This window comes from Cylas formicarius, unplaced genomic scaffold, assembly GCF_029955315.1.
Source record: "Cylas formicarius isolate icCylForm1 unplaced genomic scaffold, icCylForm1.1 PGA_scaffold_3__17_contigs__length_32017465, whole genome shotgun sequence".
NCBI lineage: Eukaryota > Metazoa > Arthropoda > Insecta > Coleoptera > Brentidae > Cylas > Cylas formicarius.
Genome location: NW_026844326.1, coordinates 5,057,102 through 5,201,280, shown reverse-complemented (window position 1 = coordinate 5,201,280; position 144,179 = coordinate 5,057,102). Strand labels below are relative to the sequence as shown.

General features: G+C 33.1%; 4 protein-coding genes across 5 annotated transcripts in view; 2 read left to right on the top strand and 2 right to left on the bottom strand.

Moving 5' to 3' along the window:
* Positions 1-317, top strand: part of LOC132699375 (ribosome biogenesis regulatory protein homolog) — an 8,396-nt gene extending 8,079 nt beyond the window's left edge. Inside the window, exon 5 of the mRNA XM_060666040.1 lies at positions 1-317. This exon is cut by the window's left edge and continues 209 nt beyond it. The gene's annotated coding sequence lies outside the window, so the exon portion shown is untranslated.
* A 2,150-nt stretch (positions 318-2,467) lies between these two features.
* LOC132699567 (NADH dehydrogenase [ubiquinone] 1 beta subcomplex subunit 10) lies at positions 2,468-3,416 on the bottom strand. The gene is made up of 4 exons (XM_060666358.1): positions 3,225-3,416; positions 3,039-3,174; positions 2,807-2,946; positions 2,468-2,701 (listed from the first exon to the last, which is right to left on the bottom strand). Exons 1-4 carry the CDS (start codon positions 3,310-3,312, stop codon positions 2,580-2,582), a joined length of 486 nt encoding a protein of 161 aa, XP_060522341.1. The 5' UTR covers positions 3,313-3,416; the 3' UTR covers positions 2,468-2,579.
* A 23,278-nt stretch (positions 3,417-26,694) lies between these two features.
* LOC132699568 (uncharacterized) lies at positions 26,695-133,234 on the bottom strand. Of its 2 annotated transcripts, XR_009618519.1 has the most exons (8): positions 133,028-133,234; positions 103,438-103,500; positions 94,971-95,179; positions 67,299-67,437; positions 65,601-65,734; positions 51,443-51,644; positions 33,464-37,650; positions 26,695-33,415 (listed from the first exon to the last, which is right to left on the bottom strand). XR_009618519.1 is itself a non-coding variant. In XM_060666359.1 (7 exons), the coding sequence occupies exons 2-7, from the start codon at positions 103,496-103,498 to the stop codon at positions 37,487-37,489; spliced, it is 909 nt and encodes a 302-aa protein (XP_060522342.1). In that variant the 5' UTR covers positions 103,499-103,500; positions 133,028-133,234; the 3' UTR covers positions 26,695-37,486. The 2 variants fall into 2 exon arrangements, 1 of the variants encoding a protein (XP_060522342.1); XM_060666359.1 differs by having other exon boundaries at positions 26,695-37,650.
* LOC132699586 (uncharacterized) lies at positions 112,231-119,413 on the top strand. Its single transcript, XM_060666385.1, has 8 exons — positions 112,231-112,431; positions 114,578-114,748; positions 115,248-115,675; positions 116,132-117,776; positions 117,927-118,561; positions 118,682-118,803; positions 118,852-119,232; positions 119,331-119,413. The coding sequence occupies exons 1-8, from the start codon at positions 112,231-112,233 to the stop codon at positions 119,411-119,413; spliced, it is 3,666 nt and encodes a 1,221-aa protein (XP_060522368.1).
* Positions 133,235-144,179: the final 10,945 nt, after the last annotated feature.

Sequence of the window (144,179 nt, the reverse complement as noted above, 5' to 3'; positions counted from 1 at the left end):
TTTGTCCCTAAAAATGAGATGCCATAATGTTTTTATTCCTTTTGCTCAATTTCACTTAATGTAATAATTGTTTCAGAAAACATATGTGAGAATATAGTTATATTTATTTTTTGTTCCTATGATATGGTATTTTTTTGATCTGATATTTTAATTTACATGAAATTTATTATTTGAAGCCAACTTGCTATGGACTCTTATAAGTAAACGGGTGTTTACTTTTTATAGAGTTCAAATAACAATTGATAACACACAAAATATTATGCTAATATTTTTGCTTGTAGTTGTCTATAATTTTTGTAATAAAATTTATTAAAGCAGGTATTGTTTAAATTGTTTACCGTCGATGATCTGTGTATCGGTTCTAATTTGTTCTACACAAGGTGATCCCTAATGCAGGAGTCAAAAGTCAAAAATTTATTGATTTATTTGTTAAAAAAAAAAGTCTACCTAACAGGCATGAAGCTCAAATAACAAGTAAGTTACAATACAGATTAGTATAAGTTATAGAGCAATAATTACATCACGAAACAACCTAAAAGTAGGGAACAAAGGATAATCTTGGGTCGAATATTACTCCCAAGTCTCATTTGAGAACCTTCATCAATAGCCTTAGACAGTTGACAAATTGGTAATAGTAAGGATTTTAAAACTTTTTAGGCTGCCCTAGTGTGATTTGAGATCTAGTCTTTCTTGCGCACGGTAACAATTTTAGCCATATACCAGGAATGGCTTGGTTTCTCATACAGCTTAAAAAGTATTACAAGGGGTTTAGCCAAAACAAAGCGCAAATCATGTATAAGGAATGCCGGAATTAAATCTGGATCCAGTGCAAATTTAGGTTTAATTCTTTTAAGAAAATTCTCAAAAGAAGATAATCTGCAATTCAAATACCCCGTACGCTTGCCCTGTACCATTAAACAAATATTTCTATTGGTGGACATTTTAATTCATTTATAAAAATTTATAAAATAGTAAATTATGTAGTATTACAGTTTAAACTGCACTGCTATACTATGTCATGTATTTTTATTATAGAAATCTTTAATGCAACTTTCTACCCCATTTGCGTACATACTGAGACAAAACTTTGATCGCAGTTGCAGAAAAATACGAGTAAGTGTTAATCGAATATCAAAACTTATTGGTCAATCTTCAAAACTGCCCAGCAACGGCAACATCGCGAGCACAGTAAAAAGAAGGTTGCGTGCAAAAAAGGGATCGGCGCTGCCGACACTGAAGAGAGACCGCGGGACGCTGGGTCTCAACATTACAACCCGTGCTAGCAAACGTTAAGCTTCGTTATTCATTTTCATATGTTTTTTCCTTTTTTTGTTAGTTGTAAAAGTTTGTTAAGTTGTAAAAGTTAAAAAATAAAGTCATCGAAAAATACAGTCCACTCAATCGAACAGGAATCAGCGCAGCAAATAACGTGGACCTACGTTAAAACCCACCACTTATAAAAAAAAAACCAAAACGTTTTTCATTCTTTCATTCCGCACAACCGTTTAACTCTGAAAGCACAGACCATAACTATTAGAAAACGTCTTTGCACGACACATCAAGGCCTTCTGACGTCATAATGTTACCTCACTGCTGTAACATCAGGATTGGAGCGCCATATTAACAAAAAAAAGTTTTTCTAGTCCCGTCTGTAAAATACCTAATTACATACCGACCTAGCCTGCGAGAAGCGTCGCTTTACCACGTCAGTTTCACTTCCCACGGATCCAAGCCAGTTCGTACATTTCCAGGATTTTACCGAACGGTTTTGGAGCAATCAGATGTTTCGGAGATTTTTCCCGCGGTTTGAATTTTGACGTTTGTCAATTTGTCTTGTTTTGCGAAAATGTACCCAAAAACTAACGGTCGTAGAAAAAGTATAGTATGCAACACGTTCGGTAAAAATTTAAACTCGTTTATTAAACACTCGCTCCGCTCGTGTCAAATAAACTGGTGAGTCAAATGCCGTTTACCGCAGTTGTTGCATAATATACTAATTTTCTACTCCCGTCTGTAAAATACCTAATTACCCATCGATTTAGCTTGCGGGAAGCGTCAGTTTCGTTTCATGATTCCGAGTCACTTCGGACTATTCTGGGATTTTACCGCACGGATTTGGGAGCAATCGGATGTTTTCGGAGATATTTCCCACGCTTTGAATTTTGACGTTTGCCAATTCTGACGGTCATGTCAGTGGATTTATTCGTGTTTTGCAAAAATGTACCCAAAAACTAACGGTCATAGAAAAAGTATAGTATGCAACACGTTCGGTAAACTTTTTAACTCACTCGTTTATTAAAAACTCGTGAGTCTAATGCCGTTTAACGCACTTGTTGCATAATATACTAATTCCCACATCAAAGTCTGACACATGGTTTGAGACATCAACTGTTGTTTCTTTATTTTTATTTGAAATTGTAGTAAATTGAAAGAAATTGAAGCAGAGTAGTCACAATTTTCTGGAGTACCACAAACACAGTCAATTTTTGGGTTATGTTTATTATATTAATTACACTAAAATGACAAAAGTGCCCTAAGGTGTAGCTCTCAATGACTATATCTCAATTATTTTCAAGAAACTAATCTTCGAGAACATTTTCTTTCCTCATGCCAGAACCTACAGGACCATGCTCCCATATCATACGATGTTTTTGCTTCATGTAAGCAAATTTTGCATTATGATATCCTCCAAGATCACCATCTAAAAAAAAAAGAACTAGAATAAAAGTTTTATTTTGTAAAAGTAATGCCCTAACTATGGTTACTGCAAATTTGAACATAAGAATTTGATGACTGAGATATTTACATTTTGTGAACCAATTTGCAGCAGCTTCCTCATATTGCTTCAACAGTCCAGTACATTTTTCAATATGATCAGGAGCTTCATATATTACACAGTCTTCAAATCGTGAGCGCAAAATGCTTAGAATTTCTGTATCTACTTTCCTAAAAATACCCATTTAAGTTGCTTGTATGTGATGGCGCTAGTAGAAATATTGAATAGGGTTGCTAAAAAAGTGACTTAAAACTTGACCCACCTATCCCTTCTGTATTGCTCATTGGCTTCAAAAATACAAACGACATCATCTGTGTAGCACTCATCAATTGTTGGCACTCTACGAAATTTTTGGTGGTACCACGGATATTGTTGTTGATTAGGCACTACAACTTTCTCTAGAATGGTAAACAATTAAAAAAAAACTCCTCCAAAATTATTGCCAAACCTCGAAACCAGGTTGTCGGACCATCTAGTACATTTGCTATTGCCTGAAAGAATCCTTCTATAATATTTCGAGGTTCTGCCTCTGGCATGTTGGTTTGAAATTGTAATTAACTACTTATACGAAAAAACTTTGTTAGCCAAAAGTTACATAACCCTATAAACTTTTTGGTTTATTTCTGTCCAAGCAAGGTGTTCTTCTTTTTTACTTTAGGTAGCTAACAATATCCTAGACACTCGCCAATTGTAGAGACTTTGGCGGGTTCTTCAAGGACAGAAAACCAGCGAGGATGATGGAACGATTTTGTTTGGTCAGTCGACCGAAAACGCCTCTTGCAGTGATGTCAGTATCCTATTCCAAAAAGGTGTCACGCGGTATTTATAAAGGAGAATCAAATAATTTAGCTGGTTATAGTTTTTCTGGATTATTTTACATTTTCCATTTTTTTATTTTTGCATCAAAAAATGGGATGGATATATCAAGTTTATTAAAATCTCTTTAGTAATTGAGGAGTAGGAGGGGTTTATTTAAACAAAATTGACCACCTTTCACTACTTTCTTTTAGTAGATGGTGCAATAAGTTTTCGTGGAACAAAGAACATTCGAATAATGCAAAGTGGATCTTTTTAAAAGTTCAATAGGGTCTCGACGATGGAACAGTTTGTAAGATACGGTACTTCGCAGACTTTTTTGGCCACCCTGACACACATGACGATGAATATGAAGAAGATATGTACTAACAAATTAAATACGTTTTCAAACACATCAGTTTGACGCAAGTTCTTTAACACTGATTTATTATTTGATTTAATTAATCTGATTTTTTTTCTATTAAAACCCAAAATGTATTTAGAGAATCAAAGACTATACTATACTATATACTTGTGGTTTTAACCACAAGAAGATTTCAGAGAAAATATCCAAAAAGAAGGAGCTCCGATAAAACACTTTTTGCAAAATTTACAGCAGCAACATTTTTGTAATTTAACCCTCTGCGTACTATTTACAAAAACCCAGGTTTCAGTTTTCTAAGGAGCCAACAGCATGATTAGCGCAAGTTCGATGGAACAACAACCCAGGGAAGTTTCTTTGAAAAATTAACCATCTTCGTAACTTCTATGATTTCCAATATTCACTGTATATGCAAAATTGAAAATTTGTCAAAAACGGCAAGACTTAAAATATGTTGTTATATACGCTGATTGGTGACCCTGTGTTGAGGTTTGTGCGGGAAAAACATGTTGTTTCTTTTCAAAATATTTTGAACACAAAGTTCAATAAGATGTTCCGATTTATTGTTCATTGAATTGTTACTTACTGTTTTTCTTTCTAATAATTTCCCATCACAAAATATACTATACATCATAATCTTCAGGAGAAAATAAGTCCGAAAGCAACCTTACATTTGACACTGTGATACTTCCTTAAATTTAAAACATAACTGAAGACATATCAAGAGATTTACCACTTGTCCAAAAATCTCTCAACTTCCTCGATCCCTCAAAGACAACATTGCGTTTCAGATACCAGGAGTCTACAGCATCTACCGAACGTTAAGGCAAACAAACTCATTAGCAGTTGCCAAACACCATCATCAAATCTTATTCGATAAAACTAAAGTTCTGGCATGTAATTAGTTCTTTTACCAAAGAAAAATTCAAGAATGTATAGAAACCTCTAAACCAAATAATATTAAACGCATCTCAGCTCCGGAAAGTAACGTTTGGACTCATTGAATATGATAAGGCTACAATACAAAAAAATGAAATTTCCCAAAATTTCTAGTACTAAGTTCAGATTTCCATCAATAGAATGTAAAACTGCTTCCTCAATTGCTGGAGTTCTTACAGACTGATGGGCCCCTTTTAAATAATTATTTGCCTTCAAAGTACCTGTTTCAATCAACATTTTATTTACATTTGAAAATGTCCATATGGTATGATTCTATTAGAAAAGCGCTCTTGATATAATCTTTTAACTTCCGACGTACTGCCATCAGGCGAACCTTAGATAAAAAAGCATATCTGCCACCTCCTCATTAGTAAATTCGACCATTCTTTTTTAAAATAACAATGCCCGGATATTTTAGAAGCCAAATTAATAAGACGCTAAGAACTGAATCTAGAAACTGATGTCAAACAACTGTCAAACAACCGGCTTGGCAGCAGAATTAATAATAATTAATAATGATAAGAAATAATTACATAAATTTCAAAAATACACCTCAGACTTCCTATTCCTATTTCGATTTTTCCAAGTATTTTAATAAAACCTATAGACAATTAAGTAAGAAATAATAATGATAATTATTCTCTGCATGCTGTCGTGTTAACGATATTGCTATGACCAGGCACGATATCGGATTGAAAAAATCAAGAAATTAATTTTTTTAAAAATGATTGGAGATTGTGAGAATAATTTCTATTTTAAGAGAAATCAATGACCTCTGGCGAAGTAGGTATATTTTCTTTTTAAAATGGACCCAAAAATCGCTCCCTAATTATTGGCATTCAATTAAAAAGCACCATGTATAAGCAGATACAGAATCCAGGAAAGAGAAAAAAAGTTTTTGACCTTATTGTTGATTCTCGGGTTTTGGGTTGGGGAAAATTCTGGCCATATTATTCATATTATCATGTAGAGCTTTGAATATATGAATATTATTTGTGTTGCACATGCCAGCTGTATTGAAAATTGCCTCTTGGGAAAACAGATTTTTTTTTAAACCATCAGTTTCAAAATAATGAGCCATCATAAATAATAAAGAAGTCTATATATATATATATATATATATATATATATATATATATATATATATATTTATATATAAATATATATATATATATATATATATATATATATATATATATATATATATATATATATATATATATATATATATATATATATATATATATATATATATATATATATATATATATATATATATATATATATATATATATATATATATATATATATATACATTCATCTTTTATTCCAAATCTCATTAGGGAAAGTAATTTAGAATTAAAAAAAAACAAGAATATAAAACAACATAATTTTAATAGTTTTAGCGTTTTTTACATTGGGGAAACGATTCCGTATTGGAAAAATTTCCATATACCCTTATAAACTGTAAAATTTTTGGCAGGGAATTATACATAATATACAGTAGCTTTGTCATTTGATACGGAATATTTGGGCTAGAGTATTTGATATTAAGAAATGTAAGAAGCATGTGATGTTAACAGGTTATTAGAGGTTTACAAAATTATATTCTAAAATTTCTAGGTGTGGTACATAATTTTGAGCTAAATTTGCAGGAGCATCTAGATATTGATCGCTGTATGTCAGATTTTAGTTATTTTGTTATAACAAATTCTGAAACCATCTGGTTTTAAATTTTACGTGTTTTTTTTTTCGAAATATTGCGGTATTCGTGTCGTATCTGATTTTCGTTAGACAAGTAAAATATTTCAGATGAACAACTGGAGAACAAAAGTGATTTTGGGCATGGTCATGACAACCGATAAAAAGTTATTAGATCCTCCAAAATATGAAACTACAAAGGGTACAACATCGTACGAACGCATGCACATACAGGAAAAAGAAAGAAGGTTATTGGGAGTTGAAAAATCTCAAAAATGGTTAACAGATAATACACTACGTGACGAAAAACTGAAACTGGAGAAGCATATGGTTACCGTATCACACAGTGGACAATTGGACGGCACTGGTTATCAATGTCGAAGTATTGATGGGAGGAGTAATGCACAGGAAAAGAACCATGAGGAAACAGGAAAAGAAAAGACTGAGAAACAGACAGAGAAAGAATTTAGAGAAAAAAACACAGGAAACGAAAATAGCCATCGAACTGAAAACACGGATGTTATATATGAAGTGGACAAGAAACCTGTATCTAATTCCTTAGTAGCAACAGCATCAAAGAACACCCCAACAGAAAGTTTATTAATTGAATTAAAGACGCCAGAATATGACGCCGGTGTTGCCTCAGATTTACTAGTTACCTCGAAAAGTTTAGCCCAATTTAATGACAATGCTGAAAAAACTTTTGCAGATGATATGGAACAAGTAAAAATTAAAAGGAATTATAAAAAAGCAAAATTAAGAGATCACGAAGAGAAATATTCTGAAGTAGTACGTAACAAAAATTTGCAAGGGCAGGTGGAACAATTTACAGAAAAAAAAGAAATTCAAAAAAAAGACGGACAAGGAGAAAATATGGGTAATATAATTAAAAGGAAAACACAAAAAGGGATTAAGGAATCAAAAGGGTCTAACAATCAGAAAGATTACTATAACAGCGAGTCATCATTGACAGACATGTCAGAGGAATCATATGAAAGCTCGGAGTCAGAATACATTCCTGATACAACAGATATAGAAGATGATAATTTCATTAAAAGTACATTTTTGAAGACTCCAAGAGAGAAAAATAATGTGCAATTAAATGGTTCAGATTTACCATCCACTTCCACGAGTTCATATAAACCGAATAGCAATACAGATCGAACTATTGTCAATTTCGGTAAATTTGTAGCGACCGAGTCAAAAATAGAAAACTATACAAACAGTAGGCCGTGGACAAAAAAAAAATACATGCCCATATTGCTTCAGGGATGTAACGCATTTTTCTCGACACATTTTAAGAAGACATAGAAAAGAAGGAGACGTAAAAGAACTATCCTCAATAAATTTAAAGAGTCCGAAGAGAAAACAGCTTATTAATGCTATACGCCGGCAGGGAAATTTTATCTCAAACACAAAGACGAATATCGTTCGTCCCGTCAGAAGACCAAAAGCGCAATACAATAATGACATAGAAGTTAATTCTGAGGATTTAAAAGAGAGATACGTTATTTGCCAGAGTTGTTTGGGATATTTTAGCAGAAATTTTCTGAGACGACACAGAAAAAGATGTGCAATGAGAAAAAATGTTTCAAAATTAAGTAGAGAACAACATTTATCACAGGCCCAGATGTTTGCCATTTGTACCAAAGGTGATGGTGAATTTTATGAATCGTTAAGATTAAAAAGAGAGGTATTTCCATTTATGAGAAATGATGATATATCTAAAACTGCCATAGAAGATCCTCTTATATGTTTTTACGCTGAAAGTTTACTTCGCAAACACAAGCGGATTCAAATAAAAAATGTTATCTCCAACAAGATGAGAGATTTGGGGCGTCTGCTTTTAATTATTAGATCGGCAACAGGAACAAATACATTTTTTGATGCAATGAAGCCAGAAATGTTTGACCATTTTGTGACGGCTACCAGGATAATCAGCGGCTATGATTCCGAAACTCGAACATTTAAAGCGGGTAGTTTAGCCCTTCATATGGGAACGTATTTGAAACAAGTGTGTGACATAGCGACAAAGTTAGTTATAAAGAAAAGCAATTTGTTATCTTATGACAATCAAGAAAGCACTTTGAAAGAGATAAAATGGCTCAGAAATTTAATACAAAAACACTGGAACTCTGAAATTTCAAGTTTAGCTTTAAAAAATTTAATTGAAAAGAGGCATGAGAAACCTACTTTCTTGCATTTGACAAGCGATGTTATTAAATTTCATACATATGTTCGAATATAAGCGTTTATCTGAATGCGTTTTGGCTTTGACTTTGTTACTAAATCGAAAAAGAATCGGTGAAATATAATACTTAACAGTACCGCTGTTAAGTATTATATCACTCACTCAATACCGAAAACTGTTCAGGAAGAATTTTTATTAACCCTTTCATCAGTCGAACGAAAATTGACAAGTGCTTTTAAAAGAGTGATAACACCGGGGAAAGGCAGTAAACCAGTGCCCATTTTGTTTTCAAAAGATATGCAAAATTCGATCAATATTTATTTGCAAATCCAAATACAGATGCAAGTGCTTTAAGTGGATATCATACAGTTCTAAAACTAGCTGAAAGATCAAGAGTTGTTGACAAAACATTATTTACGAAAACAAATAGCTACCATTCTCCAAGTGCTAAATATTACGGAAACTGAGTTCGAGCAGATTGCAAAGTTTATGGGACATACCAAAGACACACACGCAAGCTTTTATCGGTAAGCACTAAATTTGTTGCATACATATCTTCTGGATTTCTCATGGGTCGGATGTTGACTGTCTCGCTGACGTTTCGCCAAACATGCTGCTGGCTTCTTCAGAGCGCCATCTGAAACTGATTTGATGAGTGCTCTGCTTGCACCTTAGATACCTGCCTGGAAGACAGGTTGAAACCATTGCGGTTTATGTTATTGGTGTGTTTCATAATTTCGTTAGACTCACTTGTTTAAAAAAAAGTGTTATATTTTAATTAGTTTTGCTATTTTTTGGTCTTTTCCAATAAAATCTGGTGTCCTATTTCGTAACGTTGTTCAGTAATAGTTGATTTAGTTATTTGTCTCTAGTTCTCCATTAGTCTGGTTGATATTTTTCGACCTAATAATATAAACCGCGCCATAGATTTCTAGCTGCCTTCCATTGGGGATTTGGGGATCGTACCTCCCCATACCACTCGCCCCTCCCCGGTAGGTATTTAAAGTGCATGCAGAGCCATCACCAAATCAATTTCAGACAGCGCTCTGAAGAAGCCAGCAGCAATTTTGACGAAACGTCAGCCAGCCAGTACTCGTGCTCAACAGTGTACAAAATTGTATAACGACTAGTACTAGATCACAAATTTATTTTCCAAGGCTTCCCCAAGATATATACCAAACTGCAAAAGTTTCGAAATTACTATTACCCATTAATAGTGGAAAAGGTCACAAATATAAAGGAAAATCGTTAGAAGAAATAGAGATATCAGAAGTTTCAGATTCCGACATAGGTAATGTTATAATGATACTTATAAACAATAATAATTATATTATTTTTAGCTGAACCTACTCAAACACTCGAAAGAGAAGACACATATGAAGAAAGTGGAACAAATTTTGATACAGACTCTGGAAAAAATGGTACGTTATTGTGTAGCAACGAACATATCATGGAATATTTTCATTATCCATTACGTCTGGGGTATTCGAAAATTAAAATTACATTCATATTTTTTATAGAAATTAGTACCAATATCATTCGTATTATCCATGTACATAGTACATAGTCGTTTTTACATTTGTATAGTTCTTCTGTTGTTATTACCCAACTAACAAGTACAATATTCACATTTAGTATTAAGTAACTACACCAACGTGTCGATCAAGAAGAAATCAGTGCCGGCAAAAATAAAAGAAATTGGTAAGTAATCAGGTTAAATAAAAACATAATTGTATGACAACTGTAAATTAATTAAATTAATTAAAATAATTAAATTTTTTCTGAAAATCATGTGTTATTATTTAACTTGCAAAATGAATTTTCACCAAGAAATATTTCCCTAATCATTATGCTGCACGCACGTGACTAGGTAGTCAGCCCAGTGAGGTAGCAAAGCGAAAAACATTCTTTAAGAAACCTTAACTAAATCATCAATGAAATGAAAAATGTCACTGGCTCTTAGACTAGGTATTATTTCTTTTATGATGTGCGAACTATCGATAATTTTTTTGTTTTTTCTGTTTCTGTTGCTCAAGATAAAACAAGCAAGAAAAAAAAATGCGAAGTGTATAGAAAAGAATGTTGGATGGACCCAAAAACAAAAAGAGCTGATAAGGACTGCTTTCGAAGAACATATTAAGTCTAAGAAAGCGCCCAGAAAACATGAAGTGCAAGAATTTATGAAGAAACAATCTAAGCAATTTGAAAATAAAAAGTGGATACAAATTAAGTCATACGTATACAATTGCTACAAATAGGCAGTCAACTTAAAAAGACGACAAACTAATTCAAATGGTTTGTTAGGAATTTCCATTTATTACTTAAATAACAACTTTTTACAACAATTTAAAGTTTAGTTTTTTAAGTATACGAAATTTTAGGAAGAATATTTCATTTGTTGGAAAATGTTGTCTGATCATATATACTACCTTGCCAAAGATGGAGGTTATGTAGAAAATGTTTTGTAATTATAATGACTTCTATTTGCTTATATTACTAATTTTATATTGAGTGTAAGTAATTAATCTTTTTAAAACCTTTAGAATAGGACATTATATAGGTTTAGTCATATTTAAAATAAAATACAGGTGTTATTGCAGAAAAGTAGCCATTATTTCTAAACTACCATTTTTTGTAATAAAAACTATATGTATGAAATTAAACCGCAAACTCAATTAAAGTGCTAAGTACAGCGTGTTCTATTAAGAACCATGTTTTTTTGTGACCACCGTCTATAATATATTTTCACCACAGGCAGGTTAAAGCATTAAATATTAACCATTTGCATCCATAATAAAAATTTTCGATTTTACTTTTCTAATGTAAAAAAACACATTATTCCAAAGATTTATTTTTTGGCAAAAAAAGAATCTTTGGAATCCAGAAGAATTATAAATTTGAGTCCAAATTTCTTTAGAAATGATTAGAAATTGTAAGAACAATTTTTATTATAGGAGAAATCAGTGCCCTACCATCAATAACTTCCAAAACAGTCTTGTGAAATTCCGTATGCCCGCTACTGGCGTATTTTAAAAAAAAAAGTTGGACACAAAATAATGCCTCTTGATACATATGTGTCAAATTTCAATAAAATATCTAAAGTGGTATTGCAGATATTAAAAAAATATAGTTTTTGAAAACTTTATCACCCTGTATCTCAAATCTCAAAAGTTAAGATGTTTAAGACATATCTTCATATAAAAGTTTTCTTTTTAAAATGGTCCCAAAAAACGCCTTCTTAAGACTTTTTGATTCGCTTTCTCGTTTATCCGTATTTGTTAATTGTATTCTGTGAACCGTGATTTCTTTTTTACTAATGTTCTTAATCAGAACTTCGGGTTTAATTTCATTGAGTTGAGTTAGCGAATTAGTGCAATTTAGTGACTATTTAACAGGGTGATTATTTCTTAAGATTGTATTTTAAAAGTATTTTCATGCCATTGATTACCATTTAGTCCCTCATTAACAGTGTACTTGCTAGTTCAATAGCTCTAAGCTAGACTGTATATTATTTGTATATATTATTAATAAAGTCATATTATTATTATTATTATTATTATTGTTATTATTATTATTATTATTATTATTATTATTATTATCTAGTGCAGTCAGTGAGGCTGTGTCACGTCAGATATGCTCTGAAATAATAGAACTGGATGGTGGGTCCAAACGCAAAAGTTCCAGAGTCCTAAACGATAGGGTCAAGCCGCTTAAATGATCTCTTAGCGATAACTCTAAATGTGCACTTCGAGTTGCTGAACGTAAAATCAGTTTTCACACAGCTGAGGAGGTCCGACAATATCTAGCACCGATAGTTAGTGGAGTAGAAGTGTTCCAGGTCCCATCAATGTATCCTGAGAGTTACTCCTCATTTAGGGTATCGGCCATGGATCACGAAGCGCAAAAAATTCTGGATACTTCCATCTGGCCCACGGGTGTGTTGATAAATCATTTTTTCCCCAGGCGTCTGACAAGAGAAAAAACCGATCCAATTCCAGTATCAACAGAGAGACGTCTAGTGAGGGAGAATCCCGACCCAAGACTACCGATGGAGGTAGGAACAGCATTAATATCTTGAGCTACAATGTGCAGGGTCTCCTAAGTAAACTCGATGTGGTTACTGAATATCTAAATTCTATTGGTTTTTGACATTGTATGTTTCTGTGAACATTTTGCAAATGGTGAGGAGTTGCTTAATATTATTAAGGTTCACAATTATAAATTAGTTGGATATTATTGTCGTCTCAGTACCTCCAGAGGAGGAACTGCTATATATGTTAAAAATAATATTGCCTGTAGCAGTCTTAATCTGAGTAAATATTGTCTGGATCTTCACGCAGAGTTTTGTGGTGTGGAGATACCAGTGCTTAATCTTATTTTAATCAATGTTTATCGCTCTGGCTCTAGAGGCAATTTTTCTATATTTGTAGAAAAACTTGAACTCTTGCTCGCTGAAATTTATTCAACTAAGAAACGCATTATTATTGCTGGCGATTTTAATGTTAAGTTTAATTTGAGTGATGACGTTGATCGAAATGACTTATTGAACATGTTATCCTCTTTTGGAATCATGGGACCATTTCAGAAAACACTAGAATTACTTACCATTCAGCAAATTGCATTGACAACATTATGGTAAATTTTTGTGATATCTTTTACAGCGCTGGTAATGTTGAGCCTGGTTTTTCTGACCATGAAGGTGTTTTCATTAATGTGAAAACTGATTTTAGGTCGAAAGAAGAAAGATTTTCAATTAAAACCGTGTCAGCGCGGGGTCTCAATCAGTTTTCTCAGACTCTTGAGGTAACAGTTTGGGATAATTACTATTCCTTGACAGTAAACCCATCTGATATGGTGGAATATCTGTTAAATTTTCTAAGAAGCAATGTCAATTATCACCAGATTATTAAAACGGAACAAGTTAACTCTACAAGTTCGAGACTAATTCACTGGTACAATAGCGATCTAAGTTGCCTGCATAATAAGCTCTTACATGTAAAGGCCATGGCCAAAGCGTCTGGCAGTCTGGATCATTGGCAGGAGTATAGAAATTTAAATAAACGCTATAAAAAAGAAGTTCAGTCGACAAAAGCTGCAGCTTATGGCCAGTTTGTAAACAACTCTGACAATCTTGGTCGGAGCTGCTGGAAACTTATTACCAGTGAGAAAAACCATAATCGCGGTTATACCAATTGTAGTATTACTCCCTATGATTTCAACTTATATTTTTCTCAGGTGGCATCGAGCATTACTGCCGAAATAAAAAAAATAGATGATCCAATGCTCTATATGAGAAGGCAATCAAGTCCCATGAGGTCGTTTTTCCTGGATCCGGTTTCCAGTGAATTAGTCTATAGCACAGAACAGTTAAAAATAAGCAGGGTTGTGCCACTACACAAGAAGGGAGATACCAACGTCCCCTCAAACTATAGACCTATTGCAATCATCCCTATAATGGGGAAGATCGTTGGAATAATCTTAAAAGATCGTTTGCTGAACTATTTTGAAAAACACAAACTTTTGTGCAAAGAACAGTTCGGGTTTAGGGGAGGAAGGTCCACCACGCATGCTTTGCTAAGTCTTGTGGGAGCATTGTCGAAGGTTTTGACGCTTGTGAGATAGCGGAGGCCACCTTTTGCGATCTCACGAAGGCTTTTGATTGTGTGAATCATGGACTGCTGATGTAGAAGCTCGAGTGGTATGGCATCAGGGGCATGCCTCACAGATTATTGCGCTCTTACCTTAGCGGTAGACTTCAATGTGTCGAGGTGAATGGAAAATTCAGTAGTTCTAGCTTGCCGGTATCGTTTGGAGTGCCGCAGGGCTCGGTGCTCGGGCCCCTGCTGTTTATAGTTTACATCAACGATTTGCCTTCTCACATACCATGTAAAACTACGCTTTACGCGGATGATACAATTCTGTTATCCCGATCTAGAAACCCATATGAACTTAGTATTGACAGTGTGGCCAATAAGACTAGAGCGCGTGAATGGTTCGGGTCGAACTCCTTACAGTTAAACGAAAATAAAACGAACAATCTTATTTTCTCTTGTAGCAAGGTGCACAATTTAAACAATGCTCCGGTAAGGTACTTGGAGTCTGGATCGATCGTACTCTTTCTTGGAAGGATCACATTGAACACCTTTGCCACAAACTGTCAAGTCAATTGTTTCTAATTAGATACTTAAACAAGTCACTCATTCCTATCATGTCAAGACTTGCTTATTTCGGATTGTTCCATTCTCATTTAGCGTACGCTATTGTTTTTCTTATGCAAAAAAGAGCGATACATGTGATTGCGAATGCAAAGCCTCGTGATCACTGCCGCCCGCTCTTCTCAAAGCTTAATATTTTGACCTTACCATCACTATTTATTTACTATACAGTCACTCTCATACATGAGCTAAAGAACGATATGCCTAAGCACTTTGATCGCCACAATCACTACACCAGGGGATCTGAATTAATTGTCCAGGGCCATTCTAGGCTGCGCACATCCGAGTTAAATAAATTGTACATTAATTACTACAATGTTCTACCAACCGTTGTTAAGGATCTGCCATTCACTAAATTTTGTAATATAATAAAACAATTTCTATTGGAGAACGCATTCTATACTGCAGATGAGTACATCCGTGTTGCGTCACGAGTGTCTCCATAATACTAATTGGGAATTTATTTATTTATTTATTTACTTATTTTCTTTTTACCTAATTTTTGTTTCAATGTTTGGTGTTTGTCTATCTGATAATTATGTTGCTCTCTATGAATGTTATTAGAATGTGTTTGATATTGTGACTTGCCATTTGTTGTTCTTGTAATGTATTTAATGGCCAATAAAGTCTAAAGTCTATTATTATTATTATTATTATTATTATTATTATTATTATTATTATTATTATTATCTGTCTGACTCATCCCGGTTTTGTCCCTTACCCTTATGAACAAATTATTAATCGTTGGTCTCGCCGGTAAAGCCAAGACGATATACTTTGAGACACACATACCTGCGAGTTAAAGTTGAGTGGGAATTACAAATGAAACAAAGTTTTAACATTGCTCATTGTTTATTCTTATAAAACATAGAAGGTCAGATTGTTCATTTTCATTTTACATAAATACTTTATAAAACATCAATTACTTCGTCTAGTACATTTAAATCTAGGATAAATTTATTTAGCGTATGGTGATTCCGGCACCAAAGAATTCGTCGGAAATTCTTTGACCGGAACAACGTAATAAAAGCAATTTATTGTCATTTCTACGAGCCCACATATAGCATATTGAAAATTTGTAACGTGCTTCTCCGTCTCTCCGCGAAAATTTGTTACTCGAAGCTATTTACGCTATTTTACACTCTGTCGAACGAGTTTAATACCACTGCTTATTTATTTAATTAAAATTGACATCAGTGAGTGAAAAATCGAATACTCCTAGTTTGACTCTAGAATGTGTATATTACCTTCAACTAGCTCGAAGTGACAATATTGCTCCCTTAGAATTTACAATAGATAGCTCCAGGAAGACATGTTCGGCCTTTACAGCCTGCAGACTTGTATCTAACATACATATAACACAGTATATTTTATATATAGCTTTCCATATAATATATATTTTTTAATAATACGGTAACAAATATAATATACTCTCTCATTTAAGCTCTTTCTCCACAAAAAAATTGTTTCGTTTCGTGTTTGCGACTTCATATGAGTTTTTAAATAACTTCGAAATGAAGTTTTAAACATCTACGGAGGGTGCGATGCTCCGAAGGCGGCATTAAGAAGGTCTGGTGGGCACAAATGCTGGTAAAACATTAGAATCACATGCTTAACTAGCAAAGAAATTAAAAATAACAATGCGATTGCTGTTAGCACATATTAAATACATCCAATACTACTAGCGTGATTATGACAATATAATAAAATGGCATTAAGCACAATTATCACATTAAGAGAAAAATTATAACTAATACATATGTATATAATAATATAATAGACTCGATGTGTACCCACCTTTAAAAATAACGCCGTTATCAAACGATTCGTTTATTTTTCTCTCTAATTACGTACCAATTAGTGGCTACGTTAACTATTATATTGACATTTTGATTGACTTTGGTTGACTTATATGTTCCGACGGGGTAATCTAACTCAATGTCGCTCGGTTTTGGAAAACTTCGTAATTAGACTACTCGACAACGTACAAACTGATTATATCAAACAGTACTAATTTCTAGTTTGGTAGGATTAAACAACGTTAAACTAGAAATTAATTCCTCAGTTTGTTACTTTGCTAACTACGCCGTCAACGTTGGAAAGTTTGAGTCCATTGAAGAATGAACCTACTTGTATTTACTGTTTTCTTCACTAATTTTTGAATTTTGTTGGAACTCGTGACTAAACCCTTAAAACTACTTCAGGAAATCTGTGCTGTTATATACGGTGATTCACGTAGACGTATGTTAAGAAACACTTATTTTAATTGCCTGATTTTTGGTGTGACTATACAGGGTGTCCAAAACATGTGTCCAAATAATATATCCTTCATTATTCGTTTTAGAAAATCTCTTTATATTAGTACATGAGTAGATCTCTGTTTTATACTCAATCACTCAATGTAGGGTAATTATGGTCTATACTCAGTGTTTACGAATTTATGACCATTTTTTCATCAAAAACATTAGAATCGTTTATACAAGGTGAATCAAAATTAAAAATATTAATTTTCGTAAAAATTTACTAAAAAAATTCCGAAAATTTGTCAAATTATGAGAAAATATCGCATTAACTCCAGAAAAATAAAAACAAATATGTACATTTTTAATTTTGTGAATTTTTAAATAGTTTACCATTAAATTTGGATGCAACAGTCTGATAGATCCCGAGGCGCATGAATCGCGCAAAATCCTTTGGATTTTTTCTATCGCGTCACATTAAAAATTTATTGTACAATGGACACAAACACTATCGGTTAAACGAAAATCTCAATGTTTTGGATTTTGGATAATATTCTTTACTTAGAATTTTAAAACGAAAAATTACAGTGTTTTCCATTTGAAGAAATATCATGAATTAAACTTTTCAAAATAGTAACCAATTGTTGATACATTCTGTATAGACATAGGGAATGTTGGGAATGTTCAAAACTATAAAGATGTACGTGATCATACATATAAAGTAATATCACTTTAAATAAAGTACTGTGTCTGAAATTTTTACAGAAAATATCAAATATCTCAGAAAGTGTTCGTTTTAAGCATTGGGGGGTACCTTAAATAAAACTCGTTCAGCGCCCTCTATATTTTAAAATACTGGCTACTTATATGTACTAACCAAAATTCAGAATATAATAACCTGTCTACGTGAATATTGGAAACAATTTATCAATAAAAATAAAATTTTCTCATAATTTAGGATTTATTATTATTTTTTATGGGAATGGCAGGGATTTTTTTTTGGGGTGGGATTAATATATATGCAAAAATCCTTTCGCGTTTCGAAATACGTTTTCTCAAAAATGGTCTGATATGACGACGCATGTGCTGTTGCATGCTGATCTTCAGAACGTTAGGATTTAGCATTTTTAGTTTTAGTTAGGTTGTTTCCTGTTGCGCATTTCTATAATAACGAAAGAATTTGTGAAATATTTCGCGTTAGGTATTAGTCAAACCCCATCTTATTGTGCAGGTTTTACGGTTTATCAAAGACAAACATTCGCGTTTGTTTTCCTTTTATCTTGTTTCATTCTTCCAAATGAATACTAAAGATAAACAAGACAGACATATATTATTTTATAAAGTAATAATCTGAAGCGGTTTTAAAATGTTTTGATTTACAGCTGCCAGTTTTGAGACTTTCACAATTTTGTATCGAGCGAAATCGATGGTTTTAAATTTGATAAACTATGGAAAATGGCCAACGAATATCCAGGATATAGCAGCGAAAGAATTGGGAATCCTTTAAAAACAATATAATACACAAGGGAAGAAAATTTCCATGAACTGTTAGGGGAAGAAAGAAGTATAGATAGAAATTTTATAGCTGACAAGACTATAGAAGAATGAAACACACGATGGATAAATCACGCGTGAACTTCATGAAATCTTTATTATCTGTGAAATCCGTGAAATATTTATAATAAAATAACATGTTTCGTTGAAGTTTCGAGCATTTTAAATAATAAACAAATTAAAATATTGATTCAAAATTATTTCCTCTGCTAATAATGTGGGAAAACCCAACATTAACTAATGCCTACGTGGAAGAATGTTTACGAATTTATATACATGTACTATAGATAAACAATGTACTAACACTGCAAATATATGTACCATAAAGTAAGGCAGCAGAGAAAAAAATTCGGTATTTTAAACATAAACATAAAACTTATATATAGCTTTTAAAATAAGTGTAACAGTTTTTATAGAAAGAAGGTCTCACAACACATAAATGTATGCAATAAATCTCATTGTTTTTGTTAAGCACGCGACGTTTCCCCATTTTTTTTTTTAAATTTTGGTTAACCATCACCCCTAAGTATTTTATGACATTTAGTTTAGCTAATTGGTTCTACTAGTGTCAATATATATTTCTGAAAACTTGGGACGATTTTTCCCTGTTATATTTAGCTTTATTTAGTATTTTTGTTTGTTGACAAACACCATACCAGAAATCTATGCAAAGAAACTTTGGTCAAAGGAGTGCTGAAATATGGGTATATAAGTAGACGACCATTCGATACATATGTTACTGTCTGCTGATAACCAGGTGGTTATAGCTGCAGATATAGAGGACGTAGTTTATATGAAAAGAAAGCTTAAAAGCTTAAGTAAATTAATATCGGAAAACAGATTTAGAAGGAGCAGATCAAAAAGCTTCGAAGAGTTTAGACGGTTTGGATTTACTGTCAGTAGAAATCCAAATTCTATCCTAGATACAGAAAAGGGAATAAATCTAGGACGAAATGCCACCCAGCATCCAGGAAGATCTTACAAACTTATATTCCATAGCGGAAGGAACAACGCAATATAACGCAGAAACATGAGGTCTCTCAAAAATTCGAAGATATATAGACAATAGATAGAGCGAATAATAAGAGATTAGAATGCTATGGGCACCTGAACCGGATGAAGGAATAATGATTTTAGATGCTTAAGATAATTTCGCTAGTAATATAATTTTTATAAAAATAATTCCATATAGCTATTTTGGTAGTCTCTGCGTGTTCTAATTTGATTTATATAATTATTGACCTATGGACCCGCATAATAAGGCTGGATTTGACTACAGTCACTCATATTTATAATATCTGAGAGTAGCTATTTCGGCGGACTCAATCCCGAACCTCTTCGCTGTGTAAACCTAAAAAATGATGGATTTTACGAATCCGCGTATTCGCCAGAGAACTAATTCAGGATACTCTGGATTTTACAAATTTGATTGTTTAGGGACTCCAATTTAAATACGGATGAGAAAAATAATAATAATTATTGATTACGTAGAACATCTTGCCTTAGAATTAACTAATAAAATAATTTGATGAAGAATTGAATGAGATAATTTTACCCGTTTTTCGTTAGAACACTTTTCTTGCTTTTCTGCTGATGCTTCGGTTGAGGATGAAGTTTTCTGCACTAGAAACAACGACGAATAACAGATTGGCTGATGATTTTACACAAAATTGAATTAATTGCAATGACATTAGTGGAGCCATTAGTTCTTCGGTGTCCCAAGACATTTTCAAAATTGTAATTGAAGAAAAATTTCATGAACTCTCTCTGGATGTCAAAAGTAAGGTTAAGGAAACTAACCAAAACTATAACTAGTACCTGTGTTGGATCTCTACCCACACAGACGGTATATCAAATGTCATCAAATTTAAATATGTTATGAGCCAAAAAAATATTTTCGCTTTGTGTTTATTTTATATTGCAAATCTAATGTTTAAAAAGAGGAAAGTGACACCTTTGAGATTTTAAATCGATTTTTTCATCTGCAATTTTTCTGTTTCATATGTTGAATGTTAGTTTCATTTGTTTACTGTCAAATAATAGGTATATTGATAATTTGATAATAGCTAATTCACTTTTATTTGAGCAATTTAGAATAATAGAATACAACAGAAATGAGAAGTTATTTCTTGTTTAAACACTTAACCGTCTCTGGATTTAGATATTGTTTTACTGTAGGCTTACTTTTGGAAGTATTATTTTTTCTAAAGATTAAATATTGTTGTGAAATACCAGTTTCTCAGTTTAATTAACAATACAAAGATGTCGTCCCTAACTAACATTTTTTGATTTTCAATGGTAACGGTACGTTTCGACTGACTATTTTATAAAACCTTATGGAACTTATAAATACTCTTAAAAACATGATTGTGAAATTTTAGTATAATATAAAACTTTTACTGCCCATATATTTGTAACTGAAGGACTCCTGTTTTTTTTTATTGAAAAAATAAATTTTATAATGACAAGAAATTAATTTTCGTTATAAAACCTACCTGAACATAGTATACATGCAATTAGAATTATAAACTTTGCTACCTACAGTCTTTATTTCGTGTTAAAAATATCTAATTTATTATTATCTCAACCCAAATTTTTTTTGCTACAATTTAATTTTATATGTGTTTTTATGGTTGGTTACTTAGGCATTTTTTTGCAATTAAAATGGATTTTCCACTTTCGGTAATATTGCCTAAAATGCGACATTCTTCGTTATTTATGTAAGTATCGATGTCAATTCGAGAAAACATAAAAATGGTAGCCATTTTCGCTATTTCTCTTAGCGACCACTCTCATAAAAACACTAAATTAAAGGCAGATAAAATACACGTTATTTTAAAACGAGTGTTTTTTGTAAAACAACTCTTCTATTTATTTTATGTGATACTATGGACAGGACGGTCCAAATTCGATTGGGATCTGGAAAACCGTGAGAGATATGAAATCCGTTAAATAGAGGCAAAGGTTTGTATTTTGGGGCTTAACTTAAACCCATTTCACAATCGAGAAAATCAAGATTAGTTCCGGAGATATCCGGAAAAAACAAAAATCGCCAATTTCTTTGGCATTTTTTTCTGGCATTAATTAAAACTATTTTTGAAAACAGATGCCAGTTTCTACAAATTGAAGTTACTAATTAAAACGACGTTTCTGGTTTCTATGCCCATCATCAACTTTATTATTTTAAATAGAGCCCTGTATTTTTTATTTGACATTTCGAAATAGCTCCTCGTTCTGAAAAAACCACATGTATTACACCTTATGATTTATTAAACAATGCCAACATTTATTTTTTAAAACACTATTTTCTTGTTGCTGTTTTAAAATTAGTTACCAAAATAAAAGGTAATTAAAACTCTAATATTGGTTTTATTGTCAATTTTGGGGCCTTTTAGTTTAGAGAATAACATTACATGTTCTTTTTGTAAGAATGATATGCTCACTCAAAATATTATATAAAAAATGTATTTAAAAAAATAGAGTTATGATGGCCACAAAAAACTCAAACGTCACGCTTAAAATTTGATAATGTCCATTTGAAGGGCAAAAAAAGTTGCAATAGGAAAGCGCCATTTGTTTTTTTTTATTTCTTAATATTCTTTAGGGTTCATATTATCTGTAGATTATTTGTTAAGTGCTTTAGGATTAACAATGGTTTTACGCTAAGCTAAAAAACCTCTAGAGTAAAAGTTTTATAATCAGGTATTTAAGGACGCCAAAAAACCTGAAGTAACCAACATATTAGTGGACGAAACTTGTAACACAAATTTGTTTAAAAAAAAACTATAAAACCCAAGGTTTCTTATAAATATCCGTTATCTTGCAATATAAGTTTAAGCTTCGAAAAACGTTAGTTGGGTTAGACTTTTAATTCCATAGATCAAATCGTTTGTCTCATATTCGTTTTTCAAGCTGTTTTGATTGAACCGAATCTTTAATGTGCTGTTCAAATTTTGTATTTGAAAAAAAGTACATAATTTTGTAATTAGTAAACATTATAGCAAATATTCAATAACCTATTGTTGCAACCGAAAGCATTTTACTTTGTATACGAGGTGCACTCAAAAAAGTTGGATCGGATACTAAACTTCTGGAAAAAATTAACACAACATGATAAATTTGACCCATTTTTTATGCTATTTTTTATTAGAATATATGATCCGATTTAAATGATTTTTTTTTTGCATTGTAGGTTGGTAGGTAGGATTTATACAGGGAATAATAAAAATGTTAAGTGTTCTTACGAAAATCTCAAAATTGAGAAAATCCCGATTAGTTCCGGAGATATCCGGAAGAAACAAAAGTCGGCAATTTCTTTTGTATTTTTTCCTGGCATAAATTAAAACTATTTTTCAAAACATATGCGAGTATCTCATTGCAATTTTTTGTCCTCTACAAGTTGGCATTAATTATTAAACCGACGTTTCGGTTTTCTGTGTCCATCATCAACTTAATTATTTTTAATAGAACCTTGTATTTTTTATTTGACATTTTGATATAGCTCCTCTTTCTGAAAAATCACATGTATTAACCTAATGATTTACTAAACAATGCCTACATTTATTTTTGAAAACACTATTTTTTTGCTACTCTATAATTAGTTACCAAAATAAAATGTAATTAAAACTCTAATATTGACAAAATGATATAATAATGTTTCATGGCCAACTTATTTTTTGTGTAAATTTGGTTTTATTGTCAATTTTGGGAAGTTATTGTTTATAGCAAAACATTACATGTTTTTTTTGTAAGAATGATAAGCTTACTCAAAATATTATATAAAAAATGTATTTAAAAAACTAGAGTTGATGATTGCCACACAAAACCGAAACGTCGTGCTTAAAATTTGATAATCTCCATTTGAAGCGCAAAAAAAGTTGCAATAGGAGAGCGCCATTCGTTTAATTTTTTTTTAAATTTCGTAATGTTCTTTAGGTCTCATATTATTTGTACAATTTTTGTGCTTTAGATGAGATGAAATTGTTTGCCTCAAATTCGTTTTTCAAGCGACTTTGATTGAGCCTAATCTGACTACAGATTCTTTCCCGTCGAGTTTCGTTTCCTTTAAACGTATTCCCATCCATCCATTGTAGAGCAACACGTAATAATTTAGATCAGAGCATGCATTGAACATCGAACAGCAATCTTCCGTATACTTTGATATGTCTGTATTAGCACACACATTTATTTAATTTACCTATCTGTTGATATGTTTAATACAGGCATCTTGTTGATAATATTGCTTTAATTTGTTTTGCTTTGTTATATTTTTGATGCGTTTCGAATGAATCGGTTGAATCTTAAGAAATAAAACTTTTCATTCCGCGCTTATTCGTAAAACAAGGAACACTTACAGGTTGATTAGTATACATACGTCCATTCACATACATATAGTTGAACATCAAGTTTGGAGATAATTCAATACAATTTTAAAGTAACTTTCGCTCAAATTTTGTTATATTTCCTTTAATAGACTTCCTGTGTGATGCGGTGTATCGGAAGCTTTAATTACAGCTATAACAACGTTGCTTTCCGCAAACATACAACTACAATACATTACCACGAACTTGTACCTTAATGTAATTTAGAAATGTAATCCTTTGTGCTCGTTAACGCACATTTTCGAGTCCAACCTTTGGACAAACCGTAGAGACTGTTTTTATATGCAACATTTATGACAGCACACTAAAAATGTGATTTATTACAAAAAAAAAAAAAACGGTTGCTTGCTTAGTACATATGGCCACTCACTTTGATCTCCTGCCAAGTATGAAAAATCGAATTTTTATGAAAATTCCATACCTCTAATTTTTAACTAATCAAAACATTTTTTTTTGAGAGATCACCATAACAGCGGAAGAATGTTTATAGAAATATGGGTTGCTATGTAAATCTGTCAACAGAATCAATTTTGATTACTTAAAAAAATTATTCTCTGGTGGAAAATACTATACCGTTCTACATGAGATTTTTCAATTTGAAATTTTTTAAATCATTTTTTGTATGTAAACAATCAAATAATATTATTAAATTTTGATGTAATAAGATATAAAGTGAAACAATAAATAAATCTGGCGTCTAAAATGTCTAAAAATAAAATAAATCTAATTTAATCTAAGCTAATATCTACTTTAATCTAATATCTGAAATTGTGTTTGTTGCTTTATAGTAACTGTATTGTTGCTATACAGGGAGTTACCAAACAAATGCGAAAAAGGTAAGAAGGTGGTTCCTCTTTTAAAAATAAAAGGTGGTTTGTTATATAAACGTTGGTTCAAAAGCCCACTAGGGAAATATTGTGATACAAATATGGCGGAAAAATAATGTTAATTTTTTTTATCTGAAACGCAATAAAATATAAAATATATACTCTTAAAATAGTCTAGAAGATAATTGATAAATGTTGACACAAAATACAACTGTTTTTCTAAAATATTATGTAATGAAAAAATTCTAAATCAAATATAAAATTAATAAATTATATTTTTAATGTCATTATGTCAAGTTTTACCTTAAATTTTGTTAAGAAGATGATCAAAAACATTAAAAAAATATGCAGAAAGTGTGTTTTTGTAATAGTAATACTTCCGTAATATTTTATTGTTGTGTCTATTTTCGTTTTTAAAGAATAACAATAAAAACATTATTTTTTCACCATATTTATAGAGCTATATCTCCCTATTGACCCAATGTTTATATAACAAAAAATTCCATGAACTTTTTCGTATTTGTTTTTCAACACCCTGTATATGTTTTTTGTACTTATACTGTACTGAGTAATTAACCCTCAAATTTTTATTTCTATATATTTATATTTACATATTTTTTCTTGTATATATTGTTTTCTTACTTCACAGAAACCAAGCGTTTTCAACCTACAAGTTCAGTAATAACTGATAAAGAATTGCAAGTTTTGGAATCCAAGAGGTTAAGAAGAACTGCCATAAAAATGAAAATGGTTTTCGTTGACTACTTTCCAGGTGATGGATTTTTAATCAAGAGTTAAAGTGTAAATAAATCCCCACAAAATTAATGGGAAAACCAAATTTTAATATGTTACCTATATTTGCAAAAACGTTTCTGTCTCGATCTTTGAAATAATGTGCTGTTCAAATTTTGTATTTGGAAAAAAAGTACTCAATTTTGTAATTAGTAAACATTATAGTAAGTATTCAATAACCTATTATTGCAATCGAAAGCATTTTACTTTGTATACGAGGTGCACCCGAAAAAGTTGGGTTGGATACTAAACTCCTGGACAAAATTAACGCAATATCATAAATTTGCCACATTTTCGAGGCTATTTTTTTATCCCAATTTATGATCCGATTTGAATTTTACAGGGTGTAATAAAAATGTGTTTTTTCGAAACTTCGCATCACCCTGTGGAGTATACCAGCAACCAACATTTTCTTTTTTACTTCACTTCATAATCTCTGTTATTAAATGATACATACCTTTTTATAGCGTAACATGTTGTTATAGATTTTATGATTCAATACACTGACTGTGAAATGATTTCATCAAGTATGGGCTATCGAATTTTTCCGACATTTTAAACGATGTTTCAATATCGCATTCATTTTTTTAAAAATAAATTAATTAAAATATTAATATTACAAATGAACTTAGTAAATACATTTTTTTTTAAAACGAAAGAAAGTGTGAAACATGAAACGACAAAAAATCAAAAACAATAAAATTAATGTATATTATAATGTTACTTCGAGCATTCATACAACTCGGCATACTGGAAATTAAGTTTTTAATTACATCTTGTCGAATATTCGCCCATTCTGCAATTACTGACAACTGATTGTGGTTAACCGGTACGAGATTGCGACTTCGAACCTTCTTTTTTAGAGCATCCCATACATATTCTATGTGATTTAAATCGGGACTGTAAGGTGGCCATTCCATCAATCTGGTAGTTACAGAGTAGTCTATACCTTGTCCAGCCACGTGGGGACGAGCATTATCCTGTATAAATAAACTATTGGGTCTCAAAAAAGGAACAAATGGAATTACATGTTCAATTAAAATGTTTTCTAGATAATAATCTTACACGCACAGGCACTAACTCTCCTCCCCAAAACGTGACAGAGCCTCCACCACGTGGGATTTTTGGTGAGATATTGCAACTTGCAAATCTCTCTCCAGCCCTTCGCCAAACACGTTTATGTCCATCATGTTGGTAATTTCTGGTCGGTACATTGTTTTCGTCCTTGTCCCGCCTTCGAGGGTAAGATCACATTAGCAACATGACAGATTGAACGGCCGTCATCCACTAAAATTAAAGCTCTCACTGCTTTTCCTGTTGATTCATGTTTCAAGAATAAAATAATCGTCGGACAACTCGGCAAATGAAAAGAACGATTAATAAGTAATTTCCGAAGAGTTTTTACCAGTAGTTTATTTGACCTTTGTTAATTTAGAACAAAAAATCGGTTGACAAATTGCTTAAAATGTCAAAAAAATTCCGAAACCTATTTGAAAACATTTAACAATGAAAACATGTTACGCTATAAAACGGTGTATCTTCTTGAATAACAAAGATATTTAAGGAAACCAACAATGAAAAGGTTGGTTAAAGATGGAGGTATCTTCTCGACTCTACTAAAGTAAACCCTGTAGCTATTCCATTAATGGAATGGCCACCTCACAGTTTCGATTTAAATCCCATAGAAGATCTATGGGGTGTTCTAAAAAGGAAGGTTGGAAGTCACAATCTCGTACCGGTCAACCACAATCAATTGGTGAATGCAGTAATTTGCAGGACAGGAGAATATTCGACAAGATGCAATTAAAAATTTAATTTCAATGCAGTGATTCGAAGTAGAGGTGATTGATTGATGTTTTGTTGTTTCATGTTTCACAGTTTCACGCAATTCCAAAAAAAATTGTTGTAAAGTCAGATGCAATGTTAATATTGTAATTACTTTATTAAAAAATTCATTCGTTAATTCCGTTTTCATTTATCAAAGCGAGCAGAAATTATAGGCAAACACATAATGTATCGCTTGAAATGTCGAAAAAATTCGATAGCCTTTACTTGAAAACATTTAACAATGAATATACTGAATCACAAAATCTATAAAAACATGTTACGCTGTAAAACGGTGCATCTTCTTGGATAACAGAGATAATGAAGTTAACCAAAAAAAAAATGGAGCTACCTTCTAATGTCAACTGCTATATGTTTCAGTTGTTAGTATACTCCACAGGGTGATGCGAATTTTCTGAAAAACACATAACATTTTATTTCAGCCGGCATAAATCGAAAATGAACCTTTTATCGTTATCAGCGAAAACTATGACATTGTCAAGGAAGCAACAATATATACCCAAGGAGTCTACAGCCGTAGCCATTTTCCGTCCTTTAATCGAGCCCTTCATTCGGATCTATCTTCCAAAGATCCTTCTCCCAAGTCTGTTCCTTGCACACACCTCCTTCTTCGAGGACCTAATAGTCAGCCGCTCACTCTGAGACAGACGCTGTTTGCAGCCGCTCACTCTGAGTCAGACGCTGCTGTTGTCTTTATACTATCCCTAAAGACTGGGTTGCCACCTCCGCTATTGAAGCCATTTTGAAGCTGCGCCTCTAACGCCTTCGCCACCGTTGTGGTCTTCATCCGTACCCTGGACTGGGACCCTATACAGGCGACAGCCTTCCGGGTCAGAAGGCACCTGGAGTCTGCGGTCGGCAGGGATGACTCATTTCCCCTGATAGGCTATACCTACCCGCTACCGGAACCAACGTACAATCCAAAAAAACTTATCCCAATCGGATCATAGATAAGAAAAATAGCAACAAAAATGTGGCAAATATGTAATGTCAATTTTGTCCGGCAGTTTATTAAAGCCGTTAAAGAAAAAAACAGCTTTTCCAAAAATATTAGTTTTCATCCCGTCTATACGATGCATTAGAATGTATTCGTCTCTTCTTTTTAGGGTACCGACTTTTTGAAGCATCGAATTTCTCCAGTCGTCTGTCATTTTGCTTAACGAGTAGTTTTATTTCTCCCACTGCCTATATTATAATATGTGGTAAGATAATGATAATATTATATAAACGAATATTCTTAATTATCTAGGTGTTTTTCCGTAAAAGAAGTACAAGCTTTAAATAGTTTATGAAAAGAGGCAAAGTAATTCTTGTCGACTCGATTTGAAATTGATTTGTAATTAAATTGTGAAGTTTATGACTTGCGTGATCTTTTCTGTAATTTATATTTGGTAAAGACCTCCAAGCAGGATAAATAGACAAGCAATTTAGATGAATCAGAACCAGTGCAGAGATTAAAAAAAAACTTCTGGCAAAGTGTGGAAACCTGTGTACAAAATCTAAATTTGTTTTCAAGGATTACACCCAAGGTTTTATATTCTTCCACAGCTGGAAATCCAATACCATTTATAAATGTATCAAAGTTTTGAGCGGTCCCATACTTAGCTGAACTAAAGTATATTAATTTAGACTTATTCGGGCTTTTGTATTTCCATAACTGTTTAACTAAACAAATCAAACAAACATATCTACTGTACAAATAATGAAGAAAAGAGATTCTAATAGCGTGCCTGAGGGACCCCGATGTCGACATCCAATTGAAACAGAAATCCAGATAGTTGCGAATCGATTGAATCGTCTTAAATTTAAATCCGTAATATTTGAACTTGATTGAGGGCATCCAAAAGCTTGGCTATAATCTAATTCTCCCTTATCTGCTGCTGAGAAAATGTCAACTAAAACTGTGTACCTATAAACCAGTCCCCCTATTTGAAATTTCTATGAGTAGGGCTATTATAGTTTTCATTATGTGACATCATTTGTAAAAAAATTGTACTTTCAAAGAGTTTTTTTTCAAATTAAAAATTACACAAAAAAACAAAAAAATCGTAATATCGAAACATCTCATGTAGGGTTTTCATTCAAAAATATTTTTCAAATTTAGCATGACACGAAAGCGAGCATCCGTTTAATGGAGCTTTAAATAATAAAAATAGTTTAAAAATAGTGCAAGAGGTCGTTTTTTTCTTTTTTTTCTAATCACATGAGTTTTGCAATCATGTTTAAACGCCCGCTCGCTAAGAACGTTATAACTAAACGGTTGCAGGTGAAAAGGATATTTTGACGATTTGCCAGATATAATTTTCAAATCGTTTCCCAAAGTGCTGTGAGTCAGGGAGTCACCGAATATCGTAAAGTTTCTGCAGAACTTTTTGTTAATTTTTAGGTAGTACCATCCTGCGGGCAGTCATCTCTAATTTGATAATAAAGTGCGCATTATATTCAAAATAGTATGGAATAACAAAATAATATCTCATTATCGCAATAGTTTTAGAGGTTTCGCATCAAAATTAGGCAAAACTGCAACATACCTTTGCATTTCCAAAATGGCGGCAGCCAGAAAAATGTCGAAAGCTAAACGAAGATCAAATTCGATGGTCGTCGATGACAGCCCTGGATCAAAGCTGCTAAATTTCCTGCTCCAGTTTTATAAATTATCCTGGTATTTTGATTATAAAATTATAGCAAGACAGACACAACTACCGGAAATATTCTTTTGTATGAGGAAATGATAAGTGATGCTGTCGGAAAACTGGATATTAAGGTCTAAAAACTTGAAAATGTCCCTTTGACAACTTACCAAAAATAGCATTTCGAACTAATATATTAACTGATGTTAGATTAGGTAGTTTTGTTGAAAGACCCAGTCGAAAAAGAGAATATCTCCACTTTTATATCTCTTACAGTACTAGCTGGTTCCTTAGTTTTTGTATCATACAATTTTTGAAAAACTAAACACGTTTTTCCATTTACAATTTTATAAGTAGATTTCAGAATCTAAAAAAAGGAGCTCTTGTGTAATTAAATAATAAATAAAAAATTAAATTTTGTGTAATTAAGAAAATCTGGCTTCTGTGACTTAACGATTCATTGTTCAGAGATCAACTAATGATCAGGAATAAGTATGACTTCCCCAACGGGCCTTGAAAGTCAAAGTTAATTAAAAAAAGGTGCACTGTGGGATGTCCTTACCTCAGAGCCTGTAAAATAGATATAAAAAAACTTGGGGATGAAAGTTATTTGGATTCACTTATACTTTTAAAATTGATATTGTTATAATATACACCATATTCGCATTGTCGTGGACAACTCACCACTTCGTTCTTTTAAATAAACGCTCTGTAGATTAAAAAAATTTTTAGTTGCACTTATATCTATCGATTTTTCCGACTTTGTTACATATTTGGGTTAGATTTTCCTTCAGTGGACTGCAATTATATTTTAAAAATAAAGAGACACAGGATGATCATAAAATAACATTAAGAATTTTAACGAAAAAGTCATTAAGTCATTCTTATAATTTCATAGCATAGAGTATTTTTAAAAAAATAGACTTTGTGTTTGAAAAAGTTGTAGATTTTGGATTATTAGCAATAAAACGTTTTTCCGTTATACAACTGCTGTACGCCTATTAATTGCCCGATTTCAAGGAACGGAACAAACTTTATGAAAAACATGTTAAAATTTTTCTGATCTATAACAGTGAGAAACAGCTACAAGAACTATTAAAAAATTTTGGTACTTTTAAGGTTAGGTAAATTAATAGTACTTTGCAAATAACAACGTATCTTTATGATTTGATTTTGTTTACTATCAGTACATTAGTTTTTATATAATGAAAACTTTGTATTGACATTTTATTGTATTATAATACCAATAACAATAACAAATTACCTTATTAGGTGGCACACATCTGATTATTTGCAAGTCAAACTAGTGACGTTTGTTTTGTTTGTTTCATGATAGAAAAATGTTTTATAACCTTACACAAAATAAATAAAATTATAAAAATTGAAAAACTGAAATTTTATCGATTTTTCTATTTTAAATTTATAGGTTGGAAGAAAAAAAGAAAATTAAACCAAAATGTATAAAGTCGGAGAAATCAATTGAATATTTAGAATCTGTATAAAATCCAAAATATGTTGAAAAGTAACATTTTAAAAGTAAGCGTATCCAATCCAATCCAATCTTTAAGGTTTTCTGATATTTTTTGTTGTTTTTGTTTGAATTGTTTTGGTTAGATATGGTTACCTCTTATTTCTTTATAATTCCTTATTTTTTGCAGAAATCTCTATAATTTGAGGCAAAGACAAAAGACTTTTATATCCTCTAAGATGCCAATTCCAAGAATTTCCTCAATAAATTGCCAAAAACTTTGAGGCTTAGATTAAATGCTTCGGATATGCACTTAGCATTTAAATCCAGGACTGCCATTATCCAGTGTCCAGCGTTCTGATTAGTTTTTGCTAGCTAACTACTAAATAATAATTTAAACAAAAATGTATTATTACGGCTGTAAGTTGATTTCGTAATTCATTTAAATGGCGCAAAATTAAATGGAGCTTTCCACTTTTCCACCGTTTATAATCCCTCAATTACCAACAATCACCTTATTATGAGTTTTAGGAAATTTGTTACCATTTGGAAAGCGATGCGGTACGAAGCGTGAAAAAAACGAATGGTCGCCTTCCGTTGCGAAGGCCATTTTAAATATCAGGCTAGCAAATTTAATATTTACATTATTTTTGTGCTTTTTCTCGTGCATTTTCTAATAGATTTCGTAAAACCCATAAGAAAGTCTACTATTCAATTAATTAAAACTTATCAAACCAACCGAACTTTGTCGTCCATTTCAGTGATTGTTAATAGATATTCGACTATTAATAAAGTCGAATATTTTTGGTTGTTCTAAAATTTACGCGTTACAATATAAAAAAAGTGATGTAAACTAAACTAGTAGGGCGAATGGTTGTAAGGTAAATATTCCCTCTAAAATTCAATGATTTTTGTAAAAAGAATGAATATTTTGACAAACAATTAAATGTATATTATATTGTACAGCATGTGTCAGTAAATTCTCCAAATATTTGACAACTTTAAAAAATATGCATATATTCATACATATTTGTTTGAGTAACTAAATTTATAAATTTTTCTATCAGTTTGATTTATTTTACAGTTATCCGATAGTTTTTGCAAAACAATTATGAAAAGCATTAAATGAGTACTTTAGTGATATTTAATTGGAAAACCACAGTAGATTATAACTATATAATGTAATCACTTGAAAAAAGAAACGTCTTTTTTTAGATGCTAAAAGGTCAATTTTAGTGAACAAAACATTATACAGAGTAGGATTCTTTTTAATCTTCATCCCAGTTTATTATATAGAAAAGTTTTGAATGCAAAAGTTGATTGTTATGGGTGTCTCATAATTATCTCACACTTTGTAGTTCCTTATACTTATTTTCAGTAGTTTCTTTGATATCTCCATTAATTTAAAAATGTTGGAAGATGTAACATTATTTTAAATAATGCTTGTTTTAATATACATCGATTGAATATTAGTAAGTTCTTTCTAGCTCTCACTGATTGTCACCAAGTTTTAGGAGAACTAAGAAACTTGGTACTTGTACAAAACAAAGATGAATTCCAGACGCAAGAGTTTAATTAATATTGTAATGATTTCTTCTTCTTGCGTTCCAAGATTGTCGTGTCCTCTGAATATCACGTCCTAATCTGCTTTTTTCCTGTTTTGCATTTTCTATTTATTTCTGAAAAGAAAATTATCTTTCTCTGCTAAGCATCATATTAAAAAATACTGTCTTTAATTTGCTGCATCTAAGCAATACATAGCCTCATCACAAATCTCGATCTGTTTAATAAGTGGTCCAGCAATTGAATTATCCATTTCGCAGAAATGATCGTGCCTTCTTTGAGTTGATTCCGCAATTTGCAACTGCAAACATAATTTTAATTTATTTTTAATGAGTTAACAAGATCCGTGATATTGTTTATAAAGATTTGACGAAGATGGGCATAAAATGGGCATTGAAAGAAAATACGCTGCACATTTTCGATTTTCAGTTAGTTACAAACAGAACATATTTTATCAGTTAGGGTAATGTATATAGGTAGATAAACAAAGAGAGTTCAGACGAAGATAACCTCAAACCATTTCAGACAGTTAAAAACAGATATAAAAATATGCAATGAACGCAGCTTTCGTTTATCATTATAAAAAGTGGTGAAAGATGGCTGTATTGGAAATGCAAATAAAACTATAAACAGGTAAATTTGTTACTGCTGACTAGTAGCAACTGTTGGTTTTGATTTACTTTTGATGGAAAATATGCAAAACCACTGAAAATAGGTACAAAGACATCATGCAATAATATACAGGCCAACGTATACCTTATAAGTCATAAATCCACCGTCTACATCAATTTCGAACACCTTACATCATTTTTGCGGCTAAAAGTTTCTAAAATTAAGAAACTGTTGTAATTATGAAGTCCGCAACTTTTGATAACGATAAATGAGACAGTTTTTCAAATTTTCAGTGGAATAAATAAGACCAGATTTTTTGTAAACAAATATTTATTTTACTAAATTTTAGTGGTAGAGAGAGAAATAAATAATATCGAAGTTATATCAAAAAGGAAATTATATTCGAGGCTTTCCTCAGCAAACGTATTTTTTTCGTTATTGTAAAGTTCCTGTATATCATTAAGTGCTCGATAGGCGAGGGCTAATTTACCTTACCAATAAAACTTTTCGAACAATTTTCTTATGCTAAATGTCTTTCAGCCAATTTAGTATGCTGTAGATCTTGACGACGGCTATATGCCTATAATTTTAGCAATAACCTATTATAAATAAAAAATATTAATTTGGAATTCAAGTTTCACAAACGGTAGACCGAAATATCAACACAAGAAATAAACTTCAGTTCTGACAAACGTCTGATAGAGTTAATAATAAAACTTCATATTTTTTATTTTAACCATTGGACAATATATTTCTTTTCAAATATTGATATATATTTTTTTGGCTAAATTTCAAATATCCTCCGCTATATCAATATGAACTGTGATAATTTGTTTTCATATAATTGGTAATATTTAATAGATAGGTACATCCAAGTTCATGGCTTCCCTGTCAATATTGTAAGCTAAATCGAATTTCCAATATTTTCCGACAAGTGAGATATTGTTTTTAGTTTACCAAGAAAAGGGTATTTTGAAATATTTTGTCAACAACTTGATTTCATTTAATTTAATTTAATTATTCAGTACAATTTTAAGAGTCTTTTTGTACTGTATTTTAGTGTTTTAGAGCTTCAACACTACCAATTATATTCTGTTAATCAAAGGTTCTTATTTTTCTTTATGGTGATATGACACAGAACGACCATTTTAGATTTTTTTCAAGGCTTTTAATAATTAATATATTTAAGGTTAAGACAAAAATTTGTTGGAATAACTGTTTTTCAATACATCCTATATAATGGGTGATTTTGGTTGTTATACGAAAACCCTTATAACCTTAATATTCAATTTCTTTTTCTAAATCCTACAGCATATTTTTAAAATTGAAGTTAGAAAAATAGAAGACGCATTTACCTCACGTTATAATTATATACCATAATAACAAACTGAAACAACCTCGTCACAAAAAGTTTCGCATAATTTTAAAAACTTTAAAAACGTTTTGACCTAAAGATTTTTTTTAAAGAACATTATTTAGGATACATGTATGATCTCCATTAGGTGCGAACAATCCATCAAGTCTAAATATACAGCTTTTTTGTTTAGGACAAAAATCGTATTTTATTCGACTTTACCAGACATCCATGGGAGCGATTTGTCCAATGTATTTCAAATTTTGAAGGTGATTTAGTGAAGTATTCAAGCAGAGTTAGTACTGTTTCGTAAGGGATCTTTAACAGCTAATCGGTATATATTGGCCATAATTTTGTCCTTATGCAAGATAACGCTCACATTGCAGGTTGCAAAAATCACGATCAGTAGGTTGACATTCAAATTGTAGATTGAGCAGCAGTTACTCCAGACCTGAACCTAATTGAAGATGTTTGGGACTACTTAGGAAGGCCTATAGTACAGGGTGGTACATTTAGGATACTCATATACCTTATTTCAATAAAGATATTAAATGCAAAAACTGTTTGACCCTAAGTATATATTTTATTTATGCCAGGACAGTAACCAATTTTATTTCTTTAAATGAAATGCTATGAATATTTTTAAAAATTCTAATTATTGGCTTGGTTTGGAGTATTTTCTGTCATCACATAGCATACGAAATTTTGAGTAGTTTTTGAGAAAAATTAATGTTTTTGGAAAAATGTGTTTTTCCGCTTGAAAGGAAAAATAGGTAATTTTTATTATTGGTCCATGAAAGTGGTTAATAATTAATGCTTTGATCTATCTATTATGGCGAAAATATATTATACAGGGTGGTTACATCAACCATCAAGTAATGTCTTTTCTAATTAAAAAAAACTCTTCTTTACCCTGTATTTAGCAGTTTTATTGGGTTTGGGATTTAACTCTTTAACATTTCGTACATATAGCTTTTATTATAAAAATTGCTAGTTTAGTAGTTATGCCCAATTTTCTGCAATAACTCGTGTATTTTGTTTTAAATCTACCTAATCTACCTATATAGTCTCCTATTCTAACTAAGTATCTTTTAGACAATAATTACTTATATTTAATATAAAATCAACAAGTAATGCAAATAATTAGAACACGTTTTCTATATAAAGAGGTGTTTTTCAGCGAAAAAATAGAAAAATTCATTTTTCTCAAAAACTACTCAAAATGCTCAAAATTAAGCGAATAAATGGATTTTTTAAAAATGTTCATAATGTTCCAATAAAAAAAAATTGATTACTGTCCTGGAACAATACTCTGTATACATTGTTCTCAGCGCCGTACTTATTGAGACAAGGTATAGGATAATCTAAAATGGACCACCCTATACATAAAGTCGTTGGTACACTCTACCCATATACTAAATTGCTAAAATTATTTGTGTTTTGTTTGTTACTTTACAATTTTAATTTGTCTTCGAATAAATTATATTTTCATTCTTTTTGCCCGTTATAATTTGATTTTTTCTTTTAACGAAATCAACGGTTATTAAACATTGTTAAGATTCATCCCTTCCCATTTTTAAAGAGATTTAAACATTCAGTCTTTGTTTTAATTATTATTTTAGTACATTCTTTATAAAAAAATTGACTTTTAAAGACCACAAAATAACCAAAAATTAACAATTGTATCAAAAAGTGAAGTTTTTATTTATAATGGGTTATTGTTGGTAGGAAATTATTAAAATTAACTGCTGCCCAATTTCGAAAACCGGACATAGAAGAAATGCGGCCCATGAATGCTGCTGTTCAGAACCTTAATGACCAAAACATTCCAAATTGGTTAAAAAATTAGCCGTGAACCATTTTGCGTAGGAAAAGTTCGGGCTCCATTCGCTGTCCTGTTTTTTATTTTATTCTCATATTAATTTTAACTAAAATTTGACTCTGGAAATGTGGACGTTTCGAAAATTCGCAATATTTTCGGTTGATTTGATACGAATTGGCTGTTCTGCTTAAATGAAGCATCACCAAGCGTTTCAAGTCCTGAAAACGTATACGCAAGCTCTATGCCGCAAACGTTTCGGTGGTTGTCGTTTGCTAACAAGCGGCCTTACGTGTTAAAATTTTAAAAGCCTAACGTTTTAAGAAATTATTTAGAACACAACCGAGACGTTTTTCGCTCGCTCCGATCCTCTCCAACCACGACTAAAGGAAACGGCGCTCTCTAGACGAAGAGGCGCAGCAATAAGCACGCTGTGCACGTGTAGTGGTAAAAGAAGATAATGCGACCCAACAGACTGTTCTGACGTAAAGCGCTCCACGCGTTTGACAGTTTTGACTCAACTGGAGACGGATCTGCCGCGTTCCTCATTTCGTCTTCGATCGCAACTGAAACAGACATTAGAATATGGTTATTATTTGTTGGATCTCGACTTAATAGTGAACGGAAAGCGAGGAAAACCTTAACAAAGGTCCTAATAACTGAAAACGATAAAGTTTTTTATTGCCTACACATGTGCATTCGTCACGTGATAAATAACTCATAACTTCAATTAAGCATTCCAAATGGCTTGATCAAATATGGCCGTCTAGGGGAAACAATTGTAACAGGTCAGGTATAAAATCATTTGTGTGGTCAGCTTTAAGGTATTATTTTGAGATGGAGAGCCATTATCACAAGCCAACAAAGATATAATGCTTTGGTGTTTTTCATATTCTTAATATTACATAACATTCTAAAAATTGAAATTGCTACACCACTGGCATACATTTTGCATAAATTAACAGGGAATCTTTGAAAGTAAAATATAGTTTCTGGGATTCTTGAAGTTTTGTCGTGGATTTGCCAAGCCAAGACTTTGTAAAAATATTTTAAGGTTTAAGAAGATTGGAATAAAGGAACCAGGCGATCCCAATCTTTTGGAATGCATCTGAAATGAAGAGAGTCCACAAATAACCACGATGACTGTTAAGCCAAGACTTTGTAAAAATATTCCAGATATGTTTTGCTATGTGTGTTTCTTTTGTGGTTAAAAAAATTAGAAGTGAAATTACACCTCGGTTTAAAAAATAATACTAGGTTTATTTTAAAGTAAAAATTGGTGATCAAGACAAACCTTGGGATCCACATAGTAGGTGAAGAAGAAGTTTAAAAAGATTGAAATAAAGGTAATAGGAGATCCCTATTTTGATATGAAGAGAGCCAATAAATTATCATGATGATTGCCATTTCTCCATGCGCAATGTTCGTGGATTAAATATTAAAAATTTGAAAAGCATTGTTTACGCTAATCTCAAGTCTGCAATTAGGCCAGTGTCACATTGCAGAGATGTCCCAATGCCTAAGAATCCATTCACCAGTTTTTCTGAATCTGAAATAGATGATACCATTAGCGATGTTGGTGATATATGGAGTGTTTCTCGGCAATGATTTAGTGAAAAACTAAGGTTTACCAGGAACTTCAAAATTTTAAGCATCTAGACTTCTAAATTTAAATTTACAAGCACAAGATGTTAAAATCTCATATTTCAGGAAGCGTGAGACAAAATTGGTATGCTATTTTGATCAAAGTGGTCACTTGTTTATTGCACCGATATTCGTAGCCTAATAAAAAATTTGGTATAGACTAAAATTCTCAGTACTGGAAGTTTTTATTGACTCATCCACTCATCCAAGAGAAGTACAACGGAAATGTTCTTGCTTGTGTACCTGTTCATCCTATGCAAATGAAAAAATGTAAGGAAATTTTGGAACTACTGCTTAAAAAAATCAAATACAAGAACTATAGTTCGATGATTTGTGGTTGCATAAAAATTGTAGGACTACTAGGTCAGTAGTCAGGATATACAAAGTACCCCTGCTGTTTTTGCGCGACACTACGAACCGACAGCAACATTAAATGAAAAAGAACTGACCAAAAAGGGTTAATTTAACTCCCGAATCAAAAAATATTTTTCACGATGTCTTATTGGTCCACTAAAAATTCTCTTACCACCGTATATTAAAATAGGGCTGATGAAGCAGTGAGTTAAAGCTTTAAGTAAAGATTGAGCACGTTTTAAATACATATTTGGCTCTCTAAAATGCAAAATTAAAGGAAGGAATTTTTGTAGGTCCTCCAATGCCATTAATGCAAGATCAAAACTTGGTGAATACCATAATCGAATCTGAAAAGCTTGCATGGATTTCATTAACTGATGTCATAAAAGGTTTTCTAGGAAGCAACAAATATTCAAATTACAAAGGCATTGTAGAAAATATGTTACATTAATTTAGGGAAACAAAATGCAATATGAGTATAAAACTAAACTTTTTACACTCACATCTGGACTACTTGGTGCCGTGAGTGAGAAGTAGGGTGAGATGTTCCGCCAAGATATAAAAGAAATGGAACGCAGTTATCAAGGTCTATGGAACGTTGCAATGATGGCAGATAATTGGTCATTAAAAAGGGACAATTTCGTAATAGATTAAACAAGAAAATCCAGTAAACCAAGTTTTTACCCAAGAGGGATAGATTTTTTATTTAATTAAGATTTTTCAATTAGGTTTTCGTTGTTATACTCATTAAAATAATGTTTAAATTAACCGAGAATGAGATTTTCATTTATTGATTCGTTTAATGTCGAAAAATGCTTATTAGATTAAAATTTAGAAGGCTTAAATTATGTGAAAGAAATTATTACAAGATAATCCCGATATTGTTAATGTTCAAAAACTAAAAAATTTTGTTTTGTTTACCTAATGAAATGTTTTTTATATATCAGACGAAACTAGAATAATTAGATGTTTTAAATCCATTTACTTTAGTCATGGATAGTCGAGACTATTCAATTAACGGAGTTCCACCACTTATCGATATGGATATTATAAGTTATTTGGTGTTTTCCCATCACTTTTATGCTATGGAATAGATGAAGGCTTTTTTGAGTTTGCAAGCTTATAAGTACTTTGAATCTGGTTTTGTTTTAAAAGTGGATACTACTATGTATCAGTAAGCAATATAATATTTCATTTAAATATATATTTTGATTGGGGACTATTACATCATAATCGCCCAATGGAAATTTAAATGTTGAGTACAGGTATTTTGTGACGATTTTATAATACTATTATGAGGCATGATTGGGTGATGATTTTGGTAATGTTCGAGGTACCAAAATTGGTTAATTCTTTCGGGTAAGACATTAATAAAATCGTCCTTGACACCTCTAGATGTTTGTTGTTGACACCACACATGTATGATCTTACAATGATACCATCCAAGTTGCTTATTTTTAATAAGTTCTATGTAGAAAAATCATATTCCAAATTAGTTCAAATTTCAAAAGAAATGGATTTTTCTGTTACCGGGAAAGAAATTTCAGCTTTCAGCTTTCAGCTCTCAGAAATAAAAGTCAGCTTTAAACTGGTGTGTAAGGCAAACAAAAACAAGTCATCGTACGTATGTATGTACGTATGTATAGTACCAATTCGTTAATGTAGTTTGAAATATTTTGAAGGTCAATATAAAACAATATAAAACTTTTGAAGGAAAATTTCACAACCACACTCTTTTTTCTAAACTCCAAGGTACTGAACCAGATATCGTTGATATGTTTTCGGTAAAATGTCTGACTGGCCCCAACTCCAACATGTACGCGCCAGCAACCAGAAAGTATCGACATAGTGAAAATTCTCGAAAGATTCCGAATACATGAAAAAGGTAGAAAACCTATCCACGATGGTGTTTGTGGTTTTCGAGGTTATTTCAACTCAATTATGACTACAACGACGACTGCCAAAAATAATTAGCTCAATAGTTCGCTGCGGATTAAATATATTCAAAATATCCATATGGACAAATTCCACTTCTCCTGTTAACGTCAGGTCAAAGATAAAATCAAAGTTGAAAAGTAAATGATATATGCGGTAAGTAAGATTCAATATTGGTGAATATCAGGCCATGGAATATTATTCGATACTGAGATCGATACTAATCCACGAATTAAATCGTGGTTACCCCAAATCTATTTGTTTTACTTTGCCTACTACGAAATATGCAAGGATGTTGGGAACAAAAGGAACCATTGCAATAATTGTTTAGGGGCATAGTGCCTATATTTTTGTGAATTAGTGCATGTTTTATGCCGATGTCTATGCCTTATATTTATTATATTTACTCTGATGTCCAGTACAGATGCTGAAACCGTTAGATGAATCGGTCGTCATTTTATGACTAATTATTTAGACGTTTATTATACTGTATATATATGTTTTCACACCTGGCAAAGCAAAGACCCTTTTTTGCGAATGCATCCTTTAGAAATGTTGAATTGTATTTATCAGAATTTGAAGTCATGGTCATTAGAATTATAAATAGTAGTGATAATAGAATGAAAATTAACGATTATATGAATTATATCATTTTACAAAAATACACTCTGCTCTAAGAAATATGCGAAGCGAGCTGAAAACTCGACTCCACATAAGGCATGACTAGAATTTTATTTCGTTTACTGCTGATTTTAGATTTAGAACTGGGAAGACATTACGAATATGGTTGGTCCGTTACACTTTTGGAATCAATGCATTGCAATATGATTAAAATTTCCATGGATAACCGAGTATGCTTATTCCAATTTTTTAGCAACCGCGAGAGTGGGAATTAAGTCATTTTGAAGAAATTGTACATTCATTATTTTCTTATTGAAAATCCCTGTTCAAACATTTTATTGTGGATGTTGTGTATGATTTTCTCTCATCCATCGGGGATTATTTTTGCACGAATGACCACGATGTTGTTTATTTGCCGTACCATTTAAACAAAACATAGTTTCAACACTAAACAGTACTTTACTATGAAAAAATGGATTAAAGCACATTTTCATCATGGTCTTCAAAAATTGTAGCCTACGGCAAAGATCACCCTTTAGCTGTTAACTTTTGAAGATACTTCATAAGATGTTTCTTGCGTTATCATTAATTTCTGGACGACCTGGCATTAGAAGATCTATTAGGTGTCCTGCATCTATAATTTTTTTATAGATTTTATAAGCATATGGAATAAAAATTAAAATTTCAATTCTACATTTAGATGGAGACATGTTTACATTCGTTACTGACATAAACGTATATTTATTGTTTACTGCAAAAAATGCGCGAGAAATAATTATGACGGGAGTCTGATTTTTAAATGAACTTTTTCCCATATTTTAACTGTTAACTGTATATAATGAATTGAGCTCCGCACAGACAGATAATTCAAAACGAATAACTGGAGCGCCCAGTCCAGCAAACAATTACAGGAGCAGATCGATGCGTATAAATAAAGCAGGTTTAATTCTGAAAAAGAGATAATTTCATGGTAATAATGTATCGTACAATGGAGCTTTCTATTTATTATTCAAAAGTCGTGTTATTTTTAAAATTATATTTACATAACTGTTACAAGCAAGTGGGAAATGTAAAAAGATGGGCCATAAAACATTGTGATCTCTGTTTCTGATATATTAGGTTTTATAAAACATTTTAGTTTAGTTTATGAGAAATTGTCTAGGTGTAAAAGAATATTCGCTTGAACATGATCAAGCCTTTATGTTGCTGGATGATTATCAACGGCTGCTTTTCTAGTGACCATCGAACCTTTTGTAGTTACAACTGTGACAGCTCCCACTGTTAAGTACTATATTGCTAATCTCAGACATATTAGGTCGAAACCAATCTCTGAAGCATTTTTCGAAAAGTTTCGACGTTGTATGGCTATGGTAGTCCACCCATGTCTTTTTAACCCAGCATAAAAATGGTTTCTGCTTTTTACAAAACTTCCGGATTCCTCCTGCGACGGTTTCCCAAATTGGTGACAGGTAGAAACCTGAGTCGCAGTTAAGATTGTTAGGTTGTTTATAGATTTCTATAGACTCTCGGATTTTTCGTTGGTAGAAGAATTGATTACATGCAAGAATTTTAGTTTTATCGAATAAAATTTTATGCTCGGTTTCATGAGTGTGTTCGGCAACAGCTGAGTTTGGTTGTCTTTCGTGTTCTTTGAGCCTAGTCGATATATGCATGGAATGCTGGAAACTCCTAGCCTCTCAAATGGAATTGTGTCTTTGACGTGCCGCAGATGTTGAGAGATTTTTGGACAAGTGGTAAATCTGGTTTTGATGTAATACTTTTGTTATTTGGCCTCATGGTCAAGAAACTCTAGTAGATTTCCTTATATATATATATATATATATATATATATATATATATATATATATATATATATATATATATATATATATATATATATATTTTTTTTTGTTTGAGTCCTTCACGGATGGAACTATGTGTATTGGTGGTAATCCGGGTGTTCATCCGTTCGTTGTTTGATCCTGGAGTAGGATCATTCGCCTGACGTTTCTCCAAAATATCACTTGGCATCTTCAGAGGTCCAATTTCGAAGCTCAAGCGATCCGAGAAAGTCAACTCAAGCAGAAGCTCTGGATCCGATACGTCGACGACATTTTTATCATATGGTACCACGGGGAGGCTAAGCTAGATCATTTTCTAACTTACTTGAATTCTTTACACGATAGAATCGAGTTCACCATAGAAAAGGAGAAGGACAACCAACTACCATTTCTGGACGTCCTTTTGACACGATCAGACGGGAGAAAACTGCAACATCAAGTATATCGCAAACCTACTCACACCGATAGGTACCTGAATGCACAATCGCACCATCACCCTAGTGAAATCCAGGCCATTGCCAATACTCTGATCTGCAGATCGGTGAGACTCACAGACGAAATCCATAATAAGCAAGAAATGGGAAAAATCACACGAACACTCCGAAACAATAACTATACGAGTCTACGATACGAAATGTCAAGAGGACGAACACTAACTAAAACTAACTAAAGAACAGGAAAGGGAAGACCTTCAACTACTTTGCCATATGTAAAAGGAGTAACTGATCAAATAGGAAGGATTCTGAAACGACATCACATCAGAACAACATACAAACCACACAAAACAGTGGGTCAACTAATAGGAAATCCAAAAGACCCTTCCCGCCTAGAAAATCAAGGAGTCTATCTAATCCCGGGTAGAGACTGTCCAAAATATTACATAGGACAAGCAAACCGAAAAATATCAGCCAGAATCGAAGAACACAAACTGGCTGTAAGCAACAAACAAATGACATCGGCAATCTACCGGCACCACCTGCAGACGGGTCACAGAATGAATTTTGGAGAAAGCAAGGAGATCGCAAACATTACAATTACAAAATTCAAACAGAGAACAATAAGGGAGGCGATTGAAATTGAAAAACATGACAACATAAACATATATATTTATATATATGTTTATCAATCGATCAATCAATCGCTATATATATATATATATATATATATATATATATATATATATATATATATATATATATATATATATATATATATATATATATATATATATATATATATATATATATATATATATATATATATATACTCCGACTGGAATCCTGCAAATCCTGCATCCGGCTGGAATCCTGCAGACGTTTCGCCAAAATCTCACTTGGCATCTTCAATGCTCGCGCTCCGAAAACACTTCGTTCACACACACAAATTCGAAAGTTACTGTCGTTTCCGCTCAAACCGGAAGTGACTACATATTGTCAAAAAATTGGACATGCAGCTTGTGTTAACCTTTCCAAATTTCAAATCGCTATCTCAAGCCGTTTAAAAGTTATACAGCGTTCCCACTTTCTTGTGTCACCTGATTAGAGTACAAACTTATCATACAAAATCAAGGAAATAAAGACTACAATCTACGACATTACTCCTAACTGTCATTTCAAAAGTCCAAAACTTTGACGGAAAGTATAAAAATCTGTGAGTTTTATATGTATTATAAGCCACTGTATCTATTTCTAATATTCCCACTGTCAAATAAAAAAAAAATCAGTGTTGTCACAAGTAAGTTAGAAAATAAAAGGAGCCTAAAATGGCTTTACATATGAACAGAGAGTTAAAAGCAAGAATTGTGGCCAAGTTAGAAGATGATTGATCCTTATAGGCTTTAGTTCAAGATTTTAATGTACATAGAACGACCGTTTTTTCCACTAATATAAGGTGGATACAAGAAAAAACGTTTGAAAGGAAAATGGAATCTGGCAGGCTTTCCTTTACTCTTTTTTATACTTATTATATTATTTTGCACTACCCATTTGTTCTAGATCCAAATATTTCAATTAATTTTGTCAGTAACGGGGTCATGCCTTTCCACCCTAGATAGAATATTTAACTAGAATACAAGAAGAATTAGGAAATAACTCATTATTTTTTAAAACCCTACTAATTTTTTTATTCGAAACTAATCCTAGTCTTATAAAACAACTTTTTATGATGCAAACAATATTCGATAAAGACAATATTAATTAGGTACATTTTTTAAAAGTATTTGTTTCCAAAAGATTTTTTTAAGTTGGCATTGCTGCTAATAAAGGGTATATTACAAATAGAAACTTCCCTGCTTTCTAAAAGAGTCTCAACTATTTTTTTTATTTCTTCTGTTTCGAGGCAATTTCCCTTTGATATCCCTCGATTTTTGTAATAGCAAACTAAGAAATAGTGCATCGTCTGGTTTAAGTAATCGGCGATTTCAGACGGTATAGCCCAAAAGTTCAAAACGTAGATTACGTTCGTAAGAAGATTCATCGAAATGTCTAGAACAGACTCTGGCAGTTTTTATATTAATTGGGTCTGCCCGTTTACAAGCTATCGCCCGATTCTTTTGAATGTTTTCGTCATTAGGGCGCCGAAACAAAATGAAATTACTCGACAAATGTTTTAATCCGTTGTCTGTATTGCTGCCTGCCACAGAACACCTCATTTTGATAAAAAATCGTTAATCCAAGCCACAAAGAAGCATTAAAGTTTTACGACGACCGAAAAAACACAAGACATTGATTAGATTTGGTTAAGAATCCCCCCAAATCAAGCTCCGCGTGGCTTCAGTGACGTGACCCTTTGGCTCAGCCTACATGCGCAATGTCATGCCAAGGGTAGAAAATCTGAAGAAACGATATATTAATGAGGAAACGCAAATAGCCTTTGGAGAGTAAAAAAGTACCCTGCATGCCGTTTGACTTGGAACGCACCACATTTATGCAATATCAGTGTTTCAATTGTGCCATCGAGTAAAAAAAATCCCATATTGCGCACACTAAAATTATTGCACTGTATAACAACATAAATCAATATTTGACAAAACAACAACGAATCCATACTGTTCACTTTCCGTGATGAAATAAACAATACATTTTTTAAAATAAAATGAGACCCAATATGAGGACGCTCTTCTATCTAACTTATTATCTTTTCAAATAATCAATTTACTTCTGCCTGTGGCACTGGTAACGTAAATTTACCACTGCGGTTAACACCCCTTTTTGTTGTGGTCATTAGACCGAAACCATTTATCTGTGAAGCACTATACCCTCTTCGGTCCGCGTCATTTTATGCACCCACTTGTTTCGCTTACGTCAATTGAAATACTTTTACGTCTTACATTCCCCTTAAAACTTTTGCGCTGCTAGTTAACGCCAATGTTCATTTTTTTAATATACCGGATGTCCCCGTAAGGACAACGGCGTAAAGTGTTAGGAAAACGGACGGTTTTAGAAATTTGAAAAAAAAAATACGCAGTTAAAGCTATTTCAAAGGTAAGAAAAATTAACATCCCTTTTGCGCTATCTCTGTAAGCAAAATACATGTCCATATCTTGAAAAAGGCTATGCCCCCTATCCTAATGGGTAAGAGTTATAAATCATTACTGATATGTTAAACTTGGTACTTTTAGCAGGAGTATTTTGTACCTATGAAAATTATCAATTCTGGCGGTCATGTCAGTGTTTGTATTTGTTGAACTGAGGTGGCTTTTACTTGATGAAAATCCATTTATCAAAATAAATAAAAACTAAAAGTTCAGATTTTCACGAAATTATATATTTTGACATGACAATTGTTTCGACAACATCGTGTCTTTATGAAATATAATATTTACAAACTACCTGCGAGTATATATACCGAAAAATGACCATAAAACATTAATTAATGTTGTTGTGAGAATTTAAGTTCAATAAAGGAGAGGTATTTAAATCTAATTGAACGATAAGCATTACATTTGAATGTCTCATTTTGTTAATCTCCATGGCTTCCAATAAATTTAATTTTTTACTTTTTGTGGCTGTATGTAAAATATCAAAATTGTCGTAAAAAATGTGTTTTTCTGTGTTTTAGTGTGTAGCATAATTAGAATCTCGATTATTGTTTTTAAACGCTCTTTTATGTTCGTTAATGCGTTTCTTGAAGGATCTACCTGTTTGTCCAATATAAATTTTAGGACAAGATCCGCATTTCAACCTGTAGACACCTAATCTTTGAGATTTTGGACATTTCGTTTTATGGTCTTTTTAAAAATTTTTCTATTGTGTTGTTAGTTCTGAAAGCTATTTTTAAACTACATTTTGACAAATGTTTTGAAACTTTTTCACTAGGTTCTCCTATGTATGCAATTGTTTTAAATTGTTCGTATTCTGTATTAGGTTTCGAATAGAGTTTACTGTTGTCTGGATTTGTTTTTATTTATAATTTTATCTATAATTGACGGATTGTAGCCGTTGTTCAGTGCAATCTATTTAATGATATTAAGTTCTTTGTTGTAATTTTCTGTTGAGAGTGGCGTATTAAGAAGTCTGTGTATAAAAGAGTGAAATGCAGTCATTTTGTGTGCATAAGTGTGATTTGAGCTGTTATATATGACTGTGTCCGTGTGTGTGAAGGTTTATGATAAATAGAAAAATCTAATTTGTTTTGCGTTTTTGTAATAGTTAAGTCTAAACAATTAATAGAGTTACAGGTTGACCCATTGGTGAAACAAGATTTATTAGATTGCTTAATAGTATCTTTAGACCAAAATTATTTTGAATTTAGTGGACAGATTTACATCTGTAAGGAATGTTTGACCAGTATAAAAGGAGTTTTTTGTCCAATAGATAAAAGTTAAAATTTTCTCCAAGTTTAAAGCGCGTTTCATACTCGTGAGTTTTTGAATTAACCAGTAATGATTTATAATATAATTTTTTTATGTGAATTATTTGAAATTGAGTAAAAATTAAGTCAGATGGATATCGCAGATTTAACTTAAATATAATTTTCAAAATTCTTTTTTGTTTTACGGAGAGGGGCTGAAGAGTTGTGCGATAGGCAGTACCCCAACCAATTATTCCATAAGATATAAGTGATTGTACCAGTGAAAAATAAGTAAAAAGAAGTAATTGCTTATCAGATATTTTAGTAAGTTGTCGGAATAAATACATTAATTATCGTAACTTTTTCACTAACTGTTCGATATGGATGTTCCACTTTAGATTTGAGTCAATAAAAATTCCTAGGTAGGCAACATGCTCAGCTCTACGTAAAGACCAGCAACTGTTTCTAAACAATAGTTTTATAGTCAGTTTATTGTTTGCAGGTCGATAATTATAATTTGAAAAGGACAAGTATTATGTTTTATCTAAGTTTATTGTTAGTAAATTATTATCAAGCCACTGTGACATAGATTGCAAGTCCGGACTAATGCGGTTGTTACCTTAAACAAACAAAACTGTATCATCAGAAAGAAAAACTAGCGGAACTTTTAAGCCTTTTTGTTACATTATATATAAGACTTATTGGCCTGTAATTCTCAAAAATATTTGTTTCTCCTTTTTTACAAATGGGTTTTACTAAAGCATTTACCATTTCTAAACATTGGGGTAATAACTGACTTTATGATGTGGATATGAATTTTTTTCAACAAAGAAAACGTAATTTTGATTAATAGGATATTTCTCACCGGCGTTTTTCTATATAAATTTCAAATTAACAGAGTTTTACTGCTTTTAAAATAGGGAGATCTCAACAATGCTAACAATTACGGTCCGTTATTTGGATAGGTAGATAGATAGATAGGTCTTTATTAAAAAAAATGTTACCCACAATAAATTAAATGATGTCAAAGACCCGCCAGTAGATCACCTACAACTAGAGGTTCTTATTGCTAGAACAATCATTTAGATAGTTGTCTAAGCTATATGGTTCAAGTTCAATTAAGAGTTTTTTAATTTGCCTTTTAAACGCATTCTTATTATTAATTCGTCTATCATTGAGGTAGTTTATCAAACAGATTTACACTCAGGACTCTTTTGAGTGATTTGCAAGCGATCCAAGGGATAGATGTAATATTCCGATGTCGCATTATAATTTTCTGTATTTAGTCGTTGTTTATTTCTGTGAAGGAACATAAGGCATTCCAATATGTATACGGCGTATACTGTCAAAATTCCCATTTGTTTAAACACATTTTGGCACGTTTTATCATATTTCATTTCTCTGATTACTCCTTTCTGACTTATGAAACAGTCTTGAATAGCGCTATTTTTTCCCCAAAAGATTATTCCGTATTTCATTCTTGATCCGAAATATAATACTGTTAGTGTTTTTCCGTTCAACTGTCCTAATACCATAGCAGATTGAATTTAATTTAATTATGAATTGAGTTGTATGAAAAGGCTAATCTAGATGTTCATGAGATATAGGTCCAAAAATTTTGCATTTTCCGGCATGCGTAGGTTTTTATTGTCTATGCTGACGACAAAATTATAAAAGCCAGATTGGTGCATTTTTTTGACAAACGTAATTTGTTGAATCAGGACCAGTTTGGTATTAGTGCTGGACATTCTACGATGAAAGCCCTATTAAGGGTCATGGTGTGGTCGGCTTCTACTCGGAGCTGTACAATGTCATAACATTACGCGATTCTTCCACGGGCTTTGACCGCTTGTCCCATGATATTTCATTACAAAAAAATTAGAATACTATGGAATAAGGGCATTTGAAATTTGTCGAAAGTTATCTGAAAACTAGATCTCAACTGGTTTTGTGTAACATTCAACTTTCAAAGCTTCCCATGAAGTACCTTAAGGCTCAATTTTGGGTCAGCTATTGTATATGCGAATGATTTGAGTAATTATATGATTTCTGTTAAACGGGAACATTTGCGGATGATACGACATTTGGCACCTCCAGCGGCAGCATTTAAACTTTGTCTGACACTTCAAATGCTGCTTTAGATCTAGGCGAATGATGGTTCGGTGCCAACAATCTTCTCTTAAATAAAGATAAACCCCAAATTTTGAAAATACTCTCGAGGTTGGAAGTAGGTAACAGATGACAAATTGTTGTGGTCACACCATACAAGTGAACTCTCTAAAGCTTTATCGAGTCTGATAGTTTCATTCTTACATAAATTTCAACACCCGTAAAACGTATTATTTTGCACAGTTTCATTCAAAAATTTCTTATGCCGTTCCATTACAGGGGCACAGTACTGCAGCACAGGCAATTTTAAAACTTTTTGAGGCACGGGATTATGCCTTTACCTTGAATCTTTGTTTATATTGCCTTAATTGAAATGCATCATAAAAAGATACACTTACCATCTACAAGTAAAAATCACTGTTATAATTTTAGGAATGATTTAATTTATTTAATTTAATTATTATCCTGCCGCATAGGATGGCAAAGTCTGTTTCTAATTCTTTGAATTACATACTGGGTAATAGACTACTGACATCTGTTAAAATCCTCTCTAAAAAAAATTAGAAGAGCAGTGAAAGAACTTGCTCATTGCTTCTATTCAGTTCAGGAATACCTTGAGAGTAATTTTGTTTTCGCCAAAAGTAATCAAGCCGTATGCACGTTTTTCTTTTCTGTGCTAATATTTACTCCGATATTTCTGTATACATATGTGTATGTGCTTCTATTTAATTGCTTTACATTTATATCGTTTTGACTTTAACATATAGCCTGTGATATTTACGACTGATTAACATATATTAATATTTATTGTGATGGCGCAACCTTAACTTGTTAAAGTTACCGGTAAATAAAGTTCTTATTCTTCTTCTATTCAAGAGAACTAACAGAACACAATGACGCCTCCTGATGGTTGTTTCAGAAACTTGAAAATATTGTTTGAATTACCTAGTAAAATTTCTTTCGAATTTTTTGGACTGTCCGTTTCCCCAATACCGTACCTTGTTACCCTTTCTGGTATATTAAGGCCATAACGCGTTTTCTCTCTCTAATAACAAACTCTTACTGGTTACTGTTGCGTTCCTTATGTCCGCGTAGTCGCTCTCGTCGTTGACGTATCCCGGGATTGTTGCCATGCATGTAAGATTAAGCAAACCATAATGGAGCTGTGATACCTCGATCGATAATTGTTTTAACGAAGGCGCTCTTGACTCGGGACCCTGCATCATCGCGCCGTTTGAAAACGACCTCGTCCACTTATCCAGCACCTACGGGCAACGAAATAGCGCTATCAGAAAATACGGTGGCACGCCCTTTCGGAAGAGGCGAAACTACCCCTCTTTTTTAAAAAATAAAAAAGTAACTCCAATCTTATAAATAACAGTCAGCGACGAAAGTTTTCTGATCTCATTTGCGATTTAATTTTTTATTCTTATTTGTCTGAAAAAGGCAACATTCAAACATCAACAGGATAACTAAAATAAATTACATTTCTTGATGCATCAACGCTTACATAAAAATAAAGGATAAATAAATATTTCTATACGAAACGGAGCAACCCTAAAGCAAAATTACACAGGTCAAGAAATATTTTTTGAGTTGGTATTTTCCATATTTTATGAGTCATAGGGACTAAACTAATAGAAAAACCACAGAAGAAGGTTTAAAAAGATTGGAATAATAGAACCAGACGATCACTATCTTTTTAATACTTATGATATGGAGAGGGCCATCAAATCACCATGATGACTGTTATTTCTGCATGTGCAATGTTCATGGATATAATTAGGCCAGTGTGTCTCAATATCTGAGAATCCAGTCCATTTAAAAGGAGATGGCATGAGGTTATGTGACATTGGTGATATATGGAATGTTTCTCAGCAACCACAGTTTTTTTCACAATCAGAAATTAATGACTTAGTGAGAAAATTTACTGGCTCAAGACGTTGAAATCCCATATTTCAGGAAGCGCGTTTCATAGGCGCTTTTCAACATGTGGCTCAAGTTAGATATGGATTTGGATTCATTCGGATTTGCAAATATTACAGTGGACCAGTTCGTTATTTACCTTAATTTAGAAAACGTGTTCCTCTGGAAATTCCAGGAAATTAAGCAAGGAAATATTGTAAGGGAACTCCCAAAAACCATGTTCAATGTTGCTATACAGAAAATAACGCTTTTTCCGCTCGACCCAACCCAAATAATTCGTTATATTTATTTCGCAATCTCAAAAAAATCTGACGTTGTCCCAGATATTGAATTATACCAATAAAGAGTCACTGAAGAGAGCTTCAAAATAATGTATCACTCAACCACCTTGAAACGGTCGGGAAAGTGTAAAACTTCCCCCAATAATGAAATAACCAAATGTTCGTTTTATTTATTTCGGAATCTCAAAAAAAGCTGACGTTGACCCAGATATTGAATTAGACCATTGAAGAGCCACTTAAGAGAGCTTCAAAACGATGTACTACTCAACCACCTTGAAGCGGACGCAAAGATATGAAACTACCCACGATTATGAGATGCCGTTCCTTTCGTATTCAAATGGTTGTCATATTGAAGATGTTAAGTTGCACACCCTATATATTTTTTCATGTTTTATTGCTGCGATTAATTTTAAGTTAATTTTCAAAAGGTGTATGTGCCTGTCTCTTTTTGTTTCTGAATTATCTGAAACAATTGTGCAACCAGCATGATAACTATTGCTCCTAATCCGGAAACGATTCAAATTGTTTTTTCTTTAAATGGGACATCCTGCTTCTCTAAACGTCATCAAGTACAGAATTTAGTCCCCGCAGAGTATTAGCGTTCTCTACACTGAAAATATGAATGAAATTAATGAACAAAAGCTCAAATTTGTGCAAAAATATCCAAGAAAACTTTTAATTAACAGCCTAATAAATATGAGAATGAAAAGTACAAACAAAATTTTGAAAATCTCCTGAATATCGCTAGCATCTATGATTGATGCATGTGTCTTTATGGGTCAATTTCGAGTTAAAAACGAAATCTCTACTTTGATAATGGCAAATTTTAGGGGGTAGTTTTATATCTGCCCGACCGTTTCATTTTGAAGCTTTCCCAAGTGACTTTTCGATGGTCTAATTTAGTATCTGGGGCAACATCAGTTTTTTTTGACATTCCGTAATAAATAAAACGAATATTTGGTTATTTCATTATTTGGGGTAGTTTTATATCTTCCCGACCGGTTCAAGGTGTTTGAGTAATACTTCGTTTTGAAGTTCACCTAAGTGGCTCTTCGGTGGTCTAATTTCAAATCTGGGATAACGTCAGCTTTTTTTGAGATTCCGAAATAAATAAATCGAACATTTGGTTATTTCATTAATGCGGGTAGTTTTATATCTTCCCGACCGCTTCAAGATGGTTGATTGATACATTATTTTGAAGCTCTCTTAAGTGGCTCTTTAATGGTATAATTCAATGTCTGGGACACCAACAGGTTTTTTGAGATTCCGAAATAAATAAAACGAATATTTGGTTATTTCATTATTGGGGGTAATTTTAGACCTTCCCGACCGCTTGAAGGTGGTTGAGTAGTACATCATTTGCAAGCTCTCATAAGTAGCTCTTCAATGGTCTACTTCAATATCTTGGACAATGTCAGGTTTTTTGAGGTTCGGAAATAAATAAAACGAATATTTGGTTACTTCATTATTGGGGGTAGTTTTATAAGTTCCCGACCGCTTCAAGGTGGTTGAGTAGTACATCATTGTGAAGCTTTTATAAGTGGCTATTTATTTGCATAATTCAATAGCTGGAACAAAGACACATTTTTTTGAGATTTCGAAATAAATAAAACGAACATTTGGTTACTTCATTATTGGGGGTAGTTTAATAAGTTCCCGACCGCTTCAAGGTGGTTGAGTAGTACATCATTGTGAAGCTTTTCTAAGTGGCTATTTATTTGCCTAATTCAATAGCTGGAACAAAGACACATTTTTTTGAGATTTCGAAATAAATAAAACGAACATTTGGTTATTTCATTCTTGGGGGTAGTTTTATACCTTCCCGACCGTTTCCAGATGGTTGAGTAGTACATCATTGTGAAGCTTTTCTAAGTGGCTATTTATTTGCCTAATTCAATAGCTGGAACAAAGACACATTTTTTTGAGATTTCGAAATAAATAAAACGAACATTTGGTTATTTCATTCTTGGGGGTAGTTTTATACCTTCGCGACCGTTTCCAGATGGTTGAGTAGTACATCATTTTGAAGCTTTTCTAAGTGGCTATTTATTTGCCTAATTCAATAGCTGGAACAAAGACACATTTTTTTGAGATTTCGAAATAAATAAAACGAACTTTTTGGTATTTCATAATTGGGGGTAGTTTTGTATATTTGCGACAGTTTCAAGGTGGTTGAGTAATACATTATTTTGAAGCTCTATAAAGTATCTCTTCAATGGTCTGGTTGAACATCTGGGACATTTTCAGATTTTTTCAAGGTTGCGAAATATTAGTTAAATTATTATTTGCTGTGATACGAGCCGCAAAGGTGTTATTTTCTGTATAGCGACATTGAATATGGCCTTTGGGAGTTCCATTACAATATTTCCGTGCTTAATTTCCCGGCATTTCCACAGGGATACATTTTTTTAATTACTGTAAAAAACGAACTGGTCCACTGTAATATTCTCAAATCCGAATCCAAATCCAAATCTAACTTCAGCCACATCTTTTTAACAAAGCGGTTGTTTATAGTACCGATATTCCCAATCTAATGAAGAAACTTGGTGCAGACTACAATTATTAGGACTGGAGACTTTTTATTGACTCATCGCAGCCTTAAAGCTGGTCTTTTGCACAACGGAAATGTTCTTGCCCCTATACCTAATTTACCTTGAAAGCAGGTCTTCATCAGGATGTATTCATTTATTCCGCTTGAATAATACAATTCTATTATTTGGCGTTTTTATTACTCAGTATAACCCATTTGAAATATCTTAAGATATTTAACTTACGCTGCAGATCTTTAGTTTTGATTAGTTGTCAAAAGCAGAATATTTTTAAAAAAATTTCATAGATAAAATATGGTCGCCATCAACAATATGGCTATTGTCCAGAAATCGAATGATAATTATTTTTACACTGATATATCTGAAAAACGACTAAATGAAATGTCAATAGACTATATGTTTTGTTGTTGTAATTTTGGCAGCTTGCGATTGTCGTTTATTCTTTCTGGCATTTGCATAAGATAGTAGAGCAAACATCTTTAAACTTTTGTATTTACACTTTTTTTCTATCTATCAAAATTAACCCTGTAGGTGGGTGTCCAAATACGGGGTGTTTTTTTTTTCGATGTATAGAACTTTAAGTTGCAATAAAGCAACGATGGATCATTGGATTGACATGAATTTTATTTATCCGAAAGATTTTTACATTTTAAATATGATTTCTGACATATGACCGCCACGGCTGGCGCGGGCATAGTCCAATTTGGAAGTCTAATTTTCGATGACTTTTTCCAACAGTTGTGCCCGTATATCGGCAATAACAAGGCGAATGTTGTCTTCCAAATGGTCAAGCGTTTGTGGCTTATCCGCCTAGACCAATGACTTTACATAGCCCCACAGAAAGTAGTCTAGCGGTGTTAAATCACAAGATCTTGGAGGCCAATTCACAGGTCCAAAACGTGAAATTAGGCGGTCACCAAACGTGTCTTTCAATAAATCAATTGTGGCACGAGCGGTGTGACATGTTGCGCCGTCTTGTTAAAACCACATCTCCTGGACATTATGGTTATTTAATTCAGGAATGAAAAAGTTAGTAATCATAGCTCTATACCGATCACCATTGACTGTAACGTTCTGGCGATCATCGTTTTTGAAGTACGGACCAATGGTTCGACCAGCCCTTAAAGCGCACCAAACAGTCAGTTTTTCTGGATGTAACAGTATTTCGAATACACTTGATTATTAGTTTCGCTCCAAATGCGGCAGTTTTGTTTGTTGACGTAGCCATTCAACCAGAAGTGCGCTTCATCGATAAACAAAATTGGCTTATGAAAATAGGGAACAACGGCAATCTCGTTTTGGGCCCATTCGACGAATCTACGCCTTACTTGATGATCGTTTGGCTTCAATTCTTGTACGAGTTGGATTTTGTCAGCACGTAAACCAAGATCCTTCCGCAAAATCTTCCATAAAGTGGATGGACACATCCAATTCTTGTGCTCGATGGCGGATGGACTCATTCGGATCTTCCTCAATGCTACGTTCTACAGCAGCAATAGCTTCTTCTGTACGCACCGTATGGCATCTCTGGGGATGCGAGTTATCAATAAGAGTAAACGTCATGCGAAAACATTCCATGGTTATTCGAATTAACTGCTCTGATGGACGATTTTGTCGACGATAAAATGGACGTAGTGCGCAATACGTATTCCGCACAGAACCATTATTTTCGAAATAAAATTGCACTATTTGCAAGGGTTGTTCAGGCGTGAGTTTATTTCTGATGAATTGCCAAACCAAACTGAGGATAAATCACTTGAGAGCTGTTAAATCGGTCGTAATCGTAATGCCAACTTAAAGTTCTATACATAAAAAAAAACACCCATTATAATAAATAATCCTGTACCTGTTGCTCAGGCTACGAAAATCTGAAACTACTGCTTGAGAAAATCAAATACAACAACTACAGTTTGATGATTTGTGGAGACTTAAAAATTGTGGAATGTCTACTAGGTCAGCAGTCAGGATATACGAAGTACCCCGTTCTTTGTGTTAGTGGGACAGTAGATACAGACAGCAAAATTGGGTGAAAAAGTTCTGGTCAAGAAAGGTTCATTTAATTCTCGGATCAAAAAAAATTCTCTTACGACTCTCTCATATATTAAATTAGAGCTGATGAAGCAGTACGTTGAAGCTTTAATTAAAAATGAATCATGTTTTAAATACCTATGGAACATTTCCCAATCTCTAAAGTGTAAAGGAAGGAAGGAATTTTTGTAGGTTCTCAAATAAGGCAATTGATGGAAGATCAAGATGTTGTAAATCGAATCTGAAAAGATTGACTGCATATCATCATGATAAAAGGTTTTCTAGGAGACAACAAATACCCAAATTACAAAAACATTGTAGCAAACATGTTGGATAAATCTAGGGAAATGAGATGCAATATAAGTATAAAACTAGACTTTTTATACTCACATCTTTAGTACTGGGTGCCGTGACTGACTAGAAAAGTGTGAGGTTCTAACAAGATATAAAAGAAAGAAATTTAGATTTTTTAATTCGAACTTTGTTCTTGTTCTCATAAAAATAATGTTTAAATCAACCGAAATTTTCAGTTATTTATTCAGATTTAGAATAGCGAATCAGTCTAAACCGCAATGTGAGGCTTTGTTCATATTTTTGGTGTGCTATTATTTGCGGTCAGATTATCTAGTTGCAATTTTCGGGTCAGACCGTCTGTGCATCATGGTGCACTTATCTAATGTATTTTTTTCTTCTTAAGTCGACTGCATATTAAACCAACAAAACAAAAGCAAAACAACAACTGTTCCCGAACATTTTAAAAATAACTATTTTATATACATTTGTTTAAACAAACCTTTATTCAACGAAATATATGCAATACGAGCCATAGAATACCAGCGCATTTTTTGTACAAAAATATTTCGATTTGTCAAATAGACCTGCAAACATTCGCATATGTTAGTTTTCAAGAATGAGAAATTAGATGGTGTAATCAATTTTTGCAATAACTTATAAATGGCGCCATACTTTTTTGCCAAAATACCATCATATATATTCTCAAATTTCATTTCTGATAAGACAGGATCATTTGTTGACATTCTCTAAATAAAAAAGGTATTATTATTATTATTATTATTATTATTATTATTATTATTAAGTTACTGTCTAATCCCATGTAGTGATAGCCGACTTTCCATTTATTATTAAAAATATTACTTTTAAATCACAACTAATTGCAAATGAATACTGGAAAAGAAAAAGGACGTTTAAGAACAAAAAATAACAAAATAATTTATTAATTATAGTTGTAATCAGATTAAATTTTAATAAAAATTTTTGTTAATAGAACTGAAAACTTAACCACCATTCGCATCGATATATTTTGTAATTCGTGTAATGAAGGATTATCTTGCTTTAAAAAATTGAGTTTTTGATTTGAAACATCAAACATCGTAAATTTCATGGCAAAGTTCTTCACGACAGTGTTTCTAAACCTCCGGTTTGATATAACCCCAAAAACAAACATTCATTGGATTTAAATGGGGACTACGTGCCGGTCATTCCAGAAGCGGACTTCTGCCAATCTATTTATGGGAAAGCTATGAAGTAGTCCCTTAAAAAATGTAAGAGCTAAGCTGCATTGGGGCGAATTAAATTTTTCTAGTACATGATTATTTACTGTGCCTGTACACAAAGTTATATTCGATTCGTGCTGGCAATGTCCTTCCCATGTCGAATCAAATCAAAAAAGGAAAAATAAAAATAAATAATGCAACAAACACACATTATAACGTATCATGCCTATCTTAATTGTGTACTGGACAAAAACCAATCAAAACCTAGTTAACCTAGATGACCATGTCTTGTCAGAAACTAAATTTGAGAATACATAAAAAAATATATATGATGGTATTTTTTCAACAAAGTGTATGCAGGTGGCGCCACCTTCAAGTTAGCGCAAAACTAACTAAACCATCGAATTTTTTCATTTTAAAAATTGTAAATAAAAAAAACGACCAAAATTTTTTTTTATCGCGCCATATCTTCGTAAGTATTGATTTTAGGATATAGGATTTATTTTTATGGCCCATTCGTTTTGGAACATGTTTTAATAAATAGCTTGAAGCAGTGCTTAAAGCTCTGGCATCGAGAAAATTACCATTAGGTAACAATGTGGGTATAAAAATAAAATTAGATTACGAACTTATCTGTACACTAAAAATATATAGCTTTTAAGTTTTTCAACGAAGAAACTTAATGTATTTGCACACTTTACGCCTCTTAGTAAATGATTTAAAGCTTTCCATATATTAACAATAGAATTTTGGTGTCCCATACTGATTCTTGTGTTAATCTGATATGCACTTGATTAGAAAAAACTATATTGATAAATTAGATTTTTTGTTTATTATTTAGTACTTTGAATATATACATTATTCGATTTGATCGAACTCAACTGGAAGATATTTAGTTCTTGTATAGCCTAGTTAAGTTAGTTTGTCATAATCATATAATATTTTTACTATTTTGTTTTTTAGAATTTGCTTCCTTTGAAATTTTTGTTTGCTTCAAGTTTTTTATATAGGAAATAAGACATAAAAAGAGTTGTAGAGCACGTTCTTACTTTTTTTTTTTTCATAAATAAAATCTACATTTTAATATTGAAGGAATCAGAGGTACAGTTTTATTGTCATCCACAGTTAACCCTATGTAATATTATTTACTTACTTTAATGGTATATTATTAATACTTATCTCTACATTTTCTATTTGTTTATTTTGTTGGTTACATGCCATACATTTGGTTTTAATTACTTTAATTTTCAAATTATTAATATACAACCAATCCACATGGTTTCTGAGGTTGCTCTCGACCTCTTGAATTAGAATATTTTCGTCTGCACCTGTGTAAATTAAAGCAGTAGCATCTTCTAAAGTGCCTTGAGATAGCCAAATTTTGAGTTTAAAACAGAGGGTTCAAGAGAGGCCCCATGTAGCACGTTCGAGACGTTTGACCGTGGATCATATTGAATAAGTTTTAGTTAAATATGCACAAGAGAATATAATTTGAAACTGCCTCATATGTTCTTTTAAATGGGACACCCTGTAAATATTGAATTTTTTAAACTTTTGTCAGTACTTGAAATAAATCTGTCGAAAAATATGCCACAACTAGTTATATCCCCAAACTGCAGACGAAGCCCAAAGCTAAGCGAAGATAACGCATCGCTGACACCGCATCAAAAGTCCTATTTATTCGATTGTAATATTGTAAAATGTGCTCTTAATTATTCCAGGCTATGTATCAGACAGTCCGAATAAAACTTTATTTCGCTTTCTATGTAATAAGTGTTGTAAAAAACGCTCTCCCGAATTTTGAACATGTAAGTGGCGCAGCCGGTAGGATTTTCTAAGTGGTGGACAATTAACCAGAATCTTTTGGGAGTTTTTGTGAAATCGCCAATCGTGGAAAGTTCGAAGCTTTTGGACATTCGCTACGTGGATTTTCAAATCCTTGAGCACGCAGAACCAGCAGAAAGGGAAGCAGAACGGCAGGTACAACCCACACGTGATGATTTGGAAAATTGAGCTGGAAATTAGACGCAGAAATACGAAACCGTAAGTTCCATTTTCATTTGCCCCTCCGATACCTCTGTATAAGGCCACCTGAAGGAAAAGGGAAGGAAAAATCAATTCAAATCGTAAATGAGCGATTCTGAAATCGAAAATCTCGAAAAACATTTCAATTCAAATTTAAAGTTAGAGAACAAAACACAAACAGGAGTCAAAACCATGAAGCTCAGGTAGTATGAGTAGTGCGGAACCAAGATTTAATTGGAATCTTTTTAAACCTAAAGTAGATAACATTAAACCTTACGACGGAAATAGTGACACGCAAAACAAATTTATTGCTAAATGCGAACAATTAATAAATTCCTACGTTAGTTTGGGAGATGCGGAACTAGACAATTGCATCATAGACAAACTAGTAAGGAAAGCAGAGTAATAGTAGACAACTGATCAGAATTGAGAGATTGGTTAAGCATAAAAGATGCGCTCATTCAATACTTTGCAGATAGGAGAAATTTAGATTGTCTAATTCAGGAATTAACTAGAACAAGACCCTTTAAAAACGAACATTTAGTTCATTTCGGTGGTAGGCTACAACTTTTAAATTCAGAAGATTTAGATCAAAATGAAAAACTTTTCCATGTAAATTATAACAACAAAATCGCACTCAATACATTCATAGCTGGATGCACCGGGATGCCCAAAAACAACATGCATTTAAAATAACCAGATTCATGAGAGGAAGCCATTGCTTATGTTTCTGAATTTGAAAATTTCGAAAACCTCTACGCAAATCTAAGCAACACAACAAAATAATTACAAATACCCGACTTCCAACAAAACAATGCAAAACAATTCCAAACACCAATTCATCGACAATTCAACACGAAACAACATTTTCAACCATTTCAACAATTCCAAAACCAGCCGAATCTAAGCAGATTTCAACCTGGAATAAATCCCAACACAAATTTCATGCCAAATAATTTTAACAATATCAAAATCAATTCCAAAAACCACAATTTCCATCGCAACCAATAAATATTCAACCGAGGCAAATACCTCAAAGATGATTTCCAACAAACCGGGAAGTTTTCGGACCCCCACGAAATGTCTTTAAACCCAATCAAATATCACCCAACCAACTTCCTAAACCGACACCAATGTCAGGTATCTCGAGATAAACAAATAATTCATTTACAAGACGACCGATAAGACAAAATTATTTTACTAACAACAATCAAACTCTAAATTTTATTTATACAGATTCGTCCACAAAGAAGACGTAAGACGACAAATAGATGACATGCTCGAAACTGGAATAATAAGAAAATCAGCAGCCCATGGTCAACCCCTTTTTAGATAGTGCCAAAGAAACCTAAAAATGGAGAATAGTCGTAGACTATCGGAAGATTAATGAAAAAACTATTTCTGATAGATATTCAATCCCGAACATAACGGATATTTTAGGTAAATTGGGACGTGCACAGTATTTTTCTACACTGGATTTTGCCAGCGGCTTTCATCAGATTGAAATGAAAGACGACTCTATCGAAAAGACAGCTTTTAGCGTAGAAAACGGACATTTTGAATAAACAAGAATGCCGGACTTAAAAACGCACCATCAACCTTCCAACCTGTCATGTATGAAATTTTCAAAGACGTCTTTATGGACGACGTAATCGTTATAAGTACAGGACTAAAGGAACATATTCAAAATATGAGATTAATATTCCAAAAATTACGAGAAGCTAATCTAAAGATACAAGCGGACAAGTGCGAATTTTTATGTAGCGAAGTGGAATTCCTTGGACATGTAGTTACCTCAAATGGTATAAAACCAAACCAAAAGAAGAAAATTAAGTGAAGATAACTAAACCAATGACACAATACTTGAAAAAGGAAAGCAAAGTCGAACACACAAAAGAATTCATTGATTCTTTTAACACGTACAAAAACGTGCTCCGGAGCCAGTATTACCTTATCCGGACTTTACAAAGAAGTTTTTAATTAACAACCGACGCATCAAAATATGCTATCTCATCAATTTTATCCCAAGACGGACACCCAATAGGCTACGCATCAAGAACGCTGAACCCGTCAGAGATAAACTACTCGACCATTGAAAAGGAACTCTTAGCAATTGTTTGGAGCTATAAATATTATAGACCTTATTTATTCGGACAAAAAATAATTATTTATATGGATCATAAACCCCTACAATGTCTAATGTCATTAAAAGAGTCAAATTCACGACTCGTTAGATGGAGACTTAAACTTGAGGAGTAGGAGTACAAAATTAAATATAAAAAAGGTAAAAACAATCAAGCAGCGGACGCTTTATCACGATATCCAATGGATATGAACGCTCTTGAAACTGACTTGATATTTAACAACTTAGGAGACGTGGATGAAATTATAGGCGACTTTTTATTACCTGATAACGACGAATTGCCAAATCTAGACGACTTACTTAATGTTAGATGAAATTTTGTTTAAACCGGAAGAACAAAAAATTAAAATTTTATCGGATATTCAAATCAAACCCCCATTTAACCAACGGGAAAATCTAAAAGATTTAAAAGAAAATGAGACAGTACATTCCTCAGCGGAAAACCCAATTTTTGAAATTCCAGTTTCGGAAAAAAAAATTAAATAATTTTAAAAATCAAATAATATTAACAACAGGAGATGTAGGAAAATTCTTAAAAAGGAAAGAAAACGTGTTTAATAACAATCGATATACTTTAAACCGAAAACTACTTATGCAATTTACTTTCAAGCGGAAATTTTTATTAGAATTTTCGCTGTAACATTACAAAACACTTTAAAAAATTCAGCATTTAAAATAATTCATTGCAATATAGTTCTTGAAGACATCGAAGCCCAAGATGACCAACAAGAAAAACTAAGTCTATACCATACGACAAAAACGTACCATCGTGGAATAAACGAAATGAAAAATTCTCTTTGTCGAAAATATTATTGGCCAAAAATGTCTGACGACATAAAAAATTATGTTAACAATTGTAACGTATGCTAAAAGAATATGTATGATCGAAAACCACCAGTGATAAAATTTAACTTAACCCCAACACACCATCAAAACCATTCGAACACATTCATGTTGATACCTTTAGGATAAACCATGAAGCCTACGTTATAATAATTGACGCATTTTCGCGCTATGGACAAGCGTATCCATTAAAAAGCATAACAGGAATCGAGGTAGTTGAAAACCTTTTTAATTTTACAACGCAGCATGGATAAATGGTCATTTAAATCCTCAAAACCCATTTGATTTAAATGATCACGCTATGATTTCTCTCAAACTCAAGTAAATTGTACAAACAAATAAAGGAATTAAATGAAAAAACGAAAGAAGGCATTATTTCAAAAAGAAACGAAAATAATGAAGAACCACCAGATTTTACTGAACAAAAATATTCTTTCATTAAAACAAAACTTAGGAGCAAAGAACTTCCTAAATTCAAGAAAATTAAATGAAATGAAATGAAAATCAACGGAAACTACAAAATGGTTTAAAAACATTCCAAAATGCAGTATTAATGACCATAAATTCTTTACAAGACCATCTTAGTTTTCACGAGATCATTACGCAATTAAATTTAGATTGCCAAAATATTATGTTTCTAGATAACCTAGAAGATGCTATTGTGTTTGCAAAAGTTAATGCGCTTCAAAATAGTATTTTACCAATTTCGACGTTGAATATAATGCTTAAATATCTAGCATCAATTTATAAAGAAAATCAAATTCCACAATTTAATTTTTTTTTAACTCGGGTAAATTTTGTTGACTCGAAAGTGATTTTTGCAGTCCATGTACCAATTTTAAGATCCGAAATATTTCCCTTTTACCATATTTTCCCAATAATCCAAAATCAATCAATTTTTATACCCCCATATCCAATGGCACAAGCGGAGAAGAAGAAACAATTCACCGTAGAACCATGTCCCGTCATCGAAGAAATCTACTTTTGTAAAGAAGAAACTCATCCCCGAGATGTATGCGTGGAGAACTTATTTGACGACATCGGAATGGAAAACTACCCTGTTACAAAAATGAACCGTTCAGAAGCAATTATAGAACAAATCACTCAAAATTTAGTTCTTGTTCTGCCATAGAAGCCTGAAAAACTGCTAATCAAGTGTAACAAGGATATATGTAAATCGAAGTACCAGTACTGATTAAGATACCAGTAAACTGTCAAGTAGAAATTAATTAAGAAAAATTTTTCAACGATGTGAAAATCCAGTTCGGAAAACCAATATTTTTACCAAAAATCCAATTAACGGAAATGAACGCAAGGAAAGTCCTGGATACCCCCAGTCTTTCAAAAATAAATATTGAAGAAAATACCAGCTAAGAGACTTAGCAGAACAAATAACTCCCATGGAACCAGGGAAAGAAGAAACAAATACTTTCCAAATAATTGTTATTGCGTTTGGAATCATGGTTCTAATTTTAGTTTTCATCATTAAGAAGCTCTTCTTCGAAAAGGTACGAGAATTGAAGAAAAACGCATCCAAAGAGGAAACCTACCAGGAAGAAAACCTTGAAGCTTTTTCACTCCGTTATTTTCGAAAGTTAAGGAGGGAGAAGTTATATGCCCCAAACTGCAGACGAAGCCCAAAGCTAAGCGAAGATAACGCATCGCTGACACCGCATCAAAAGCCTATTTATTCGATTGAAATATTGTAAAATGTGCTCTTAATTATTCCAGCCTTTGTATCGGCCAGTCCGAATAAAACTTTATTTCGCTTTCTATGTAATAAATGATTTAAAAAAAGTTCTCCCGAATTTTGAACATTTAAGTATTTCTAAGATTTTTTATGAAAAAACGAAGTCGGCCAAAAAAAATATTACGATTCATTCAAGAGCAAATTATTAAACACAAAGAATACCTTTTTCTTGTTCAGCAGCCAGCTAATATGCGGTGGCGGTCGGGAGGGGGCCGTGGTACAGTTAGCCTCCAAAATTTCGCCCACCAAATACTTGGTTTTCGAGAATGTTATTTTTGGATCCACCCTTTGCGGTTCTGTAAAAAAGTTCCGTATTAAGGCAATCGTAATAATCAATATGAAATTGGAACAGTGATTCAAGACGATTTCCGATGGTTCCAGGTGGTTGAGAAATCTATATCGACCATTTTTGCTATTACTAATTTTAGTATTTTATTTGTCACTCTATAAATTAAAACGGGCCAAGCTATTGTTGCCACTCTTTATGTAAATAATGAATAATATTTAATTATATATATATTAAAGTAATCAACAGATAACAGATAACAGATTACAACCACTCAAAAATAAGCAAACAAAAAAAAAAGAACATGTCCATAAGCTACTAGGTTTCAACTATGTAAAAAACTAATAAATTAACATGCTATGTTTTAATAATTAATTATAATATAAGTTTTACAAATACCAGCATAAGAAAAAAAGAGCTTGTTTGAAATTATAGTTCTAAAGTCGCAAAAACGAATTTGAAAACTATCCACAACATGCATTTTATAAGTTACAATATATTATATTGTCCCAGATTAGTGTAAGCTGTAGGAAGTTCAAAAATGAAATTATTCGTTGTTAAAAATGCAGGCACAATAATTCTAATTCACTTATTAGAAAATAACAACCAATTCTACTCCAAACCAGTATATACAAAAATATTTCTTCAGCAATTTTTCTTCTTTTTTCAAGTGTACAAAAACCAAACTCTTGAAACAAAACGATATAAGGTACACCAAAATAGTAAATATGCTTCTTATAATAAAGGTACCTCAAAAATTTCTTCTAAATCGTTTGTAATTCATACTTATATAAAAAATAAGACGACCAGATAATCGAATATGCATTCTACAATTGATTCAGCCGGAATGTCGAACCACAAAGCTTAACATTTCGTTGCCTTTTTTTGTTATGCTGTCTATATGTTTATCAAATTTTAATTCGGAATCAAAAAGTATAGCAAGTACACCATTTCTATTTTGCGTTCTATCATGGTTTCTTTCATGTTATCTGCTGAATGTCATTACATTTATTTGGATTTTGACTATTTTGATTACTCCATTTAAGTCTTGTTGTAGCAATTCGCAGTCTTGTCTAGATCGAATTTTTCAAAATGACGATGAAATGATGGGGCACAGATAAAATTCCCTTAGTCTTTTTCTTGCAACTAATGCTATTTAAATGTTTATTGTTATTTAAATTTTAATACATTTCTATTTCGTTTCAAACCCACAGTGGAAACGTAATTATTCTTTTTCTTCTTTTTATCATACTGTCTTAAACAATTTTTTATACATTAATTCTCATTTAATAGCGCATACATTTTAAACTCATGAATTTTGGCTGGACAATTCTAACATTTAAACGTCATTTAAGAGCACTTAATTTAAACTAACAGTTAACTCTGGTATAACACAATAAAACAAATACGTTATATGCAAATACAGCATCTGCAATAGTATATTATAGTATAAGAGTGCGGTAAACGGCATTTGACTCACGAGTTTATTTGAGCGGAGCGAGTGTTTAATAAACGAGTGCGCTAAAAAGTTAACCGAACGTGTTACTACTATTATAACGGAAAAATAACCTTACCTATTATAATTAAGTCCTTTTTTTCTGATTCCTTGCTGAAAATGCTGGGCGTCTCCATGGAAACGACACAATGGTACGAGCCGCCGGCGGAAAACTCCAAATTGGAAAGTTGTATTTGCTTCTGGCTGCTGTTTGTTTTCTAAAAATATCTCACGTTAATATTGATAAATGTTTACTGTTTTTATTATCATTAAAAAAATTAAAGAAAACGTCTCAAAAAGTTTCGGCTGCGTACTAAGAGGCGACAGTGGAAATCATAATTCTTTGAACCGGTTCTTGGAAAATTTAACTACAGACTAATGCGAGAGAGTTTTAGATCGTTGTTAAACTGTTTGTCTGGTCACATATTTTATTGGTTATTTAAAATGGATTTTTTGTTGTTTTTTTCAGCAAGTAGTTCAAAATATGTATTCTGCGGTATTGAGTTTCATAAAGCGATATACTTTTGTGGAATGTTGTGCGCTAATTTAAGCAAATATTTAAATATACCATAATATAGCCATTTTTATAATCGATGAATTGCAATTAAAATTTAAATAATTATTTCAATACTTCAAGTGTGCAATGTCGTTTTAACCAAAACCGCTGCAAATGACGACTTAATAAGATATGAATTGAATAAAAAAGGTGTGATTATGTTGAATGAAATTTGAATTTGGAATGTACCGGCTGCAAAACTAAGCGGTTTTGTTTATTTGAATAGCTGTGGTTGCAACAAAACTTACTGAATCGCGGTTTGAACGGTTTCCACAACCAACCACAACACAACTTGTATGCATTTTCAAGATTTTTCATATTTTATGTCCACACAAGTAACGAACACCGAATGTTTTTACACAATACCTATCTAGAGCCAAGAAAGGCAAAATACAATTTAAAACCAAAAATTAGTAAGCTTTTGCAGTTTCGAAAACCCCTAAACACTTTCAACAGACACAAAATGAGATTATTTGCTAAAGAACAAACAGTTTTGGTTTTGGCATTTGAGTCAAGACTTTACTTGGCACGAGCGGAACAAGTGTTTAAACGAGTGACTTAAAAATTTTACCAAACGTGTTGCAGACTATACTTTTCCTACGACCTTTCGTTTTTGGGTATATTCTTGCAAAAATACATTAACTGACGTGACCGTCAACATCCGATTGTTCCCAAACTCGTGCGGTAATATCCCGGAAATGTCCGAAGGGGTTCGGATCCGTGGGGCAAGAAATTCACGTGGTGAAGTGACGTTTTCCGCACTCTAGAGCGGTGTATAATTAGGTATATTACAGAAGCGGGAAGAAAAAATGTATTGTGGTGTCAGTAAATAAAAAATAAACTAAATATGAATTTTCCTAAAGATAAATTAATTGGTATGTGGCGGAAAAGAATACTTTGTTGACAGTAAGACTTTACAATGCGAAGTATCGTAACAGACGTATACCAGCTACAAAATTTGTTGTCTCATTTTTAAAAAAAGTGTTTTCGCAGTAACAATTTATACATTCTGGGTCTGGAAAGTGCGAAACCAAAACCTATTGGTCACTTAATGTGTGGTGCGGAATAAAACACTTTAATGTTATTGAAATATATTTTTCTCCAAGAACTTGACAACATTAAGATTCAACACATGTGGTTTTAACGCATTACCATCGAAAAGTTCGAGAATTTTTAGATAATCCTTACCTACAGAAATAGATCGGTTGAGATGGATTCATTGGACACCACTATATTTCTTTTTGTGGTGATATGTTAAAGATCGTGTTTTGGTGAACCCTTTATAACATCAGAAGATATGATTGATAAGAATCGGGACGCGTGCAGCAGAATAACACCGTTTATGCTAAGGAACGTCCAAGAAAATATACGAAAAAGACTAAACATGTATATCCAAGTAGAAGGGTATATTTTTGAATATTTATAATACAATAATAATTAAAAAAGAGGTAAAGACCATTGTTATTATACTATGGCACAGGTCAGAAACTAATGGGTGAGCATATTTTTGAACATTTATTGGGCCATAATAATGATAAAAAATATAAGTTAATTTGTAGTAATGGGTATTTAATATTATGTACTTTTTTTGTAAGTTTAAAATTGCTAATAACTTATTCATGCTACGTAAGATGTTAATTTATTTCTGGCTTCGCCGATACTTTTAAAATAGCGAGAATTTAAATGGAAACCTACTACGCTCTGGGCGGTTTTATCCAACAATAGCGAAAGATAAGGTGGGCCGGCAAAACACGATTAAGTACAAAAAGCCGCCTTTAAACCCCCTTACGTTTTAGATTTATCACTGCCTACGAGGCAACGATACACTATAGAATTTACGAAACGAAAATAACGTCGTCAACACAGCGTTTAAAGTCTATTTCACAAAGTGGTAGAGTAATGAAAGCTCATTAAGTACGCAAGGGAACTGCAGGGCGACCCAATGATTCTTCAGCGATCTTCACTGTTTGGTATCAAAAATGATTGGAAATCTTTTGAGAACATTTGAGTCGGATATATAACCTTTTTATGTCAAAAAAAAAGGAAACGAAAATATTTTTGCGAAACTGAATAAATAAATAAATTATTTAATACATCTTTATTTTCCAGCTACAAATAACATATTCCTATAAAAAAGTATTTCTTGTTGGTTGACATAGACATAGAGTAATATTATTTTATGATACAGAACATTGTTTTGATAGTAGACGTTTCTTCAGAAGTTTTTAAAATTTGATTGTGTCTGGCAGGGAATTGTAGACTTTCGACGGGTAAATCGCAGTGGAAAGAACCATGGTATACAATATAAATCAATTCTGTGGGGGAATGGACTTTGTGTTCCGAAATGTTTTTATTACCGGTGGGATTTCGAGTGGATATTTTTGAAAGAAAGATAAGTAAGTCATTGGTTTTTTTAAAATTTGGAGGAAATTTGTTTTTTTCTTTTTTTTTCACTACCGTTACGTAACTCAATAAATATGAGATTATATGTACGGGAGGTGTCACTTTAAAATGGCATCGTCATTAAACACTTTTGTGAATCAACAGGGCTTCTCGAAAGAACTCCATTGCAATTTTGCTAGTAATAACATCTTTTTACTTTACTTTAAAATATCTAAATTAATTCATACTTTTAAAGGTCGCTTTGGTTTTATCTCAACCACCATTCCAATTTTCTATATGATTAAAAATCTTTGACCGACAGGTGAGCAAGGAATCGTAAAATGTCTTACCATTTCAGTATGAAGGTACCTGTAACTATTAAGTCATATTCCCTTATTTAAACATTTAAACTTTTTTCAATCTGGATTTTGGACGTGGATTATTTAGTGTTAAACAATTTTTTTATTATTATCATTAAAAACTACAAAAATCAAAAAGTTTAATTTTGACGAAACACTAGAAATTAATCAATTATGAATTGTATGTTGATGGTGCAAATAAATAGTTATTATTAGAACAATATTATAGTTATTATTACTGCAAAGATTGTTTGACCTAGGTTTAAAAAACCTGCATGTATCAAAAACCAACATTCACTAATTTGTCAAATTACAAACGTACAATAATTAAATCGTAATTATAACAAGAAAAGTTAAATTAACTAAGCAATTAACATTAAGCAACCAGCGAAACCTGAAAGAATTTTCTAGAATATGGTTTTTGGCCTCTCTAGAAAATTTTCGTTAGGCATATAGGAAGCAGATTATAAAGTTTTGACCCTAAATGAATTATTGCCCGCTGATTAATAATTAGAATACTGTTACTGTGTATATTAGATGTACTTTCATAATTATGGTTCATTAGTTCCTGCCCGGAAGAATGTTTATGAATGTATATTTAGTATATTGATATCTAAGTAAACTTAAAAATACATTATAAAGAGTGGTACGTGCTGTCAGAATTAGATTTGCTCATAAAGAATCTTTAACCGTTATTTTAAAACGGAATAAAAAATAATTTGGTATATATGTCCCAGTATGCATTATGCATTATTAAAATGTAGTTCATTGTTGGACCCCGTATCTGCCCAAATTAGAGTACCCTGTTTAGTAACATAAATGTCCCTATTATTAGATTATTTCGTAATTGAAGAGTGGAAATGTTGATATATTAACATTTTGCGGTATGATTGTTCGACATGCCTCGCCGCATATCAGTTTTTCTTAGTTATCTCAAAAACGTAATTTTTGCGCATTTCCACGGTTCAATTGTAGTAACTTATTTCGAATTATAGATACCTAAATGCACATTATCTTGTTTAATATTTTTGTTTAGTTGAATTTTCCTTCTCTGTCCTAAATTTTATTTTGCGGTATTTTGGTTATTTATTATGCAACAAAACGGAGAGAAAATACTTTTTTTTGATACAAAGTTTGCTTTTGTGATATTATAATATAATATATAATAAAAATAATACACATTTTTGATTTTTTAAATATTTTTTGAATATTTTTTGATTTTTTAAATATTTTTGAACCCCTTTTGAATCGGTGTCCTACAGTACCATTCCTACCGAGCTTGTATGTACAGTTTCAACCTAATCGCTACCTTATTTTGCGTTTGAGACCACATTGCGAGACACGCTGTCATCAAATACTTCTATTTGAAAGATTTTAAGCCAAAACAAATTAAAGAGATGAATTCAACACCAGTAGACTCCTCCCCATAATATTCAACTATTAAGCAGTGGGTGTCTGAATTCAGAACGGCTTGTTGAGTTTACAACTTCAAAAATAATTGAGAAAATTCATCAAATATTATTGGAAGACCGCAGATTGAAAGTGCATGAGATAGCTGAGACTTGTAGGATGGATTGTGTGCAAGATAAACAATTTTACCGACAATTTGGCGCTTTATAGGTGTAATCTTAACAATTTTTTGTTGTTGTCTTGGGTCTATCACTACACTCCTTAAAATAAGGAACACCCACAACAGTGGGTTGCAAAAGGGGAACCAACTATAAAGGAGGCTAAAACAATTTTATTGGCAAATGGACGCGAGAGGAATTATATACATTGATTATTTTGTAAAGGTTCAGGGTATCACTGGTCAATATTACGCAGGGCTATCGCAACGTTTGAAGGACGAGGTGTGAACGTACCAGAGCATTCATCGATTTTTGATATGTCCAAAATCGACGAATTGATGTTCAGACTTAGCCCTCAGTGACTATCACCTGTTTCCTAACCTCAAAAAATTGCTTGGCGTTAAAAGATTTATGAGGAACGAATAAGTTATCGAAGCTGTGAATCAGTATTTTGAGGAGCTTGATGAATCTACGTTTAAAACTGGTATAACCAAATTAGAACACCGTTATAAATCTTAAATATTCCTCTGTGTCAATTGCGTAAGACCTGATACGACCGAAATGTAGCTCATCTCTCTCTAATAAAAGTAATTCTGATAAGGAGTTTTTACCTACACCAGAACAACCAAAACTTAATCTTATTACTACAGAAGCTTTTCACGACTTGATAAGAGATTTAAATTTGCCAAAAAACAAAGCAGAGCCTTTAAAATTACGCTTAAAACAAGGGAATTTGCTTGATGATGTTAATATCACGGATCAGCGGACTAGACTGAAATATTCTCAACGTTTTTGACAAAAGAAGATAGACATTATTTTTGCAAGAACTTGGCATGTCTTGTGTTCCTGACGAATGGCGTTTATTTATTGACAACACTACAAAAAGTGGGATTTTTAATGGGACTACAGTGCGGATATACAAAGTATCTGTGGTTATGGGCTGGAGGGTATCATTAAAAGTACATATGTTGTATGCTCATCTAGATACATTTAAAAACAGTATGGGAGCGTATTCAGAAGAGCAAAGAGAACGTTTTCATCAGAACATTATGAGCGTCGAACGACGTTATCAAGGCCAATACAAGGAAAGTATGATGGGGTTTATTGAAAGCAAGTACCTATGAACGTAAAAGAAACAGTAATAGTAAATTATTTTGTAAGGCATTTTGATATTTCGTTACTTATAAACATTTCGATGCTTTTCTGTTTAATTTGAAACTACAAAAGCCATTTTTTTTTTCGTCCAATTACGATATAAAATATCGAAATTTTATGTATATATATATATATATATATATATATATATATATATATATATATATATATATATATATATATATATATACATCCCGCTATCTTCCGAGTGTCCTTTCATGGATCCGTCTCTGAGCGTCCAGTATCGTTTTTTTCAAGATCCCTACTTTAACAAGTGAATATTTTGAAGTTTTATAAACGAGATGGCGTTGAGTTTCCTTAGGCCAGATTTTACGAAGATCATTTTTGTGAAGTTTTATGATACTTATATGTCGGCGTCCTTTTATAGAGGCACCTTGCTAGCGTCCAATATACACGGAAAAACTTTAACATTTCAGCATTCTAGCGTCCGTATGTATATTTTTCATTTATTGGGCAGATTTCTGAGCGTCCGAGCAACGTTGCCCGATTGATTGTGTATTAAAGTACATATAAATAGATATGGTCTTTAGAACACTCTTCTCCTTTTTAACATGACGGTGCACAGTCGAGGGTATAAGGCGATTCATGTTTTCGCTATATTTTGAAAAATGCTTTGTTGCTAACTGTTTTATTTTTTATTTTATTATATGTTTTTTTGTAGATTTGGTAGTTTTTAAAGCTCTTTGCTAAACTTAATTTCTTTGTGTAGATTGGAAAGTAATTCTTGAATTCTTTAATTCTTGAATATGTCTGCCAGAAATATTGCACATGTATTTACGTTAGCCGGGCGCTGCTTGGACATAAACCTAACCAATAATAATAATAATTGAAAGCAAATACTATTATTAATTTTTCAAAGAAACTTCCACAGGCTACTGTAATACTTTCTACAAAACTTCTGGTTTCCTCCTGCGCCGGTTTTTGCTGAGTCGAACTTGCTGACGTTTCGCCAATCTTCCTGTTGGCTTCTTCAGGGATTGAGTGAAACTGGCTCGCATTTTACTCTGTACCTGTATATATATTGTTTGAGGGGGGCGGAGCTAAATGAGGGGCATAAACACCGTCTCGGATCACTGATTCCCATGTTGGTGACAGGTAAAGACCAGAGTCGCGGTTAAGATTCTTTGGTTGTTTAGAGATTTGTTTGATTACATACAAGAATTCGCCAACAGCTGATGAATTTATTTCTCTTAGTCGTAAGGCTCTTTCGTGTTCTTTGAGCCTAGTTGATATTTTTCCTCCGGTTTCTCCAATGTATTCTTTGTCGCATATGCAAGTGGAGGATTGCTTTCGGCCTCATTGCTATTGGAAGGTTGTGGTGAAGTGTATTTTTTGATCGAACGCTTAATATCTTTAATGTGGAATTTATTAGAGAGAGAAAAGCAGAAGTAGGATGTTTTAATTCTGGGTTCAGTGACTCGGGCTGAGATAGTTTTACGGTTCTATAAGCAACAGAGTTGACAACCGATGACTTTTGGGCCAGATTGTGATGTGTGTGAACTTAACATATTAAATTTGAAAAGTTTACCTCTGCTCTTCTCTCTAATAATTTCCACATTAAAGATATTAAGCGTTCAATCAAAAAATACCACAACCTTAAAATAACAATGATGCCAAAATCAATCCTACACTTGCCACCGTGGTCCTTCCTTACATTCAAAACATCATTGACCACATGTCAAAAGTTTTAAAACCAGATTTACCACTTGTCCAACATCTTCGGTCGGTCAAAGACAAAATTCCATTTGAGATGCCAGGAGTTTACAGCATTCCATGCATATGCGGCAAAGAATACATTGGAGAGACCGGACCAAAAATATCAACTAGACTCAAAGAACACGAAAGAGCCTTACGACTAAGACAAATAAACTCATCAGCTGTTGCCGAACACACTCACGATACCGGCCATAAAATTTTATTCGATGAAACTAAAATTCTTGCATGCAATCAGTTCTTCCACCAACGAAAAATCCGAGAGTCAATAGAAATCTATAAACAACCTAACAATCTTAACCACGACTCAGGTCTCTACCTGTCACCAATATGGGAATCCGTTATCTGAGACGGTGTTTATGCCCCTCATTTAGCTCCCCCCCTTCACCAATCCCTCAAACAATATGCCAGCAGGTACAGAGTAAAATGCGAGCCAGTTTCAGTCAAGCTCTGAAGAAGCCGACAGGATAATTAACGAAACGCCAGCAAGTTCGACTCAGCAAATACCGACGCAGGAGGAACCCAGAAGTTTTGTAAAAAGTAAATACTAATATTTAAATATTATTTTTTTAAATTGTTTACTAAGTTCTAGACAGTTGACTTATTTGCAGATCATTAAATTATGGTACCAAATTAAGAAAAACTGTTAATTTAGAAATTATGTAATATAATTTCAACTGGCCAACTGAGGCAATATTACTGTGTTGTTTGTGCTTAATGTTGGTCTAAAACGGGCCGATGTTAGTTATTTGGAATAATTAGAAGTTACTATTTTAGTTTAATTAAAAAAAATTATAAAGAACACAGACAACTGCGATGAGAACGGCATTCGTTACTCGTTAAAATTAACATTTTCTTCAGAAGGCTATTTACAAATCTTCTAGATCCCTTCTGCATCTTTTGTTTATAAATAAAGCTAGCTGACGTTTCGCCAATCATCCTGATGGCTTCCTCAGAGCTTAAGTGCAGCTTGCTCACATTCTATTCTGAACTCACTGATATACTGTTTGAGAGAGGCGGAGCTACAAGAGTGACATGAACATTGTCTCGGATTTCCATATTGTTGAAAATCAGAGTCGCGGTTAAGATTGTTTGGTTGTTTAGAGATTTCTATTAATTTTCGGATATTTCCCTGGTAGAAGAATCGATTACATTGATTAATTTTTAATTTGATCGAATGAGATTTCGGTGTCATTATTGTTTTCGGCAACTGCTTATGACTCTATTTGTCATAGTCGTATATTTTTTGTTCTGTTTCTCTGGTTAGTTTTGACATAGCTCTTTCAGATATATTGCAATTCGGGAATCTGGAATCAAACATATTCAACGAAATTGAAAAATGCTTGTCTGGAACATATTTTTCTTGTAACGGTCAAATTTATGAACAGGACCAGCTGTGAGATCTCCAGAATGGTTGGCGAAACGTCAGAAAGTTCGATTTATCAACCACCGACGCAGGTAGAATGCAGAATATTTGTAAATAGTCTTACATTATTCTGTGAAAGTTTCCTTTAAAAAAAAATCTTCAGAAATCTTTGCTAAACAAGTTTGATAAACGCCATATTAGTTTATTTGGCACGAATGGAGCGAGTGCTTAATAAATGAGTGACTGAAGAAGTTTACAAGGTATTGCATACTATATGCGTGTGCCTTGACCATCAGAATCGACAAACCAAAGCACTGGCTAATATATCACCGGAAATATCCGCAGTGGTTCGCAGCCCTACGTAACGTCTTTAAGCCACACTGTATAATGCGTATTTTAGAGCAGGAATGTAAAAGGGGGATTTTTTTAAATCAATTTGGGAAAAAATTTAGATGGTATCCAAGGAACTAAAGAGACACTTTTTATCCCGAGGCAAAACTTTATAGAGAATATGTCGAAAATCACCTAAAAAGATACTTTACTTCAGAGGTTCATTGTTAGGATTTAAGTTTAGGTACATTAAAAAAAGTAATATATGAAAATATTGTTCAGTGGCAGTGGTGATACATTATTGTACTTTACTTTTCATCCCTCACATTCCTTGTTTAACTTCATTTTTATTTATATCTTAGGGCACAATGAAGAAAAATAACTATTAAAAAGAACACTTTTATCGAAAAACTTTTATCAAAGTTCATTTCAAAATAATTTTTACTAAAATATAGAAATGTTACTTTTCACATTTATTTTGGTTTGATTAAAAGCAAAAGTCAACAACTTAAATCGTTCAATAAAATAGTTCTTATATGTTGGACACTTTAATAGGCGACCTATTAATATTAATGAAATATTATTAGACGATAAAATCAAAATATTTTATTACCCAATTATTTAGATAAGTATTTAGCAAATGATATTTTAATTTGCAAATTCCAACAACTTCTTTTCCTATTGCATTAAACAACCATTTATGTTCAATATTTCTATAATATAAATATTTATATTCGATATTTTTAATATTTCGAACACCGTTCTAAATAGCGTTTAGCAGAAATTATCGGAAGAAAGTACTAAATCTAAAAATGTGCCCAAAAATTAAAAAAGATTCAGAAGTTATTGCATAGTATTCGCATATAAAAAACCAAAACTTGTTGGTGCCACTTTGTTTAATTAAAACATTTTAATAATGTTGCTTCATGGATCTGAAGATTATATAATGCAATAATAATAAAATAATCGAAAAATAGCAATTTGTGCAACTAAATAAAAAATATAATTTTTTTTAAGTGATCGAGGATGGCTCGGTTGGTAAGTCGTTAGACCTGCCAACTCGACTTGCAGTAGAGGTTGTTGGTTCGATTCCCACCTGGAGTCTTGGGTGTTGTTATTGCGTTTGTTGTCCGACTTTAACGACTGACTTCAATCTAGTCAGGCTTCTAAGTAAAGAGAGACGCGAGTTCATTGAATTAAGGTAAAAAAAAATGCAACGGGCGGACAAGTAGTTGAAAAAAGAATAACTTTATGCAATGAGCGGATTTTCTCACGAAGAGAGCAAGCGAAACAAAAGAGTTTGGCGACGTGTCACAGAATGTTGTTTTAAATTCTAATATCATATAAAGCGTACGGCATTGGCAACAGGATATAAATATGATTTTTGTAAATTTTGAATTCTTTACCACACATTTCGAAAATAAACTTTTATTAATTATTTAATTTTTTAATAGAAGAAAAAAGTCTTGTGTATTTGTGTTACGTTTACGTTAATTCCAACTTAGCCTACTTCCGAATTCGTGGTAAAAAAATAAAATTCTTTATTTCCACCGTCTCTACATGCTCGAACTACGGAGCGTCAATCGAGTTTATTCAATATGAAAAACAAAACAACTAGGCGAAGCAGAGCCGTTACCCCACAATTTCGCGCCAGTCTGCAAAAGTTAATAGTGACAGTGTTGCCACATAACAAAGGCGCAGAGGACGCCTGGAAATCGACGAGCTGAAAGTAGAATATATCTTGTAAAATATACAGAGACTGGGTCTCGCGCCTCTACCGGGTATACAGCTGAACTAACAATATACAAGAAAAATCAGTTTACTATGATCGTAGCGTCTTTGTGAAAATTTTAATTTAGACTACTTAGATCTTGTATATACCTTTTCTATAGCGCTGCATCCGGGCGTCCATATATGGACGCTCGGTTGTAGACGGACGCTCGGAAAATACCAAATTGTTAATGTACGGACGCTTGGAAGATAGTGGGATATATATATATATATATATATATATATATATATATATATATATATATATATATATATATATATATATATATATATATATATTGTTAATGTACGGACGCTTGGAAGATAGTGGGATATATATATATATATATATATATATATATATATATATATATATATATATATATATATATATATATATATATATATATATATATATATATATATATATATATATATATATATATATATATATATATATATATATATATTCTCACGTATTGATTCACGGATGGAAAAATGTGATGACACTATATTCCGGGATATCATCCGTTCGCTCGTTGAACTCCGACTGGAATCCTGCATCCGACTGGAATCCTGCAAATCTTGCATCCGACTGGAATCCTGCAGACGTTTCGCCAAAATCTCACTTGGCATCTTCAATGCTCGCGCTCCGAAAACACTTCGAACACTGTTCGAACAGTGTTCGAAGTGTTTTCGGAGCGCGAGCATTGAAGATGCCAAGTGAGATTTTGGCGAAACGTCTGCAGGATTCCAGTCGGATGCAAGATTTGCAGGATTCCAGTCGGATGCAGGATTCCAGTCGGAGTTCAACGAGCGACCGGATGATATCCCGGAATATAGTGTCATCATATATATATATATATATATATATATATATATATATATATATATATATATATATATATATATATATATATATATATATATATATATATATATATATATATATATATATAGGGAATTCCCTGGGAGTCCAGTGGAATTCTGTGAAATCCCAGTGGAATTGTGAGGAACTATAGGTAAAAGATTAAGTTTAAATTACAGTTTACCAATTATAATCCGCATTTTTTTCATTCTGGCCCTAATCGACGCCTCACTGCTCGTTGCACATTTACTTGTTTAAAAAAAGTGTAACTTACCCTCGACCAACAGACACGAATGCTTTTAGTCTGTTTTGGTTTTTTCCATCCTAACTGAATAAATTTTTAAGCGCGCGTTGTCACGCGCGTCGGTTTTCGGATGTTTTTGATATCAATTTGTCGAGGCATAATTTTATCATTAATAATCCGATTAAAGCCCGAGCTCTGGCGGTTAAGCGGTCGCCGTTATTAATGACGAATTTGTTTCTCGACAAATTGCTAAGCGCTCGAGAAATTTCGATATAGCGCGAATCGACCACCGTTATCTAGACGACAGCTGGAGCGAAGAAAATGATTAAGAATTACGACTGCCATTTGGAATTTTCCGATGTCGACTTCGATGCTAATGTTTTCCTCGAAATTGTCCGCTTATATTAGTTCGTTTGTGCGGTTTTTGCAAGCGGCATTAAAAATTGATAAAACACCTTGGAAATGGTTATTATCATTATTGAATTTTAGCTTGAGAAGGACACAAAAAAATCAGCTAAAATACCATAAGGTTGTCGAACTTCCAGCGACTCTATTTTTTGTTTACACAACGTTTGGGACCTATCCAGTCAAGCATCAAGTTGCCCATTACTAGATTGTAGCTATTTCCACACCTGGATGGCTAAAGATGTTTCCATTTTAATTAATGAATAAAGTTTTCTTAAATTTGGTTCTTTTCTAATTGTAGACAACCCGAGCTTGGGACCATCTTGTGTTGTTTGTGTGACGTCAGCCAGGGGGTTAGGCAACTCATTTACACGCAGACTTCTCGATCCGATGCATGGAACTGAGCCAAATAAAGAGACACGACAGTTTCGTCTATACATATTTCGCAATTCCTAAACTTTGGTGTTCACCATTGTGTGTTTCGCAGGTTATTTGGTAGATATGTTACCCTGAAAGATCGTGAAAGTGATTGGTGACATACACCGGTTAATGAGTGAGGGTGATTAGTGCAGTTGTGTAGTGCGACTAGTGTCCAAATCTTGTTTAGTGACTTTGTTAATTAAATTCAGTTGTTAGCGATCGACCAGCAAGTATGGATGAATATAAAGAAGCGTGCTTGCAATTGTTGGGAGAAGTACTGACAGAAATATTAAACGCGGTGGTGTCCGAAACCGAAGAACTTTTGGAAACTGAACTTGCGAAACCAAGAAAATGGTTTAATAGAAGATCCATTCATGGCGCAACTCTTGAAGGAATTGGCTGCTGAAGATACCACAGAATATTATTTTGCTCTCAGGCTGACCTAAGAGTCGTTCAATATACTATTAAATCTCGTTGCACCCGACCTGCTTTGCCGGCTAAAGTGAAATTGCATGCTGTTTCATAGTTATTGGCTAACGGAGTTAGTTTAAGCGTGTTTTTTTTATTAAAGTTGGTTTATTTTCAAATTCAACATATTTGCAATAAACTTAGTAAATACTCGATATTGCCTTAGCCAATATGTCATCTTGTGTTACTACAGTTACAGTTTGAGATTCATTGTTTTCAGAGTAGATAGTCATTGTATTGTCATTATTTGGTTGTAGTAGGTGAAGAGATTGGTCAGCAAGAGCAATGTTATCAGTAGGATCTGGTGTAGAAGATTGTGGTAGTTGTGTTGTAATAACAGCCTTGCGGTTATTGTTTCTAAGGGGAATGTTGTGGTGGTTCTGTGGAAGGAGACTGTTGTGTGTAAAGAGAGTGTCGTGGTGGTGGTGTGTAAGGAGACTGTTGTGATGGTAGTGTGTAAGTCACTGATGGTGAAGACTGATACATATAATTTGCTAACGGGATATATGCGTAGTTGGATAATTTTGGATAAGCATCTTCCTATTGCTTTGTGGATTGGCAAACCTTTAAGCTGGATTGCTACACTTTTCCCGAATATACAAATTATCTTTCTGTTGGTATGCGTGTGCCAGTTGAGTCGGCTACGTTCTTCACTTTATTGACCAAATTACTAAGGTCTCATACTGTCCTTCTACGAGGAATTGGCAATTATCTTTGTTCTTCTTCATCTTGATTACGTTGAGATGTAGGTGTTGCATTAGGGTAATTTTTTTCAACAGACTGATTATGTTGGGATGTGGAATATTCTTCTACATCAAGTATTTCATTTTGTGAATCCAGGTTCTGTAAAACAATAAATTGAGTAATAAAAACCCAACGAAAAAAGAAAAACTTATAGTAAACCATTATTTAGTCAGAAATAACATTCTCTTTTTATCGCTATCAAAGGGACTAGCCTCTGTTCATTAACTTATTTTTTCTGTTGTTTTAGGTACTTAACTGAGACGAATGGAAAATGATTGAAAAATGATTGCTCAGGTGCTATCGATAGGAAACACGTTTCCGTTAAAGCTCCACCAAACGCAGGAAGTTATTACTACCACTACAAAAATATTAATAGTATTGTTCTCATGGCAGTAGCAGACGACTACTACTGTTTTACATATATTGATGTAGGATATAATGGACGTGTATCGGATGGTCAAGTTTTCTCCCATTGTGATCTTAGTCGTGCTTTGGAAAATATATTACTGCCCGAAGATCATGTTCTAGTGGCCGATTATGCGCTTCCTCAAAAACCAAATATGATGAAACCATATGGTGGAAACCAATATTTTCAATTATAGATTATCACGGGCAAGACGAATGGTCGAAAATGCTTTTGGCATCTTAGTAAGTAGATACAGAATTTTCGACAGGCCTCTACCCTTTTTTTCCCAACAAAGTGCATAAAATCGTAAAAGCCTATTGTGATGCATAACTTGGCGAGAAAAACCAAAGTTCCTGTACATGTGGCCACGGTTGATATCGACGACACAGCGAATGGAAATGTCATTGAAGGATCCTGAGGACAAGTGCCATCAGACGGACTTGTGCCATTTACTATGAGAATGCAGAATACCTCATCTCAAATTGCACAAAACGTACACAACGATTATGTAGGTTATTTTATAGGAGAAGATGCAGTCTCTTGGCAGTCTCGAATGATAAATTGAATGAAAACGTGGTTTTCCAGTTGTGTTGTGTCGTCATGTAATAAGGAATATAAAAAATAACATATTTTTTTACTTACCAAATTACTTTCTGAGTCGCTGCACTGTACATTTGTAGCTTTTAAAGCGTCGTCTAATAATTTGAACCACTTTATTTGTGGTTTATATACGTCATATGTTCCAGCTCTAGATTGTGTACTCTGTTTAACTTTCTTAACCTCTTGCGAATATGTAGACATCAAGTTTCTTATTTGAGTATAAACTTCTTTAATTCCAAATCCCGGATGTTCATGTTCAAGAATTTTTTTAAATTTTTCTCTAGAAAGGTACTCTAAAATCGTTTTTGAAGTAATTTCTGCAAGCAAGCAAGCAAGTGCAGTACTCCTTTGGACTACAGACGTTTAAACATACAGTTTGACATTTTAAAAGCTAGCGACGAATGAAAGAAAACCAGGAGTTGTTTATTGTTTAATATACTTGTCGACACTTACATACGAATAGACCATGGAGGAATAACACGAATGTTTAAATAATTGCAAGTTAAATACAAAAATATTAATTATGAAGTTGTAAATAGAGCATATTTAAAATTGCATAAACAATTTCAAATGAAACACGTTACGCTTACCAAGGGTATTGTTGTAAAACCAATGGTGAGTTCCTAATTAAACGTTATATGTCAAGTCGATTTGATAAACTTGCAATCACATAGCGATGGCGATTACAAATTTATAATGGTTTACCAAAATCACTTGACCAAGTTTGTCCACTTACGAACCGTTAAAAACCATGAGAGCGGAAGGAGTAGCATATCACACTCTTCAGATTTTTTTTAATATTGGGTGCTCTCGCCATATTGCATTCGCATAATGGTTGAAAGTTCAGTAACCAAGTCATGCCTGAACTGTGCGCTATGTTGAAGGATGTTAAATGAGTGCACGGAAAGCCTCATCACAGCCAAACACAAGGCAAAGTCGAAAGACTCAATCAGGGCATACAGAATATGTTATCTGAGTGGATGGACGATACTGATTCAAATAAATGGTCAGAAGGGTTTTCATTTGTACAATTCGCCGAAAACAGAACTTACTATGAAGGAATACGCTAGACTCCATATGAAACTCTGTTTGACATTAAACCAACAAGGGGCATAGCATCATCATCTCAATATTGAACCCGAGGATTAGCTAGAATTTTACGTTAATACTTTTAATTTAATTAATGACCATATTGGTGACCATGTTGGTGACATAGATGACCAAAATACCATTGAGATCAATCCAACTTCACCTTATGTTTTAACTAATCCGCAACCCAGCAAGTTCTTATCTGAAATTCCGACTGATCTACAACCCAGCAGATCTTCAACTCAAACGCTGATCTACAACCGATTATGCCTTGAGCCTCCAAGCAGCTTTTAACCCGTAATCAATTTGCAATTTGCAAAGAAAAGTTAATTTCCATGGATAAAATTTCAACTCAAGGGATTTTAATAAGAGAAGCAGCTTCTGTTAATTCAAAAAGTGCAGGGCAACGCTATACAAATTGCAACTGCAAAGTGTTCCATGTCTAAATGTAGCTATAGAAACAAGAGGCTTTTATTTAATTAAAAGTGTCACGGTAGCTTCAGATGTTGCGATAAGTAAGGTTGCCATACTACTGCCATACTTTGTTTCTTTCATTTTTTGTTTAGGAAATAAAATGCATTTTATTTTTATATTCATATTAGATATGTTTGTTGCGTTTGTTTCAAGTTGAACAACATTTTTATATTCATTTGAAATCTTCCATATTTTAATCAATATCAAGAATAACATTTTTATTTTGTTTTCTTTTCATAAAAAAATTTTTTAAACATACACCACGAGTGTATGATGAATGTTGACATTTGCCGGTGACAAAAATAATGACATTTGATGAATATATCGGACTTGGTGCATATTGAGATTCACTGGTACACTTTTTCTCTTGAGTCTATGATGACTTTGCTCCTCAATGTCGTCTCGGACTTGAATACAGTCTGAACTTTGTATTGTTTATTTATACGACTGATCTTATAAAGGAAATCCTTTTTATACTATTTAATTCTATATCGAGTGATTCTTCCTCATATTGTGAAAGTTCTTTTACAAAGTTTTGGGAAGATTCCTAGTTTGGTTGCTTCAGTATTACCTACCTAGTCCAAGACCGAGATACGGGGTATCAAATTTGCAATTTCATTTTGAATTTTTTAAAGTAATCCCTGGAATAATCGAGCTTTTTCACAAAATTTTTCAAATCTGGATTTTTTGACATTACAAATCTATTTTGGTTAATGATTTCGGGGCAAATTTTAGAGAGCGCTATATATAATATTTTTTGTGTATTGGATACTTCATAATTTTTGGCGCCTTAGTGCATGTAGATTTTTAATAAAGATATCATTTCTTACACCTATTTTACAAAGAAAGGTAAATCTTTTAAACTCTGCATCGAGTTGTCGTTTTCCAGAAAATTGGGTTTGAAATTTTCAGTGCAACATTACCTGATATTTAAAATTTCATTTTTTTATGCCATCAATTTTAAAATAACCTAGATAATGCATATACATTTAAAAAAGGATGTTGTGGTGAGTATATTGCTACTAAAGCTCAATTCGTAACTGCTTTAAACATGATTGAGCTAGAATTAACCCCAAGAGGAATATTCGGAGAAAAAATAAATGATTCGGCGTAATTATCAATCCGGTGCCATAATTCATGAACTACTACTTCTACTACTACTACTTCGAGTATGAACTGCTACTTCTTCACATACTAGCGACTTCATATGCCCTCAAACACAAAAATCAGTAGGACTAAAATCTGGACTGCTAGGACCAACCCAACGATGAGGAAATTGATTATTTAGGTTGTACCTGATATATTTCCGTGGACTTTAACGGCCAGTATCATAATTGATGAATTTTTCCTGGCTGTTAGGCCGTGCTCTATTAGTTTTGCGACCAAAGCTTTCAACTGCTAATGCGGCAGCCATCCTCAGCGACGACTGCTGCCAGTACCAGTCCCGCAATGGTCGTAGCGTTACTATCTATGGTCCACTGAGGATGGCTGCTTCAGTAGCAGTTGAAAGCTTTGGAAGCAAAACTAATAGACCACGGCCCGCCAAACTTATCAATTAGTACCTAACATGTCTCGAAAAGTGTGCCAGAGCTAAAACTTGCACGAAAAGCATTGTTCTTCTTAACTCTAAGGATAATATAGATAACAGATAATAGATAATCGGCGAAATGAGTTTGAAAAAAATTGACGTACAGCTGGCCGTTTAAATTAGGCAGTAGTTCGATGGGTCCTGACATGTAATTATCAATTATTCCGTACCAAACGTTTATTTTAAAGTCCTGTTAAAAATGAAGTTCAGTTGTCAAATGGGGGTGTTTTAGATCCCACGTATGCTTATTCCTAGAGTCACAGACACCTCTGCGTCCAAATATTGCTTCATCTGTAAACAATATTTTATTTAAAAACATTGGGTCGGCGTTTGGCCAGACCGGACAACAACCAGCAAATTCCAATCTGCACAGGAGTAAAGTAATATGGAGAAAGCTTTTTTTTCTTGGTGTAAAACTCTACAAACAAATTTCTTCAAAACGGCGACTCATGGCGAAATTTAAAAAGTTTTTTTGTGTAAACAAGGTGTACGAAGCGATATATTTATTAAAAATCTACATACACTAAGGCGCAAAAAAGGTATTAAGTATCAAACGCTCGAAAAGTACCAAACGTAGCGACCTCTCCAATTTGCCCCAAAATTATTCACAAAATGGATTTCTCTTGCCCAAAAACCCCGGTTTGCCAAATTTTATGCAAAAAGCTCGAATATTTCATTAATTATTAAAAAAGTTCGTAAATAGGTGATGATTTAGTATGAATTATGCAGTTCTCGATAGATTCTATATTCAATTGCTCAGAAGGTTCAGAAGGCTACTGCCACCTTCTGCGCTTGTAGAAGAATTTTTGGACAAACGTGGGGCCTAAAGCCCATTATGGTTAGATGGATATATACTGCCCTTCTCATCCCACAGACCACTTACGGTTCTATCGTTTGGCGGATAGCACTGAACAGGCAAACCAACATCAAAGCATTAAACAGAGCCTACAGACTTGCGGCGCTGGGTATAACAGGGGCTATGAAACTACGCCCACCATTGCCATGTTAGCTATACTAAATGTTAAGCCCCCATCTCTATATGCTAAAGCCTCGGCGGAAAAAACTGCCATGAGGCACTTTAACGGCTTTTGGAGGAAGGAGGTTTATGGACATGCAGAGATACTTAAGGACAAGGATCTGGAGCAGGTTCTGACCATGGGTGGTGATCGCAGCTCCAAGAGCTACCACTTCAAAACCAACTTCAGAGAAATCTTCCCAAATAGGCAAGATTGGGCAGGGAACTCCCCAAGCTTCCTGAAACCAAAGGGACTCATCTGGTACACAGACGGGTCCAAGACACAGAAAGGAACAGGAGCAGCATACTGGTGCGAAGGACCAAGGAACAGAGAAAACTTTAAAATTGGGACACATTACCACCATCTTCCAGGCAGAAATTTATGCGATTTGGGCCTGTGCCATACATATATCTGTTGCCACAGCCGTGCACCCCTTAGGTCGCTCATGTCAGTCGAAATCACCTCAAGGATAATCCGAGATTGCATTGAGATGCTTTGACAGGTTTGCTAAAGCAAATCACGTCAGACTCGTCTGGGTCCCAGGACACTGTCGAATCCCAGGGAACGAGAGGACAGATAGGCTAGCATAGAGTGGAGCTTGTCACTCAAGTACACTACCTATCTGTCCTACCCCAGTACATCAGGACAGATAGGCTAGCATAGAGTGGAGCTTGTCACTCAAGTACACTACCTATCTGTCCTACCCCAGTACCCGACAGTTTCTTTAAAAGTTTATTTGACCAGAGATCTAGCAATAGATTTCTCGATATGTGGCTTAAAGCTGAAGGTATGAGACACACTAAAGTCCTCTTTCAGGGGCCATCCAAGACTCTTACTTATCGGGCTCAACGGGAATCAGCTGAGGCTGACTATTGGGCTGATAACTGGACACTGGTCAACAAGAAAGCATCTTAGGAACATCATGGAAGATGTATTATGTCCAGGATGCAACGCAGCAGATTAAACTCCTCCGAAAGGAAATTCTGGGAGTGGACACAGGAAATAGTATCAACATTCTGGAAGTAGGTATTGGAAGGCTGATTTGCTATGCTTCGGCAGTCGGTCTCCTTTACACACCCTCCTAACTCAGAAATTGTCCTTCACAGGTCCCGGACACCATGGCACAACAATGAATGAACAATGAATTCAAATTTCAAATTATTATTATTATTCTTGAGTAAGTTCGTCGAGGCACCATGTAATTTCTTTGCATACCTAATGAGGTTTTATTATTCTGCACTTTTCTGAAATAGACTATAATTTATAATTTTATTGTTTGGCTCAGATTTTTTGGAGCCAATTGCCAGGACGAAGTCTGCCCCGGTAAAGATTTTTTAACAACTTTTCCCATTTACTGTCGAACTTTCGAATCGAATCGAGCCCGATCTAAAAAGTTATCAAACTTAAATCAAAAAGTTTAAGCGGATTTCAGTAGCGTTATTTCGAATTACCAGTCCATGATATCGGACTTAAGCATATGTATGCGTTATTGCTAAACTAGAACTAAATATGAGTAAAAAAGACAAAAAATGAAGTAAGTAGCTAGTACCAGTAAAGTTCCTAAATAGGGAACTTGGCAACTTTTTTTATTTAACTAGAATATGAAAAATATGAAAACACATTATACCAAATATGAACCCTTAAATTTCAGTTATTCATTCGATGTGACGTCACACCGCACGTTACAAGTAGAACGGACATTTCCAACATTTCTCATTGATTTCTTATCAAATTTTCATCGTTAGTCTCGATTTTCAAGTGTTTCATGTCCAATATTTGTATTTATTATGGAAATTACTCGTTATAAATACGGTGTCGTTCGTTTTTGTACGAGTTCAACTGCGAAATATCAAGATAAAATTTTCGACGATAAAAAGCCCCGATTGAAATGACTAAAAGTATGCGGAAGAGGTATAGAGGATTATTCTACGAAGAGCACAAACTTTTACGTTTGTAAAGATCATTTTAGTGTAAGTATGAAAGTCTAAATATAGTTAGAGTTAGGTAAACTTAGTAGTTTACCAGTAAAGCTTACAATACATCTTCCGTTACATAGATATTTAATTAAATATAAAGAATATGTAGATACTAATTTTATATAGATATCGGTAATTAATTATCTAGTAGAAGAATGGGTTAGGTACCCATTATTTATACTTAATAAATATTTAATAATTATGTGAATTTTTCGTTTCAGATTGCGGAAGATATGGATAATTATGTAAAGTTGAAACTAATCGCTGATAAAAAAAGTAATGAACCCTCATTTAGTTCCTCGCATTTTCAATTGACAGCCAGACAGAAAGAGAACATTTTCAGTTCCTCCAGGGGCAGCAGCCGTTAAAAGGGCATGTACAAGACTTGTTGATCACGCAGTGGCTTCCAGTTTTGGTACAACATTATCAGAAATATTACAAACTAATGTCAGTGTTGAAAATTAAATGTGATTAAATTTTATAATGAAGATGTCACAAAAGAACAAGAAACTAATCTTCTAAAAAATATGTATGACACTCGCTTTAGTGGAGAAAGTAGTGAAAATCATTTCAATGCAAAGATGGTGATAGTGACCTTTAACTAACACTAACACTAATACTAAGTGAAGATCGTAGCGAAGTGGGTAAAGAACTTTCCGATGAAAAGAAAAATACGAACGTATATGTTTACGCTCTACAGTTATGAAGTTGCAAAATGAGCCTAGGTTATACTTGGGATTACCTGATTATATTTGTTTCTTGTTTGTTGCACCACGAATTTCAACTTGAGAATAATCCTCCGAAATTTTGATGTATTAACCATTTTCAGTTTTAAATAGAACTAGAGAATTAAACCTCAAATCAAGCAAAATTAAACTCAAGAATAACTAAATACCACGTTCTATCAATGAATATTAATTATTTAACGTGCTACTTCATTGTCTGTGTATGAGCGCATAGATCGCAATACCGCGGTCTGATGTCACAACCAATGGCAGCGCGTTTTAGGAACGGGTAAAATTATTCAAATTTTGAAACCTTTAATTTTCAAGTAATTTAATTGTGATTGGAATTTTTCTTTTTATGCGAACTTCCTTTTGATAATTTCTTACGATTTTAATTGTTCCCTATTGTCAATTACACATTTGCCAGTAAAAGAATTGAATATGCCGCTTCTAAATGAAACCCGGAGAATTGAAATTTTAAATTATTTTATTAGGTGTTGAAAATGCCCATCATTAACATGACTCAGAATATTTGGTTCTTTCTTATACGCTTATTATATTCTCTCATCCATAGGGCATTATTTGTACAAGGTGAATCAACGATAGAGTAAAGTTCATTATAATAATAGTAATTCATAAATGAACCTAATGGTTTTTCCAATATTTTAATTTTTCCAAAAAATACTAGTTGTCGCACCTGCAAAAAAATAACGGTATTCAAAATAAACAAATATATTTGTATCAATTTAAATAAAAAAATCTCCATTTTCACTGAGAAATCTTATAAAAACCACGTCTTTTATTGAGTACGTATACTTATTTTTAATACTATCTCAATATTTACCTTTCTGTCTGTCTTCTAGACCGTGATTTTGAATATAGCAATAGAGATCTATCCAAATTATTTGTCTAAGTTAATGTTTTCGCAGTAATGGAGCAGTTAATTGCCATCACATGCATTATTATTTAACAGTTAATCGTTTCTAGGTAAGGGAAGTGCAAAACCAAAACCATTGGTCACTTAATGTGTGGCGTGGAATAAAACACAGTTACGTATTTATTGTGCGTACTGTTTAGATGTCCTCTTTGTAACTAGTTTAGAACCATCTGGTTTAGAGATATGGAGTTTGTTGGATAATCTAGAACCGGGGTGGATGTCTGCTCTAAAACTTAATCAATAAAACTTTTTTCTGCCTTTTTAACGGTTACAAGAAAAACGTTTCACAAATCAGGTTAAAACTTTTTTTATTATCATTATTAATATGTTGTTTCATTTTATTTTGTTTATTTTATATAATTTTTTTACAGTGGTCGTTCTGTTAGCATTGACTGCGCCATTATGTACACATTACAGTTTGCAGGTCCACTTGTTTTTCCTTAATACAATAAATAAAATTGAAAATTGAAGTAGGCAGCCGCGAATATTTACTGAAGCATGAATGAAATCTAAAAATCAAATAGTTATGATACATGATAAATCATAAAAACCTGATGATTTCCAACCTAGCGGACAAATGGCTGCAGATGGCCAATTTTAATTTGTTGTTCATGAAATTCGAATGCCAAATAAGGTGTGTTTCCATAACAAAACGAATGATTGGCCCATTCTGAACATTATCTTTATTAATTTATTTATAAACCCAAATGCTAACCAAGAGGCAGACGAGGCTGCCCAATTACAGGATAGCGTATATTAAACATAAGATTACATGGTCGCAAATACAAAAGAAACCTAACTGTATGTTTCCTAAGCTAATAGATAGTAATTAAAAGAATTTTACAAAATTTTGTATATGTGTCTTTTAGACAAATTTAGGCTTAAGTTGAATAAGTTTGTATCTTCGTTGTTAGGTAAAACACAGTTTGCGGAGAGTTTGAGAAGTAGTTATATCTGATTCTTTCTATTGAAAAAGTTAGCCCAGTGAGCACTCGATAAGGAGTAGCATTAAAATAAAAGTGACTTGTACAAGGTGACTCAATAAGATTGTTTCCACTTTTATGCAAAAAAAATTACGCCTGGCAATTTCTGCGTGTTTCAAGCAACCTTATAAAACTGTAGGTTATTTATATATATATATATATATATATATATATATATATATATATATATATATATATATATATATATATATATATATATATATATCTAAAAATAAAGTTTCTAAAAATCTTTTTTTGGACACTCTCCATTTATTATCTTTAGTGCACGGAAGTAATTTAAAAAACTTTCACACCTTGAGCATAGTGGTCCCTCTCTTGCATGCGGAAAAATCGATTTTCCTGTTTTTTTAGGAAAATTGCTTTTTCCACGAGCGTGTGGAAAATGCGATATTTGGCATCGGCATGTGCATGTGCTTTTAGGTGCATTAATTGCTTTGGGAAACGGAACAGTTAACAGTTAAAAATTACCATGTCATCTCAAATTCTAGCAGCGATTATCACGCTTCACTGTTGAAACAGTATACAGGATACTATTTATAAATCATCTCGATTTCTTCTAAGTCGGTAATTTATGAATCAAACTTGCTAAAGTTTTGCCAATCATCATGTTGGCTTCTTCAGAGCTTAACTGAAACTGGTCAAAGGTAAAGACCGTTGCTTATAGATTTCTATGGATTCTCGAAGTTTGCTTTTTTAGAAAAAATGATTACATGCTAGAATTCTAGTTTTATCGAATAAGATTCAATGTTCGGTTTCATGACTGTGATCGGCAACTGCTGATGAGTTTATTTGTCGTAGTCTTCCTTATGCTTTGAGCATAGTTCATATTTTTCATCCGGTCTCTGCAATGCCATGAAATGCTGTAAACTCTCGGTATCTCAAACAGAATTTTACGGATCGAAGATGACATAATATCTAAGAATAGGAGATTATTGCTATTTTCTGATTCAATGGTAAATAGTTAAGAAAATTTTGGAAGGATTCTTGACCATAACAAAAGGATCATCAATGTAGCGTTTGCAGGGCTTTCTTCTTAAAGGCTTCTATAAGAAAACCTATACGTTTGTTTATAAATTTGACCGTGGCAAGAAAAACATGTTCCAGACAATCATTTTTCACTTAAGATGGGGTTTGGTTCCAGATTCTGGGATTTTAATATATCAGAAATAACTTTAAGAATTTCAGGAACAGGGACTTTAATAAAGAGGGATTCTATGTCAAAAATAACCAGAAAATCATTTCAATGAAATAAAAGGAATGAAGTACAAAACTATCAGTTTTCCCTGTAACATGAAAGCGAAAAATATGAATTGGGCTCCAATAGCATGAAAGTGTCTTAGGCCTACGACAAATAATCAGCAGTTGCCGAACATATGATGAAACCGGATATCAAATACCAAATAATCTTAACCACGACTCAAGTCTTTACTTTCACTCTTCATGCCCCTCGTTTAGCTTCGCCTCTCCAAAGTAATATACAAAGAGGTATAGAGTAGAATGCGATCCAATGTCAGTTAAGCTCTGGAGAAGACAACAGGAGGATTGGTGAAACGTCAGCAAGTTTTATTTATAAACCACCGATCTAAGAGATATCGTGAACATTTGTAAATAGTATATTTTTTAAGTTTTTCAAAATTTGATCGTCACGTTTGACAAAATGTTAAAAACTAGGCTTAAATTTGAGTTTTTCTATTGTTCTAAACATTCACATCGTCAAAGTCGTCAAACCGCAACTTTTCAAATGGGATACCAAGTAATTTTAAGCGTTATCTAGAACTTATATCTCTATCACATCCACAGGGTTGCCTATAGCTATTCCGAACCATATCCGAAAATATTAGGTTTTCGATAGTATCGTATTCAAGTACGTGGCAATGAAAAAGCAATTATTGTGTTCTGTTGTCAAACATGCTAATTTATTAGTATCTCGACATCTGTCCTAACAAAGTAAAAGTATAAATTTAGTATGAAAGAATACTCGTCTTTTTAAGATTTATTTTAATTCGACAGGTACGAGCCGTTGCATCTGAAAAATAATGGTCACTTGTAACTTTTGTGTCCTTTTATTTATCATGATAAATAGTGCTACACGAAAACATTTGATTGTGATTTACATAATATAAAAGGTGTTTTTTAGGGGCAACCGTTTTTTAACTGGCAGCTATTTTGTCAGCAGTGATTTATGTCCAGTTTGGTTTTCCATTTCAACGTAAATAGACTGACGCCTGAACAACGCTTCATGGTTCACAGCACTTTACTATGAAATGTTTTCGCGCTACGTTTACTTTAAATGATAATAAGTCATTGCTGCTGTGGAGCGTAGCGTAGAGGAAGACTGGAATCAGTCTATCTGCCATAGTGCACAGGTTTTGCGGAAGATCTTGGTTTGCATGCTTACAAAATCCAGTTTGTCCATGAATTGAAGCCACACCAAGGAGTAGACGAATGGGCCCAAAACAAGATTGCTGTTGATCCCAATTTTCATAAGCGAATTTTACTTAGCGATGTAGCTCACATTTGGTTGAATGGATACGTCAAAAAACAGAACTGTCATATTAGGAGTAATGATGATCCTCAAATGTATATTGAGTCCCCGTTACATCCAGAAGAACTGACTGTTTGGTGTGCTTAATGGACTAGTGGTATAATTGGTCCGCCACGATTGCTGACTTTTTCGTTCATCAATTGAATAACTATGATGTGAAGGAGCTGTGGTTAAATGAAACGTTTGGTAACCGCATAGTTTCACGTTTCGGAGCCGTGAATTGGCCTCCAAGGTCGAACGATTTGACGCCGCTAGACTATTTTCTATAGAAATATGTGAAGTTTCAAGTCTACGTCGATAAGCTCGAAGCGATTAACCACTTGGAGGACAACATTCGAAAAGTTATTGCCGATATACGGCCACAAATGTTGGAAAAAGTTATTGAAAATTGAAATATGGAAAAGTGGTAAGTATATGCCAGAAGTATATTATAATGCCAGAAGATTATATTTCGAATAAAGTAAATTTCATGTCAATTTAGTCAATTTAAAAAATTATCTTCAATATATTACATTTCAAGGTTCTATGCCCCTAAAAAAACCGTTAGAATCATATTGTGCCGTACATCGTTGTATTCGTAATAAAAAATGGTATTTTATACACGGTGTAGCTTTTTCACGGACCATATGAATCACTTAAAATGGTAACCAAGAAGTGACTTAATATTTATATCTCTTTAAATCATACCAGAAAAAAATAAAAACGAAATGGGAAGTGATGGGAATTTTTTAGTTTTCACAACAGCATGTCGTTATCCCTTAAATTGTATATAAAATGGGCCATTGTCTGTCTTTAAAAAATATTTAAGCATATATATTTCAAATCTCTCTGACGAAACTTTCCTTTGTAATATTGGTATTAGTGAATAAATAAATGTCTGCTCGACTCTGCACTCCCTTTGTAGTGAATTATTAAATATACAGAGGAACGGCGTTGTAATAAAATATATCCTTCTATCGACGCCCCCGACGAATTAGTAATGCCGTTAACGATATTATTTGATAATCGATACGGGTACTTACGTTGAGTGTGGCTCCCGCGATGGAATACGATATGAAGGGTGGGTCACGTCCTTTGATGTAGACAAATATTTTGCTTTCGCCCTTCTTCCACACTACTTTGTGCAGTTGCTCGGGAGGCACGCTGTGCTCGCACGTCATTATCACGTGTCCGCCTCTGGTCGCGTAGCGGGGCATTATTAACTCGACGCGGTCGATATTAGAGAACACCGCTGCAATGACACGGAAAATTTTATTATAATAATAAATAATAAATAAATATGTCTTTATTTTGCACCACAATTCAACGGAAAATGCCGAAGATCGGTTGACTATTTTGCTAGTGAAACAGGCCCTGTCTGTCATCCGAATCGGAGAAAATATAGACCATTTATTGAAATTCTAATATCTTAAATAACTAATAGAATATATAGACAGAAAAATATAATAATTATGAATAAAACAAATAGGATTTAGTAATGGACTTTTATTAATTCTTGAAGCATTCAAATTTGCTTTTCAATACTACGTTATATTTTTATTTATTTATTTTTTAATACTAATTACTATTCTGCAGTTGATGAACATTGCTCGGATAAGAGGGTCTATTAAGGTTTTCTAAAAAATATGACAAAGTTTTCTGCTTGAGTGGATCAGAATAGTTACTGTACACTTAACTGATTTGAAACGAAAATGATGTTTTCAAATTTCTGTCTTGTGTCTAGGAATTCCCATCCCATAATTATCGTATCTGGCTTCATTGGCACACTTTTGTAATACAGATTAATTGGCGCTTTGTTTAATACGTTTTTATGAAACATACACGCTGCACGGGCAATTCTTCTACGTTTCATATTCAACCCCCTGATGTTACTGTACATAATCTATTGACAAATACTTTGTCTTCATCTGATGCTACAAATAAATCTTGGAGATGAATTTTGTATTACCTGAATACTCGTACGTCTGAAGAATACAAGCAGGGTCCATAAATATCTTCTCCATTCAATGAATTTTGTGCTTTTCTTAGTAATGTGTGCGAGTCCAAACCAGTATAGTCTCTGATGTTCTTCAATCAAGAGCATTGTCGACGTCCGGTACCACGGGGACCTTCCTTTATGAAATTGTATATAATATGTCTGATGACCGAGATACGCTGTTTTTCACCGAGATACGCTGTTTTTCTTTTCTTTGGTGTATCAAGCAGCTCCCGTTTCTTGTTCTCTCGATATAGAACTTCCAAATTTCCAAATCCTTAACATTCTGCGATACACTCACATCTCAAACCCTTCCAGCTTATTCACTGTGCTTACTTTTAATGTCCATGACTCAACACCGTAAAGAAGTGTCTGAATGCTTAGACTGTTGTCGCAGAGAAGGTTTCGCATCTTTAGGAAATTTGTCTTTATCATTTCGATACGTGCTCTAATTTCTATATCGGGATCACTTATTCACTTATTCAACTTCCCACATATCTGTTCCATCTACAGTCATGTTCGTGAGTTGGTTTGGATAACGATTTATTACCATAACCTTTGTCCTTTTTGTATTTATCTTAAGGCCCATCGAGGTAAGGATATCAATCTACCGTTTACCTTTATGCCGTCCTCTGTTCCCTCGAGTACACTTTGAAATATCAACTCTGAGTACATATTAAAAATTATATTACTCAGCACACACCCTTGTCTAACTCCACGTTTTATGGGTATCGTTGTTGTTTCGCGGCCTTCTAGTCTTACTGACACCACTTGATTCATACAGCCGTTTATTTTAATTTTAATTTTAAAATCTCGAGAGTCTGGGCTTCTACTTTTAAGAATGCACAGTAATTTCTTTTGCGTGACGCATTTAAAGGCTTTTGTGTAATCTATGAAACACATGTATACTTCCTTCCTTTGGTCCCTACACTTCTGCAGAAATACTGACAGTGCAAACAAGGCTTCTTTAGTCCCTATTCCCTCACGAAATCCCATTTGTTGTTCGCTTATATCTTGTTCACATTTTTGTTGAATTCAGTTGTGTATTACCTTCAAGAACATTTTCAAAGTTTGACTCATTAGATTAATTAAACAAAACTTGTCGCACCTTGTAGCTCGAGATTTTTTTGAATTTTTGGTTTTGAGCCAGTCTTTTGGCAGTTTTCCGGTTTTGTAGATAGCGTTAAAGAGTTGTACTAAATTTTTTAAGATATTTGGGCTTATTGGTTTCATTAGTTCTGGGTAAATGCTGTCCGGATCGGATGCTTTTCTACTTTTAATGTACTTTAGAGCCTTCTCTGATTTTATTTGTAATAAGTCTGTGAGTAGCTTTATATTTTTTTTTGGTTTATGTTTTTAATGCTGAGCTGTTTTGCCATCAATTCTAGGCTTTCTTGAGTCATCCATGTTTTGTGATTTTTCGTGTTATCGTCAGCCATTAATTGTTCTTGTGTATCTAGTATAACATTTTTAAATTAGTGCCAAGTGTCTTCTATGTCAATGTTTTCTGGTGTAGGGACCTGAGAGATGTGTTGAACCCCATAAATATCGGTAGTGAAATCTTGACGATACTAAAGATTCGCACACATTTTTTTTAATCTTTTGTCTTAAATTTTGTAGTACCTGACAAATTTACTTCAGATTCATGTACGCCGCTTTAACGCAATTGTTTATGTGTGGTTTAAATCTCAAAGAGCGGTCAAATGTCAATCCAAGGTTTCTTGCCTGTGGATCGTTATTTTCACTTTTAAGAAAAAAACTTGCTCGCGGAGTTTTTTTGTGGCAAAAATCATTACATTAGCTTTTTTGGCAATTTATCTTGAGAGAATGGTTATTTGATCAATTAACTATATGTCTTACCTTGGACATATCCATTGCCAATAAATAGTGCCCGGTGAAAGAGATATATGCAATTCAATATAATCCGCATAATTCCTGGTTTGAAATACCTAATAAGTAAGTCCAGTTTATCCATGTAACAAATATAAATCAGAGGTCCTAAAATTGATCCCTAGGCTACTCCGGATATTTCTAGAATGCGAAAGATGATTATTATGTTTAATTGTTTGGGTTCTCCCTGACCAAAAACTCTGAACAAGATTCAAAGGTGTATTAGATAAAACTATGTATTTTAGAATTGCTATTGGAAGACGGTGGTTGATCGTATCAAAAGTTTTTGTGAAGTCTAATACTACAACCGCTGTAAGTTGAATTCGATCGTGTTCACAACTACAATTCTTCCTTAAACCACTTTGATTTGATGGTAAAATATATTTGTCGTCCAAAAATTTTCGAAACTGTTTTTCGATGACACATTCTAATATTTTTGATAGGGTACACTGTATTTTGACCGGACGAAGATCTTTAAATTTCTAAGGACTACTGCATTTTGGCAGAGGGCGAACCATTAGATGAGCATGGAAAAACACCAGATGTTAGACTATAGTTTACTACGTGCGTAAGGAAAGTTAACATGTGTGGACAACACCAAAGAATAATTTTTAAGTTTACACAGTCGGATCCGTTAGCAGTAGATTTTAGATCGTACACTATTTTTTGTTGGTCGTTTGTTATAGATAATGATATTGGGTTTTATTCGTCTTAAATAACAAATCCAAATAACTTTTGAATAATTGTCTTATGTTTAATACCTTATATTTTTGATGCCGCTTCCGACAACTGCAATATCATTCAATTTTATGAAGTAGTACAATCGTTTATCATACATTTGCCTTGAGGATTCTTCGAATCGTTCATACGGGATGGGTCATAATGAAAAATAGAAATTTTCATGAAAAAGTCAAATAAAACATCCTGGGTATTATACTTCCATTAGTTACTAATATTAATACCCTTTCAATTTTTTTAACCATATATATATATATATATATATATATATATATATATATATATATATATATATATATATATATATATATATATATATATATATATATATATACATATATAACGATTTCTCTGTTAACTATTAAATCATTAGTTAGAAAAAATATATTTAAATTATTGAATTCCATGTTGTGGTGGTGAAAAAAGGTGAAAATAAAATATTTTATAGCAAAAAAAAGTTTTTCAAAAATGCACACTATGAAACAATAACAGATCTTCACATGCGGTTGTTACTATTATATTTTTTATAAAAATTTAACCCTGGACGCTGTTACGATTTCATCACAGATAGTCTCATGAAAAGAGTTTCTCCTGCTATTTTCCTACATCTATCTGAGCTTGAAAAGTGGACATTTATTAGTTTTTTTTTTTACTATAAAATTTATAAATAACTTTCCATTGTAAACCTTCTGGATTCCACCTGCGTCCGTTTTTGTTGACTCGATCTGGCTAACGTTTCGCCAATCATCCTGTTCATCATCATCCAGGTTGACTGAAACAGTTTCAGTTTCAGCTAGTTCGAGTCAACAAAAACCAACGCAGGAGGAATCTAGAAGTTTTATAAAAAGTAATACCGTAGCCTGTGGAAGTTCCTTTGAAAAATTAACTATCCATTGTTTTTCTGTCGTCATTACCGACTTGTTTCTACTTATTTCAAAAGCAATTATTTTTTGCATTTTTGATTTGATAACGATTTTTACAACCGGTATATTTAAAATTTATCTCATTTAAGGAACATTTCATAATTCAGAATCATGATAATAGTCCTGCTCGTGAGTACTATAATATTGTCCCGTTAACTAATAGACTAGCAGATACAATTTTTCAATGTTTCATCAAATATTCTCAATATATTCATGTCCCCCATATAAGAACTAATTTTGGGCAAATTGTCCATTCTGTAGAATAGTGGAAATATGGAAATATGAGGCCAAAAACTTTTTATACATATATATATATATATATATATATATATATATATATATATATATATATATATATATATATATATATATATATATATATATATATATATATATATATATATATATATATATATATATATATATATATATATTCTCACGTATTGATTCATGAATGGAAAAATGTGATGACACTATATTCCGGGATATCATCCGTTCGCTCGTTGAACTCCGACTGGAATCCTGCATCTGACTGGAATCCTGCAAATCCTGCATCCGACTGGAATCCTGCAGACGTTTCGCCAAAATCTCACTTGGCATCTTCAATGCTCGCGCTCCGAAAACACCCAGTGTTCGAAATGTTTTCGAATATATATATATATATATATATATATATATATATATATATATATATATATATATATATATATATATATATATATATATATATATATATATATATATATATATATATATATATATATATATATATATATATATATATATATATATATATATATATATATATATATATATATATATATATATATATATATATATATATATATATATATATATATATATATATATATATATATATATATATATATATATATATATATATATATATATATATATATATATATATATATATATATATATATATATATATATATATATTATATACATAGTTTTGGGTAGACATAGTTTGTGTGATTCTTTTTTGTATCTTTGTCCTAGAACTCTTCTTATTTAATTTAACATGTAATTTTGTAGGTACCGTTTGGGTACCTAATATACATATAAATAAATACATATTTATGTTTAAAGTTATTTTATAAATTAGGTAGATAGGTAAAGAAAAATACTTGGGATGAATTTTTCGGCGAAAGAAACTTTATCTTAAAAGAACCGAAAAGGATGCTGGATACGGCGTTTTTCAAGAGGCGATTCTCGATTTTCTCGTTTTGCTCCATGTATTAACGATATATTAAAATCAATGGATTCTCCAACACGCTTTGCTGACAGCACGATCGTTGAATATTGTGGCCTGTATATGACAGCCTTACTATGCGCTGTATAAGACGCAAAAATTGCATAGAGTTCATTTTAATCTTTGTAGACAGTAGAAAATTTATGAGATCATAATTTAAAAAATAAAAAGCAGGTTTGAATATATCAACTTTTTTGCAGAGTTTTAATTTTAGGTATTTTTTCGTTATACAATCTAATATTTACGTGATTTTCTCCAGAGAAGTTGGTTGACATGTTTAATAGTCATTATTGCCTCGGTATACTCAATTTATGATGGTATACTTGTAATTTTTTTAAGAAAATTGAAAGTTTGTTCTGTTGCAAGTGTTGTGGAATATTTATAATTAATAACTGAATACTGTCACAACTGCTTGGAAAAAAGTCTTTTGTCACGCCTGTTTTCGAAAACAGAGATAAATCTGATACAAAAACTATCACGCAATATCATATATTTCTTCAGAGATAGCTTCTGGTATTGCCCAGGGTGCACACTTGTCAACACTTCTTTTTAATTGTTTTTTTTTGTTGTTTTTAATTTACCAGGTCTTTCACATTAATTTTCGCGGAACTAATTATTGCCTTCATGGTCCAATATGAAGAATGTGCATACTAACAAATGATGTGGTGATATGATATGCAGCTGTGATATAGTTTTATTTAGTGATAAATTTCGTAAAAAAGTAGGAACGTAGTCTTGTAATCATCTTTTCATAAATATGATATGTGTCAAATTTTCTAAGGCTTTAGTAATGTATTATTTTTGGTTACCGAACTACTTTCATAATGTGACCTCTATATTTGAATAAACGCTGTAAATGCTATACATGCGTAAATCATATTTTGATTTAATTTCATAACTTTTTATTAACTAATTATTAATTAAAAAGTAAAATTAAATACCAAACAAGTCAGAAAGATATACATCATACATATTTAAATTAATTGATGACACAGTACAGCAATATGTGTGGGTGACTCGGAGGATAGTATTTAGGAAACTATCAACACTAACTTAATTAATATAAAACAAAGGCTTCACTTGAATGCAGAAGTATCTAGCTAACGGGTCAACAGATTTGCTTTAAATTAAACGGGGTGATGTAAAAGTAGGTGCTCTATCATGCAAGGATTAGGGCATTTTCTGCTGGTATACGATTTTAAATTGAACGTACAGGGTGGTTTAAAATTAATATGTTGTACGGGAGTTCTAGAAACAAGGGTTATTGCGTTTTTAAAACTCCACTATATGTCTATTCTATCATTTACGAATTCTAGAAAAGAAACTAACCAAATTATATTCAAGTTTCTCTATACCTCTCCGTCTGCCGTCTTTGAAGTAAAAATTAATTTTTACACAGTATAGCACTGCATTTTAAAAAAAGTTTCGCACACGGGCAGAATAAACTTCGTAAATCCTCATTATGATTTAATTTGAGTTTTCATTTCAACTATTTCGCTCTTTAATTATAATAACCTAACAAAATCTGAAAAAGTCTAACTAATTTCAATAATGGTACAGAGAAACCTGAACAAAATCCACTTTATTTTTTGAGTTTTTGAGAGGTTTTTCTATTTTATATATTTATATGAAAACTAAAATTTAATGAAAAACTTTGTGATCCAGGGCAAGTGCTGCCTTTTAAATGTCCATATTCTCATTAAAGAATGTTGGTACGTTGGTATGTTGCTACACATGTCCCAAACATATGTTTTAGCCAGTTAGCATGTTTACTTTTTTTGTGAGACAGGAGCGTTAGACGTGTTGTGTGTGATCAGCGATTTTCTGCTGTCAAAATCGTGACGTAGTACATGATGAGTTCTTACCACAAGGGCGTACGGTCAATGAAGTAAATTTAACTTGAAGTTATGCACCGTTTGCAAAAGCAATACGAAGAAAACGTCCATGGATTTTGCATCACGATAATGCACTTGCTGAGTCATCGTTGCTTGTGTCTCCCTTTTTGACCAAAAACAAAACCACAATCATGCCCACATATTAACCGGATATTGCCCCCTACAACTTTTTCCTGTTTCCAGAACTCAAAAAACCCATGAAAGAAAGGAGGTTTGGAAGGATTGAGAAGATAACGAAAAAATCGCTGGAAGAACTCAAAGCCATACCAGAAGTGCGTTGAGGATGTGAAAAACGTTGGTACAAGTGTATTATATCTAGGAGGATTACTTTGGAGGGGAAAAACATTAATTTTGATGAATAAATAAATACTTTTTGATAAAACTTAAAAGTCTTACTTTTTGAACACACATCGGATATTAAACCAACGTATGGGATTTTAGTTAATCATGCAAATAAACAATATCTACATAAAAGTAGAGCAAAAAATAAAAATCATGAAAATTGCGAAAATGTATTATTATATACATTTATTTGTATTCTTAAAATATTCTGGATCCATGCTTATGCTTTCTATTCTCTGTTTCCGTTTTTTGTAATTGTTTTGCTAATTACATTAGAATGTCCGATTGCACTATTCTGTGCCAATATAGACTTGGTTAGCTTTGATTAGTTAGTTAACTAAGATGAGGTTTATTACATAAATATGTAAATGACAAGGAGATTTACAACTTTTCTTTTGATAGGAAATAATATCAAGTTACAAGGAGACGTTGAAAAAAATTAAATACACTTACCTGAGAAGCAAAGTAACTGAAGATGCAAGCAGCAGTACCCAAGTCCAAAATATTTCGCCATTTCTGTAATAAAAAATTGCATAGAATTGACTACATTATAAAAAAGTTATGCTAGTCTACTATTTTGTTAAAAGGAGTATTCGACGTATGTGAGCGGAATCTAAAATAATTTACCAGAAAGGGGTACAACTAGGAAGTAGTAGAAAATTAAAGCTGTCGGCATAGTTTACCATACTGCTTAGACCAAACTATTTTTCGCCAACAATTTACAGACAAAAACGGAGAACAGAAAACAAAATTTTTTTCTTTAGACGCTGATCATTTCTATATGGGAACCCTATGAGCTACGAAAGTAACTGGATGTCAAAAAACTTTAATTCAGAAAACACCCCAGAAAACACCATAAATCATCTAAAACGCGATTCAATTAATTAATTAATAGTTAATCAATTATTTAATGAAATAAAGAATTAATAAATTATTTGCTTAATTAATTGCAATTTCCCATAGTTGATTAATGCTGCTGAAAATGCGAAGTGTAACAAGTAATTAACTAATTAATTAATAAGAGTCTTAATACTACGACAAATAAACTCATCAACAGTTGCCCAACACAATCACGAAACCGGACATCAAATTTTATTCGATAACACTAAAATTCTTGCATGCAATCAATTCTTCTACCCACGAAAAAAATTATAGAAATCAATTTTACCTTTTACCAATATGGGAATCAGTCATCCGAGACGATGTTAATGTCCCTCCTCAAACAATATATAATCAGGGAAAGAGTAAAATGGGAGCCAGTTTCATTTATGCTCTGAAGAAGCCAACAAGATGACTGGCGAAACGCCAGCAAGTTCGATTCATCAACAACCGACAAACAAAGAATCCAGAAGATTTGTAAATACACTTAAATGTTTTTTTATTTAAAAATTTAAGATCTTTTCTACCATCTCTGATAAAATAGGCAGGATACTTATCAGTCTCAAATCATTATAGCTTTCTATATTTTATTTTTTAGCAGTTGGTAAAATTTTAGCAATTTTCTAGGAAAAAAATACCGTCTAGAATACAAGAATTCATCTTTTTAATAAAAGAGAGGATTGTGCTCTGCTCCCGTAGCTAAGCAAATGTTTTTAACCACACTCTCCGAAACAGTATAAAAAAAGAAGGTAGAAGCAATTCAGTTTTTTAGATTGCTTTAATAAAAGTTATTAAGTTCTTTATCGGTGGGATTTTTAAAATTGTCTGTTAAAGAATTGAATTATTTTTAGAGTGTACATTATTATTATGAAAACTTTTGAGCTGTTTACATTGGCCTTAATTGCATACTGGATTGCCAAATTAGTTTGATTTTTCATTTGCTTATAGAAATTCCAACTAACAGCGGTTTTGTTTTTTATATTTTGCAAGAGCTTCGTTGCTTTCGCAAAATGAATGAAATTCATTTTTCGCGAAAGAATCTACACTCGTATAAAAATTTTATATCTCGGTAAGGGTAGGTCCTAGGGGACTGAAATTTCGGTACAAATTTTGATCATTTTTAACAGTCCACGGGATGCATAAGATTTTTTTTAAAAGGGCGGAGATGAAACCTCGGCGGCCATCTTTTTTTTTTCGATTTTCAACTGTTTTTTGGACATCGCTATGAAACACGATAAGTGCCCGAAATTGAAAGCTATCGACTTCAAATTTGGCATACATATGGAGCTTAGCTCCGTGGCGAAACCTGTTGAAATTAAGGGGGCTGTGGAGTAGGGTAGTATTTTTAAAAAATAAAAATTCTCGTTTGCAAGATTCTAAGAAAAAGATCTTTTCTCTAAAACTCCATCGAAACAATTTTTGAACGAGAGGATCTGCGAGATTAAATTCTATAAACTTTTATTCCTTATAATTTTCAGATATACAGGATGTGATCGGTATTTGCAAAAAACTGAAAATAGGAGTCCCCTTATAATGGTAATTGACGATAACTAGAAGGCTGTGCTTCAGTTGTCAGTTTCTTTTACATGGTCATATTGCTCGTATGGACAGCTAAAACTTTAGTATTTAAGGTTTTCATCTATTGTACAGAGTGTTCAATTTATTCCGGGATATATTAAAAAATATAGGAAGTGCCTTAAATTTGAAGCTATCGACTTCAAATTTTGCGGAGAAGTAGAAGTTCACAATTACATTTACATTACATTACTGGGTGCCATCGATTATCACGAAGTATTTTTTTCAAAAATTGAAAAAGATTTTTGGGTTATTTTGTCTTCCAGAAAAAATATTGTCTCAAAAACTATTAACCCGATAGGCAAAATTCTTGAAACAAAAGACGCGGGAGATCCGGTACTACAACCTCTATTTTAAGCATTTTTTCGATAATATACAAGGTTTTTCAATGATAGACAACAATCTAAAAGACCTTGAAAATTCTTCTTTTCCAGAGTAAATTATTTGTTCTAAATAAGTATTATTTTTTCGAAAACCATTTACTCTATTGGAAGAATTGATGTACCAGAAAACGTGGGAGATTCAGAGCTCTAACCTCTACCTCGAATATTTTTTAAATTTCATGCAGAGTGTATTGTTCTTGGGCAAAAAAATCTAAGAAAGCAAAAAAATTTCCATTTTTGTGGGTAAATTATTGGCTGTAAGTGAAAAACGAAAAAAACATAAGATAATTTGGTTAAATCAGTATGGTAAACTGTGTCAAGAGCTACAATTTTTTGATTTACAGTTCTTGTCAATTATACAGGGTGCGCGGGATATTGCAATAAAAATATTATTGTAAATCACTATTATTGGTACAAATTTTGATATTTACCAAAGTTTGCGATGATTTTGTTTTTCGGCGGTCATCATAGGCACTTCAAACACGGTGTGCGTCTAATAGAAAAACAATGTAATCTTTTAAGGCAAGAAGCCGCAAAGCGAGACTTTTTTTTATGGTGGCTTAATAGCTTTCAAACTTACTTGACGTAAGTTTAATGGAATAAACGATAACTTAATTTTTTTCACAAAAACTGGCGGTATTCGCTTGTGACATTTGAATGAAGATGTGATACTAAGTTAGGAATATATCGAAATCTCAAATAGCAAACGTGCATAAAGTATTTTAGAAACATTTGGTCCTACGCAGGCAAAAGTTTTATATATAAATATTTCTTGGGTAAGGTATATTGCGAATAATTAAATGATAAGATAAGAATGTTATTTATTTAAATGCTTACGCAGATTTAGAAAATTTTAAAATACCATCGAGACTCGTTTATACTTCAAAAACGTTCCAGGCTGACACACGAATGTAACAGCAATTCGTCATGATCCGGCTTGTGTTCTTGATAATTGCGGGATCGCTCTTGGTGAATTCCCGCGTGTTACAAGATATCAGGGACAAAGAGGGGAATCCGATATGTGTGTGCCCCAGAATTTACTTTCCAGTTTGTGGTTCCAACGCAAAAACCTATTCGAACGCGTGTTTATTTGATTGCGAGGTTTACAGGTTGAAAAGGACCGGCCTTCAGCCTATAAAATTACACAGGAGAGGACGATGCGAGGACTTGTACACGCCGCGACGGCAGTTCGAAACAGCTAACATAATGAACGAGCCTCAACTGTTGGAAGTTTGAGTTATTTAGTGAACGAATTTCCATTACATCATTACACCTCGGAAATAATTGTGTTTGGCGTACAAACTGGAAAAATAAATATTTTTGCCTTACCGTGTTTACATTTAGTATTTGACCTAATACTAACCGACTAACACGAATTCCCGAAGTACGATTTAATAATAATAATAATAATAATAATGATGTTTTATTCATCCATATAAATGACAAATATATGTGTTGGACAAGTTAAAAAGCAAAGAAAAAAAAAATAAAAAAATGTATTAAATACAGCACAATTTTTCAAATTTTTAAAACATAGGAATAAAATAAACACAGATAATTTAATATTAATTTAAAACGTGCATGAAATGCTTGCACACTCTAAGTCTTCGAAAAATACTCCGTATGCCTCTGTTATCAGAATCACTTTCAATATTCTGATCTGCAATATATTGAAAGTAAGACATCCTGCATATTTTTTATAACTGCAATAATTGTATGCATTCAATTTTAATTGATCTTTATTTCTAGTCAGGTATTTATGTGTGTCCCTTTCTCTGTGACATAGATAACTACGAAAACTTCATATGAACATATGTCTTAAACGTCTTAACTTTTGAGATACAGTGTGGTAAAATTTTCAAAAATAAAATATTTCCTTTTAATATCTAAACCATATTATATATTTTAATGAAATTTAGCGCACACGTTCTTTTTTAAAAACCACCAGAGGAGACCTACGGAATTTTACCTCTCTATTTTGACAGATATTGATTGTACGCTACTGATTTCTCTTAAAATAAACATTACTCTTACAATCCCCAATCATTTCTTAAGAAATTTAATTTCTTGATTTTTTTCATTCATCATTCATCGTAACATCGTTAATATGACAGCATGCAGATAAAATGATTTTTATTTTTAAGTCAATACCGTGCGACGAAGTAAAAAAAAAAACTAAGAGAACAAATCTGTTCATAAAACTTAAGTATTAGCCTACCGACAGTTGTACATTTTTTATACTACTGTCTAAATTGCAAAATATTGGAATAAAGGGTGTAAGTTTGACCTTGATAGCAAGTTATTTCAAAGGTAGATGCCAAGTTGTAAGGGTTAATGGTATTAAAAGTCAGCAAGTTCAAACAAATGTTGGAATACCTCAGGGCTAAATACTTGGACCAATACTGTTCATTATATATATAAATGATTTTGGAAATACTACTGAAACAATGATACCAGTGAAAACAAATTCATGGCTCGAACTTTCCATAGCCATGTCCTCAACTCATATATACTCCTGGCTCTATCAAAATAAACTAGTACTCAACACAGACAAGTCTATTTTTGGAAAAACTATAGAGACTTTGTTCCACAACATTTTAAAATCAAGATTAATGGTGTGAGTCCGAAAAGAGTTACGTCGCTAACACTATATGTTTTTACAGACATAAGGAAATACTAACAAGAAAGCAGTTATTACAAATTTATTATGGTCTTTTAAATAGTGTTAATGTGTATGCGGTTATAGGCTGGGTAGGTCTCTACTGTTCATCGTTTAACCCGCTGGATCGGCTTCAGAAGCGTATTCTTAAAATTATTGGAGTAAAAGAACTAGATGCAGGTAGATCATTGAGTATGAATCAAGCGTTTTGAGTGAATTCAATAGTATATCAATAAAGTGAATTAAAAAATGAATATATACAAAATCAAAGGATCACTCGTAATAAAAGTGTTATTATACCGCGACACCAATTGGCTCTTGGACTAAGAAGCTATATATATTATGCAGTGAAATATTGTAACCTAATGAACTGATAAAACTCAATGTCGACAAAAAAGTGCTTAAAAAAGTTAAAGAAAACATTAGATTAGTAAAAATAAAATGAAAATTATAAAAAAGATTGTGTAATCGGCGTGCAACTCACAACCAATAGTAAGTAGTTGTGAGCTTTTGTAAGTAGTTGTAAGTTATTTTGGGGCCCACCTATGTACGGGCAGTATTTGCCCCTTATAGATCCTCTACTGCAAAAATATTTTTTTGCCAATAAATATTATTATTTAATTATTTGGGGTGTAAGGGGTGATGGCGAGTATAGTCGTAGAGTATAGTTCAAGCCAACCCAAATGTCAACATCCGTTGCACCCTGCCAGACAACAAACGAGGCTCTGACGACCGAATGTCTGCCGGAATAACCAGGCCACCTCAGCATTGCCAACAGCCTCTATGGAGGGTGGAAGAGCAAGCAGGGCTTGGGGCACTCTCTTGTCCTAGGAGCAAGAAATTGCTCCTAAAGGCGGATGAACTAAAGATAGTCAACGGCAGCGGAATGCAGAAGGCAAGGAGAAACCACTGTATTAAGGATACCAAAGGATATCTCAAGAAAAACTTATGGCAAGATGAAAGTAAATACAATGGCCCCTAATCCGTGGCATTAAACGTTATTAAAACAGACTGTACAGCACCGCTTAATATAGGTACGTGGAACGTTAAGAGTATGTACACACCGGGGAAGATATACAATATAAAACAAGAGATGGACAGACTAAACGTGGACATCATGGGTGTCAGCGAAACAAGATCTCCCACCAGCGGAAAAACAAAGGTCGGCGATTCAATAGTATTACACGCCGGCAACGATGATGCTAAGCACCCCAATGGGGTGGTTATTATTCTGAACTCAAAAACGAGCTCGTCCTTGCTCAACTTCATGCCCCTCTCTGATAGAGCCATGATGAAACAATTGAATGCAAAACCTAAAAATCCAAACATTATTCAAGTATATGCCCCAACCGCTGATAAGACCGAAAGAGAAATTCAAACATTTTATTCGGAAATAAAACAACTTCTATCCTACAGCAAGTATGATGAGGTCACCCTTATTTTGGGAGATTTTAATGCCAAAGTAGGCTAAGGAAAAAGCCAGGATGTCGTAGGACAACACGGACTGGGAGAAAGAAACAAAAGAGGAGATAGATTAGTTCAATTCTGCCAGGAAGAGAAATTATTTGTCTCCAACTCATGGTTCAAATTACCAACAAGACGTCTGTATACTTGGAGGTCGCCACAGGACGCACCCGATCGCCCTGTTCGAAATCAAATTGACTTTATATTAGCCTCCAAGAGATTCAGAAACAGTATTCTTAGTGTTAAAACTTACCCAGGGGCAGATGTTGGCTCAGACCATAACCCAGTCATCGCCAAGATCAGATTGAGGCTCAAGAAGCTCAAAAAGAAGTCCTCCAGAAAGCCAGACTTGGACCACCTAAGAGATGAACAACAACGACAGGCAGTATCAGATCAGCTAAATAAAAGACTAAGTGAAATCCGACAACCACACAATATACAAAATAGGGAGAGTGTAAATGTAAATAAAGTAGAGGACATCTGGGAGCAGCTCAAGGTCTCTCTGCTGGAAACCCAAGAACAATTAGCGACAACAAACAACAAGCGACCGCATAAAACATGGATGACCGACGAAATATTACTCTTAATGAATAAGCGCAAAGGATTCAAACAAACTCATTTGCAGAAATATAAAGAAACACAGTGCATTATTAGACGCAAAATTAGGGCAGCTAAGGAGTCCTGGATGAAGGTGAAGTGTCAGGCGATGGAGGAACTTATTACAAAACACAACGCATTTAACATTCACAATAAAAGAAATTACCCGAAGCAGAAAACAACAGCTCCACATAAAAATCTTAGATGAAGAAGGCAAACTGGCAACAAACCACGAAAAAGAAGAAGAAGTCTGGGTAAAATATGTATCAGACATTTTTGATGACAATCACTATTTCTATGACAATCAGATCCAACTAGAACAAGGACCAGAAATAATCGCGGGCGAAGTTGAAAAAGCCTTAGATGGTCTTAAAACCCGGAAAGCGGCTGGCCCAGATAATATCTATCCAGAGTTAATCAAGCTTATCAAGAAAGAAAACTTAAAAATCGTAGTCCAGTTCTTTAACAGCATTTAAAAAACGGGGGTTATGCCACAAGCAATATTTCGGCAAGTATTGAGAGAACTGGAAGACGGCATTAGAGTAAACGGAAGACTAATAAATAATTTAAGGTATGCGGACGACACCGTTATAATTGCTGACAGTCCCGAACGTCCTCATAATAAAATAACAACCGTAAGTGACCGCATGGGGCTACAAATAAATACAAAAAAGACAAAAACGATGGTAATAAGCCGAACCCCGAACCAGCCTCTGGAGATAAGAATACGCGGGACAGTTATTTCAAAAGTGCAGAAATTTTGATATTTGGGTTGGTTGGTGAAGATCTAAATCCTGATGTGGAAATAAGAACAAGAATAGAAATGGTCAGAGCAACATTTTTGAAAATGCGAAACTTGCTAAGTGACAAAAGCCTTAACACCCAAATCCGGTATAATTTCGTTAAATGCTATGTGTTTTCTGTGCTATTGTATGGGGTCGAGTCGTGGACGCTAAAGACTAGTACGCTAAACAAATTAGAGGCGTTAGAAATGTGGGTTTATCGACGTATGCTGAGAATACCCTGGACTGACCATGTAAATAACGAAGAGCTATTACTAAGAATGAACAAAGAACGGGACCTCATAAACATCATTAAAAAAAGGAAAACGGCTTACCTCGGACACATCATGAGGGGCAATAAGTATGCATTTCTAAAACTTATAATAGAAGGCAAAATTCAGGGCAGACGAGGGCCGGGGCGGAGACCAGGCTCATGGTTAAAGAACGTGAGGGATTGGACAGGGCTAGACTCCCACACATTGCTGAGGAGTGCGCAAGATCGAAACGAATTTGCCAATATAGTTGCCGATCTTCATTGAATGGAGTTGGTACCTTAAGAAGAAGATTAGATTATTTTATAACTACTTTAGTGGCGTGTTCGAGCCGAATAATAGTCCTATACTTCGTCTAGTTACTCAGGTAGGATTGTCGATATCTACAATTTTTCGGAAAAATTAGGCTTTAGATCCAAAAAAGGGACCATGGTCTGATGGCATACCTTCGCAGATTTTAAAATATTGTTCAACTTCGGCAACGCCTCTCAATATCATTTTTAATAAATGTTTAGCACAGGGCACATTTCCAAAAAGTTAGAAAGTTGCACAAATTGTACCTCCTAAGTCCTAAGTCGTTTAGCCATGAAGCAATTTATTTTTCATGCTAAAAAATGACATAGACGTGAATCAACATGGATTTCACAAGAGACGGTACTTACAAACCAATTCCTTTTATCCATAATATTAAACTTTCTATGTACAATGGCTTTGAGACCTGTCCCGTGTACTCTAACTTTTCTCAGGCTTTTGACAAGGTTCATCGTCCCTCTTTGGTAAAGAAGCTTGGAGATTTTGGTGTACAAGGCAACTTACTCTGTTTGTTGCAAAGTTACGTAACCCATAGAACTCAGTTTGTGGTTTTGAACTGCGAATAGTCGCTTTATGCGAACATAAAGTCTGGAGTCCCTCAAGGGTTACACTTATTTCTCAATATTTTTATATTTGATATTTGAAACTTTTTTCAACAACACCCTGATTCGCAGAATAATACAGTTTACAAGAAAAAAAGAATCTATTATTATCTTAAAATTAAAACTTAAGAGAGTTACTTAAGTTAAAGATTTCGGCATCGTACTGGACTCTGATTTAACAGGCTTAAAGTACCACAGGCTTTAGTAATCACAAATCATTTTAATTGATAACAGCGTCATCAGATTTATCTTGGAATACTCATCCACTGTATGGAATCCGACCTGTCATAAGTATCTCGTTCGGATAAAGAGTGTCCAAAAAAAGACAGACACTACTTTTCATATGAAAATAATCTACAGTTTTTAGAAATGCTAGTCCTTATAGAGGGCGCACTACCGTAACTTTTTCTATACAAAGAGACAGATCTGACTATTTCTTAAACTCTCCGCTTATAGATGTTTAAAAGAAACGTATATAAAATTTTTAACATTCTTTTAATTACTTACTGCCTATTAGCTTAGGAAATATCCAGTTGTGTTTCTTTTGTAATCTTATGTTTAATATGCGCTATCCTGTAATTGGCCAGCCTTATCTGCCTGTTGGTTAGCCTTTGGGCTTGTAAATAAATAAATGAATAAATATAATACAAGGTTCCAATATATTGAGTAATAAAAATTAACTTCTAGAAGCTTCTGTGAACGGGAAGTGCAAAACAAATGCCATTGGTCACTTAATGTGTGGTGTGGAATAAAACACTTTAAAGACATTGGACATATTTTTTGTAAACCACTTAACGGGTCTAGATATTCAAACTTCTTGCAAAATGATTTAACTGACCTTTTTCATGAAGTTGATAACAAATGTGGTTTCAGCAATATGAAGCTCCCCCGCGTTACCATCGAGAAATTCAAAAAATTTTAAAAATTGAAAATTCATTCTAGTGCTAGTTGTCTGTTGCTTTAAATACGGCTCTAACAAAGTTCTTTCTTTTGTTCATTTATTTATCTTAACAGAGCGCTGTTTGTTAATAATTTTACCAAGCCAAATTTTAATAATACAGAAAGAAGGACAAATATTGGAAAAGTTAAAGTAAATCGCAAAGTATTAAAAATAGGTTTATGACATACTCAATGAAAGTTATAGATTTTTGTAAGATCTTTCAGAAAAAAATATAATATATATATATATATATATATATATATATATATATATATATATATATATATATATATATATATATATATATATACATTTGAATTTAAAATAAAATTTGAATAAAAATAAGTAAAATTCCGTTGCAAAATATGACGTTATTTTTTTTTGTAAAAAAATAAATATTGCAAAAACTGTTAGGTTTAGGTATGTGTTATTGTTAATAAAAAGTTAAACAATTTAAAAAAAAAGTTTTTTTGAGCCACCCTAAAATCTTCACTACTTTTGTATTTTCCATTTTCTCATGACTTTTGAAACCTGTGAGGTAATGTACTCTATATCTGGCTCACCCTGTACATACGTAAATGAAATAGAGTTAAACTTTTTGACATTAAAATCTAACAAATTATTGAAATTGATTAATGCCTTGTTCTAAGTCATTTATAAATGATAATAATGGTAGCGGGCCCAGTGTTGATCCCTCTGCACTCCAGGTGGAATAAGAAATCGTTCGGAATTATTATTATTATTATATATTATATTGGTGCACCGTGGTCTAAGTCGCCTGAAGACCGATTATAATATAATATAATTGTTGAGTTCAAAATTATGTGAATTTCTTTTTAATTTGTGTATCTTAAACATGCCGGACATTTCAGTCAATGTGACAACAGGGCGTTGTACGCCAAACCGGCAAGGTCTACGTTTCTGCTAGGCGAGTAACAATTTTGTAGCGTTACGGGGTAGACGTTCACGGCATGGGTCGCGACGTCGCCACAAAGTGAGATACAGTCCATTTATAGAAAAGCAAAATTCAATAAATATTAAGTGATTGAGGAAACGCTTGTATTATTGAAGAAACATGTGAAAATTGTGAGGGAAACGTTTACGTGTCCGTAAACGAACGCCGGCAAGCAAAAAAGCGCAGCTGAGACAAGACGGAGCGGCGCGGTGCACAAAGCATTGTTTGAAGGTCGTCGGTGCGGTGCCGTGGAGTTTATCGGCGAGCGCGGCGCGGCGTTGGAAATTGCACGTGCGGGCCGTACGATCACGCAGCGTTGCTACGACGCGACGGAGGACGAGACAGTAAGGGCCGGACTTAAAAAAAAAAGTCGCCGTTAACCTGTAAGTCGATCCTTTTCAAACCTTTGTTGGATTTTGTAGTTTGTGGTCTCTATTTTGTGTGTAAAAAGTCAGCAAAATGGCTGAGCAATTAAACCAATTAATTAGAAAGCGAGCTAGTGTAAAAGCGAGCTTATCTCAATTTAAAAGGTATTTAACAAATTTCAATGTGCAAACTGAAAGCGCATCTTCAGAAAAAGAAGTGTTTATGCAATTGCAATTTAGAACAGAGAAAATAATCGAGTTATTAGATATTTTTGAACAATATCAAAGTGAAATTGAGTCATTATGTTCGGAAACAGATTTAGAGAGCCAATTTAATGAAAGGGAAATTTTCCAAACAGAATTTTACAATATTGTCGCAAAGGCAAAAAATATTTTGGGTGATTTTAATGATACGAACAACAAAAATGAGTGTTTGCAAAATATTACGCATTCGGATTCCAACTCTGTCATTTTTCAGGAAAATTTACTGCCAAATTCTACTGAAACGATGGGTGTACGATTACCTTTAATAAACTTACCAACGTCTGCTGGAAACTACTCAATGTGGTTGGAATTTAGAGACACGTTTGATAGTTTAATTCACAAGAATAAGTCGATTGGCTACATTCAAAAGTTTCACTATTTGCGTGCATCACTTGAGGCTCCAGCAAAGGAGGTAATTCAGTCATTAGAATTTAGCGCTCCAAATTATGAGATCGCGTGGGACATTTTGTGCAAAAGATATGACAACAAGCGTATTTTGGTGCAGAATCATATTACGGGGATTTACGATATACAGCCCATAAAATATGAATCTTCTTCAAGTTTGAGAAATTTAATTGATAACGTAGACAGGAACTTACGAGCCTTGGAAAATTTGGGAGAACCTGTAAAATTTTGGGACACGTTAATTTTGTATCATTTAGGCACTAAACTTGATCGCGTAACATTAAAGGAGTGGGAATCTTTTAAAATAAAATGCCTGATGTCTGAGTTAAAAGATTTTAAGCAATTTCTAAAAAGCCGTGCATGACTTGTTAGAGACCTTGGAAAACAATTCCCGGACAAAATTGAAGGAAAATTTAACCGGGCAAAAACAAAGGGTTTTTGTTGCTGGGGTTGAAAAAAGCAAGTGTGTTATTTGTAAAAGCGGTCATGACATCAGCGAGTGTAAGAAATTTTTGGAGCTAACAACCAGCCAGAGAACTGCGCAAATAAAACGAAACAAATTATGCATGTGTTGTTTTTCGAACAAGCATTTTAGTTTTAATTGTCAAGGGAAAAAATGTTCGCAGTGTGGTTTAGGGCATAATGTTCTATTACATTTTTATAACCAACGCCAAACTGAACCTGTGTTGAAAGTGCCCCAATTGCTGACGTACAAAAGGCTGTAGAAGCGTCTTCAAAGGAAGGAAGTAAAACCTCTGTGGCGCTATCGAGTAGAAATTGTGGGACTCAAGGTCAGGTGTTACTTTCTACAGCGATTGTCAAAATAAAAGATGTGAGTGGCAATGTGCATCATTGCAATGTTTTGTTAGATTCAGCTTCAATGAGCAATTTTATCACTGAAAAAATGTGTGACAGACTTCAGTTAAAAACAAAAGATGCGAATGTGTGTGTGGTTGGGATTGGTCAAAACACTGAAAAGATTTCGAAACGGTGTGAAGTAGAAATCAGTTCTCAGAAAGGTGATTTCAAAATTCCTATCAGTTGTTTAATCATTCCGAAAATTAGTGATGAGATTCCTTTGTGTGAAATTGAGTTAGGACCAATAAATCTTCCAGGAAATATTTGTCTAGCAAACAGTGAATTTCATTTGCCTGATGAAGTGGATATGTTAATTGGTGCAGGTGTGTTCTGGAAACTCATAAGAGTAGGAAGAATCGAATTAGGGGAAAACAAACCTGTCTTACAAAACACTTGGTTAGGATGGGTAGTAGCGGGCTGTATCAGTGGACAAGGATCTCGAGTCAAATCTAAGAAAACGGTGTGCAACCTAAGTATCGGTACAGAGGTACAAGACCAACTGGCCAAGTTTTGGGAACTAGAAGAGCCAGGTGGAGGTCAAATCGAGGGAATGACACGGGATGAAGTTGATTGTGAAAATTTGTTTGTGTCAACAACAAGACGTGATCAGGATGGTCGATTTGTTGTTGCAATCCCATTGAAAATGAGTATTGAAAAGTTGGGAGATTCTCGAGAGATGGCATTGATGAGATTTTACTCTTTGGAGAGGAAATTTGCCAGGGACAAGCAACTACATGTAGATTATTGTGAATACATGAGAGAGTATGAACAAGTAGGTCACATGACTCAAGTAAGTGAGGACATCACGAATGAAAGGTGTTATTACTTACCACATCATGCTGTGAAAAATGAAGGAAGTTCTACAACAAGGTTAAGGGTTGTGTATGACGGCTCTGCACAATCAGACTCGGGTGTGTCACTTAACGATTTGCAATTTTCGGGGCCAAGAAATCAAGAGGATATCATTTCAATTTTGTTGAGGTTTAGACAACATGAAGTAGCATTCTGCGCAGATATCGCCAAAATGTACCGACAAGTATGGGTTAGGGAAGATCAACGCCATTTACAAAGGATACTGTGGAGAGAAAATCCAGCAGAAGAAGTCAAGGTCTACAATTTAAACACGGTGACGTTTGGATTAACCTCAAGTCCATTTTTAGCGGTAAGGTGTTTGCAAGAACTGGCAAAAAATTGCGAACAAACGCAGATTTCAAAGGTAATTGGCAAGGACTTCTACGTTGACGATTTGATATCCGGGGCCTCGTCGATTCAAGAGGCACTTCAGATATGTAAGGGTGTTTGTGAGGTTTTAAAATCTGGTGGGTTTGAGCTCAGAAAGTTCAGTTCGAACAAGAAAGAGTTCTTGGAACAATTTGGAGTAAGGCCCAAGGCAGAATTACAAACTCTTAATCTAGGAGAGCATCAACACAAAACTTTGGGATTGTATTGGGACTGTCAGGCAGATGTCTTTACCTACAGGGTGAGGGAATTTTCAAGTAATTCAAGTACCACAAAACGGAAGATTCTGTCAGAAATTGCCCAGCTGTTCGATCCACTTGGGTTAGTCAGCCCATGTGTCGTCATTCCCAAAATTATTTTACAAAGATTGTGGATTCTCAAGTTGGATTAGGACGATGAAGTACCGACCAATATTGCCCAAGAGTGGAAACAATTTAAGCAAGAAATGGTGAAATTAAACATGCTGCATATTCCAAGACATGTAGGTAGCAACAATTCAGAGGACATCGAACTTCATGGATTTTGTGATGCTGCACAAGAAGCGTTTGGAGCATGTGTCTATGTCAGAATTGTCACGAAGGATGGAAGTGTAGTCGTTCGCTTATTGTGTGCAAAAAGTAAAGTTGCCCCGATAAAGGCACTAACTATACCGAAATTGGAATTGTCAGGTGCATTATTACTTTCAAGGTTGATAAAAGAAGTACAAACTTCCATGACGTTAAATTTCAGGAAACTGTTTTTGTGGAGCGATTCTACAGTAACATTAAGTTGGATAAAATCACCAGCAAATCAATTGCAAGCGTTTGTCGCAAATAGAGTATCTCAAATTCAGTCTATGACGGATCAAGACAATTGGCATTATGTGCGGTCAGAAGAAAACCCCGCAGACTTAGTATCTCGGGGACTTTTTCCTTCCAAGTTGTGTGGAAATAAATTGTGGTTTGAAGGTCCACAATGGTTGTCACAAGATTTCTTTCCAAATCAGGGTGTTAATGTATCTTTAGAGGAACTTCCAGAAAGGAGGAAGCAAGTAAAAGCTTTTTTGAATACAGAGAAGAATAGTCTAGAGATTTTTTCCAGATATTCCAGTTGGACAAAATTGAAAAGTGTATTTGCATATTGCTTAAGGTTTACGGCACGTTGCAGAAAATTGGATAGTCACGAATCAAAGAATTTGACAGTGAAGGAACTCCAAGAGTATGAAAAAATGTTAATAAAGTTATCACAAGATGAATGTTTCGAAAATGAGCAGAAAATCTTGGAGACCGGTGAGAAGATAAAAAAGGGTTGATTGTCAAATTTAAATCCGTTTCTAGACGTCGACGGCTTAATCAGAGTAGGCGGAAGACTAGCGCTTTCAGAATTTAAATATGACAAAAAATTCCCAATTGTGTTAGACCCAAAACATCCATGTACAAAATTGATTGTTAAGGCAGAGCATTTGAGACTACTGCATGCAGGCCCTCAATTAGTGCTCAGTTCATTAAGGGAAATTTATTGGCCACTAAAGGGCAGAAATGTTGTGAGAAAGGTGGTGCATGAATGTGTTGTGTATTCGAAGGTTCAACCTAGGTCCTTTGAAATACAGATGGGAAACCTACCTAAGTCACGAGTGATTCCACAATTTCCATTCAATACCACAGGGGTTGATTATACAGGGCCGTTCAATTTTAAAATAGCTTTGGGACGGGGCACGCGTTTGTACAAGGGGTATGTTTGTTTGTTTATTTGTTTTTGCAATACATTTAGAGGCTGTAACAAGTCTGTCTACGCAAGCATTTGTTGCAACTTTCAGGAAATTCGTGTCTAGGAGGGGCAAACCAGAAAAAATGTTTTCAGACAATGGCAAAAATTTTGTGGGTGCTCAGACAGAACTGAGAGAGTTGGGAAAATTTTTGCGTAATAATCATGTCAGTTTAAAGACATTGATTGCGACAGAAGGAGTTAATTGGTCTTTTATTCCGGCATATTCGCCTCATTTTGGGGGTTTATGGGAGTCAGGGGTAAAAAGTGTGAAATACCATTTAAAAAGAGCTGTGGGCAAGGCAAATTTGACTTATGAGGATTTTTCTACTTTGTTGTGTCAAATAGAGGCCATTTTAAACTCACGTCCTCTCACTCCAATGTCCTCTGATCCTTCTGACTTGGACGTTTTAACCCCATCCCATTTCCTGATCGGAAGAAGGGCAACCTCATTACCGGACCCACGATTGCTCGAGCAACCTGAAAATAGGCTTGCTAGCTATCAACGTATTCAACAATACCAACAAGGTTTTTGGTCTCGTTGGTCACTGGAATACATCGCTGAACTTCAGAGGCGCCTCAAATGGAAGGCTGGCGGGGACACTCTGCAGGAAGGGACAGTGGTGATCGTGAAAAAAGAAAATGTGCCTCCCTTGTGTTGGAAAATGGGACGCATCGTTCAGTTATACCCAGGAAAGGACAACATTAGTCGGGTGGCTGATGTAAAAACGAGTGAAGGTGTCATCAAACGTTCATTCGCAAAATTGTGTCCATTGTTTCACGAAAGTGGGTGAGAAAAAAACTCAGTTCAAGTGGTTTCAAAGGTTGTCTAAGACAAATTGATTTTCAAGAAATGTTTGTTTTGTTGTTTCTTTTTTTTTGAAAGAGGGTTCTTTCAAGGCTGGGGGTATGTTGAGTTCAAAATTATGTGAATTTCTTTTTAATTTGTGTATCTTAAACATGCCGGACATTTCAGTCAATGTGACAACAGGGCGTTGTACGCCAAACCGGCAAGGTCTACGTTTCTGCTAGGCGAGTAACAATTTTGTAGCATCACTGGGTAGACGTTCACGGCATGAGTCGCGACGTCGCCACAAAGTAAGATACAGTCCATTTATAGAAAAGCAAAATTCAATAAATATTAAGTGATTGAGGAAACGCTTGTATTATTGAAGAAACAATAATAATAATTATAGAGTATCAGATAGTAGGGGCTACCTCCCAACAATGGGAAAGTCCTTAAATATTGGGCTTTTACCAACTTAATTTTAGTTGTAATTTAGTGTTTTTCGATAGTGGTAGTGTTCAGAGACTTTTAGATTGTGACTTTTTTATAAAATAAAGCGAATTAGTTTGGACTTAAGTTATTTCATAATATTTTGGCAATATGAAACTAACTATATCAGGTATGTAAATTTCATTTTTAGTTATTTAAAAAGGGTAACGTAAAAAATACGTATTTATTAAATTATTCACTGGTTCATTAGGTCCAAAAGTAGCATATACCAGTATGTGCCGTACATAAGGATTTGAACTAACAGAATGACTCATTATCTTTTAAATTTGGTGCATGCGTTGAAAAGTATAGCGAAAATGATGCATAGATATATAATTGTTGGTATCGACTGACATTTTTATTTTGAGAAGATTAGTAATTAAATCACAACCTTGTACACCGGTTCAATTTACTAACTAAAACTAAAAACAATTTAAATAATTTTAAACACCCTGTATATAAAATAATAAAGCCAGATTTCACAAAATATGATATACTAGATGCAATAGTGATATGTAGAGAAAATTAAAACAGATATGTTTCTTTGTTTCAGGCTCTTCCTGCCAGGAACTAATTTACAATAGAAAGGACATTTATGAAATGGTGAAGGGACCACCTAGGAGACGAGTTCTCTGATCTACTGAATCATCTGAAAACGGTGATTACTGGACGTAGTGGAAAAACGATAGATATTCGTGAAGACATGAAAGCATAATTTTCTATTCTATTTTCCAAAATCAGACAGAAGCTGAAAGCTGTCAATCGGACCGAGCAAAAATTTTTGCGCATAAAGTATTAATACATGGAAAACAAGTAGTAGAAAATGCGCTATTATCAATTATGCAATTATCTGAGGAAGTTCAAGAGGCCAGAAATAAAGACCTAAAGAAGTATCGTAAAAATTTCTCGAAAGTTTTTTAGTGCAAAAACAATGGAAGATGTTTTCAATAGACTTCTTGTATCCTCCGATCCTTATATCTCTAGCCCTAGGAAGCTTCCAAAGAAAAAACTGACACAGTTTTCAGCCGAAGCACTAGAAATGCTAATATCGAGCGGTTCTCAAGATTCTCAACCTGACTCAGATGAAGATAATGACTTTCAAATTGATTGAATAATAGTTAGTTAGTAGTCCTTAAATTTACCGTAATTAACAATACTTAAATTCCGTGTAATAATTAGTAAGAGTTCTTAAATTTACCTTAATTAGAAATATCTTTTAGTTTTTCTGGTAACAATAAATATATTTAATATATTTAATAGCATTATCTTTATTAGAATTATATTGGAGGTAGCGAGGTCAAGACTTAAACTACTCTCCAGATACCTAAGAAATATTGAATAATCTCTGACAATTAAGACACAATTTGTAAATATTTTCTAAAGTTTGTTTCTCAACATCTCTTATAATTAATCCTCCTCCCTGTCCCCCCATAGCTCATTATTGTTACTACTTATTACAACATTACATGAGCCAAATTTCGCTATGGATTTTTTAAAAGCCATTTTTTTGTCGAATTAGCCAAATGTCAGCCGCCATCTTGTAAATGACATTTTTTTGAGCATTACTAGGGATCAGAGAGCTTGTCAAACCCCAGTCATCAATTTTGGAACAAATTCAACGGTGCTGGGATTTTTGACAGATAATTTAATTTTTGCGACAACTATGTGGCGGTAAGAAATATCTACATCCTTTATTCTTGGTTTCACCCTTTGAAAGCATTGCGGCAGCGGAACCATATCGTTTAAGATTTTATTATTATAATTATAATACTATACAGTCGCATGTAAAAATCTCAGGTAAAATGTTAATTAAATATTTTTATGTAACGGGAAAAACATTTTTTCGGTTTTCCGGTTGTTCGGTCCTCATTTCTTTTGCATAATATATAAATAATTTTTATCGATTCGGATCTAATCACAGACATTTGTTTCAGCTGTAAATATGTATTTTTAGGTTAAACGCTACCTTGTTCTAACGTAACGCGCAATGCGGGACTTGAACTTTCAAGGTCTCGTCGTCTCGGAAAACGTATTACGTCGAGAAAATTGCGTTTTATGGTGAAGTTTTCCAAAAGCACTTGTTAGAGTCAACGCCGCAGATAAAATATTGGGTCAGCGGCGGCAGGCGATTTGCCTTGCGTTTTTACGTTTCTTGACAAGCAAAAAAAATTACATTATTTCTTTTTATTTTCTCTTGGCGGATTTACTTGATAACCTTTTTTTGAAATTTATGGAGACTTTCGTTTCCCCGATACCGTACCTCGTTGCCTTTACTGGGGCACTCGGTATAGTGAAATTTAGAGCTGACGACATAAGGCGACCCATATACTTTTATTAAAACCTGTAAAGTCTGTTCATAGATATAAGAAAGTGACTAACTGATACGAATTAAGGAAAGACCCGGGCAAGCTGTAAGAATGAAATATGGCCGAACAGGTCCGTACTTTGCTTGGAATATAATTATTTGGGGTTTTGTTAGGAAAGATACTAAACAATATTTATTTATTTATGTATGTATTTATGTTTAAATCTAAAATTATTTTTTAATAACCTACTTAAATTACTTAAAATTATTCACATAATATGTCAGTATCACTATCGCTATCATCGCCTTTTCTAATTATTATTTGCAATATGGATATACGATTGTTCTGCTTTTTCTATATGTTTAACAGAATTTGTCCAACTTTGGGGAGAGATGTTAAAAAATTCGGTTTCTATAAGTTTGAGGACATTGTAGTTAACACGGGGAAAAACATTGTTACGACGAATGACAGATTTCAATTGGTGCCAAATATGTTCAATGGGATTAATTATCACAGACGTATCACTTTTGTAGGTTCAAGTTTTGTAAAACCTCAATTAATTGCTTTTTGGCATAATCTTCGTGAAAATAAATGTCGTAATTATACATGTAGTTTTGGATTGTTGCTTTTGTGTCACATGAGGAAGGGGTTTTAGTCAACTGTCTACTGTGATAACTTACATTGTCCATTACAATTACGCCATTAGGAGGAATGTTTGGAACTAGTTTGGTTTTAAACCAAGTTTCAAATAAATCAGCGGTGACGTCTTCAAGGTAATCCAGAGAAGAATCTTTAATATTTTTTGCAGACAGAGAAAGTCCATTCGGAATCCAACCATCTTTAGAGCCAGTATGCAAAATAGTTATTCTTTTACCTCTTTTTGATGGCGCATTTTGCTTTACACTTACCAGTTGAGTCGGGGGTATCATAAGTGTCGAACCAGGTTTCATCCAAGTAAATAATTGGCCTTTGTTGTTCTCTGTAAATCCTATTTTTTTCTAGATATTCCAGTCGCCATTTCCGAATTCTAAAAAATTCCATTAAAACTTAACTTGAATACACTTCCATAAGGTAGTTCTGCCACATTTAACACCGGTTTCATCTTTTTCAAGCCTCCTAATTAAGATATCTAATGTAGGCACGCTTTGTTTCTCGTATAACTCTAAAATTTTACGCCGCATCGCTTCTTTTTTCCCTCGCTGAAATGGGATTATTCACAATTTTCCATACAGTTAATGTTGGAATTTTCGTCAATGTGACCGTTTCTTCTAAAGATGCTTGCTTGCTGGCACCACGTTCAATGAGAGTCAAATAAACATAGTTTATAACTTCCTTAGTCTCAATAGAATAGTGTTTTCTACATTTGGGCGGGAGCATCCCCTGAGATACACTAGACTCGCACATATTCTGCATAATTCGCACACGATTCAACACACGCTGTATTACACACGAAATAAGAATGATTACTAATAAATTTAAACTAAGTAGTATACCAAAACAAGGAATATTAAACACAGGTAGGTATAAAATTATTTTCTATTGCGGACCACAATTTTACCTGAATTAAAATTCCGAAACTTTAGGTAATAATCTTGTTACATTGTATGTTAATCACCAACTTTGGATAATCCCATTTAAAAGCAATTGATCACTTTCTTATATCTATGAACAGACCATACCTAATAGTAATGAAATAAATTTATAAATATATATTTTAAAAAAGGATTATGCGGAGTGTCCCAATTTTTCATTATCGATGTCAGACCGGACCTTTTGATTTCCGGACGATATTCAGGGTTATGTGACTTGTTCTCGAAAAATAAGTATATTCAGAAAAACCCGCAAAATAGAGATTGGGTTAACTAGTAATATTTGCAATATACATATATTAATAATAATAATAATAATAATAAAGGAATTTATTCAAAAAAAAGGGCGAGATTCAGTATAACCAAGTTAAATAAATAACTGGACATGTAACCCAATCAAGAAGATGAACACAACAGCAAAATTACCATATGAATTTTAACAAATTCAAAAAAGAAATTAATATAATAATGTTAGTTATTATAAAAACTAAGATAATAATAAAGTAATAATAAAGTGACACCTACGAACAACAAAGTTTATGGTTACATAATCTGGCGGCAGTAGACAATTACTCAATAATTATATAAACATAAGGAAAATAAGAAATTGACAACAACAAAAAATCACACGAGTTAACATGGTTATTAAGCAGCCCTATTTTCATTGTTCTGAATATAGTTTCTGGGATACATTTTTCTCAAATTTTTATTTGGAAACTGATTTTTTAACTTCAAGATGCAATTTGTTAAATACTTTTGAGATCTGGTAGGAGAAAGACCGTTTACATAATTCTGTTTTGTGGATAGGAGATATTAGTGTTCCCTTAAATCGAATATTTAAGTTGTGAACATCAGTCCTGAAACGAATCTTGCGATACAAAAATATAAGGGTGTTTTACTAGTCAAAATACAAAGGTAAAAAGTAGGTATCTTCTATTTTGCATATTTAACCAACCATTCAATTTTAACGTATGATTGCGAGTCACACAACCTTGATTTTACGTCTCTGGTTAGGACATTTCTGTGTTGATATATCCGTTTTAAGTTCATATAACCTTTCTGGAGGCAACAACTTACATGCTTTGTGAATCTCATATCCTGATCTAAGGTCAGGAGATTTGTAAAAGTTTCATAGAATTTAACTGGCTCACCCTGTATTAAAATATCGAGTTTATGCGTATTTTCAAAACCTTTTATCTCAGTCTTCCTGCCAGTATTTTTTGTAGAATTCGTTTAAATTTTCAAGATAATAATTAAGGGCGGCACAAGCTTGAATGCTTTCATCAGAACTAAACGACAGGTAAAGATGCGTGTCATCAGCGTAATAATGTTGGATACATGACTGAAAAATAGATTGAAAAAAGGAGGGGGTCTGGAACAGAACCTTGAGGTACACCGGTTGTAATATTTAATGAAAGCGAAGTTCTTCCTGCATAAGTCACAACCTGTGATCCATCATCGAAATAATTTGCTATCAAAATGCGTGCATTCTGCGTCAGTCCTACATAGTTCAATTTTGAATTTAAAATACTATAATTGAGAGTCTCAAATGCCTTACTATAATCTAACATAATAAGAGTTTCTAGTTTATTTTTATCTGTAGCCGTTAGTATACCATCAGTAATTGTTGCCAAAGCGGTGGAACTGCGATGACCTTGCCTACATTCGGATTGCGTAGAAGTTAGAATGTGATTTTGCTTTACATGGTTTTGTCATAGTAATTCTATCGTTTTTTCAAGAATTTTGGACAAAGTGGGAAGAATACTAATTAAGCGTAGGCATATGACAGCGGCTTAGATATTTTTGCTAATGGTAATACCCTAGCTTTTTTCCACTGTGCTGGGAAAACACAGTTTTTTAAACAAAAATTTATGACTTGAGTAATATAAGGCAGGAGAAAAGGTACACACAATTTGATATATTATATATATAAGATTTACATTTAATGAATTTTGAAGTTTAGAGTGTGGAACCATTTTGGAGGGTTGTTTTTTACTGTATGAGTTTCGAAATTGTAAATAACAAGATCACATTTTTTTTTAATGGCACTGTATATTTGTAGAATGTACATAAAACACTTTTTATGCTCATATATAGCAATTATATTTAAAACGTAATTTAACTCACTCAGTATTCAATTTTTCAAAAAAAATGTATATATTAAAAATGTTTATCTAAGACAAAAAACTATAACAGGATCATAAACTTAAAGAAATACTTTTGTTTTCAATAATTTAAGGAAATTTAGATAGATTCCAAGGACAAATATGCAGAAAGTGAATACATTTAAATCAATTTAAATATTTAAATCAAATTAAAATAGACTGTATAATATTTTACATTTTTTTTTCTGTATATCCTCCACTCTCTATTGGTTCCTCCACTGTATAATTGTTTCAATTTTTGTATAATCTGTTTTTTAAAGTACCCCACAAAAAAATTGCAGCACTGTCTCAGCTTCCATTTGATTGATATTCGATCCCTTATTATTGCACAAAAAACATTATATTTCAAATAGAATGCGCAAAAAAATTGAGAAATTTGAAAACTTATTCAGCATAAAAGGACACCCGTATAATTATACACTTGTTGAAAATCCGGAAAATTGATTAAACCTTAGTCTTGTGTACTTTTCGAAATATTACTAATTACGTTTGGTTAGTTAATAAGCTCATTTTTAAATAACAAAATTAAAAAAATCCTTAAATACAAAAAAGTTGAATTTAAAATTGCTTCATTACTATGAGAGGCTTTAAGAAAAGTATAAGGGACACCTTAAGTGCGACATCCTGTAAATATTTACAAACTTGGAAAATTAAAAGTAGTTACTACTACAACAACCACTACAAGCTACCATTTTGATATGCCTGAACATTTTGAATGCAGACAATGCATACAACAATGCAAAACCAAGCTGCACAGACTTTACTTCTGCTAACTAAGGTCTAACGGGTGCTGTCAGTTTTATGTACGCGTGGGTTATTTGTTTTAGTACAGTTGTAGAGTTAAATATTCTACTCTATTTCTTAGCGTGTATATATTAGTGTGAAACTACACTAAGTAGGTGCAATAAGGTAAATTTTACACTGATCTTCTGTTGCTCGTGTCGATTTCGTTAGTTGGAGTTGCATTCTAAGTTCATTTACTGAGTATGGGCGTACTAGTGAAATTAATAAATGGCAAGTACTACTGATTCTGTCTCTCTTACTCCCAAGTAGTGTAATCGTAATCGTTAGCGACGGCTGTCTTGCATTGATCAGATAGACATTTGGGGTGATGATGCACAATCTATTTTATTCTGTCTGGCATTTTATTGCGGACTATGCCATCAGATTACAGTCAGTTTGATTTGACTTTTTCATTTATGGAAAATTGTGACATAATAGGACATTTTTAATCATTATTCAAAATATTGCAATGACTGGAGACATAAAAGGGTATCAAAATTGTGAACTCCCCTGTATATTCCTTAGAGTACAAAAATTTTCAACATTGAAAAGATATGATATTGTGGAACCATTGATTAAATGTTATCTCGCCTAGCAAGTTTGTTCGGTTCGCTTAATACGATTACAACCTAAATAAATGTTGGCGCAGTGCTAGTTGACAGCTTAATCACGGGGTTAACCCAGTCTGCTTAAAACGCCTCGATGCATACGGGCATAAATGTTCAGTGCATTTAGTATGCGAATTCTCGGCTGACTCCTGAACAGTAATACCCCATTTAAAATACGAAACAATTACCTCTAACTTTAATTTATTGTCAATGATCCTCGAGTCACAAATATATATATATATATATATATATATATATATATATATATATATATATATATATATATATATATATATATATATATATATATATATATATATATATATATATATATATATATATATATATATATATATATATATATATATATATATATATATATATATATATATATATATATATATATATATATATATATATATATATATATATATATATATATATATATATATATATATATATATATATATATATATATATATATATATATATATATATATATATATATATATATATATATATATATATATATATATATATATATATATATATATATATGTATATATATATATATATATATATATATATATATATATATATATATATATATATATATATGTGTTCGGAGTGTTTTCGGAGCGCGAGCGTTGAAGATGCCAGGTGAGATTTTGGCGAAACGTCTGCAGGATTCCAGTCGGATGCAGGATTCCAGTCGGAGTTCAACGAGCGAACGGATGATATCCCGGAATATAGTGTCATCATATATATATATATATATATATATATATATATATATATATATATATATATATATATATATATATATATATATATATATATATATATATATATATATATATATATATATATATATATATATGTAAATATATATATATATATATATATATATATATATATATATATATATATATATATATATATATATATATATATATATATATATATATATATATATATATATATATATATATAACGGGTGGTTAAATTGTAAGGGCCGATTTTGAATGTGAACCACACCTAAACGCCAAGTTTTTTTCCGAATTTTATTTGACATTTCTCTATTTCAGACTTACTCAATTTGAACCATGGAGAGATACACAATCCAACAACGTGTTAAAGTTATCCAGACTTATTATGAAAATGGGCGTTCAAATCAAAATGCGTATCGTGCACTTCGTGATTTTTTTGGTCAATTTGATCGTCCAAATGTGCGTACAATCGCAAAAATCGTGAAAAAATTCGAGCAAACCGGGTCTGTAGAAGATGTGGGAACACCAGTGCATGCTCGTACAGCTCGTACTGCAGAAAATATTGCTGCTGTTCGCGATAGTGTGGCTGAAGAGTCGTCCACCTCAACTCGTCGTCGTGCCCAACAATTGCACCTCTCACGCTCGTCGTTGATAAACATTATGCATAAAGACTTGCATTTACACGCTTTCAAGGTGCAATTGGCTCAAGAACTAAAGCCTCTTGACCATTCCAAACGTCGTGAATGGGCAGAATGGTGGCAAGAAATGGCAACAGTGGATGATCAATTTTCGAAGAAAATCATCTTCAGTGATGAGGCACATTTTCACCTCAGTGGATTCTTCAATAAACAGAATTGCCGCATTTGGGCGAATGAGAATCCAAGAGTGATTGTCGAAAAACCAATGCACCCCCAAAGAGTGACTGTTTGGTGCGGTTTATGGGCTGGCGGCATCATCGGGCCGTATTTTTTCCAAAATGAGGCCGGTCAGGCAGTTACTGTGAATGGTGTTCGCTATCGTGAGATGATAACGAACTTTTTATGTCCCGGATTGGAAGATATGGATGTGGACGATATGTGGTTTCAGCAGGACGGTGCCACTTGCCACACAGCTAACGAAACAATGGCTCTTTTGCGCAACAAATTCAATGGTCGTGTTATCTCACACAATGGCGATGTCAATTGGCCGCCAAGATCATGTGATTTGACACCGTTGGACTTTTTTCTTTGGGGTTATTTGAAAGAAAAGGTGTACGTCTATAAGCCAGCAACAATTCAAGAGCTAAAGGATGAGATAATTCGGCACATTAACGGCCATTATGCCTCAGGGTCATCGAAAATTTGGACCATCGGATGGAGGTGTGCCGCCGTGGTCGCGGCGCCCATTTGGCCGATATTTTATTCCATACATAATTGAGTAATACCAATATATCATAATAAAATAAAATACAATAATTTCCTAAATAGTTTGTGTTTTATTCAAAATCAACATCGGCCCTTGAAATTTAACCACCCGTTATATATATATATATATATATATATATATATATATATATATATATATATATATATATATATATATATATATATATATATATATATATATATATATATATATATATATATATATATATATATATATATATATATATATATGGGGCCACCAAAAATGAGTACACCGAAGCTGGAAGAGAAAGTTTGAATCCAAGTAGCTGAAAATCCGAAAATAAGAGCAAGACGTATAGCAGTGGAAGCCGGAGTGAGCAAATCTACAGTTTGCAAAGTTTTTCCCCATCAATCAACTTTACTTTATAACACAACTTTAGACGCCATCAACCTCCACCAACATCAACGAAACGTGTTTTTTAAAATTGCAACTCGCAAGAATCACCTGAATAAACTACGGAATGAGGAAAGGAAATCATTCCTCGCGATACCAAAACCAAATCAAATCCGACGATCGTTCCTAGTCTAACAAATAGGAAATTGGCGTGAAAGTTCAGCGCAAATACTTCCAGCGGGGGCTCGAATTGTGATTCGTTTAAAATACGAAGTTGGTAAAAAACGCAAATCATTACTGGTACCGAAACCTACTTCTTTATAAAACTATGGCTAACAGACACTGTAAAAGTTATGATTAAACCAAGAGATAAAACTTTTAAAAAGTACGAAACTACAAGATATAAGCAGCAACGCAACCAAAGTAACGTCGCAATTAAAAATAAAAACAAAATTTGCTTGTAATGAAAACAATTGCAAAAAATTTTGGAAAAAGTTAAAAAATTTAAATATAACATATAAAATTACATATACATGCCTCCCTGATAGCTTTTGATATAAACCAGTATTTTTAACAGTTTCTAAAAAATAAAATATCCTATATTGCTACAATATTACCAAAATAATTCAAAAATAAATGTAAATGACTAATTCTAATTTTCTACGGTTAGTAGAGATGACGTCTGGTTCAGATTTAATAAATATAGAACTGTTGTTTACATTTTACAATGAATTGAGACCCATTAGTGTTCTACCTTGCTTATTAAAACTACTACAAAACATTATGAATAATCAAATACGACTTTTTTCAGATTAAAATATCATTTTGCTTCCTAAAAAATCAGGATATCGATTTGGATATAGTTGCGTAACTGCGCTTTTGAGTATTACAGTGTTGATTATTGGTGCTTCTGGACTATTCGAATGCATTTGATACGATATTCCACTACTGTTAGCTGTTTTAAACTCTGTCGGGTTTTCGGATATTGCCAAAATGTTAATAAGAAGTTATCTTAGTGATCGAATGCAATATGTCGAAACGAGTTTGGTCAATCAGCTAGATAACTGTTAGCTGCGGTGTACTGGGGCCTCTTTTATTTACAATTTACACCAGCAATTTTGTCTCGTGTATGCAAAATGTCACTGCATACTTTTGCGCTGATACTCAGGCAAGAATTAAATAATAAAAATTTAAAAGAACTAACTGAATTCTCAGCACGTCACGAATAATTTTCGATTCAGAGGCCAAGTTGCGTATTATTTGCAAAGGGCACACATCCCCGTAAGGTTGCTTCATCCGCATCGCCGTTTATTGCCTGAAGTTCAACAAATAAAAGTAGCAAATCCTTAAGTGTTAAGTTATTTTAACTATTGTGACATTTTGTATAGAATTGAGATAGTACAAAAAAACTGCCTACGGCTTATTTATGAAGGACATATGATAAAGTCTCGAGGAAACTCCAGGATGCCAAATAGTTGACTATGCGGAACAGGCGTAGACTACACTAATTGGTATTTTTCCATAATATTATTTTTAATAACACTCCACCTTACATGACAAATAAAACAACGTATAGGTCAGATATTTTCTTTAAGACCAGAATAATGGTAATAGTTTATTTGCTGTAAGTACTTGCATAATCAACATCTATATGCAATAACCAATTTTACATGCAAAAAGGAGGCGGAAATTCAATTTAAAAAAGATTCTAGTGCAGCCCATAAGGTCCTATCACCATTACTTATCAAAACGAAATTTTCGAGTTCCGTTTCAAGATTTTCTAGCCTATTTTGAATTTCTTTTTTTTGTTTATATTATATACCATAGTATTTTATTATAATTGTGTGTTACTAATAGTTAAAAGTAGCATCACTATGCATCACTTTATAGGGGCACTTTGAACAATTTTTAAATGCTTTCATCCCCTTTTCTGCTATTTATCTATTTATAACATATTATTGTATTGTATATTGAATGCAGTAGAATAAATTTGTTATTAAAATTCTTATTGTTGTTGTTGTTGTTGTAAAAGTTATCTCCCTCCCATCTGGGGGTGATTACGAAACTCGCATTTCGACCAACACCCTAAATATTCGTCACGTCGTGTGCATTAAAGGGAAGCGAATAACAAGGGCACTTCAGGGCGAGACAACGCCTTACCATGGGTTTCCTTTAAAAATCAATCCGCGCCGTTTACGAGCAACATTTTTTCCATCGTTACGCTTATAGACTTGTTGATTTACGCAGGACGTTTGGCAGTTAATTGAGCTTGCTTTAAACACAGCGCCCGTATCGATTTTTTATTTTGCCCTTATCATACCTGCTGCATTCTAACCACCATCTATTTCGGGAAAGTGATCGTTTGATTAAAGAGTTTCTAGTTGCTTTGATAATTCTACGCCCTCGAACGCTACAAGTGTTTTAACGATCGCCCGGTCGCCCGCATCCTATTCCGGGGGAAAATCTCACTCACCTCTATGTCGCTTCGATATCGGACGTTTTTCCCTTTCGAATCTCGCAGGAGCTTAGTAGAGGCGCCACATATTTTTCCGGAAAATCGGGAGAATAATTTCTTACGCGGAGAAGATGCCCGACGTGACTAAACGGACTAAACTTGTAGCTGGTCTCCGAGGGCAGGGCGCGCTTGTCTCCGTCCGAACCCTGGACGATCCAGAGTCCGTCCTCCTCCTATGGAAAATCTATGCGCCGCGCATTCGCGCCATAAAGGGGTTTCATTGACTAATCTATACGAGCCCAGCGGATCGTTTTGTGTCGCTTCCGTCTGGGTGGGGACCGGCCTCCCACCTGTTTCCAGCTTCTCGACCACTTTCGATGATGTGCCGAAATTTTAATGACCGAGGACCTCGTCATTACAGACACCCATAAAACTCCCAAACTACCGAGTGTTGTCTGCCGCGTAATCGGACACTTTGGCTGGCAAACGGCCTGAAGATGTCGGCAACATAAATTAAAGTCGGCGGCGAAGATTAAAGATAACGACCAAAAACGCCAGTGGGTGGTTTTTGGTGTATTATTAACAGTATTAATAATCCTTTTCTACTCCCCTCTATAAAATACCTAATTACACACCGATCTAGCGTGCAGGAAGCGTCACTTTACGACGTTAATTTTGTTTCCCATGGATCCGAGTCACTTCGCACATTTCCGGGATTACACCGCACCGGTTTGGGAGCAATCTGATGTTTTCGGAGATATTTCCCACGCTTTGAATTTTGAGGTTTGTTAATTCTGACGGTCATGTCAGTGAATGTATTCGTGTTCTTTTGCAAAAATGTACCCAAAAACTAACGGTCGTAGAAAACGTATAGTATGCAACACGTTCGGTAAACTTTTTAAGTCACTCGTTTATTAAACACTTGCTCCGTTGCATTCCGCTCGTGCCAAATAAACTCGTGAGTCAAATGCCGTTTACCGCACTTGTTGTTTCAACTCCGGTTTGTAAAATACCAAATTACACACCGATCTAGCGTGCGAAAAGCGTCACCCACGGATCCGAGCCACTTCCGACATTTCCGGGATTATACCTCACGGGTTTGGGAGCAACTGATGTTTTCGGAGATTTTAGCGCACGGTTTGAATTTTGACGTTTGTCAATTCTGATCGTCACATGAATGAATGTTTTCGTGTTGTTTTGCAAAAATGTAACCAAAAACTAATACATAGAAATATATCAGACAATTTAAATACTGCGTGCTATAACCTACAATTAAAATCTAGTGGACTAGCCGGTAAGTAAAGTGACATTTATAATTTAAGTTCCCGACAGAAATTTTACATACCGTTCTCGTGAACTTTTACAGTTTTTATATTAATATCTTGCCAAAACTAATTCTACGATTTTCAAATATCCATGTCTCATCAGTACAAACAAAACAACATTCAAGGTTAGGACATGTTTTTTCTTGCTTATACTATCTTAAAAATTCCATTCTCTTAAAAGCTCTATCCATGGATGATTTTTCTTCCACTTACAGTTCTTTTCTTTAAATAAACTACTTAATGATCAATTGTAAAAGTTAAATAAACGTAACGTTTTAAAATTGTGTTATATCCAATAATGCATCTCTCTCTGTCTAACGTATACAGTTAAAAAGAAACGACAATAACAGAACCGATCCCAATGATAAAGGAATAGGTTTAATGGCAACTAGTAAATATTTTGTAATTCGATAACCTGTTATTATTTTTAATTTACTAAAATTTTGATTTTTTCGTAACGGCCGTAGAAAAAGTATCGCATTTAATAATAAATTCGTGAGCCAAATGTCGTTTACCACACTTGTTGCATAATATATTATTTTATACTCCCTTCTGTAAAATACATCGATCTAGGGTGCGAGAGGTGTCACTTTACCACGTGAGTTTCTTGTCCCATGGACCACTTCGGAAATTTCCGGGGTATTGCCGCACGGGTTTGGGAGCAATCGGATGTTTTCGGAGACTTGAATTTTGGAAAAAAGAAATCAAAACCCCCTAAATCTAATATTGCGAAGCCAGAATACATTTCCCTAAAATCTCTAAAATCTAATCCCGACGTCGTAATTCTAAAAGCAGATAAAGTAAATGCTACGGTGGTCATCAACACAAATGAATATCAGGAAAAGATTTAAGATATTCTTACCCACGGATCATATCGTCAACTTTAAAAAGATCCTACGTCATCTATGAAACGCAACCTTAAATCTATCATTAAGGCTTCTTCCCTATCAGACTCAGTGAAACAATCTGTCACCCCTCATGGCTCTAAAATCGCTTAGTCTCTATGGACTCCCAAAGTTTCACAAACCAGGATTACTCCTTCGACCTATTGTCAACATCATCAGTTCTCCAACGTATTCTCCAACAAGATATCTAGCTTTCCTATTAAAACCCTTTACAGGGAAAACTGACAGTTTCGTACTTAATTCCTTTCACTTGTGTTTGTGTTTACAGAAAACCTACACATAGAGACCGATACCTTAATGCATTGTCATATTACCATCAGGCCTAAAAATCATCGCTTATCAACTCTCTTGAGAGCTCTACAGAATTAAAACACCTTATTTCTGTTCTTCTCTGTAATAATTTCCACATTAAAGATATTAAGCGTTCCATCACAAAATACACTTCACCACCACCTTCCAATAGCAATGACACCGAAAGCAATCCCACACTTGCCATTGTTGTCCTTCCTTATATTTAAAACATCACTGACCACATATCAAAAGTTCTAAAGAAATATAACGTCAAAACCAGATTTACTACTTGTCCAAAAATCTTTCAACATCTTCGATCCGTCAAAAAATTCCATTCCATTCCATTCCAAAGAATACATTGGACGAAAAATATCAGCTAGGCTCAAAAAACATGAAAGAGCATTAATACTAAGATAAATAAACTCATCAGCAGTTGCCGAACAAAATCACGAAACCGGCCATAAAATTTTAGTCGATCAAACTAAAATTCTTTCATGTAATCAATTCTTCCACCAACGAAAAATCTGAGAGTCTATGGAAATCTATAAGCAACCTAACAGTGTTAACCGCGACTCAGGTCTCTATCTGTCACCAATATGGGAATCAGTCATCCGAGACGGTGTTTATGCCCTTCATTTAGCTCCTCTCCCCTCAAACAATATAAAAGCAGGTACAGAGTAAAATGCGAGACAGTTTCAGTCAAGCTCTGAAGAAGCCAAAAGGATGATTGGCGAAATGTTAGCTAGTTCGACTCAACATAAACCGACGCAGGAGGGATCCAGAAGTTTTATAAGTATTGAATTTTGACGTTTGTCAATTCTGACGGTCATGCCAGTGAATGTATTCGTGTTCGTGTTGTAAAACTTCACTCAAAAACTAAAGGTCATAAAAAAAGTATGGTATGCAACACGTTTGGTTACCTTTTTATGTCAATAGTTTATTAAGCAGTCACTCTGCCCGTGAGTTATGTACCATGATTTCCATGACGACACCGATAAGACGCTAGGAGATACGTGATGTCACTTTTTTCCCACGAGGCACAGTGCTCCACGGCGTAGGGAAAAATGGACAATAGTATACTATGCAACAAGTGCGGTAAACGGCAAGGGACAAGAAACTCACGTGGTAAAGTGACACCTCTCGCACTCTAGATCGATGTATTTTACAGAAGGGAGTAGAAAATAATATATTATGCAACTCGTGCGGTATAATCCCGGAAATGTCCCAAGTGGCTCGGATCCGTGGGAAACAAAACCAACTGACGTGGTAAAGTGACGCTTCCCGCACTCTAAGTCGGTGTGTAATCAAGTATTTTACAGACGGGAGTAGAAAAAAAATCATTGTTTTGCAAAAACTTTAATTAAGTCAAATATGACATTTTTTTAAATAAAACACAAATCTACATAACTGACCTAGTAAATAAAGTTTAAACTCGACCAATTTCTTACTTAATTAAAAAAATAATTTGAAACGTTTTTAAAATTTCTAGACGATTCCACATTATAAAGGAAGGAACAATTTTTGTAGGTCCAAAATGGATTTCAACTGGCATAAAATATAAAATTAGATATGGGAAATTTCTGTAGGTTCTTAAAAAACATTTTGTAAGTATTTTATCCAACTTATTTAACACTCTTTCTGTTGTACTTAAGCAAATTCCAAGGGTAAGCAATATATAAATATAAACCATGCAGATATCAATTGTGTCATTTCTAATACTTCTGGATTGATACAACAAAAATCTCAAGTTTAAAAAATTAAAAATTAAGTAATATAAACACAACAAACTAAACAAAAATGAAGAACAAAGTTTAAAAATAAAATAACAAAACCTCTCTCTAATTTATGTTGACTTTATCAATATCCCTATCTTAATAGTTGTAATTTAGCTGGAATCATAAGAATCCGAGAAGCTTAATTGAATTGGGTCAATTTAATGATCACCACTTTGGGAATCTGAAGATTTTGGAATTTTAATGTAAGCTAGAAGGTCTGAAACTAAAGCGCGTTTTTGCTTAACATAAATATTTCTCTTAAAGGATATAAGAGGATCGAATGTTAAAACTAAGTGTCTTATCAAATCAAATCTTATCAAATCTGTATTCGATTTTACACGGGATGATATTTGATATTGGAGTACTTCTTTATGGCGAAGCTTCAAGCGCGTTTTCCGATAATTGGCCATCGGTAATTCAAAATGTTCTATAATTTCGCATCCGTGAACCAGCACTTTATGGACTTGGCATAAAATATCAGTCATACAAATTGAAGTATAAATGTGGTCACATTAAGTTTAAAACCGCTAGATATCACCTTTAAAATAATATGAAAATTCTTTATTAAATTTTCATTGATTTTCGTAATTTGCCAACTAAGTTTTGCGTTATCAAATAATCGTCTGGCAGTGTTGCCGTCATTACTCGATCCAAAACCTTGTTTGTTGACAAAAACCAAAACAAAGCTTTTCGTGATCAAAAGCTCTTTTCAATAGTCTTAGAATTCATATGCTTCGGAGTAGCTGCACAAATAACACATTTAGTTGTTCAATTGAATATTAAAATATTACTATCACTGTTGTAAAAATCATTTTGAATTCTACCTCAGAGCCATTTTTAATATTCTTACAATTAAGAATTTTTTTTATTTGTTCTTGTACGTTGGAGTCCGCTATACGAATTAAATTAGCGTTTTCTTTTGTAAACAAAAATTTTAACGTTCTGCAGAATAAAGTAGACGATGGTCCAGGATTGACCCACAGAACTTCGCTGCTATCACACTCCACCAACTTAAGTGGTACAAAGGTTATTATATCTCCTTCAAGAAATTTTTGTTTGTTGCATTGCCATCAAAAATCCCACTTACGAAAGAGTTTTGCTTTTATTTTCGAGTGAATCTTTAAAAGTTGTAATAAACTATTGACAGTTTTTTCTCATATTTCCTGTAAACAATATTTCGCTTAATATTTTTAAAATTTCTTGGTAGGCACTCTTTATGATGCTTATGAAAAAAATGAATAACACTTCTTAAAATACAAGGTTTAAGTCTAGAATTAATGGTAAAGCATTTTCTGTCGTTATTGGGGTTAATGTTATTGGCGCATGTCTAAATTTGTTCTGCAAAATTTATCTCTTCTGCCGGATATGGATTTAAAACCTCTGCAACCCGTCGTTTTTTAATTGTACTTGACTCTTCGTTGAAAGTTTTAAGGGGCCTGCCACCACTAGGTCCAGGCATATCTTCAACTTGCGCTTTTAAAAAATATTACCTATTTCTTGTGCACTTTTAAATTTAGCTTTTATAGTCAGAAAAAATTACTTTTTGTAGAATCAATTAAATGTTCAATAAGTACTTTATTTTGTTGATAATACAGGCCAGCCTTTCATCACTCGTTTATAATGTCCTAGTTTCTGATGCAAAAATTTTCCCGCTGTTCTCCTATAAAAAATGCACCAAGGTTCGAGTAGCGACCAATTTTGTTTAAATATGAAAGATAGGCATTAAATTGTTCTAAAAGTTTGATAATCTCAAGAATGGTTTTGGATGTTTTTTAACAATTCCAATTTAATTTTGGGTGTATAATTTTTTTTTCCATACTTTGAGACGCTTTTAATAAAAACCTAATAACTCCGACAAACAAACAGAGAATAAAACATCATATGAATGGCTAAAAGTACTTACCTTGATGTCGATTTTCCATTGTGGAAAATTCATTTTTGGATTCAATCTAAATTGTTGAAACACTTTCTGTACAATCGACAAACGTCAAGTTAACGCTTTTATTAAAAACGTAAACATTGCCAATTGAAACAAGGCGACTTGATTGCAATTGAAGATTCCATCAGTTTTTACAATTTCAGAGAGTCCTTTATCGGGAAATAGCGAGGGCTGCTCTAAAAGTTTGATAATCACACAAATGGCGTTGGACTTTTTTTTTTAAATCCTCATTTAATTTTTGGTGTACTATTTTTTTACATATTTTAAGACGCTTGTTAAAAAAACTTAACAACTCGGAAAAACCAATAAAGAATAAAACATCATATGGATATGAAGAATTACGTTCCTTGATGTAGATTTTCCATTTGGATGCTATTTACTATTTAACCAAAACTAACACTTTCTATACAAACAAGGCGACTTGATTACAATTGAAGATTCCATCGGTTTTTACAATTTCGGGCAGTCTCTTATCAGGAAATAATATTGCAAGGCTTTAAAAAAAGTTAAACTTTCTAACTGTTATTTTCAAATTGAATTTTAAAAAAAAGTTTTTAAAGAGCCATCTCTTCTTCGCTTAAACATAATTGGCGCAGTCGGTACGATTGTGCCCTCAGTTTCGACCATTGCACCGCAATCTAAATAACTTGTTAGCGAACACATAGAAATCTCTCGTCGGCAGTGTGCAACGAAGGATCAGGGAAGACAAAAACCATAAGCGCGATTGTTCGTACGTATCGGACGTCAATTAGTTAGGAAATCAAAAACACATTTTCAATGGATCACTTTTTACTGTTAAATTGTGAATCAAAACAGGCTGTGAATATTTCAAAGCATAAGTAGTGACGATCAATCTGAAATCTGTAAGCTTTTCAAAAATCTGACTTTCAGAGAAAGAAAAAAATTTGAAAGGTTAATTAATGCTTATGCTTCCCTCGCAAATTCGGAATTAATATTATATTATGCAACAACTGCGGTAAACGGCATTTGACTCACGAGTTAATTTGACACGAGCGGAGCGAGTTTACCGAAGGTGTTGCATACTGTACTTTTTCTACGACCGTTAGTTTTTGGCTACATTTTCGCAAAACACGAATACATTCACTGACATGATTGTCAGAATTGGCAAACGTCAAAATCCAAAGCGTGGGAAATATCTCCGAAAACATCCGATTGCTCCCAAACCCGTGCGGTAAAATCCCGGAAATGTCCGCGCTAGATCGGTGTGTAATTACGTATTTTACAGACGGGAGTAGAAAAACACATTTTCGCGGGTATATAAATTTTAATTTTAATAAAATAAATTTTGGAAGTAGACTTTAATTCTTAAGAAGCATATAAATATTAACACAAGCTTTCATACATTAAATATTATAATCAAACGGCACTAATACTTTTATCATGGGGTGAACATGCATTTGAAAACACCTAAAACTCTCTTACGTAAATGAATTCGAAAAAATTGAAAGATTGTATGGGTTTCTAAACGACCGTTATAAATCGCAATAACCAAACTTCCAAAATTTAAGCTGTGTACCGAGAAATCAAAATCTTCAAACTTTACTGAACACCAACCAACCAACAATTTGGTAACCCGACCCGCGTTTAATTAAAATTAATTTAAACTCCAAACAAAACATGTTTCCAATTGGCCTAATTGACGTAAGACTCACACAGCTTCCCCTTTAAAAATATTTTACCAACAGTCAAGTTTTCAGTAAACCTAAAAATGTATTTAAGCCCGGACAATCCAACTCACGCGATTTGCTCAAATTTGAACCTATGACAACGTCAGCACACCTTCTATGAGCCGTGACCAATATCAAAATAACTATTTCCGATCGTACCCAAACGCTCGAAGTAACTTTGACATTGAAGAATTGCATTGAAATGACATAACAAATTTCGACGACCAATACAACCAAGACTATGCTGATAATTTGAAAATAATTTTCCTCAAGAATACTTTGACACAATCGATGCATCAATACAAAATCGGTTAGAACAACAAAGCGATCAAAATTTAAATGTACCGCAGAATTTTTGCGAAACCAGCAAAACAGAAATTCCAATGACTTGCCAAATTACCTTGGACATTAAAAGTCACTTCAACAATGCTAAAATGATTAAATGGCCTTTGCTTTTACCTGAAGTCTGCATTGAGGAATTGAAAGCAATTATGTCGCATCCATTGTCGAACTACAGTCAAATTAAACTACAAGATCTATATCAATTAAAGGATATAGCAAATCAAATACATCCGATTGAAGAAATGGACCAGTCAGTATCTACGAGCCTAAAAACGAATAGTTCAAGTTCCAGCGACCTTTGCAGCCCTAATGATCATTTACAGAAAGAGGTTTCTACCAGTATTCAGAGCAATCAATCAAACTCATCCCATTATGTCTGCTTCTTAAGAAGGTATTTGCCCAATGGTGATATTTTGCTCAGTGACTTCTATACCAACCTTACATGAGATGAGCAATCACTAATCCCAACGAAGGTGGCTATGACGGCACTCAGGTAAGTCAGGTAGGTAAATCAGACCAAGTTCGGAAGGATTTTAACAAAGCTGTCATTTGGTGAAATTAAGAAATATAATAAATGCAACCACAAAAAATAATGGCAGACGATTTTGTTGGTTTTTAACTCGTATTTTGAAAAATAAGAGGTGCATATGCCTTATCTCGAAACCTAAGTCGGTTACAATATATATATATATATATATATATATATATATATATATATATATATATATATATATATATATCAAAGTTCGAAACGGTAAAATAAAGTTACATAATTTAAAATAACCCTACGTTTTATTGCATTTTTGGATAGTCCTTGCGAAGACAAATTCAACGATATATTTAAGTATGGGCCTGTGATGTACCGTTTCGAACTTTTATATATATATATATATATATATATATATATATATATATATATATATATATATATATATATATATATATATATATATATATATATATATATATATATATATATATATATATATATATATATATATATATATATATATATATATATATATATATATATATATATATATATATATATATATATATATATATATATATATATATATATATATATATATATATATATATATATATATATATATATATATATATATATATATATATATATATATATATATATATATATATATATATATATATATATATATATATATATATATATATATATATATATATATATATATATATATATATATATATATATATATATATATATATATATATATATATATATATATATATATATATATATATATATATATATATATATATATATATATATATATATATATATATATATATATATATATATATATATATATATATATATATATATATATATATATATATATATATATATATATATATATATATATATATATATATATATACATATATATTGTAACCGCCGTAGGTTTCGAGATAAGGCAATAACTTTATTAACTTTATAAACATGTTCTTTAGGCAATGATCAAATTTAAATTATTTTCTTAAAATACGATTCGCAAAATGATGTTTTTTTTAATTTCTTAGGTTAGGCCCCTTTTCAACGGGTCACCCTGTAAGTTCAATAAGTACCACAAAAAGTGTTTCACCCTTACTGTATATTTTATTTATACAGAATGTTCCGTTGTGCCAGAACAGCAACCAACTTTGTTCTTTAAATCGCATGCTATGAATACTTAAGTAGTTTTTGATATTTTTTTTGCTGAAAAAACAGGTCTTTGGAAAATTGTTTTTTTTTTTTACAATTGAAAACTAAAATTGTTAATTTTTATTATGCATCCATGGAAGTGGTTAATGTTTAATGCTTTGACCTATCCATGGCGAAAATATATTATACAGGGTGTTCACAAATCATAATAACAAATGTTGTTTTCAATTTAAAAAACTGTTTTTTTAATGAAACACGTTGATAGAGATAAAAAAAACACTTCTACCCAATCAAAATATAAAAAATAATGCAATGCAAAGACAAGCAAAACAAATATGAACAAATTATATAAAAGGAGGAAAACTATTGGAATTAATGGGGTATTTCTTTATAACAGGGTAAACCCAGCGTGGCAATCTCTACAATATGTGCCCACTTTTTTACTCTTAGCTCTAGCTTCTGCAGCATTAGTCAACTGTTGATACTTCTTGTGGCACGACAAACATCTTTATTTATTTATTTATTGACAATTTAGGTTGCACACAGTACAGCTAACCTAAAAAAGCATCCCCGTTGTATCTTGGAAAGATAGGTTTGCAAATAAATCTAAATTTTAGCACTCATCAGCACAAAGAGAATATAGCATGATGCAAGGTGATAAAATAATATAAAGGCAATGTAAATTAGGGTGTTCCATGTCGTATTACACAAGTAACAAAAATATCGACATTAAGAAATCAGTTATGAAAATTAAATATATTTTGTAATCAAGTGATAAGAGAGTTCTGTCCTATGTTGGTTTGGTAGTGGTCGACATCAAATAGTGCCCTGTCTCTTGCGTTCTGCCTTGGTATTCGTACGTTGATCTTTGTACCACTTTATGCTTTTGGGACGGCAAATCAACAATCTTTTCCGCCTTGTTATAGTAAATTATAGATGGAGGTACCAAACTTTGCGATTCTTTTGCCCGCATTCTGTAGGCTGTCAATGTGTCCGGGTACAGTGGTTTTCAGTTTCTCTTCTTTTTTCCTAGCAGCGACTCAGCTAGCTCAACACTTGTATAGAAGTTGTCCGCATAGAGAATTCTACCTTCATCGAGGTAGGAGGTCCAAGCATACGTTGCAGATGTGCCCATGGTCATTTTCAACGTTATCCGGATTGTTCTTGCCTGCATATACTGTTACATCGTGAGTATACCCCTCTGGTGGGCAAATTTTG

Excerpts from the sequence above, each read along its gene's own strand:
- LOC132699567 (XM_060666358.1), bottom strand. The coding sequence starts at position 3,312 with ATGCCAGAGGCAGAACCTCGAAATATTATAGAAGGATTCTTTCAGGCA. Across the intron at positions 3,175-3,224 it reads TCCGACAACCTGGTTTCGAG|AGAAAGTTGTAGTGCCTAAT; the intron begins GTTTGGCAATAA and ends TTACCATTCTAG. Across the intron at positions 2,702-2,806 it reads TGCAAATTGGTTCACAAAAT|ATGGTGATCTTGGAGGATAT; the intron begins GTAAATATCTCA and ends TTTTTTTTTTAG.
- LOC132699586 (XM_060666385.1), top strand. The coding sequence starts at position 112,231 with ATGGATTTCACAAGAGACGGTACTTACAAACCAATTCCTTTTATCCAT. Across the intron at positions 114,749-115,247 it reads ACGCGACGGAGGACGAGACA|GAAAATTTACTGCCAAATTC; the intron begins GTAAGGGCCGGA and ends GTCATTTTTCAG. Across the intron at positions 118,804-118,851 it reads GCAGAAAATCTTGGAGACCG|ACGTCGACGGCTTAATCAGA; the intron begins GTGAGAAGATAA and ends ATCCGTTTCTAG.
- LOC132699568 (XM_060666359.1), bottom strand. The coding sequence starts at position 103,498 with ATGGCGAAATATTTTGGACTTGGGTACTGCTGCTTGCATCTTCAGTTA. Across the intron at positions 65,735-67,298 it reads AAAGGACTTAATTATAATAG|AACCGCAAAGGGTGGATCCA; the intron begins GTAAGGTTATTT and ends ACTTTTTTACAG. Across the intron at positions 37,651-51,442 it reads AAGGAACGCAACAGTAACCA|TTGCGATCGAAGACGAAATG; the intron begins GTAAGAGTTTGT and ends TGTCTGTTTCAG.